Source organism: Oratosquilla oratoria, chromosome 8 (assembly GCF_046742065.1).
Source record: "Oratosquilla oratoria isolate Oo_2021 chromosome 8, ASM4674206v1, whole genome shotgun sequence".
In the NCBI taxonomy this organism is placed as follows: Eukaryota; Metazoa; Arthropoda; class Malacostraca; order Stomatopoda; family Squillidae; genus Oratosquilla; species Oratosquilla oratoria.
The window spans coordinates 76,146,381-76,290,559 of NC_134784.1; the positions used below are offsets into that span (position 1 = coordinate 76,146,381).

The 144,179-nt window shown below is 39.7% G+C and overlaps 4 protein-coding genes across 9 annotated transcripts; 3 read left to right on the forward strand and 1 right to left on the reverse strand.

The window, feature by feature from the left end:
• The first annotated feature begins 1,116 nt into the window (after positions 1-1,116).
• Tip60 (Histone acetyltransferase Tip60) lies at positions 1,117-61,479 on the forward strand. 3 transcript variants are annotated; one of them, XM_076189467.1, is made up of 13 exons: positions 1,117-1,179; positions 6,857-6,914; positions 11,030-11,098; positions 12,842-13,023; positions 19,180-19,302; positions 23,843-23,929; positions 41,707-41,811; positions 48,464-48,661; positions 48,891-48,974; positions 51,496-51,726; positions 53,212-53,305; positions 56,100-56,262; positions 59,018-61,479. In XM_076189467.1, exons 1-13 carry the CDS (start codon positions 1,135-1,137, stop codon positions 59,232-59,234), a joined length of 1,656 nt encoding a protein of 551 aa, XP_076045582.1. In that variant the 5' UTR covers positions 1,117-1,134; the 3' UTR covers positions 59,235-61,479. The 3 variants fall into 3 exon arrangements, with proteins under 3 accessions (XP_076045582.1, XP_076045583.1, XP_076045584.1); XM_076189468.1 differs by lacking the exon at positions 19,180-19,302; XM_076189469.1 differs by lacking the exons at positions 19,180-19,302; positions 23,843-23,929.
• Positions 56,253-121,260, reverse strand: LOC143027838 (guanidinobutyrase-like). Of its 3 annotated transcripts, none has more exons than XM_076189471.1 (9): positions 121,030-121,260; positions 109,089-109,326; positions 107,764-107,953; positions 100,049-100,169; positions 95,725-95,925; positions 95,350-95,494; positions 85,776-85,870; positions 83,236-83,340; positions 56,253-56,449 (listed from the first exon to the last, which is right to left on the reverse strand). In XM_076189471.1, exons 2-8 carry the CDS (start codon positions 109,312-109,314, stop codon positions 83,236-83,238), a joined length of 1,083 nt encoding a protein of 360 aa, XP_076045586.1. In that variant the 5' UTR covers positions 109,315-109,326; positions 121,030-121,260; the 3' UTR covers positions 56,253-56,449. The 3 variants fall into 3 exon arrangements, with proteins under 3 accessions (XP_076045586.1, XP_076045585.1, XP_076045587.1); XM_076189470.1 differs by lacking the exon at positions 56,253-56,449 and adding an exon at positions 61,750-61,809; XM_076189472.1 differs by lacking the exons at positions 56,253-56,449; positions 121,030-121,260 and adding exons at positions 61,750-61,809; positions 109,609-109,629.
• Positions 121,261-126,581: 5,321 nt separating this feature from the next.
• LOC143027504 (uncharacterized) lies at positions 126,582-130,686 on the forward strand. 2 transcript variants are annotated; one of them, XR_012966608.1, is made up of 8 exons: positions 126,582-126,817; positions 127,060-127,162; positions 127,589-127,788; positions 128,074-128,274; positions 128,575-128,661; positions 128,893-129,074; positions 129,295-129,460; positions 129,741-130,686. XR_012966608.1 is itself a non-coding variant. In XM_076188792.1 (7 exons), exons 1-6 carry the CDS (start codon positions 126,598-126,600, stop codon positions 129,039-129,041), a joined length of 960 nt encoding a protein of 319 aa, XP_076044907.1. In that variant the 5' UTR covers positions 126,582-126,597; the 3' UTR covers positions 129,042-129,074; positions 129,295-129,646. The 2 variants fall into 2 exon arrangements, 1 of the variants encoding a protein (XP_076044907.1); XM_076188792.1 differs by lacking the exon at positions 129,741-130,686 and having other exon boundaries at positions 129,295-129,646.
• Positions 130,687-132,621: 1,935 nt separating this feature from the next.
• LOC143027430 (uncharacterized) lies at positions 132,622-134,642 on the forward strand. Its single transcript, XM_076188720.1, has 4 exons — positions 132,622-132,702; positions 132,753-132,877; positions 133,041-133,600; positions 133,855-134,642. The coding sequence occupies exons 1-4, from the start codon at positions 132,622-132,624 to the stop codon at positions 134,640-134,642; spliced, it is 1,554 nt and encodes a 517-aa protein (XP_076044835.1).
• Positions 134,643-144,179: the final 9,537 nt, after the last annotated feature.

The window sequence follows — 144,179 nt, forward strand, 5'->3', positions numbered from 1 at the left end:
GAACAAAGATTGGATAAATTACATCTATAAACACTGGAACAGAGAAGAGAAAGAGATGATTTGCTGACTATTTACAGAATTATGAAAGCGATGAAAGTTTTTGATAGAGACGACTTATTAAAATGGGACAGAAGAGAAACAAGAGGACACGAGAAGAAGCTAAAGAAGTACAGTTACAGAAGATATTTGAAAAAGAATAGCTTCCCACATACAATGATTGATGTCTGGAACAAACTAAACGGGGAAACAGTCAGTGCCAAAACTATACAAGATTTTAAAAATAAACTGGATTCGGAGAAATACGAAAACAGGTGACTACGAGCATAGCTTTAGTTCCATAAAATACATCTAGATATTTATATATATATGCACAACTCGGTGGCGCTGTTGGTAGAGTCCCCGACTGTCACCACGGCGGTCCGAGTTCGAATCCTGTCCAGGGCTGAAATAATTCCAGTATCACTGCGCTTCGAGTCGTTACTCCAACTCCCGTGGGCGGAAGTTGTGTGTGCGTGTGCATGTAAGGTCACAACATTACCCATAGATCGGTCATACGAGCTCTGAGCCCTCTTTCGCGAGGGAAATAGCTGTCGATCATGAGTCCAGCACGTGATCCAAAGACCAAGGTGAATACACACACACACACACACACACACACACACACACATATATATATAGATATATATATATATATATATATATATATATATACATATATATATATATATATATATATATATATATATAAACATGAACTGCAGTTCGATTGATATCTAATAATATGGGAATAAAGCACATTGTAGGACTGAAATACCTCTAAAATAGTTCTTTTAAAAATTATTAAAAATTGAAATTAGTAATAGTGGATATATGGATGAAACAAATTACATAATGCCAGCGCGAGTTTGTAAAACAAGGATAGAAGCGCTAATAAACATGTCCATAAAAATACTTTAACTCTTTTGATAAGGCTGAAAATAATTTTTTTGATTGAAAACTGAAAACATGTTAAAATGTATATAAAAGAATTAACTAGAATGATAATATTTTGACATAAAATATGTTCGTTATTGCGCTTATCACTCTTCTTTTTCTGTTAGTAAACATTACAGATGGCGTTGGCAGACCATAACAATGACAATGTCTGAGGATTCGAATTCAGCAATTTTAGATTCAGTGGTAAGGCAATTTTAGATGACATAAGTGTTGCGCATTGACCAAGTTGCATTCCTCTATAAGAAAACATTTATGTAGTAGAACATATGTTTGAAATATTAATAATATCCCTCCTGGAACATGAAACATCTATAGCACCCACACAACCATGTGAAGCCAAATTCTATAAAACGCCGGAGTTTCAGATATACAGATCATTACTATGTATAGAAGTGAAGCTTTTGTCAAAAAGTTATCTTAAGGTTGCCTTTGTGTGAGAGAAGTCATCCGGCAGGCGAATAAACATGGCAAAATGGGATAGTATACATATTGAAGTGTACCCTGTATTGCCATGGCATTGGTACTTTGTTACTAGACTAGTATTGGAAAAGTCCTGATATATTTTGACAGAGCAAGCCTCTTGGTTTAATGCATAATACACTTTGAAAAACTTCATTTATTAAGTTTGTGGATATTTTAGAGTTGGTTATTTCTGAGCATCAGCTTAGTGAAATGGCTTATTTAAGGGTGCTAAATATCCCAGTAAAGATTTTAGGAATTGTTTTGGGTAAATTTTTAGAAGTGCACACCTATGTAATATAGCAATAGAAAATTGATTAATTTTGTAAATTATGATACATCAATGTAATATGTGATTTTCTAGCTGGAAATTAATAAAAAAAATGCTAAAACTGACTAACAAACAAAGTTGTGGCAGTTGAATGAAATGCCATGTTTTGATAGATGCCAAGGTCAAAGAAATGAAAGGATTAATTTGTCTATTCTAATCTAACCTATGTAACCTAAGCTATATTTAGTTAGCTAGGTCAAACACCGCTAGAGGTGCCACTGTATATGACGTCCGTCAATAGCGTGTCATTTTATGCGCATGCCATTCAAACGGCCAAATTTACATATTGTGGGAAATTTAATTCATAAAAATGTCACGTGAGTGTATTTACTATGTAGTAAATATAAACCAATCACATCATCAGTTACATGTTGGTACATAAAAACATAAGATAAACATGGCGGCCTGCATTCAGCAGTAAATTGTGAATTTGTTTGTTTCAACATGAAAAATGAGATAAAAAAAACTCCATTAAATGGGCAACAGACCCAAATAAACAAAAACTAGTCTCACGGATTATTCTAATACCAAAACCAGGGCAGGGTATTATAGGAGAGCTGAGAAATCATAAGTTCAAATTATTTTTTTTTCCTATCTGGGCGGATTATTGGATGACAACGTCAAATGTATTGCAACATTTCAACCGCTGATGCAGATGTATCTGTCGAAGCATGCTATAGCCTAAACATGTTTTGGCTTTATTTTCTAGGACAAAATAGGCCTGATTTTGTACCCTTCAAAATACAATATCTCATGAACTAGGACAGCTAGATGGATAATTCAAATTGCATTGTACTCATAGTGACATTCTGCATCCCAGAGAACTACTTCAGCTCAAATATCAGGAATTCCATTTTTATGTTGACCTAGCTAATTTAGTAATTCGGTACCTGAAATTCTAAAGATCATCTGGGTTGTCATCATGGATGCTGAGAGCCTGAATATTATTGTACCTTGGGGAATTAACAAACAATGGCAGAACCCCATGTTCTCATGTAAAGTCCAAGGAAGCCCTATTGCCTATGTAACAGGACTTATTAGTGTCACCTGGAGTTGGAGAACATCCAGTCCACAACATATAAACCATTGTCTAACTGACAGTGACTGGACTGGACTGACGACAACATGGTGTCTAGACCTTATCCTAGTGACTTCGTTCATTAGTAGATTTGCTTATAGCAAGGGTTTTTGCTATTTGTATCCACCAAGAAAATTGCATATATTCATGTATTATAATTTACAAAAATGATATTTAATTTTCTAATGTTATATCGTGTAGTGCATAACTAAAATAATACCTTGTTTTGTGATGTACATGCAAGTGTAACCTCCTCACTCTTCATTTCTGCTGGTAACTCAAAGGATTACAAAGGCGGAGCATGCCGACAGGAGACCTTTTGATCCATATCTAGGTCGGATGAAAAAAACAACAACATAATAATAAATTAAAACTATAATAATGTAAATAACAAATAAAATACATAAATAAATGCATAGGTATAGTTGAATAACAAACAAACAGGTAAATAGTAAATGATAATAAATTGACATATAACTAATAATAAATGAAAATCATACAGACAAATTATAACAAAACAAAAACAAATAATATAACATAAATTATAATCATTACAGCATCTTACTTAGGTATTTATCTAAATGATTCTTAAAGCTTCGAACTGAACTACATTGCACTACCTGTGCAGGAAGTTTATTCCATTCATTAACTACACGGTTGGCAAAGTTGTTACTACCTACTTCCAAATTGAATCTATTTCCGGACAGTTTGAGACCATTGTTTCTTGTCTGATTCTCATTCAATGTGAAAATTTGGTCACTTTTGATGTTGTCAATTCCCTTTAAAATCTTAAAGACCTGTATCAAGTCACCTCTGAGTCTACGCTTTTTTAGGGAAAACAGATTCATGTGCTTAAGTCGATTTTCGTATGATTTATTTTTGATATTTGGAATCAGTTTTGTGGCTCGCCATTGTACTTTTTCCAGTCTGTCAATGTCTTTAATGAGATTCGGCGACCACCTCTTTAGTTTGTTCTTCATAGTGAATGCTCTTGCATTTATTTTTATAAACATAAAGTGAACCTACAAAGTTGCACCATTTGTGCACTCTGCTAGTTGTTATATGATTTGACACATTGGAATATTACTGAAATGTACCCTATTTAAATGGAGCTGGTACAGTTGACTTACAAGATAGATTGAGTTGTTAGAATGACCTCAATGTCTTTGACATAGTAAACTTACTATTCACTTCCCTTAAAAATATTGTGCAAAACACATTAACATTGAATACTTGTCACAAAATTATATAAAAAGGTATTCACTAAATTCTGACTACACTTTCCTAAGATTTTGTGCATACTTCCTTTGGCCATCATGACTTGAAATTAATAATAACCTGATAAAATCTTTCATATTTTAAAAAAATGCATCTGATAAAATTCCAGAATTATGAAAGCATGGATACTTAACATTAAATTACGTTTTACAGTAGCTCCTAACCTAATGCAAGCTAACCTGAACTAATCTAATCTAATCTCACTTAACATAGTGTGATAGTTCTATGAAAGATATGTCTTTTGAATACCAAAAAGAAATAAGATAGGTAAAATTTTAAAGTGCACACCTACACAATATAGCAATAGAAACATGATTATTTTGTAAATTGTAATACATCAACATAAGTGATTTTCCATAACAAAAAAGTTGCTAAAACCAATTTACTAACGAATGAAGTTGCGGCAGTTGAATGATACACCATGTTTTTGATAGAGGCTGAGCTCGAAGAAATGAAAGGACGATAAATTTGTCCATTCAAACCTACCCTATCTTACGTTACCTAACCTGCATTTAGTAAATTGGTACCCCAAATTCTAAAGATCATCCAGGTCGTCATTGTCGTCATGGATGTTTATGGCCTGATTATTATTGTACCTCGAGCAATTAACAGAAAACGGCAGAGCCCCGTGTTCTCTCATAAAGTTCAAGGAAGCCCTATTGTCTTTGTAACAGTGCTTATTAATGTCACCTGGAGTTGGAGAACACCCAGTCCATAACATGAAAGCCATTGTCTAACTGACAGTGATTGGACTGGACAGACGACAACATGGTGTCTCGACCGTATCCTAGTGGCTTTGTTCGTTAGTAGATTTGCTTGTAGCAATTTTTTATTTATTTATTTTTTTATTTATTTATATCCACCAAGAAAATTACATATGCTCATGTATTATAATTTACAAAAGTAATATTTAATTTTCTAAAGCTATGTTGTGTAGGTATGCACAACTAAAAAATACCAAAAAATTAAAGTGTTTGCAAGATACTGGAATAGAATTGATATTCCTTCATGGTACCAAGTTTGGAAGTACTTGTTATTAGGGTAAATTTTTGGGGTGTAGGTCCAACTCAGCCCATGACTAACTCGGCCCATAAATCGACCAACTCAGCCTTGTAGATGTTCTGGCTAGGCCCATTCACTGGATTGTTAATAATGACAAACTTTCCTGCCTTTAACCACAAAGCTTACACTATGTTCAATTTTGTTAAAGCAAACTGCAAGTGCCACAAGCCTACTCCACCCTTGTCCTGGCACCCCCCCACCCCCACCCCCAATTGGATGGGGTCTGCAGTACACACAATACTTCATTGTACATTAATTGTAGTTTACTGATGGCAAAATTTCTTCAAGGGATGAGTAGGGGCTATCATGACTTTGGTAGATTTCCTTCTACAATCTCTATTCTAAAGGCCGTAAATACATGCAAGTGTGTTTTATATTGTGAATTTTAATGAACCATGGATGGGTTGAGGCAGGACATCCATGTGGCCGAGTTGGTTGGCTGAATTGGTCATGAGCTGAGTTAACCCTAAATCAATTTTTGGAAGTATACATGTACAGGTATGTGTATAAGGCGATAAAAACAGGACAGGGATAGGACTAGATTCCTTCTCCCTGTAGCCCCAAAGGGGACATTTCCTAAAAAAGGCAAAGGCATAAGAGGGCTAGGAGGAGTTTTTGAACCAGTACCCTAAGGTTTTGGATCTTTTATTTGTGTGGATGTGTTCAAGGAGGGAGTCACAAGGTGTGCAAAGTTGGTGTGTGGAACAAGGAGGATGGGAGGAAATAGAAGGAAGAGTAGTGAGTGGTGGGATGAGGAAGTAAAGAAGGTGGTAGAAAAAAAGTAAGCTTTCACAGATTGATTACAAAATAGGACAAGAGAATCATATGAGAGGTACAAAGAAAAGAGAAGTAAACCATGAGATAAAGGAGGTGAAGAGGAGAGCAGATGTGAAATGGGGTAAGAGTATGAAAGAAAATGGGGTAAGAGTATGAAAGAAATTTCCTTCCAAAAGATGTTTTGAAAGGAAATTAAGAGATGAAGAGGAGGCGAATCAAGTAGAGAAGAAAAGGTAAAAGGTGCAGATGGAGATCTGATAATGGAAGATGGGCAGAGTATTTTAGGGAGTTGCTAAATGTGAAGAAAGAGTGAGGGGAAGGTAATTGTAGTGGGAAGCACTAAGAAAATGACTGTGATAAATGAGAAATAATGAAAAATAAGGTGAAGGCAGTTGTTAGGATGATGAGAGCAGGTAAAGCATCTGGGTTGGATGGGTGTCAAGCAAAATGTCTAAAAAAAAGGTATAGTGATGGTGGTCTGGCTGGTGAGGTTATTTAATGTTTGTTTAAGAGAGGGTAGAGTGCCGGAGGAGTGTGGAAGGGATTTCTCTCAGCCTTCTCAGATTTCTGCATAAGGGGATGCTGTAAAGTAAAGCACACTTGCTGTAGACATGCTGTGCCTTGCTGCATTGTTTCTGGCCTGGGAGGTGGGCAGGAGACATGGATGACCCTTCATCCACGAGGAGCTAAGATAAGTGGGAGGAAAAGGTGGTGGGTGGGAGTGGGTGCATGCCTTTGACTTGGCTACTGCCCTTGTTAGGGGGAAGATGCCCTTGATGTATAGATAAGTGAATACTATAGATGCAATTGAAATGTGTTTTTTTTTTCTTTTTTTTTTCATTATTTTTTTTACCTAATAGTGACATAATCTACAGGCCAATATCACGGAGGGATGCCGTCTGCCAGTGAGAATGGGAATTTCTAGTGATTGGCGTAAGTATATATATATTTTTTGGATTGATTTGTTCTTTTAAAGACATTCATTAGTGGTAATGTTTGAATGTGTATATGTATCTGTACAGTATATGTGTGTATGTAAGCCCTTCCTTGATAGAGTTAGTTTTGTTCAGGTTAAAGTCAGACATTATTTTTACCATGTCTTTGTTTTTATATGCATACTGGAAGACCTTTACCATGTCTTTGTTTTTATATGCATACTGGAAGCCCTTTCCCTGTTTTTATATGCATACTGGAAGACCTTTCCCTGTACAAAGGGGTGGCAGAAGTAAGTACACACCCATATCAAAATAAATAAAACCCATTCAACCACCCATCCATCACAGCACTTGGGAAGACCTTTTTTTTTTTTCAAATGACAAAATTCAGTTTAACTGTTTGTTCACCAAGTCTGCTTTTTTTACATTGAGAAAAGCTCTCCCAGGTGAATAGAATTGTTAGTTGTTAGATTAAAATTTGTTGTGATATTTAAGTAACTCAATTGGGATAGTTTGTAACCCAGTAAAGATCAAAAGTTCCCAGATGAGTAAAATCAATAGGCATTGGTACAAAATTCTTCTATCTGTCTAAATACTGAGAGTTTTTTCCCCCCTCGTAAGGAAGGTAGCCAAATCAGTCTTGAACCTATTCCCACCAATCTCCCTCCCTTCCACCATCCCCTCCACCCTCCCATCTCAGCTCCTCATGGATGACACAACATCCCTGCATCTGCTAACTGCCCTGGGTCAAAAGCAATGCAGTAAGACAGTACATCCACAGCAGGGCTGCTTCACTTAATCAGTGACTCCATCCCCTCATGCAGGTAAATATATGATGGCAAGAAATCCCTTTGGGCTGCATCCAAATATAATTCACTCATAAGCACCCCCAAACCCCCAACTCCCATCCCTCACTTCCTTGCATGATGGTAAATCCATACATAGTCATTCTCCACACATCCTGATCACCTGCTTGCCACCTTGCTTAACAGACAGTGCCCCTTCACCCCATTGTTACTTCCGTGTGAAGTAAGCTAAGTGTCCAGTCTGAAACAAGTGGCAGGGAGAGGAAGGCATGGGAAGTTTTTCATAAGAGGAGTCAGAACACACCATTGAGCATGACACGGTATGGTTCCCTGAGGTACTCTTGGAATGAACACTTCCGTGCTCAGTGCCAACGGCTGGTAGTGTTCTTGTCAGAATGTACCTGTCAGAGCATTTAGTTCGCTGCAGTATGGTCTTCCCTTAAGCACACTATGAATAGTGCAAATGGCTGGTACTGTTCTTTAAAGAACAGCTATCTTGTTGGAATATACCTGTCAGAACATATTCAGTTTACTGTTCTTTAAAGAACAGCTATCTTGTTGGAATATACCTGTCAGAACATATTCAGTTTGTCGCTGTATAACTTTCCCTTAAGCACACTTTTAGTAAGCATATCATGCAAACGGCTGGTATTCATCCATAAGAATAGCTAGGATATTTAAAGTTAATCCCATGACTGATCTGTTTATTCAAAATGCTGATGATACTATATACAACAATGGGGATGAGATTCTTAATTATTTGTTGTTGTTATACAGTAGTTTACAATCTTTGTACTATACATATGTCCTTGTTATGTGATATACAGAAACATTCTTTTTATTCTATTTAAAAGAGAAATGAAATTGTTGGAATGAAAGCATACATATACAAAAATATAAAATAAATACAAGTGCTGTGGTAAGGGGTGACCATAGTCTTGACCTGGTCCAGAGGCATGGCATTTGATGGTCATACAAGTCTTTTAAGGGGGCACTTTGCCTGTTAGCTACTCCATCCATCCATCTCATCCTCAGTTGTCCCCTAAAGAATTCAACATCTGTAGGTCTCCTGCAAGAGAGACCTGGAAGCAGTAGATTGAATGACAAGTGTGAGGGTAGTAGTTTCATAGGGATCAGTACGTTGAGTGTAGTTGGGAAGGCTTATGGTTGAGAGGATTAAGAGAGAAACAGAGGGAGTAATTGATGAGGAACAGAATGTGTTAAGGACATGTAGTAATTGTATGGATCAGATTTTTGTAGTAAGGCAGGTATGTGAGAAAGCTTCAGGAAAAGGTAAGGATGTTTTTTGGGCCTTTATAGATTTGGAAAAGGTTTATGACAGGGTAGACAGGAAGGCACTGTGGGAGGTATTGCAGATATATGGGATAGGGGGAAAGCTGTCGAGAGCAGTCAAGAGTTTTTACAAGAGTAGTAGAACTTGTGTTAGAATTAGAAATGGAAAGAGCGAATGTTTTGAAGTAAAGGTGGGACTTTGCCAGGGATGTATCATGTCACCGTGGCTGTTCAACTTATACATGGATGGGGTGGTGCAAGAGGTAATTGCAAGGGTAATGGGCCAGGGATTGGAGGTGGTGAAAAAAATGGAGAAAAGTGGGAGATATGTCAGTTTTTGCTCTCTGGGGAAGTTAGTGATGGAGTGTGGGAAGGTGTGTGAAAGAAGGAAGTTGAAGATAAGTCTTGGTAAATGAAAGGTGATGAGATTTACAAGGGGGAGAGAATGGCAGCAAATTGGGAGTGAATATTAATCTCTTGAATGTGATGACGCCTGTGTGTGAGTCATGAACCGCAAGTGGGGTATATGAGGATACCAGCATCAGCTTCCTGATTTCTCCCCGTCCTCTCCTTTATATGGGGGGACGGAGAGGAGGGGTCGCCGATTTAATGAAGCGGCCTTGCTGTGGATGTGCTGTGTCCTGCGACACTGCTTCTGACCCAGGGCAGTGGACAGGGTGCAGGGATGACCCGTCATCTAGGAGGTGCTAAGATGGGAGGGAGGGTGGAGGGGTGTGGAGTGTTTTCGGGGTTGGAATGGGTGGGAGTGATTTTGTTCCTTGTCCTTTTTGGCTACCTCCCTAGTAAGGGGGAAGAAGCCTTGGTATATGTATATGTATGTAACTGTAGCTGAGTGACCCCCACATTTTGTGAACAGGCATAATCACATGTATAACAGCAGTAACTTTATACAGTATTTTGTAATGTGCGCATTGTGGTGCATTATCGTATATCAGGCAACCTGATGTGTGCACAAATATTTGACTTGTATTGAAGAGGTTAAGGGAGAGAGTTTCGAAGAAGTGGATAGGTTTAGTTATTTGAGGGGAAATGTGGCAGGTAAGGGAGGAGTGGAAGTGGAGGTAGAATATAGATTGAGAGAAGCAAGGAAATGCCTAGGGGGATTAAAGAGAGTAATGAGAAATAAACATTTGGGTATGGATGCTAATAGGAGATTGTATGAAGGTGTGATTGTGCTGACAGCATTGTATGGGACAGAAACATGGAACATAAGACAGAAAGAATGCGCTGAATGGCCTACCGGCTCTGGAGCTTGGCCTTCAAACCAAAAACTTCATAAATCAGTCAATCATAAGACAGAAGGAGTTTAAATGTGTTTGAGATAAAATGTCTGAGAAGTATGGTGGGGGTTACCAGGCTGGATGAGAAATGAGGTGAGTAGGAGAGTGGGGATGGAAAAGGAGTTGGGAGTTAGGGTTGATGAAAGAGTATTGGGATAGTTTGGACACATGGAAGGAAGGAATGAGGAAAGGTTAGTAAAGGAAGTGTAGAAGGCAGAGGTGGATGGAGTGAACATGAGGCAGCAACCAAGGATGAGATGGATGGATTGAGGAAGAGAAAAGATAGGGGTGATAGGAGAATGGTTGTGTATGTATGATGCTGTTATGCATGAAAGTGAGTGGGTGAGGGTTAGGAGTATGTGTGAATGATATTCTGACACAGCCCAAAGATATTTCTCCCAGCCTTCTCTTTTTCTGCATGAGGGAATGGAGAGGGGGGTCGCTGATTAAATGAAGTGGTCTTGCTTTAGATGTGCTGTGTCTTGTTGCATTGCCTCTGATACAGGGATGACCCATCATCCTGGAGGAGCCAAGAAAAGAGGGAGGGAGGGGTGGTGAATGGGAATGGAGTAGGTGGGGATGAAATGGGTGGGAGTGGAATTATTCCTTTTGACTTTGGCAACCTTCCTTGTAAGGGGAAAAAACTCTTGGTACATTTATGTATCATAGATATTTTGCTATGTATATTTATATATATTTGCTTTGTATTGCAGCTCTTGCAGAGATTATCAGCATACAGGAAAATGACGATGGCCGGACGTTTTATGTTCATTATATTGACTGTAAGTATAAGTAATTTATTGTTACATTTTTTTATGTATATATTCTTCATTTCCATCTTTCTTCAAAGAAAGTGGGAGGTAAGTCATTTCTTTGTAGATGACCCCACACTTATAGCTGAATTGGTGGATAGACTGAAGCAGTTTGTGGTAGAGTTTGGGTGCTTATGTGAGAGGAGGAAACTGAAAGTAAATGAAATGTACAAAAGGTGATGGTGGAGATGAATTTAAAGAGTGAGAAGCTGGAGGAAATGAAAAACTAAGTATTTGGCATCACATACAGCAGGAATAGAGAAATTGGAGTGGTGAATTATAGAATAAAGGAAGGAATTGTCTTGGGTGGATGAAAAAAGTCATGAGAAATAGGTATTAGGATGAAAACAAACAAGAAGACTATGAGGGAGAGATTATGCTCATGGCATTATATGGAACAGTGACTATTTGTAGGAGGCAGAAAGGAAATTCCTAACAGTGTTTGAGATGAAGTGTTTATCAAGTATGGTGGATTGATAGTGAGAAATGTGGAAGTGAGGTGTAGAGCAGTGATAGAAGGAGAGTTGACAGATTGATCAAAGAATACTAAGATGGTTTGGGCCTATGGAAAGGATGGGTGAAGAAAGGCTAACAAAACGAGTGTGGAAGGCAGAAGTTGATGGCGTGAACTTGAGGGAAGACCAAGAATAAGGTCTTGCCAATGGTTCAGGAGAAATGAATAAAGAAATGGGTAATTCTGTGTTCAGTCCAAAAAAATGGTTCTGGCTGTGAAGGGTTGAGGTGAGGTAATTTATGGGTCTTTGGGTAGTACATATTAGAGGTTGGCCTGTTGCACTGGAGTGCATTAAGTCACTGTACCTTGATGTATAGTTGCAGGAGTCTCCGTGTGCAAGTATCTCAGATTATCATATTCCTTTGTAATGCTTGGAATATGTAAGGACTTGCTAATTGTTTTATTCACTTTACAAAATTTATGACGTGGCCTTGCTATGGATGTGCTGTGTCTTGCGACACTGCTTCTGACCCAGGGCAGTGGACAGGATGCAGGGATGACCCGTCATCCAGGAGGTGCCTAGGGAGGAGGGTGGAGGGGAAATGGAATGGGTGGGAGGGGTTTCTATGCATTTTTCTTTTTGGCTACCCCCCATGTAGGGGGAAAAAGCCTTTGGTATATGTATGTACAAAAGGATTACAAAGGAGGAGCATGCCAACAGGAGACCTTTTGGTCTTTAACTAGGTTGGATGAAAAAAAAAATAATAGTGATAGATAAATAAATAAAAAAAATTATAATAATGTAAATAATGATAAAAAAGATGAATAAATAAATAGGTAAAGTTAAATAATAAACAAACAGGTAAATAGTAAATAATAATGAATTGACAGATAATATTAAATGATAATCAAGGAAATAATAAACAAACAGACATAATAACAAACAAATAAATAACATAAAATGGATGGCAGGTATTACAGCATCTTGCTTAGGTGTTTATCAAAACGAATCTTAAAGGTTCAAACTGAACTACATTGTACTGCCTTTGCAGGAAGTTTATTCCATTCATTAACTACACATTTGGAAAAGTTGTTTCTACCCACTTCCAAATTAAATCTATTTCCTGACAGTTTGAGACCATTATTTCTTGTCGGATTCTCATTCAGTGTGAAAATTTTGTCCCTTTTGATGTCAATTCCCTTTAGAACTTTAAACATCTGTATCAAGTCTTTTCTGAGTCTACATTTTTCCTTTACAGATAATAAACGCCTGGATGAATGGGTTGGGGAGGATCGCCTGGATACACGGAAGATCCAGTATCCACGGGGAGACTTGGGTAGTACAACAACAGGCCTCAACACAGGCATCAACACTCCAAAGAAACTTTTCACCAATCCTAACTCGAGGCCATCATCACCAGTTCTCCCAGGTCCCATGGCGGTTAGTTTTTGTGAAGTTGCTTTTTTATTTCAGTATTTGCAAGGAAGCCTGAGATTAGTCTTTAGTTTACCCCGCAGTTATGTTTTTCAATACATAATTGCCATTGAGCTGTGAAAAAACTGTTCATATGAATTGCAGAGAAAACTTTGTATTTTATGTTATGTTACTGAATCTTTGGATTTGTCTTCTAGTTGCTGTCTGAGCTGAGTGTTTATGTTTTTTTTTTATCTGTGTCTTAGAAATTGTGTGATCAAGATACTGAGTTGTGCTTTAGTTGTGTTGTTTCCCCATTTTTCTTTTCTACTGGTTAATACAGGGTCCTATATTAGAGCTTTGTTTTTCTTATCCACATCGTAGTTTGGAATTTGTTGACACTAGATTTTGCATAATCCCCCCCCCCATTTTTTTTAAGTATATTCATTATCTGGGAATGAGGTATGGGTGATGAATTCAAGATAGAGATTGTGTAAAGGTGGTCAAAATATGGTGGTTGAGCACTATGGAATTATGAAATATGAAAAAATAAGGAATGATAGGGTTTGTGAATTGACAAAGATGGGATTGGGAGTTATAAATCAGGCCAGCCTAATGTGATTTGGTCATATGAGAATGGATGGGACTTATGACAGCTACATGCATATGGTGGTGTGACAAGATGGACAACTAAGCTGGCCATTCTCAAACCAGTCAACCCCAGCATCTCCATCAGGAGGTCAATTCCTAAGGGAATGAGATTTGGTCTCAGAACTGGGCCCAAGATCTTTCTCCATCAACTTCTGCTGTATTTCTTACATTTTTCCATACATGGATACCTGACAACTGGCAACTGCTCCCCTCTACAACTTTCAGCCAGGGAGAGTCCTACACTGATGTAACACTTGCAGCAATCACATTTATTCTCAGAGAGCTCTTTGGGAAATTCTAAGGACTGTTGCCAGCCAGTGAGGGGCTGCAGTTTTTCCACTCGGTGAAACTCAAGGCAATGATTGGTTGATTGAAGAGAATGGATGAATTAGGCTATCTATAAAGGATTCTTGAATTGATGGTGCTGGGAATGTGAACAAGGGTTAGACCAATGGAGAGTTGGACAGATGTGGGAAGAGAAGCTTTAAGAGTTCATTGTCAGGATACTGAACAAGTGAAAATATATAGGGTCCAGAGTGACTTGGAGAAGAATGTACAGACTGAGGTGATGATCAGTTCAGTTAGGAGGGTGCATTAGTGATGAATTGGCAGTATTGCTGGGGGGAAGAAATGGGGTGCAGTTTTCACATGATTCAAGTGGGAATGAATGAAAGGGAGAATTGTGATATGAGTGGAAGTGGTGTGAAGATGTTTCTCTAATGCCTAGTGACCTCACTTTGTGGGTAACAGCAGTGAAGCATAAAAAAATAGATAATTGAGGGTAACATTTCTTTTGAATAAAAGGGGGCCAATAGAATTGAGAAATAGGTAGATTTTATCAATGAAATAGGTATGTGCATGCATAGATAAAGATCACATCTCTGTGGACAAAATTCTATTCACACCCAAGATTTTGGACAACAGTCATTTTAGGAGGACAGAGAGATCTGTGACCATTGCCAGTCTTTATGGGGATGTGTGTTTCCCATATAGTGAAACTTGAGGCAACAGTGATTAATCAGATGATAAAAACCCCAATGAGTAATTCTGGAATGGTAGATTTTTAAAGTAGATGTGTCTCTTGACTTGGTTACATATGAAGAGAACTTTACAATCTTCACTGAGTGACCTATAAACCCAATGGTCAAGGCCAAGTTCCTCAGGGCTGCAAGAGAGATCCCAAGCAATGGATTGATTGATTGATTGAGGTATCATGGAACATAAGAGAGAGAGGAGTTTGAATGTATTTACCTAGTTGTAGTGCCTGAGAAGTATGAGAGGGGTTATAAGGCTGGATAGTGAGAAATGAGGTGAGAAGGAGAATAGGGCTGGAAAGGGAGTTGGGAGATAGGGTTGATGAAAGAGTTTTGGGATGGTTTGGACACATGGAAAGAATGAGTGAAAAAAGATTAGTAAAAGAGGTCTAGATTGCAGAGGTGGATGGAGTGAATGCTCTCATCATACTTATCTGACATTTCATCTCAAACACATTCAAACTCCTTCTCTCTTCCTCTCTTATGTTCCATGTTTCTGCCCTGTACAGTGTTGCTGTCACAATCACTTCTTCATATAATCTCTTCTTGGCATCCATTCCCAAATGTCTATTTCTCATTATACATTTTAATCCCCCAAGGCATTTACTCACTTCTCTCAATCTACATTCTACCTCCACCCCCACTCCTCCCTTTCCCACCACATTTGCACCCAAGTATCTAAAACTGTCCACTTCCTCTAGTCTCTCTCCCTTAATACTCTCTTCCAGCCTGCCACTCTCTCCCCTTGTACATCTCATCACCTTGCTTTTACCCACATTTATCTTCAACTTCCCCCTTTCACACACCTTCTCAAACTCTGTCACTAACTTCCTCAATCCCTCCTCTGATCCTGCTACAGGTGCAGAGTCGTCAGCAAGCACAATTGCCTTATCTCCCACTTTTCTCTATTTTCTTTAATCATCTCCAACCCCCGACCCACTATCCTTGCATTTACCTCTCGCACCACCCTATCCATGCATAAATTGAACAGCCAGGGTGACATAACACATCCCTGACAAAGTCCCACCTTTACCTCAAACCACTCACTCTCTCCATTTCTAATTCTAACACAAGTTCTACTACTCTCGTAAAAACTTTTGACTGCTTTTAACAGCTTTCCTCCTATCTCATATATCTTCAAAACCTCCCACAGTGCCTTCCTGTCCACCCTGTCATAAGCCTTTTCCAGATCCATCAAAGCCCAAAAGTGAACTGCTTAAATGAGAAGGAAAAGGAGGAGTACAAGAAGAAGCTGAGAGAGGAGTGGGAGGGAGTGAAGGATGGGAGGAAATAGAAGGAAGAGTAGCGAGTGGTGGGATGAGGAAACAAAGAAGGTTGTAGAAGAGAAGAAGCGAGCTTTCACAGATTGGTTACAAAATAGGACGAAATCCCTTTGGGCTGCATCAAAATTTTCTCACACATACTACCTCACCACCGATTCCACCCCATGCATCACATCATCATCCATATACAACCATTCTCCATTCACCCCTGTCCTCTGTCCTTTCCCGTACTTCCTCAACAGACATTACCCACTTCCCCAAAGCCCCTTTTACCCCATCCATCCATCTCATCCTAGGTTGCCCCTCATGTTCACACTGTCCACATCTTTTACTAGTCTTCACTCATTCTTTCCATGCATCCAAACCATCCCAATACTCTTTCATCTACCCTATCTCCCAACTCCCTTACCACCCCTGTTCTCCTACTCACCTCCTCATTTATCACTTTATCCAGCCTAGGTACCCCTATCATACTTCTCAGACACCTCATCTTAAACTCATTCAAACCCCTTAGATCTCTTCCTCTCTTATGTTCCATGTTTCTGCCCCATACAGTGCTGTCGGCACAATCACTTTCATAAAACCTCCTCTTAGCATCCATTCCCAAATGTCTATTTCTCATTACACTTTTTAATCCACCAAGGCATTTACTCACTTCTCTCTATCTACATTCTACCTCCACCTCCACTCCTCCCTTTCCTACCACATTTGCACCCAAGTATCTAAAACTATCCACTTCCTCCAGTCTCTCTCCCTTGATACTTACTTCCAGATCACTGCCACTTTCACCCCTTGCACATCTCATCACCTTACTTTTACCCACATTTATCTTCAACTTCCTTCTTTCACACACTCCCAAACTCTGTCACTTCCTCAATCCCTCCTCTGATCCTGCCACAAGCGCAGTGTCGTCCGCAAACAACAGCTGGCTCACCTCCCACTTTTCTCCATTTTCTTTAACCATCTCCAATCCCTGACCCACCACCCTTGCATTTACCTCTCACCACCCCATCCATGTATAAGTTGAACAGCCAGGGTGACATAACACATCCCTGATGAAGTCCCACCTTTACCTCAAACCACTCACTCTCCATTTCTAATCCTGACGCATGCTCTACTACTCTTGTAAAAACTCTTGACTGCTCCTAAAAGCTTTTTTCCTATCCCATATATCTGCAATACCTCCTAAAGTGCCTTCCTGTCTACACTGTCATAAGCCTTTTCCAGATCCATAAAAGCCCCAAAAACATCCTTACCTTTTCCTATAGCTTTCTCACACATCTGTCTTATCACAAAAATCTGATCTACACAACCTCTACCTGTCCTAAATCCACACTGTTCCTCACCAATTACTCCCTCTGTTCCTCTCCAAATCCTCTCAATCAAGATCCTCCCATAAGCCTTCCCAACTACACTTAACAAGCTAATCCCTCTGAAACTACCACACACACACTTGTCCCCATTTCCCTTGTAAAGAAGAACTATACAGGCACTCCTCCAGTCCTTTGGGAACCCTCTCTCCAGCAAACTTTAAATAACCTCACCATCCAGTCCACCATCACTGTACCTCCTTTTTCCGACATTCTGCATGGCATCCATCCAGACCAGGTGCCTTACCTGCTCTCATCATCTTAACAACTGCCTTCCTTATTTCTCCTCCATTTTCCTCATTCATCATGGTCATTTTCTTAGCACTTCCCACTGCAGGTGGCAGTACTCTTTTTCCCACCACAGGGTTTGCCAAAACAAGAAAATAAATATTCAGAGAAATGATATGGGACAGTACTAAGAGTTGGGGGTCTTTATTTGGAGGGACCAGTGATGGATACCTGCATATGATTCTGCAAGATGGACAGTAAAGCTGAAACATTTCCAAAATAGTCCATTCCCTCTCCTTCAACAGTAGATGCAGCCCTGAGGGACTGACCCTCCATCTCCAGCCTGAGCCCAAGATCTCATTCTAACAACTTCAGCTGTATTCCCTACACTTTTTTACACATGGAGAGCTGACAACCAATAACTGCTCCCCTTCCCTTACCACCTTCAGCCAATGATATAAAAAAAAAGCCCCACACTAATACAACACAATTAACAGGGAAGTTTCTTCAGATAAAGATATTTGGGAGGCCCAAGGATCAATGGCAGCTTAGTGGGGGTGGATGGAGTGAATGGAAGGGGTGAGGATATTCCTTGCCCATGTCTCCACTTAGTAAGTGATGGTTAATTAATGCATTTACTTGCTGATGTGTTTCAGTATGATACTAGAAAGATACTTGCAATATTTGTGAAATTTCAGCAAAATAAGTGTGTTATTAGAAAAGAGGCTCCCTTGTATGAAGGTGATTTATATATTATGTGGTATACCAAAAATGAGGTAGTGTTATAGGATATTCAGTCAGTTGTTCCCTAAAATTTCACAAGTGGAAAACCTACAGCCCCACAGTGACTGGTAATGCTCCTTGTAACCTCTCACAGATTTCTCTGTGTTGTATCATTGTGGGACTGTTTTTGTGTCACTGGCTGAAAGTTGTAGGGAGGGGAGAGCAGTTACCAGCTGTCAGCTCTCTATTTATGAAAAAGTAAAATAAATACAGCTGAAGTTAATAGAGAAAGATCTTGGGCCCAGTCCAGAGACCTGAGTGTGAGCCCCTTTGGGCTGCACCTCCTGATAGAGGTGAAGGGGGTTGACAGGTTTTGAAAATGGGCAACATTGCTGTCCATCTTACAGGACTACCACATGGAGGTGGCCATCATTGGTTCCTGTTTTGGAGTATTAATTCTGAAGTTTTAATTGTATGTTGACAGTGGTCAGAGAAAACTCAAGGATGACTATTTTGTTATATTATGATTCATTTTTTGCAACCATCAGAGAGTTAAAGCATGTTTAAGTCTACATTCCATGATTTAAATGTCCAATGCAAAAGCTTACAGTTTGCTTGTCACACCTGCCATATATATTGCTAGTTTTGGAGTGTGGGCTGCATGTTGTTGTGGCAAAGTAGCATGCAGTTAATACTTTAGGGTCTGTATGGGGCGCCCCTACGGACCAGAGCCACACATAATTTTGTCTGTGGTAGAGGAGGACTCTGCTCACAGGGAAATGATGGCACTTATTATACTGCCACTGTCCCTCCGTTATGCTGTCCCCCAACCCCTTGTTGCTGCCCTGTACCATTTCTCTGAATATTCATTTCCTTGTTTCCTGTACCCTGCAGTGGGGGAAAAGAATGCTGCCAGCAAGTATTCCCACTTGGATCGTAAGAGGCGAGAAAAATGGGACAGGGATTGGGACCAGGCATCCTTCTCCCTGTAGCCCTACAGAGGACATTCCTAAAAAAGTAAAGGCATAAGAGGGTCTAGGAGTTTTCCAAACAGTACCCAAAGGTTTGGGTCTTTTAATGTGCGTGGATGTGGTACAGATGAGAATAAAAGGGAAGAGATAGGTAGTATGTTTGTGAGAAGAAAGATGGATGTGTTGGCTTTGAGTGAAACTAAGATGAGAGGGAGGGGCGAGTGTGAGTTTAGGAGTATAGTTGGGAGGTTCTCAGGAGTTAAGAGAGGGCGAGGGAGAGAAGGGGTGGCTATACTAGTAAATGAAGAGATAGGTAAACATGTAGTGGAGTGGAAGGAGGTTTCTTTAAGGTTGATGTGGATGAAGGTGAAACTGGGAAAGGAGGTGTGGGTTTTTGTAAGTGCATATGGGCCTGGTGGTGAGAAGAGTGTAGAAGAAAGGGAGGCTTTTTGGATAGATTTAAATGAGTGCATAGAGGGATTAGGAAGGAATGTCAAAGGAGACCTTAATGCTAGGGTAGGAAATGAACCAATAGACAGAGTGGTTGGGAAGTGTGGAGTTCCAGGAAAGAATCATAGTGGAGAGTTGATGGTGGAGATGTGTCTAGAGAGTTGATGATAGCAAATACAGTGTTTAGGAAGTCAAGCATAAGTACACATGTGAGAGGGTGGTGGATGAAAGGGTGGTAGTGTTAATGGACTATGTAGTGGTACATAGGAGTATAATAGGAAGAGTTAAGGATGTACATGTTCTAAGGGGAGAGAGTGGGGGAATGTCAGATAATTTTTTGGTGGAAGGTAAGCTGAGAGTGGAGGATAGATGGAGAAAGAGGAAAAGGACAAAAGGTAGAGAGGTGCTTAGAGTGAACTCTTTAAATGAAAAGGAAAAGGAGAAGGAGTACAAGAAGCAGCTGAAAGAGGGGTGGAAGGTAGTGAAGGATAGAGTAGAACTAGGAGTGGAGGAGGAATGGGGATGGTTCAAGGAGGGAGTCACAAGGTGTGCAAAGATGGTGTGTGGTACAAGAACGATGGGAGGAAATAGAAAGAAGGGTAGTGAGTGGTGTGATGAGGAAACAAGAAGGTTGTAGAAGAGAATAAGCAAGCTTTCATAGATTGGTTACAAAATAGGACGACGGAGTCATATGAGTGATACAAAGAAAAGGGAAGAGAAGTAAAGCAAAAGGTAAAGGAGGCAAAGAGGAGAGCAAATTTGAAATGGGTGAGAGTATGACAGAAAATCTTGAAAGTAATAAAAAGATGTTTTGGAAAGAAATTAAGAGTGAAAGAGGAGGCAAATCAAGTAGAGAAGAAAAGGTAAAAGGTGCAGATGGGAGATGATAATGAAAGAGAAGGCAGTAAGAGTAAGATGGGCAGAGTATTTTAGGGAGTTGCTAATTATGAAGGAGGATAGGGAGGGAAAGGTAGTTGCAGTGGGAAGTGCTAAGAAAATGACTTTAATGAGTGAGGAAAATGGAGGAGAGAGCAGGTAAGGCACCTGGTCTGGATGGATGTCATGCAGAATGTCAGAAAAAAGGAGGTACAGTGATGGTGGACTGGCTGGTGAGGTTATTTAATGTTTGTTTGAAAGAGGGTAGAGTGCTGGAGGACTGGAGGAGTGCCTGTATAGTTCCACTTTACAAAGGAAAAGGGGGTAAGTGTGAGTGTAGTAGTTTCAGAGGGATTAGCTTGTTAAGTGTAGTTGGGAAGGCTTATGGGAAGATCTTGATTGAGAGGATTAGGAGAGGAACAGAGTGGATTTAGGACAGGTAGAGGTTGTGTAGATCAGATTTTTGTGGTAAGACAGATATGTAAGAAAGCTATAGGAAAAGGTAAGGATGTTTTTTGTTTTTTATGGATCTGGAAAAGGCGTATGACTGGGTAGACAGGAAGGCTCTGTGGGAGGTTTTACAGATATACGGGATAGGAAGAGAGCTGTTAAGAGCAGTCAAGAATTTTTATGAGTTATAGCGTGTGTCAGGATTAGAAATGGAGAGAGTGAGTGGTTCGAGGTAAAGGCTGGGACTTCATCAGGGATGTGTTATGTCACCCTGGCTGTTCAACTTATACATGGTCGGGCTGGTGCAAGAGGTAAATGCAAGGGTAGTGGGTCAGGGATTGGAGATGGTTAAAGAAAATGGAGAAAAGTGGGAGATAAGCCATCTGTTGTTTGCGGACGACACTGCACTTGTAGCAGGATCAGAGGAGGGATTGAGGAAGTTAGTGACAGAGTTTTGGAAAGTGTGTGAAAGAAGGAAGTTGAAGATAAATGTGGGTAAAAGTAAGGTGATGAGATGTACAAGGGGTGAAAGTGGCAGCAGATTGGAAGTGAGCATTAAGGGAGAGAGACTGGAGGAAGTGGACAGTTTTAGATACTTGGGTGCGAATGTGGTAGGAAAGGAAGGAGTGGGGGTGGAGGTAGAATGTAGATTGAGAGAAGCGAGTAAGTGCCTTGGTGGATTAAAGAGTGTAATGAGAAATAGACATTTGGGAATGGATGCTAAGAGGAGATTGTATGAAGAAGTGATTGTGCCAACAGCACTGTATGGGGCAGAAACATGGAACATAAGAGAGGAAGAGAGGAGTTTGAATGTGTTTGAGATGAGGTGTCTGAAAAGTATGATAGGCTGGATAGAGTGATAAATGAGGAGGTGAGGAGGAGAAAGGGGGTGGTAAGGGAGTTGGGAGATAGGGTGGATGAAAGTATTGGGATGGTTTGGATACATGGAAAGAATGAGTGAAGAAAGACTAGTAAAAGAGGTGTGGAAGGCAGAAGTGGAGGAAGTGAACATGAGGGAGTGACTAGGATGAGATGGATGGATGGCGTAAAAGGGGCTTTGGGGAAGAGGGGAATGTCTGTTGAGGAAGGACAGGAGAGGATAGAAGACGGGTGAATGGAGAATGGTTGTATATGGATGATATTGTGATGCATGAGGTGGAATGGGTGGGGGATGGGGGGTGAGGTAGTATGTGTGAGAAAAATTTGATGCAGCCCTAAGGGATTTCTCCCTGTCTTCTTTTCTGCATGGGGGGGGGGGCAAAGAGGGAGGGTCACTGATTTAATGAAGCAACCTTGCTGTGGATATGCTGTGTTTTGTGACACTGCTTCTGACCCAGAGCAGTGGACAAGATGCAGGGATGACCTGTCATCCAGGAGGTGCCAAGATAAGAGGGAGGGTAGAGGGTGGAGGGGAGTGGAGTGTATTAGGGATGGAATGAGGGGAATGGTTTTATGCCTTTGTTTTTTGGCTACCTCCCTTGTAAGGGGGAAAAAGATTTTGGTATATGTATGTATCTTTTAGCTTATAAAAGAAACTTGAAATAGGATGATAATGGCGACTCATGCTGATGATAATCATTGTTGCTGTGTGGCTGACTCACATTACCACCATCTGTTATAGTGCTTTGAAAACTCCTAGTCATGCTCATGATTCATTGTTTTTTGTGTATTTGGTATTTTTTGCAGTAAGAACATCTTTGCATAATACATAATGTTGTAACAAATAAATGTGATAGTTTTCTTAATATTCCCTTATGAAAGGGAAGTTGTTATGTATCTTGGTTATACATGCCATCTGATATGGTAACCTTGAAAGAGCTGTAATAAAAATTATGTTAAACAAGAAGGAAAAGGTTAATGTTTTGGATTAGCTTATCTGGCATGTGGCCTGTGGTAAAGGGAAATTTATGTGGAAGTAGTGAAATAATTGTGAGGCAGCAAGGCATTATCTTGAAGATGTTCTCAAATCACAGTAGTAAGACTGAAATTGAAATCCTTTTGATGCTTAGTGTTGTATACTAATTTTAATTTTCATGTTTTAACAGTCGTTAAACTATAAAATTGTAGGATAATTTAGAATGTTATCTGTTACAAGATGACTTGGGGAAAGGAGGGGTGACCTATATGAATATGGTCAGTGCATTTAACATGTAAACATTGTGAGTGGTGTGATTCACTAATTATGTATGTTATGTCTAGAACAAAATATTTTAAAGAACTCATGAATCCACACCTTCAGCATCTGTCCTCTTCTCACTTGGGTATCTATTGCATTATTCTTGGGCATTAATATAACCTTTTATATCATTCCATTTTCATGACTGAACTCTAAGAAAATTACCTTTTCTACATAATCTGCTTTTGGCTCTAAAATGAATTTCAGTTATTCAGTATTGCACCATTGCTCTCACTCCCTTTTCTATTATGATATTGAAAAGAGGTGACAGCATACCTTGTCTTAACCCACTAATGAAGTTGAAATAATGGATGATCATCTGTTATTCTAACTGCACATTTGCTGTCTACATAGCTGGCTTTAATTAGATTAATAAGCTTTGCTTGAATGTCATAACTGCCACATTGACTTGCTTCATTGATTGTCAGTGTGCACTGTCACATGTGTGCTTAAAATCTGCAAACAGTTGAAATGAATCTTATTGTACTCCTAGTTTGTCCCTTTACCTCTGAAATCAGAGAATATCTGTCAGTACTTTATACATATGCACAAACTAATAACTAATTTTTTTTAAATTTCTGCTTTGAGCCTTTCTTATGAATGGGTATATTGATTGCATTTTGCCACCGTTCAGGGATCCCCTCCTGCAGCCACACCTCTTGGATCAACTTCCAGATCTCCCTTTCTAGAGGAGGGCCTCCCTACTTCAGTAACTCTACAGGTATATTATCACATGCTGAGAATTTTTCAATTTTTTTATTCAATACTTTGATTTCTCTCTACTCTTCTTTGATGGTGAGGCCTGTGGCAAGAAACTGTGCCTTCAAGTAATGACACAGAGGTGATGGAAGGAGGATGGAGTTCTGAGGCAAGGCACAGTGCTCTAGGAGAGAAAGTGTCCTTTAATCCACCATCCAGAATGGCTTACAAGTTCCCTCCCTCCCTTCTTCGCCCTCATGCCCAGAGGTGCAAACTGATACCTGGTTTCCAGAGGAGGCTTAGTGTTCACCATCCATTCAGAACACTCCAACTTCCTTCCATCCTTCTTTTTGCAAGCTACACCATTCAAACAATCTCAGGCTCTTACACATGCCCAAAATGCATGAGACCTGTCACATATGCATATTCATCTTTCTGTTGTAAGAATAAGAATTACCATTCTTGGGTTTACTTAGATTGTACCATGCTTACAAACAAAAACCAATATGTAAAAAATTAGACACAGTCAAAAGCATCACACAGAAAACAAATACAACTTGAGTGTATCAGAAGTGGTTAAACTAGCAAACAGTGAGAAATTCAGACATACAGTGATCTCTCTTTTTACATGGTTAATGGGGACCAGAACCTCCCGCGAAAGGTGAAAAACCGCAAAGTAGGATTTGCCCCCCTTTAGGAATTCTTCGTGTATGTACATGTGGGTACCAGAATGTTTGTTTAGAATATGTAAACAGTATTTATACTTTACATATTTGAGACAAAGATTACAGCACTACACGTATTTACTTAAATTGTTAATTATAAAACCTTATACAGTAATTAATATTCATCAACATTGCTTTCTGAGAGAGGTGAAGAGGCTTGTGTTAGTGGTGGAGGAGAGGCTCTCACTTGACTCATAGAGGCTTTAGGTTCACTCAGAGACTCTTCTGCTGGAGGTGCTGACGGTGTAGCTGGGGAAAAACATGGTGATGGGTAGTTGTTGTCTTTGTTTTTTCTTTTGCTTCAAAATTCCCCTGTACAAGGACATAACCCCGTCAACACGATTGCTAAACTCGACAGCTCGAACCATAGTGTCGTCAATGTCTTGTGCAAATTGTTGCTTTGCCCTTGCCATGTTGCACAATTGTTGCAGGTTCTCCAGGGTAAGGCCATGCTTTTCAGTTTCTTCCTCGTCTTCCTCTTCATTTTCTTCCTCAGTTGCAGACTTTGTCATCTCAAGGAGGTCTTCATCTGTTAGTGGGTTCGAGTGGCAATTCATAAGGGCGCTGACATCTTCTTCTGTCATGTTGACAAATCCTTCATCCCTTATGATGCAAGCCAGCCTCACTGCCTTCTCCACCGCTGAGTGTTGAGCTTCATCAGGAGTGAAGCCTGGATAGTCGTGCACCACGTTCGGCCATAATTTCTTCCACCTAGAATTTATGGTCTCACTTTTCATGTCCTTTAATGCTTGCTGGATATTAGACAAACATGAGGCAATGTCATAACTACACCAGTATGCTTTCAAGGTGAATTCTTCATTGTCGTCGTCAACTGCCGAGATGAGGCCTTCCATCGTGGAGTGAGTTTAGTGTGCCTTAAAGGCACAAATGACATCTTGATCGATCGGCTGAATTAGAGATGTGGTGTTTGGGGGGAGCACAAACTCTATCTGCACCCCGTCATATTGCAGGTCCGTTGCATAGCCTCTTGCACAGTCCATCAGGAGAAGGACCTTAAAGGGGAGGGCCTTTTCAGCCAGATACAGCTTCATTTGGGGAATGAAGCAATGGAGGAACCATTCGAGGGTCAGAGCTTTCTATATCCAGGCCTTGGAATTGTGCATCCAGTACATGGGCAGCAGAGCCTTAATTTTGTTTTTTAATGCCCAGGGATTTTTGGCCTCATAAATAAGGCCTGGCTGAAGCATAAAACCTGCAGCATTGCTACACATGATGACAGTCACACGGTCCTTGTGGCACTTGAAGCCTGGCCTCTTCACTTCGTCCTTGAAGAGGAATGTACATGAAGGGATCCTCTTCCAAAAAAGGCCTGTTTCATCCATGTTAAAAACTTGCTCAGGGAGGTAGCCTCCCTCACTGATGAGGTTAGGAAACTCTTCCTCCACGTAACGACGAGCAGTATCGTTGTCAGCAGAGGAAGCCTCACCATACAGAGACATGCTTCTTAGGCCGCATCTTTTTTTAAAAAAATTTTAACCAGCCTTTGCTGGCTGAAAATCCTCGTCCTTGAGGAGGTGAATCATTCCTGGGAGCGCTAGTTGGCTTGAGGTTCGTCAGGTTCATCAGCACCTTCTTCAGCCTCTTCATTGTCGTCATCGGGCAAGATTTGATCATAGGGAGCTTTGGCCTTTGTCCTGATCATATTAGTGTCCAAACTTACTGTCTTTTCCTTGCAATCAGCATTCCACAATGCCAATGCAGTTTCCATTTTCACAATTCTCTTATTATGCGGAGTTACCACACGTTTCGCTTCCTTATTGAAGGTTATTGAAGGAGTTTTGCAGATGTTTGCTTCCTCTTTCTTGATGTACCACACTGTAGATTCATTCACGCCATAATGGAGTGCCACAGATGCACAACTTCTGGCCTCTTTGATCATATCTAAAAGTTTCACTTTTTCGCTGATGGTCATCATCATCTTCTTCCTCATGGGCGCCCCGAAGGAAGCTTTCGCAGGGGTACAGCGCTTAGGCGGCATTGTAAGGGCTTAACTAATCAAAAAAAGTTATCGCTTAAACAAAAAAAGTTATTGCAAACACAACACTAAGATACAGTTTGCGAGACAGTCAACAACGTGGACGAGACTGGCGAGCAGGGTTGCCGCGTTTTCTACACCGTGTAGAATGGGAGAGTGTTGTTATACTGAGGAATACATTTTCCTTGGGCATGTGCAGACTTTCATGGCAAGATATACTTGTCAAACTTTGACAAAATGTTGGTTCTAGTTTTTTTTTTTATACATTCTTAAATTATAAGGCCCTCATGCCGTAACATATTCAGTAAAATATAAAAATTCTTTTTTGTATTACCATTGCACAAAGCTGAAACTTTAGCTTAGAATTTTTTTCTACACCGAAAAAATGCATCTTTTAGGGAACAATATTTTATAAGTAACATAATTACCAATAAAAGTCATATATTTTGATGTACCATTTATTATTTGATAACTAGTTATATGATTTTTAAACAACAGCTTGAGTTTTTAAATGTTTTGAACAGCCCGCTGATATGTAGAAAAAAATTCCTTGCGCAGTTGCCACATACTGCTATTTTTCTACGTTTTGGTACAAAATTCTACAAAACGGCAGCCCTGCTGGCGAGACACAACAAGGGAAGATGCTGGGTGAGCCAATCAGCTCATGGGATAAATCCACTCGTGCTCTCATTGGTTGATGTTGCGCCAGGAACCAATCAAGCACCTTGTATGAGTGCCCATGGCATGCACAGTACAGTACAGTACAGGCATGTACAAAGTCTCTTGAGTCAACTCATCTCTTTGTTTGGCATGCAGGGAAACCTCTCTCACACATCAACATGAAACAACGCATCTTTCCGTAATATGGCTGCCGATATGCCTGTATTTTTTAATTTTTAATTTTATGATGACTTTTTTTGCATGAATATTTTGGAAAAACCCACGAAGCACTGAAGCCGCGAAACATGAAGCGCGAAGTGGCGAGGGAACACTGTATGTGGATTAAAAAGGAAATGAGTGATGAGGAAAAGAGAAAGACAAGGCTCTCAGAATTGAAGCCAGTGATAGAAATGAGAAAAGAACGGCGACGGGATTTTATTTTATTTATTTATTTGTTTATTTATTTATTCTTTATTTTATTTTTTATTTATTTACTTTTTTTAGAGTATTGGATCTGAGACTGAAAAAATGGTACATCAGGAAAATGGAAACTTAAATAAAAAAAGAGAAGAAAATATGAAACTAAAAGTGGCATACACAAATATCGATGGTATGATCTCTGGAATTAATGAATTAAACAACTATCTGGAAATAGAGAAACCTGACATGGGAATTGTGTATTTACCTAGTTGTATTATACAGGAAGGGCAGCTATGCTTGTGGTGACCCGTTTTTGTGTAGACAAAACTGAAAAGCCCTCTAACAACAAGTATGGTGGGACAAGGTCTATACAACCATAGGGCGAAAAATAGAACAGATAAACAGGGAAGAGGAGTCATGATATTGACCAAAAAGAGTTCAAATGTGACAAAGATAAATGAAGGCAAATGTAATGTGGAATAAATTATGATCAAAGTTGTAAATAAAAATATGAAAAGTAGAAAATTTGTAGTAGTATATGTGCCACCAAAAACACTGGCTTGGTCTGATAGTGATCATTCTAAATTACTGAAGACACAATGAATGTTCTAAATGAGTTACTGAAAGAGGGTGGTAACGTAGTAATTATGGGTGAATTTAACGCAAAGGGCATAATCTGGGAAGAAATGATAGTAAAAGGGGGAGAATAACTTTGGAGCAACAATCTGCTGGATATGACCATCGAATATACCTTAACACAGTGGGTTAAGGAAAATACTAGATATAGAAACACTGAGGAACTGTCGAAACTAGACTAAGTATTCACTTCTGAACCTAATATTGTGAACAAAATGTAGTATAAGACACCAATTGGGAAGAATGACCACATACTAATAGAGTTTGAATTAAAAGAACAAAACGATGTGAGGAGGAATGGAAAACATAGAGAAGGAAGATTAATGTACAACAAAATGGATTTTGTAAAACTAAGAAAAAAATTCCAAAACACAAACTGGTATAAATTTTCCAAAGGAAACAAAGATGGAAGACAAATGGAACATATTCAAAGAAAAGTACAAGGAAGAAATTGATGAATATGTACCAAAGAAGAAGCATAAAGAGTTTTAAATAAAGTGTTGGTATAACAAAAGGTGCATTGAGGCTAAAGACAGAAAAGATAAAGCCTGGAAAAGATGGAAAAAAGACAAAAAACATCCAAATGGCAAACATATATAAAACTTAGGAACAAATATGTGAATATACACAGGAAAGAAAAAAGAAACTATGAGAAATATAGACAAATTTAAAGATCAACCTAAACTCTTTTACAGATATGTAAATTATAAATTAAAAGACAAACACAAAATTGTAAAACTGCATGACGGAGATAAAGAAATAACATAGAAATGGCTGAAGTTATGATCAGACATTTCTGGACTGTTTTTACAATTGAGAGCTCACAAATTTGGGATGATGGACAACGAGAAAGATCCCCTAAAATGAAAGAAATAAAGGTAACACAGGATGAAATAAGAGACCAAATAAAGAACCTAGATGTTAGAGTGTATAGATGAATTAATGGACAAATTATACAAGATAATAGACTTCTCACTCAAAGAAGGAAAGGCACCGCAAGATTAGAAAGATACAAACATCATACCAAAATCATCATACCAAAATATGGGAATGGAGTCAGAGGTGTGAAATGAACTACATTAAGAAATTTAGTATAATGGAATTTGGAAAAAGCAAAAATAGAATATTGGGTCATTATAAAATTGGTACCAAGGAAGTCAAAAAAATTGACTCAGAAAGGGACCTGGGAGTGATTATCTCAAGTGACTTGACACCTGATAAACATGTTGATAAATTAGTTGGTGAGACTTTTAACTTATTAAGATCAATGAAAGTGGCCTTCGACTACATGGATGAAGAAATGGTAAAGAAAATAGTGGTTGTACTGATAAGACCTAAATTGGAATATGCTGCAACACTATGGGCATCTAGCACAAAGAAGAACGTATGAAAATTAGAAAGAATCCAAAGAGCAGCGACAAAAATGGCACCTACTTTGTCAAATCTGACTTACGAACAAAGATTGGATACATTACATCTATCAACACTGGAAGAGAGAAGAGAAAGAGGTGATTTGCTGACCATTTACAGAATTATGAAAGGGATGGAAGTTCTTGATAGAGACAACTTATTAAAATGGGACAGAAGAGAAACAAGAGGACATGAGAAGAAGTTAAAGAAGGACGGTTACAGAAGAGATTTGAAAAAGAATAGCTTCCCACATACAGTGATTGATGTCTGGAACAAACTAAATGGAGAAACAGTGAGTGCCAAAACTATACAAGATTTTAAGAACAAACTGGATATGGAGAGATACAAAAATGGGTCACTACAAGCATAGCTCTCATCCTGTAAAATACAACTAGGTGCAACTACGGAAATACACACACACACACAGAAATGGATTTCAAGTGGGAGAAAAATGAGAGTGGTACTTAGAGACAAAAATTCGAACTGGGAAGATGTGAAGAGTGGCATCCCGCAAGGCTCTGTATTGGCTCCTTTAATGTTTGCCATATATATAAATGATATGGATGAGGGGGTGAATTGTTACATGAACTTCTTTGCTGATGATGCCAAATTACTCAAGAGACTAAGCACAGAAGAAGATTGCAGATTGCTACAAGAAGACCTGGACAAAATATGGGAATGGAGTCAGATGTGAAATAAATTTTAACATTAAGAAATGTAGGGTAATGGAATTTGTAAAAAGCAAAAATAGAATATCGGGTCAATATAGAATTGGAAACAAGGAAGTCAAAAAAGTCGATTCAGAAATTAACCTGGGAGTGATTATCTCAAGTGACTTGACACCTGATAAACATATCAATAGATTATTTGGAGAGACTTTTAACTTATTAAGATCAATGAAAGTGGCCTTCTACTACATAGAGGAAGAAATGGTAAAGAAAATAGTGGTTACACTAATAAGACCTAGAGTATGTTGCAACACTGGGCACCTAGCACAAAAAAAAACATAAGAAAATTAGAAAGAATTCAAAGAGCAGTGACAAAAATGGCACCAACACTATCAAATTTGACATACGAATAAAGATTGGATAAATTACATCTATCAACACTGGAAGAGAGAAGAGAAAGAGGTGATTTGTTGACCATCTGTTGAATTATGAAAGGGGTGGAAGTTCTTGATAGAGAGGACTTATTAAAATGGGACAGTAGAGAAACAAGAAGACACGAAAAGAAGCTAAAGAAGGACAGTTACAGAAGAGATTTGAATAAGAATAGCTTTCCACATAGAGTGATTGATGTCTGGAACAAACTAAATGGAGAAACAATGAGTGCCAAAACTATACAAGATTTTAAGAATAAACTGGATGTGGAGAGATACAAAAATTGGTCACTACGAGCATAGCTTTCATCCTGTAAAACACGTGCGCACACACACACACACACACACACACACACACACACACACACACACACACACACGACTCGGTGGCGTAGTTGGTAAAGCACTGAGCTGCCACAATAGTGGCCCGCAGCTCATGGTTCGAATCCTGCCCAGGGCTGAAATTATTTCTGTACCACTGCGCTTTGGGTCGTTACTCTGACTCTCGTGGGCAGGGAGTTGGGGGTGTGTGTGTGTGCAAGGTCATAGCATTACCCATAGATCGGACCTACGAGCTCTGAGCTCTCTTCCAGGAGGGAAATAGCTGTTGATCACGAGTCCAACACGTGATCCAAAGACCAAGTGAATACACACACACACACACACACACCATTTATGAATTTAAGAGCAATAAGGAATCAAGAAATTAACAACTAAGTAGATGAATTGATTGATTTAAAATTAGACCATAAAGCTTTACAACTAGAGGTATCCAACTTACGCACAACTAACGAGGTGATACCGAGACAATTAAATGAGCTAAAAAATTAACTAAGTGCAATAAAAAGAGAAAATGAAATAAAGAAAAATGAGGTTAGAAATACAAATGAAGAATGGAAGAAAGAAGTTTGAGAACAATTACAAGCAGTAACTGAAAAGATGGAAGAATCAATCAGAGAGATCTGAATGAAATAAATCAGTGGAAAAAGGAACGTGAAAATCAAAAACTCTCATTCAAAGAAATAGTACAGCAGTAGGTAGAACAGAATGCAAAGGAATTGGTTATCAAGGTGATCAAAGAAAAGGAAAATTGGTTGAGAGACACCGTTGACAAAAGAAATGCATTGTGGTTTATGGTATCAGTGAAAAACACAATGTCCACAAATACCAAAGAGAAAAAGAAGAGAAAAATTGTGAAGGTGATACTAAAAGTGATTCAAGACAAGGGACAGAATCTGGATAAGGAAATTGATGAAGTACATAGGATGGGTACATGCTCAAAAGAAAAAACTACAGACCAATGAAAATCAAACTAAGAACTCAAATGATAGTAGAAGAAATACTATCAAAAGTGGCAAAACTAGCAAACAGTGAAAAATACAAAAATGTGTGGATAAAAAAGGAAATGAATGAAGAGGAAATAGAGAAAGATAGGGCACTGAGAAGTGAAGCCAAGGAAAAAAAACAAGAAAAGAACGGAGACTGAAAAAATGAGTATTTTTGGAGAGTGCTGGATCTGAGAGTGAGAAAATGGTACATAAGAAAAATGGAAACAAACAAAAAAAAGAGAAGAAAAGAAAAAATTAAAAGTGGCATATACAAATATGGGCTGTCTGATTTCAGGAATAAATTAATTGAATGACTGTCAATAGAGAAACCTGACATAATGGGAATTGTGGAGACAAAACGTAAAGGTCCTATACAATCAAGTATGTTAGGACAAGGTTTATACAACCTTTGGTTGAAAAATAGAATGGACAAAAAGGGGGAGGAGTCTTTCTTTTAAGTAGAAAGGACCTAAGTGTAATAAAGGCAACAGAAGGAAAAGACAATGTGGAATTGATTGCAATTAAAGTTGAAACTTGCAGTATGAAAAGTAGAAAGTTCATAGTTGTATATGTGCCCCCAAAAACTAAGACTTGGACTGACAGCAAACACTCAAAATTACTAGAAGACGCAAAGAATGAGTTAACCGAGACACTGAAATATGGAGAAAACATAGTAATTATGGGTGACTTTAATGCAAAGGAAATAAATTGGGAAGAATTGACAATGGGAGGTGGAGAGGAACTCTGGGGCAATGTCCTACTGGATATGACCATCGATTACACATTGACTCTGTGATATAGATATAGACAAAATGAAGAACCATTGAGACTAGAATTGATATTCACATCTGAGCCTGAAATTGTGGAAGAAATAAACTATAAAACACCACTTGGAAAGAGTGACCACATACTAATAGAGATTGAGCTTAAGGAACAAAATGTGAGAAGGAACGAGAAACATAGAGAAGGCAGATTGTACAACAAAATTGACTTTGTAAAACTTAGAATATTTTTTTTCAGAATGCTAGTTTGGAAAATTTTGCAAATGATGAAACAAAGATGGAAGAGAAATGGAACATTTTTAAAGAAATATATAAGGAGGGTACAGATAAACATGTGCCTAAGCAGAAACAGAAAAGGGTGTACATAAAGTGCTGGTATAATAAAAAGTGTACTGATGTTAAAGATAGAAGAGACAAAGCTTAGAAAAGATGGAAAAGAGACAAAAAAGTGACTAAATGGCAAACATACATCAAACTGAGAAATGAATATGTAGACATACGCAGAGAGGAAAAAAGAAACTATGAAAAAGATATAATAGCAAAATGCAAAGATCAACCTAAACTATTTTACAGATATGTAAATGATAGATTAAAAGACAAACATGAAACTGTGAAGGAAATAAAGAATACACAGATGTAGAAATGGCTGAAGTAATGACCAGACACTTTAAGTCCGTATTTACAGTTGAAAGCTCACAAATGTGGGATGATGGTCACCAAGAAGGATCCCCAAAATGAAAGAAATAATGGTGACACAGAAAGAAATAAGGGACCAAATAAAGAAACTTGATGTCAGAGTCACATGGGCCAGACAGAATAGCGAACTGGATATTAAAAGAATGTATAGATAAACTCACAGATAAAATACACAAGATAATTGACTTTTCGTTTAAAGAAGGAAAAGTACCCCAAGACTGGAAAAATGCAAATATTGTACCAATATATAAGGGAGGAGATAAGGAAAATCCAACAAACTATAGACCAGTATCCCTTACAAGCACAATTGCAAAAATATGCGAAAGAGTTTAAACAAATGGACAAACACTTGGGAGAGAACAAATTACTAAACCCCAACCAATTTGGATTTAGAAGTAGAAAATCATGTACTACAAGCTTAACCCCTTCAATACGGGCCAAAATCTCGCGGGCAGCATTAGCTGCCAGACTAGCGATGTTGTGTCATAATACTCGCATTATAAAAAATAAAGTTACCTCTGTATTGCTCGTTCTCTTTCACCCGTGAATTCTGATAACCATAGAAAATATGATGAAGCCAGTTTACAGAGTATGGGGGTCACGCAGGCACAACTACAATATAATCAAGACGCCAACATCAGTATCCTCACGTACCCACTTGCTCCTCATGATGCCTACATAGGCATCATTGTATTGAAGGGGTTAATATGCTTTTACTCAAGATTGGTAGGACCTGAACCTGCAGCACATGGCCTTCACGGTGTCCTTCGAGAGATACCTAAACACCAGTTTGATCCTGGGAATCAGATTGTATTTGGTGTTGCAGGCAGTACAATTGGTGTCTTTTTCAACTGTGCCCCACATATAATAGACCATGGTGTTGCAATCAGGTGTGTTGGGGGCCAGATGTTGGGACTGGTGAAGTTAAGGTCTCAGACAGCCATTTCTGGGTTTTCCCAGAGGTATGACACAGCTTAGTCCTGCTGCCACACACATGGTCTTCCCGCAGCCACCCTTTCCACCCAGCATTTGACAACAGTAAACAGCAACTCAATATAGCTATCTGAAGTGAGTATGAGTCCCTCTTCAAAGATGTAGGCATGACATGGCCTTCGCTGGAAACGCAACCAAAGTCCATCACATTTTGAGGGAACTTGGTCTTCATGAAGTGCCGGACTTCATGTGGACTGTCGGCTATTCACCTGTTTTTCAGTGCATTGTGCAACTGGTCCTGGCAGAAGTTCTTCTTATCTGAGAAGAACCAGAGTATCCCCAGCTCAACTGGGTGTTTGACCCTTTTGAGGAGTTTCTTGTCTTTTGTAAGGCTGCTGTCTTGGGCCATGGTGGTGAGTAGTTGGCCCTTGCGCCTCTTGTATGAGGAGTAGCAAAGATCCTTGTTCAGCGTTTTCTTCTTAGTTGCCACTCCAAGGCCCATCTCTTTTGCCAAGGTCCGCATTGTCTTGTCTGGTTCTTGCTGCACCTTTTTATGCAGCTTCTCGACAAATTTCATTGAGCAGACAGCCAGAACGCCTGCTATGATCCTTCATGCTAGCCATGGCTTTCACATCTCTGTTGCAGTTCTCCAGTTCACATCTCATGGCCTCCATGGTATTCAAGGAGCACTGAGCTGCAGCTGTCAGAATATTTTTAATCTGGTGCAAATCATCATGATGCAGGTCACTCTCTTCTAGTATCCCAGTGCTTTCCAGTCGTCCATGCTCCCTAGCTCTCACACCCACCAATAGTACACGGAATCATTTATCTCTTGCACTTTACTGGTATTTAATCCTTCAAATGGTACTGAAATGACAGGAGATAAAAAAATGATAAAATTTGTCTTGAACACCCTGTATACAGTTTCCCACCACATGTTATGCACTGGTGTATGATTGGCAACACAGCAAGCCTCTATAATCTGGCAAGGAATATTTAGGAAATGATAGAGAATACACTTTTCCCATAATTATTTTAATTTGGTTGAAAAAGCAAACTACAACACCTAAAAGGTGAAAAAAAAAATCAGTGAAATAAAGGGAAAATAGCAAGAATTTATCCGTCTTCATATCCAGAAAATTCATAATTTCTGTTTGCCTGTGTCCTTCTACCATTGCCCTAGACCCAAGCAGTGTGGCAGGGGGACAGAGGACCCTGTGTATGGTAATGGAGAGAAGTGGTAGGTAAGCCAGTTGTTGTTTGTGGATGACACTGCTTGTGGCACTGTCAGAGGAGAGTTAAGGCAGTTAGTGACGGAGTTTGGAAAGATATGTGATGGGAAGTTAAATGTGGGTAAAAATAAGGTGATACGATGTACAACGGGAGAGGATGGCAGAGTTGGAAATAAATCTTAAAAGAGAGAGGCTGGAGAAAGTGGAAAGATTTAGGTATTTGGAGTTGCATGTGGTATGAAATTGAGGAATGGGGTGAAGGTAAACTGTAGATTCAGAGAAGGAAGTAAATGGCTTGGGGGATTGAAAAGTGTCATGAGAATCTGGTAATGGATGCAAAGAGAAGATTAGATTAAGGGGTGGTTGTACCCACAACAGTGTATGGGGCAGAGACTTGGAATTTGAGAGAGAAAAGAGAAGTTTAAATGTGTCTGAGAAGTATGGTAGGGGTTCCAAGGTTGGATAGAGTGAGAAATGAAGAAGTGAGGAGGAGAGCAGGGGTATACATAAGAACATGAGAATGAAAGACTGCAGGAGACCTTAAGACCTATACTAGGCAGTTCTATGTCTATTACCACCTGTCATCCCCATCCATAAAGTCGAACCATTTCGTAAAACAACCGATAGTGTCAGCACTCACTACATGATTACTAAGTCTATTCCATTCGTTGACCACCCAATTAGTAAAGCAATTATTTTCTATTTCTTTCTCAAATATAAATATGCCCAATTTAAATCCATTTATGCGATTCCTGCCTGTTGTCTTAATATGATGAACTTGTTTGCATCACCCTTGTTAAAGCTTTTGATCCAAAACACCTCCATCAGATCACCCCCACTCTCTGCGTCTTTTTGTAAGGTAAATTTATGATCCCATGTATCATTTTGGTCATTCTCTGTACTGATTCTAGTGAATTGATGTCCTTTCTATAAGACCGAGACCAAAACTGTACAGCATAGTCAAGGATAGGACTAACACTAGATTGAGTTTAATAATAAACTTAGCATTTATATTCATAACCACCCTAGCAATGAAACCTAGTGTTCTGTTAGCTTTATTCCTGGCACTAATGCACTGTTTCCTAGATTTAAGGTCAGGACTCACTAGAATTCTCAAGTCTCTTGCATTCAGTTTTCTCTAAAAACATGTTATCTAAGCTATATCTATTTTCGGGGTTGTGTAGCCCTATGTTTAACATGCTGCATTTTGAGATATTGAAGTCCATTTGCCATTTCACTGACCATGTGTACAATTTGTTAAGATCATACTGCAGAATCTCAGCAGCATCTCCTGACCAAATTAGGCATCCTGTTTTAGTGTTGTCTGCAAACTTTATCACTTAATCCCATTGACAAGTATTTTATGTACATAATGAACAATAAGGGACCGAAAACTGAGCCCTGGGGAACTTCACTAGAAACACTCCCCCTTTTGAGTTTCACACCATTTATGGTGACCTTTTCTGTCTTTGATCCAAGCTCTAATTCATTCAAACACTTTTCTTCCCATGCCATGGGCTTTGATTTTATTTAGTTGTCTCTGGTGGGGCACCTTGTTGAACGCTTTGTTAACCACTTCACTCCAGGCCAAAATCTCGCGGGCAGCATTAGCTGCCAGACGTACGATGTTGCGTCATAATACTTGCATTATAAAAAATAATCACCGCTTATATTGATCATTCTCTCTTTCACCTGTGAATTTTGATAACCATAGAAAATGTGATGAAGACAGTTTAGAGAGTATGTCATTACGCAGGGGCAACTACAATAAATATAATCAAGACGCCAATATGGCAGCCTCGCGTATCCACTTGCTCCTCATGCCGCCTACGTAGGCGGCACCGTATGGAAGAGGTTAAAGTCAAGGTAAATAACATTGAAACTATCATTGTTATCAGATGCCTCATATACGTTATTGTAAAAAGATAGAAAATTAGTCACACATGACTTACCCTTGGAGAAACCATGCTGAGAGTCATGAATCTAATTATGTCTCTTGATGTGATCTCCAAGTCTGTTAACTATTATTGATTCAAGCATTTTACCTATACCTGATGTCAGACTGATTGGGCTGTAGTTGCATATAGATAATTTATCTCCCTTTTTGAAAACAGAAACAACATTTGCCTGCCCCCAAGCAATAGGTACAAAACCTGGTCACATATTTCAAATTTACACTGTTTAAGCACTTGGAAAATTTTTGTATGGACCCAGGGATTTTGTAGGTTTAAATCTTTCAATCTGTTTGACTACTACCTTACTAATGCTGATATTTGATAGTCTACTTTCTTCATCCCCACTGAAAATCAGATCATAGTCAGGTACCTTATCGAACCTCTCCGTAGTAAACACTGAGAGAATATTTGTTAAACTCCTCACTCATTTTTCCTCCGATTCTGTTGTGACATTTTCATCATTTCTAATTAGGCATATCCTGTACTTATATTTTGTTTTGTAAAGATGAAAGAAACCCTAGGGGTTGGATCTCGCCTGTTTGGCAATCTTAATTTCATAGTCACATATCGTGTGCATGTACTCTTTTTAACCAGTCTTGCCATATTGTTATATTTGGATCTAAGGTGTGTTTCCCCGTTTTTCTATTTTTATGTAAAGTCATCTTTTCATTCCAATCTCATATTTCAGCCTGTCCATCATCTATTTGGGAGTATTATTATACTTCCATATTGACTTGAGAGTAGTAGAGCTTGTGTCAGGATTAGAAATGGAGAGAGTGAGAGGTTCGAGATAAAGGTGGGACTTCGTCAAGGATGCGTTATGTCGCCCTGGCTGTTCAACTTATACATGGATGGGGTAGTGCGAGAGGTAAATGCAAGGGTAGTGGGTCAGGGATTAGAGATGGTTAAAGAAAATGGAGAAAAGTGGGAGGTGAGCCAGCTGTTGTTTGCTGATGACACTACGCATGTGGCAGGATCGGAGGAGAGACTGAGGAAGTTGGTAACAGAGTTTGGGAGAGTATGTGATAGAAGAAAGCTAAGGATAAATGTGGGTAAAAGTAAGGTGATGAGATGTACAAGGGGTGAAAGTGGCAGTAAACTGGAAGTGAGCATTAAGGGAGAGCGACTGGAGGAAGTGGATAGTTTTAGATACTTGGGTGCAAATGTGGCAGGAAAAGGTGGAGTGAAGGTGGAGGTAGAATGTAGATTGAGAGAAGCGAGTAAATGCCTTGGTGGATTGAAGAGTGTAATGAGGAATAGACATTTGGGAATGGATGCTAAGAGGAGACTGTATGAAGGAGTGATTGTGCCAACAGCACTGTATGGGGCAGAAACATGGAACATAAGAGAGGAAGAGAGAAGGAGTTTGAATGTGTTTGAGATGAGGTGTCTGAGAAGTATGGTGGGGGTTACTAGGCTAGATAGAGTGAGAAATGAGGAGGTGAGGAGAAGAATGGGGGTGGAAAGGGAGTTGGGAGATAGGGTTGATGAAAGAGTATTAGGATGGTTTGGACACATGGAAAGAATGAGTGAAGAATGACTAGTAAAAGAGGTATGGAAGGCAGATGTGGAGGGAGTGAACATGAGGGGACATCCTAGGATGAGGTGGATGGATGGGGTGAAGGGGGCTTTGGGGAAAAGGGGAATGTCTGTTGAGGAAGGACGGGAGAGGACAGAAGACGGGTGAATGGAGAATGGTTGTATATGGATGATGTTGTGATGCATGAGGTGGAATGGGCGGGTGGATGGGGGGTGAGGTAGTATGTGTGAGCAAAATTTGACGCAGCCCAAAGGGATTTCTCCCCGTCTTCACCTTTTATGCATGGGGGGACGGAGAGGGGGGGGGTCGCCGATTTAATGAAGTGGCCTTACTGTGGATGTGCTGTGTCTTGCAACACTGCTTCTGACCCAGGGCAGTGGACAAGGTGCAGGGATGACCCGTCATCCAGGAGGTGCTAAGAGGGAGGGTGGAGGGGTGTGGAGTGTATTCAGGGATGGAATGGGTGGGAATGATTTTATGCCTTTTCCTTTTTGGCTACCTCCCTTGTAAGGGGGAAAAAGACATGGTATATGTATGTATATAAAGGGGGATATAAGGAAGACCCAACAAATTATAGACCGGTGTCCCTAACGAATACAATAGTTAAAATTTGTGAGAGAATCATCAAAGATAGATAGACAAAATATCTGGAGGAGAATAATATACTGAACCCGATGCAATTTGGATTCAGACAAGTAAGATCATATACTACTTATTTGATTTGTTTCTATTCAAGATTGATAGATATATTGCGAGAAAGGGATGGCTGGGCAGACTGTGCATTCCTGGAATTACAAAAGGCATTTGATAAGGTACCACACAAAAAATTACTATATAAACTGGAAACAATAGGAAGCATACATGGAAAACTATTGAATTGGATGGAGGACTTCCTACATTGAAGAAAAATGAGAGTAGTGTTCAGAGACAAATATTCAAAATGGGAAGAAATGAGTAGTGGCGTCCCACAGGGATCGGTGCAAGCTCTAATAATGTTTGCTGTATATGTAAATGACATGGCATTGAAAGTTACATGAATTGCTTTGCAGATGATGCAAAATTATTAAATAGACCATGACTCATTGCAGAGGGATCTGAACAAAGTCTCAGAGTGGAGCAAGAGATGGGAGGTAGAATTCAACATCAAGAAGTGCAGTATAATTGAATTTGGAAAAAGCAAGAAGAGAATATCAGGACAGTATAAAATTGATGGAAAAGAAGTAAAGAAAGTAAATTCTGAAAGGAACCTAGGAGTAATCATCACTAAAGACATGTCGCCAGATAAACGTATAAATAAAGTAGCCATAGAAACATACAATTTGTTGAGATCAATAAAGGTGGCCTTTAAATACCTAGATAAGGAAATGATCAAGAAAATGTTACAAACACTGATAAAGCCAAAACTGGAATATGCAGCACTGATGTAGTCACCCAGTACAAAAAAAGAATATAAAAAAATTAGAAAGAATACAAAGAGCAACAACAAAGATGGTCCCAACAATTTCAAACCTGACATATGAACAAGGACTGGCCAAACTAGAATTGCCAACCCTGGAACAAAGAAACAAGGGGACCTACTAACCATTTACAGAATTATGAAAGGAAAAGAATGCCTTGATAGAGAGGACTTATTAAAGTGGGACAGAGGAAAAACAAGAGGACATGCAATGGAACTCAAAAAGGATAACTACAGAAGAGACCTGAAAAAGAACAGCTTCCCACACAGAGTGATAGATATATGGAATAAATTGGATGAAGAAATAGTGTGTGCAAACACAATACAAGAACTTAAGAACAAACTTGATCTTGCGAGATACAAAAACGGGTCACCATGAGCATAGCTCCCCTTCCCGTATAATACAACTAGGTAAATACATGGAATTGCTTGGTGTAGGTCTTATGGTCTCTTGCAGTCTCATCCATTTTTATATTCTTAATAATAATGACAATGACAGTGATGATAACAATAATGACTAATAACAATAATGATAATAATAACTGATAACATTGACAATGATAATGATAGCTATGATAATTAGAATTTTGTTGAGTTGATATACTAATTTTTAGGAGTGTAGAAGTTAAACCCATTTAATACTTGATTCTTGTTTTGGCCAGCACATAAGTTTGAATATTTTCAGAGACCAGACAAAAGTAGTTTTTATTGATATAGTATGTGTATGCCAAAATGGTTCTTCCATCTTACAAGAGAGGTGGAAAATCTCTTGGTGCTTATTGCTTGCAATTTAAAGTGCAAGGTAGTTTGATATTTTCCTTAGAAGTTTAATGTGAATTCACACCTTGTGTTCTGGTGTCTAGTGTTATGTATAGTACATACATGTGCATGTGTACTAAAGGTGTAACTAACCAGACTGCTTTTTCCATAGGAAGCAATAACAGGCCAATCTGTCATGGCTGCCTTACAGCAGAAGCAGCAGAAAAATAGAAAACGGAAATTGGAAAGTGAAGCTGTCTGTAATTCTAGCACCAATGTAAGCTACTTAAAGTACAATTTTATTTTGGATCAAGTGATGTGGCTGTGTAGTACTAAAGCCACTTTCACAGCTTCTTGGGGTTCAGTTCTCTCTCATGGCTGTATATTTGATCACTTTGGAAAGTCCCAAGTAAAATTAGATTAATATATTTGCATTATGAAAAATACAATTTGGATATAATATTGATATATGTAGTCCCAAAGAACATTATTGAATGTGAAGTATTGTGGTCTCATTTGTTTCTACTAAGTTTGATTGGACTACAGGCTTAAAATGATGAGATATGTTTGATGAATTTTGAAGAGAAATTGCCAATATAAATTACTTTGATAATTTGTTGAAATTATGCTCTGGGTAGACAGGGAAGGACAATTTGTTCATCCAAATGAACTCAATTTACCTCCCACTGCATCTTCCTGTTCTGCATCACAGTTATTGACCAAGAGTCATCTAGTATGATGCCTTTCTATCCTGTTATAAACTCTTGCCCTATTAACAGTTACATTAGTGTCTCAGGCTTATCATCATTTGACCTTTTCACCACAGGCTTGCACTGAAGATTTTGTTCTGATGAATCCAAACATGTTTTATTCAGTACTGAGGTTTAACCTGGTCAGGATAGGCTCACACTTGATTGAGATTTTGTTTATGTTGGTATGTCAGAGCAAAATTTTTCATGATATGCATACACATTTATCACAGTTTTCTCACAAAATTGGCCATGACTTGAATTATTCACTTGTATTCACTCAGAAATCATATGTTGCACAGAATTTTTTTTTTTATTAGGTCACAAAATAGTGAATAGGGGGAATGAGAACACTGAGAATGCTGGCTATTCAGAGCAGATGGGTGGCATGAATTAAACTGATGCTATGCCAAGACAGTGGTAGGAAAAAGTCACCAACATCTGGTCTACTTGTGGTTATGAATCAATGAATATTGGGATTCAGATGTAAATACAAGCATTTCAAAGGACCTTTTTCCCTTTATAAGGGAAGTCAATCTATCTGTATACCAAAGACTTTTTTTTTTCCTCTTATCAGGAAAGTAGCCAAGTCAAAAGGCATACATCCACTCCCACCCATTCCACTCCATTCCATCACCCATGTTTCATTCTCATTTTAGCTCTTCATGGATGAAGGGTCATCTCTGTCTTGTGCCCACTGCCCTGGGTCAGAAGCAATGTAGCAAGACACTACACATCCACATCAAGGCTGCTTCATTTATTGGTAACCCCCACCCCTTTCTGTCAAGTCCTACACCTACATCAAACCCATCTAAAATTTATTCATTCCATCCTACCTCATCAAATTGTGGATGAAGGGTCCCTGTCCTCTTGACACTTTACTCAGGTCAAAGGAAGTGCAATGAAACACAGCACAACTCTGCTGCAGGACCTAACATCCAGAGTTGGTTTACCCCTACTGTTTTATTATATGGCAACCCTCCCCCATCCACTTAAAAAATTTATGGAGGAGAGTAGAACATCCGTTCAAGTCACGTTATTTCTGTATCCATTCAATCTCTATTCACTCCTATCTTTAGTACTCTCTCTCTCCCTTGCACAACAAACTGTCTTCACTTTGATTAGTATCTGTCCAAATGCACCCTTTACCTTCTTCCCTCAACCTGACTCCTTTCTCATGCTCTTTTTCACCTTATATGCTAATTGCTCTAAAGATCGTGAGTGGAGTAAGGCTGGGTAATGGCAGGCATGTTTGTTGGAAGGAATTATTACATTAAATTCCCATACTTCAAAAAATAATTATTAGGGAGGCACTCCAGTAGTCCCCAATGAGAGAGGGATTTCAGTAATTTTAACCAAATAAAAATCGGAACCTATCTAACCATCTATAAACCAAGAGATTACCCCCTTAGAAAGGTAGGTAGTCAAATCAAAGGTACATACTCTCACCCATTCAACTTCCACCCACCACCCTTCCCCTCCCTCTCATCTTAGTTCCTCATGGATGACAGGTCATCCCTGCATCCTGCCCACTGCCCTGGGTCAGAAGCAATGTAGCAAGACACAGTACATCCACAGCAAGGCATCCTCACTTAATTGGCAACCCTCTCCTCTCTGTCCCCTCATGCAGAAAAAGAGAAGATGGGGAGAAATCCCTTCAGGCTTTGTCAAAAGATCATTCACACATAAACACCCCATACACCCCCATCCCCCCACTCCTCCCTTCCTTTCATAACAGTATAATTTATAAACAGTCACTCTCCACTCATCCCTCTCTCTTGCCTACTCCTTTCCTTGCTCAATAGACCCTCCCCTTTTGCTCAACGTTCCTTTCACCCCATCCATCCATCTTGTCCTTGGTTATCCCCTCAAGTTCATTCCCTCCACCCCTGCCTTCTACACCTCTTTCACTATTCTTCCATCAGTCATTCTTTCCATGTGTCAAACCATCCCAATAATCTTTAATTAGCCCTATCTGCCATCTCCTATTGTATTCCTACTCTCCTTCTCACCTCCTTGTTTCTCACTCTATCCAACCTAATAACCCCTACCTTACGTCTCAGACATTTCATCTCAAACACATTTAAACTTTTCCTCTCTGCCTCTCATAAATTCCAAGTATCTGCCCCATACAATGCCATTGGCACAATCACCCTTTTGTACAATTTCCTCTATGCATCCATTCCCAGATGCCTATTTCTCATAATGCTTTTTAATCCTCCAAGGCATTTACATGCTTCTCTCAATCTACAATTCACCTCCACCACGCCACCCTTTCCTGCCACATGTAACCCCAAATACATAAAGCTACCCACCTCCTCCATGTTGGTCCACAAATCACACAGGAAAGTAAGTAAATAAAATCAAAACCTAAATATATTCTTTTAAAAATTTTCTGTCAGATATTTATCCAGTGTTACATCTGCTCTCCCCTTGGCCTCTCATACCTTGTATTTTGCCACCAGCATCTTATTCTGTACCTCTCATATGGTACCCCAATTTGCAGCCATTCTTGTTATGCTTGCTTATTTTCTGCTGTCAAGTCTGTCACCTCTTCATCTCATCACTCACTACCTCTCTGCTGCCTTCCATCCTTCTCATCCTACTCACTGTTTTTGTACACTAGCATTTCCTCCTTGGAACATACCCATTCTTCTGTATGCCATTTTCTCCTTTATTCTACACTACATCCCATACTTCTCAACTTTTCTTTATTCTTCACATATCACAGCAGTACAGTATGTCTTTCCTGTGTGATTTGTAGGCCAACATGGGAGAGTGATTATGAGATACTTTGGCATTGTGGGTTTTCTGGAAGAGCCCTGAGTCAACAGATTGGTTATAAATTTGATATTCATTCTCTCCCTTTCCCTCCCTCCCTTCCAACTATTTACATTTTTACAGCGTTATCATGTACAGTTGAACCTCTGATAGCAAACACCCCATTTAACAAACAAATTCATTAAGGAACAAATATTGTGAAAAATTTTGGTCTTTATTAAGGAATAATACTTTGAGGTATGAACATATGCATACATCATGTTTTATACAGGAGGCTGAAAAAATAGTTCATCAAGGTAAGAGAAACAAAAGAAACAGAACACAGGATGGAGAAGGAAAAAGATTGAAAATGGCCTATGCTAACATAGATTAATGATTAAATGAAAAACCAGACATAATGGGAATTGTGGAGAGAAATTAAGGGGTCCACTTCCACCTAGTAGTGTTGGACATGGGTTATGCAATTATTGGATTGAAAACAGAAATGAGAAATGGGAGAAATCTAATTCTTGGCAAAAAAAAAAAAAAAAAAAAAAAAATTAAATGTGATGAAGGTTACTGAGGGTAAAAACAGTGTGGAAATGATCATGATAAAAGTTGAAGACAGTGACATGAAAAGTAGAAACTTTGTGGTGATTTATGTGCCCCTAAAAATGGGCTCATGGAAAGAGGGCAAGAATTAAAAAATGTTAGATGATACAAGGCATTCATTAAATGAGATGTTGAAGGATGGAGCTAACCTGGTACTTATGGAAGATTTTAACTGTGAAGAAATCTGTTGGGAAGAGGTGACAATGAAGGGCAGAGAGGATCTATGGGGAAATGTATTACTGGACATGACCATAGAACATACAATGACACAATAGGTAAAAGAAAATCCCAGATACAGAAGTAATGAAGAATCGTTGAGACTGGATTAATATTTACAACAGAACCTGAAATTGTGGATAAAATTGAATACAAGACATCATTTGGAAAGAGTGATCACATAATAATAGAGGTTGAACTAAAGGAAGAAATATGGAGAGAAATGAAAAGTACAGAAAAGGAAGATTGATGTACAACAAAACGGACGTTGGGAAACTTGAAAAATTCTTTCAAAATGCAAATTGGGAAAAATTCTACGTTGAAGAGACAAAAGTTGAAGAGAAATGGATGATCTTGATGGAAATCTATAATGAAGGAGTGAATAAATATGTACCAAGACAGAAACAATAGATGTACATTAAATGCTGGTTCAACAGAAGATGCAGTGAGGCAAAAGATAGAAGAGATAAAGCTTGGAAAAGATGGAGAAAATATAAAAAACCTGGAAAATGGCAAATATATATCAACCATAGAAATGAATATGTAAAAGTGAGCAGAGAGGAAAAAAGAAACTACGAAAAAGACATAGAAAAATGTAAAGATCAACCCAAACTATTCTATAGATATGTGAATGATAAACTTAAAAATAAACAGGAAATGGTGAAATTATGCCATGGAAATACAGAATACACAGAAGATTTAGAAATGGCTGAAGTCGAACAGTCTAAGAGATAAAGTACAGCATTGGGATGAAGGAAGTGAAGTGTGATCTCCCCCCATGAGGAAAATAACAATAACTCAAAAGGAAGTAATGGATGAATTAATGAACCTTGATGTTAGAAAATTGCATGGGCTGGATGGAATTGCTAATTGGATACTAAAAGAAGGTAAAGAACTAATGGACAAAATATGCAACATATTAGTTCACTCAAAGAAGGAAAAATACCAAAAGACTGGAAGAATGCCAACATTGTACCAATATATGAAGGAGGAAACAAGGAAGAACCAACAAATTACAGATCTGTCTCTCTTACAAGCACTGTAGCCAGAATTTGTGAAAAAATGATCAAGAATAGATGGGTAAAACACATGGAAGAAAATAATATAATAAACTTGAGAAAATTTGGATTCAGACCAGGAAGATGTGTTACAAATTTAATCCATTTCTACTCAAGACCAATAGATATAATACAAGAAAGGGATGGAAGGGCTGATTGTGCTTTCCTAGACTTAAAAAAAATCTTTGACAAAGTAACATACAAAAAAATTATTTTAAAAATTGGAAAACATAGGGATACAAGGTAACCTACTAAACTGGATGGAGGATTTCATGCATGGTAGAAAAATGAGAGTAGTGCTGGGAGAAAAGTATTCAGGTTGTGAGGAGGTGAATAGTGGAGTCCCACAGGGATCAGTATTGGTTCCAGTAATGATTACTATGTGAAAGATATGGATGAAAATGTGGAATGTTACATAAGCTTCTTTGCAGATGATGCTTAATTGTTGAGGAAAAGGAAAACCAAAACAAATTGTGAATAACTACAGAGAGACCTAAACAAGGTTTGGAAGTGGAGTCAGAAGTGGGAAGTAGACTTCAACATTAAGAAATGTAGCATAATGGAGTTCGGAGAAAGTAAAAAAAGGATATCAGGACAATATACATTTGGAACAAAGGGAGTGAAGAAGATAGGATCTGAAAAAGACCTGGGAGTAATTATCTCAAATGACTTGTCCCCTGATAAACAAATAAAAATTGTCGGAGAATCTTATAACTTGCTAAGATCAATAAAGGTGGAGTTTACCTATTTAGATGAAGAAATTGTTGAAAAAATTATTACATGAATAAGGCCTAGACTGGAGTATCCTGCTACACTATGGTCACCCAGTACAAAAAAAAAATAAAAATGAAATTGAAAGAATCCAGAGAGCAACTATGAAAGTGGCATCAGCACTTTCAAACCTGTCATATGAGGAGAGCCTAGCTAAATTGAAATTACCGACTTTGGAACAAAGAAAAGAAAGAGGCGACCTACTGACCATCTACAGAATCATGAAGGGCACAGAAGTCCTTGATAGAGAGGACTTACTAAATTGGGACAAGTGAAGCATGAGAGGACATGAAAAAAACTCAAAAAGGATAGTTATAGAAGAGACCTGAGAAAAAGTTTTCCACACAGAGTGGTAGACATCTGGAACAAACTGGACAAAACAATAGTGTGTGCAAAAACCATACACAAATTTAAGAGCAAACTAGACACTGCGAGATACAAAGATGGGACACCACAAGCATAGCTCCCCTTCCCATAAGATACAACTAGGTAAATATAATACCAGTGGCTCAGTAATGGTTTAGTGCATTTGCCATAGTTATTTCAATTAGCAAAAGTACATTTTGATTTAAGAATGGAGTCACAGAATGGATAAGTTTGTTATCTGAGGTTCCATGGTATGTGTACATCATTCTGTATTTCATACAATTGAATTGTTTAGAATGTTTGAATGAAATTGTACATAATTTCTCTCCTTTTTTATTTGAATTTATTTATTTATTTATTTATTTATTTTTATTATTACATCATGTCTTACCACCAGTGTACACCAGAAGATGAGAGAAGGAGCTCTGTCAGTGGTGATCTAAATTTGGTAGATGGCCAGCAAGCAGTCCCCCGTCAAACTGGTTCATTAGCTACACATACAGATGATCATGCTATCACAAGAATTAAAAATATTCGTATGATTGAAATTGGCCGATACAGGATAAAACCATGGTATTTTGCCCCATATCCACAGGTATGTGAAACAAGAAATATGTATTCTTAAATTATGTATTCTAAAGTTTTTATTACATGTTTGCTTTATTACATATTTCTAGTAGGTGATATATGGATTGAATTGTTTTACTAGATAATGTATACTACACAAGTAATATATACTATATAGTTCATTCTCGTATGTTTGTTCCATATGGAATTAAATGAAATGTATTTTTATGTAATTTTTGATAAAACTATATTTGCAGGAAATGGTGAATCTTGAGTGTATATACATATGTGAATTTTGTCTGAAATTCAGGAAAAGCAGAAAATGTTTAGAAAGACATGTAGTAAGTATATTTTCCAGTATATAGAATTATAAATCAAGGGAATCATAAAATCACATCTTCATGAAGAGTTGTGTTTACTATGTATCAATATACCAAGAGCCCCCTTGTAAGGGAGGTAGCTAGTCAAGGCACGCACCCACTCACACTCGTTTAACTCCTGTCCACCACCCTTGTTTTCCTTTCGTCTTCTCATGAATGAAGGGTCATCCCTGTTTCCTGCCCACTGCCTGTAGCAGAAGTAATATAGCAAGACACAGTACATCCGTAGCAGAGCCCCTTAACTTACTATCTATACCAAGGGCATTTCCTCCCATATAAGGGAGGCACATACATATACCAAAGGATTTTTTCCACCTTATAAGGGAGGCAGCCAAAAAACAAAGGCATAAAAACCACTCCCCCCCCCCCCATTCCATCCCTATCATACTCCACTTCCCTCCACCCTCTTTCCTCCCTCTTATCTTGGCACCTCCTAGATGACAGGTCATCTCTGCATCTCACCCACGGCCCTGGGTCACAAGCAGTGTCACAAAATCACAGCACATCCACAGCAAGGCTGCTTCATTAAATCAGTGAATCCCCCCCCCCATCTCTATCCCCTTAGAAAGAATACATACATACATACATATACCAAAGGCTTTTTCCCCCTTACATGGAGGGTAGCCAAAAAGAAATAGGCATAGAAATCACTCCCTCCCATTTCATTTCCCATATATTCCACTCCCCTCCACCCTCCTCCCTCCCTCCTATCTTGGCACCTCCTGGATGATGGGTCATCCCTGCATCCTGTCCACTGCCCTGGGTCAGAAAGAAGACTGGGAGAAATCCCTTCAGGCTGCGTCAAATTATTTCTCACACATACTCCCTCACCCCCCTCGCCCATTCCACCTCATGCATCACAGCATCATCCATATAGAGCCAATCTCCATTCTCCCCTATCTTCTGTCCTCTCCCGTCCTACCTCAACAGACATTCCCCTCTTTTCCAAAGCCCCTTTTACCCCATCCATCCATCTCATCCTAGGTCGACCCCTTATGTTCATTCCTTCCACCTCTACCTTCCACACCTCTTTTACTAATCTTCATTCATTCTTTCCAAGTGTCCAAACCATCCCAATACTCTTTTCATCCACCCAATCTCCTAACTCCCTCTCCACCCCTGTTCTCCTCCTCCCCTCCTCATTTCTCACTCTATCCAGCCTAGTATCCCCTATCATACTTCTCAGACACCTCATCTCAAACACATTCAAACTCCTCTCTTCCTCTTTTATGTTCCATGTTTCTGCCCCATACAGTGCTGTCGGCACAATCACTCTTTCATACAATCTCCTCTTAGCATTCATTCCCAAATGTCTATTTCTCATTACACTTTTTAATCCCCCAAAGCATTTACTCACTTCTCTCAGTCAACCCCAACCTTCACTCCTCCCTTTCCTGGGGGGAAGGAATACTGCCATAAAGTCTTCCTACTTGAATCGTAAGAGGCAACAAAAATGGGACAGGGATTAGGCTAGGCTTCCTTCTCCCTTTAGCCCCATAGGGGACATTCCTAAAAAAAAAGTAAAATAAGGGAGGTAGTCAAGTCAAAATACATGAATCCACTTCCACCCAGCTCTTAAACAACAACCCGAATATCTATTAAGCAGTTGAGGTCAAGTCAAGTGTTTACAATTGAAGTGGTGTCCACAAGATCATCTCTCACTTCTATTCTCATTTACTAGCTCCAGACCCCTGCCTATCACCCTTGGATGGACCCCCTGTAATCCCCATTCATGTACACATTAAACAACCATGGTGACTAGACAACATTGATGGAGCCCCAACTTCACCTCAAACCACTCACAATCTCCATTTCCTACCTTCAGACTAGTCCTACTACTCTGGTAAAAACTTTTGACCACCCTAAACAGATTTACCTGTATCTCACACCTGCAATACATCCCATAACACTTTTCTTTCCACCCAGTCATATGCTTGATAGATTGGTTAAAAAAAAAATGGTAATTAGAATAATGAACAAAATACATACATATGTATACCAATGGCTTTTTTAACCTTACAAGAGAGGTAGCCAAAAACAAAGGCATAAAATCCACTCCCATTCCATCTACACATACTCCATTCCCATTCACCCCCTTTCCTCCCTCTTATCTTAGTTCCTCCTGGATGATGGGTCATCCCTGCATCTCGCCCACTGACCTAGGTCAAAAGCAGTGTAGCAAGACACAACACAACCACAGCAAGGCTGTTTTATTTAATCAGTACCCCCCCCCCCCTTCTGTCCCCTCATGCAGGTAGAGAAGATGGAAAAATCCCTCTGGGCTGCATCAAAATATCATTCACACATACTCCCCACTCACTTCCTTCCATGCATCACACTATCATCCATACACAACCATTCTCCACTCACCCTCCTTAAAGCCTACTAATGTGTTCATTGAAATTTTGTTTATGATATATATTGTTAATGGATTGTGAAGATGACTAGGACAAATGATGATAGTATTCTTTTTCTTTTTCAGCAAAAATGTCCCTTCAAACATCCGCCTGGGAATGAAATATATCGGAAAGGTATAATTTCAGTGTTTGAGCTGGACGGACGAAAAAACAAGCTTTATGCACAGAACCTGTGTTTGCTGGCCAAATTATTTCTTGACCACAAAACTCTCTACTATGACACGGATCCTTTTCTTTTTTATGTTATGACAGAGTATGATGCCAAGGGCTATCATATTGTTGGATATTTTTCAAAGGTAATGAGATTACCACAATCATGTACATTTAATGATCCAATTATTAGGGTTCTGGCTGAAGTCCTTTCTAGACCCTCTTATGCCTTGGATTTTGTAGGGGGAATATGTAGAGAGAGCAGGATTATCAGTCAAATAACTCTCCCACTTTGTCACCTTTTATGACATGTATGAGAAATATATATATATATATATATATATATATATATATATATATATATATATATATATATATTTATATGTATACCAAGGGTTTTCCCCTTTACAAGTAAGGTAGCCAAAGTCAGAGGCATAAATCCACTCCCACCTATTACCCACATACTGCATGAGAAATACATTGGTATAATTCTTTTTCCCTTACTACAAAGGGGTCCAGAAGAGATAGAGCCATAATTGGTAAAATATAGTTTCATGGGAACAGCATAAAGGAAAGATGGATTTAAAAAATATCATCATTCCTATAAGAGTAGAGATTTTTAATGAACAGACTAATGGCGTGTGGCTCTGGTCTGTAGGGACACCCCAAAACAGTCCCCAAAGTATTGGGTGCATGTTACCACATCTCCCTCCCCAGTTTCACCTTTATCCATATTAACCTTGAAGAAACCCTCCACTTCACAACACATTTACCTATCTCTTCATTCACTAATATAGCCACCCCTTCTCTCCCATGTTCTCTCCTCACTCCTGACACCCTCCCAAACTCAAACTCACCTCTCCCTTTCAACTTAGTTTCACTCAAAGCCAACACATCTATCTTTCTTCTCACAAATACTGCATATCTCTTTTCTTTGACTTGAGATTCACAAGAATGGATTGGGTGAAAAATATGGAGGTGAGGCAGAGACCAGTGATGGGAAAGCTGGCAGATAGGGTAGATCAGAAAGTGCTGTGGTAGTTTGGGGATATGGAATGAATGACTATGAAAAGACTAGCAAAGAAAGTGCAGAAAATGGAAGTGAATGGATTGAATCTAGGAGGAAAAATAAGAATGAGATGGATGGATGGGGGTGAAAGAGGCTGTTGAGTAGGAAACAAAGTGCAAAAATGGGTTGAAGGGATATTTTCATCTGGTTCATAGATTATTTCAAGTGGATGAGGAGGGGATGCTATACAATGAAGCAGTTGGGGGAAACCAATCCCAACTCTCAGGACCTGCTTTGGAAGAGCTGTGCCTCACTGCATTGCTTTTGACCCAAGCAGTGTGGCAGGGGAAAGGGTGATTCTTCATTTTTGAGTTGCTGAGTTGGTAGTGTGATTAATTGGGTTTTAGTTATGTATGGTGTAGGTTTGACTCAGCTATTCCACTTATAATGTTTGTATTGGTATGTATCTTTGAATTATATGAACCATATGAAATTGACTTCACCAACTCCCCTGTAAGGGAGGTAAAAGCCATTGATATATGTACATGTGAAATTAAATCATGTTATTTAGGTGAACCCTCACTTAGTCATAGAAATAATTTCATTTGATAATTTGTTTCAGGAAAAGGAATCTTCAGAAGATTACAATGTAGCGTGCATTCTCACGCTTCCTCCATATCAACGAAAAGGTTTTGGGAAACTGCTCATTGAATTCAGTAAGTGATGAAAGTGCATAATATTAATTACATACATACATACATATACCAAGGGTTTTACACCCTTACAAGGGAGGTAGACAAAGTCAAAAGACATAATTCCATTCCCACCCACTCCACTGCCATTCACCACCCCTCCCTCCCTTACTCTTTATTTGACTCCTGGATTACTGGTCATCCTTGCATCTCAACCATTGTCCTGGGTCAGAAGCAGTGCAGCAAGACACAGTACATCCACAGCAAAGCTGCTTCATTTAACTGGTGACCCCCCTCTCCATCTCCTCATGCAGAAAAAGAGAAAATGGGGTGAGAAATCCTTTTGGGGTGCATCAAAATATAACCACTCCCTAATTCCCCTTCTCCCACCCACTCCCTTCCATGCATCACAGCATTATCCATATACAACTATTCTCCACTCACCCCCATCTTCTCTCTTCTCCCTTCCTTCCTCAACAGACATCCCCCTCTAAATCACAACCCCTTTAACCCCATCCATCCATCTCATCCTCGGTCGCCCCCTGCTGTTCACTGTATCCACCTCTGCCTTCCACACTTCTTTTACTAATTTTTCTTCACTTCTTTCCATGTGTCCAAACCATCCCAATACTCTTTCATCAACTTTATGTCCCAGCTTCTTTTCCAACCCCACTGTCCCCCTTGCCTCCTCATTTCTCCCTCTATCTAGCCTAGTCACCATACTTCTTGGACATTTGATCTCAAACTCTTTTAAATTCTTTCTCTTGTATGTTTCATGTTTCTGCCCCCATACAGCGCAGTCAGCACAATCACCCCTTCATACAATTTCCTCTTAGCATCCATTCCCAAATGTCTATTTCTCATGACACTTTTTAATATAACAATCATGAACCAATTGAATTTTCTCTCCACCCTTTCTCCAATCAGATCCGCTGTTACAAGTCTTCATGCACTAATGTTTACTCAAGCAATCTCAAATTTACTGCACACTCACCCAGGTCACATCGGCAAAAGTAAAACTTACAGCAAAAAAATCAAGTCCCCAGGCCCTTGTTTATAAACATAACACTGAGAGCAAAGCTATAAATTTTCTCGCCTTCAAATTGTTGTTTACAAAACAGCTGATCCAATCAAAATTAAACTCTCACTATCTACCCCACTTTCTACCTCACTTTTCTATATCTACAAGGCTCTTACAGTGACCAAATATGAGATGGATGGATGGGGTAAAAGGGGCATTGGGAAAGAAGGTAATGTCTGTTGAAGAAAGAAGGGAGAAGTCTGAATATAGGGGTGAGTAGAGAATGGTTGTGTATGGATGATGCTGTGATGCATGGAAGGGAGTGAGTGGGGGTGGGGGTGAGGGAGTTTGTGTGAATGATATTTTGACACAGTCCAAAGGAATGTCTCCCTGTCTCTTTTACTGCACAGTCTTGCTGTGGATGTGCTGTGTCTTGCTATATTGTTTCTGACTCAGGGTAGTGGGTGAGATGCAGGAATGACCTGTCACCCAGAAGGAGCCAAGATAAGAGGGAGGTAGGAGGTGAGTGGGAGTGGAGTATATGGGGATGGAATGGGTGGGATTTTTTTTTTTTTTTTTTTTTTTTTTTTTTTTTTTCCTACCTCCTATGTAAGGGGGAAATGCCCATTGGTTATGGGAATTAAATGAGAAATGTGGAGGTCAAGGCAGATAGTGGGGCTGAAAAGCAAGGTGATAGATAGGATCAAAGAATACTGGGATGGTTTGGGTACATGGAAAGCAGTGAAGAACAACAACCAAAAAAGTGTAGAAGACAGAGATGGAAGGATTGAAATTGAGGGAAGTATCTGTTGAGCAAGGAAGGGAGGTGACAAAAGATAAGGTCAGAGAGTGGTTGTGAATGGATGATAAATTGACACATCCCAGAGGGATTTCTCATCTGTTCTGTAAAGTCTTGAATAGGTGAGTTTCTGGGCACAATAAGGGTTCATTCTTGTGAAGAAGGAAAGGTTGTGGTGGCTTAAGTGTTGGCATGATTCTTTCATTGATTGAAAGTCACAGGCAGTCCATTGGCCTTTCAACCATCCTTTCGTCATTTTGGTGTATGTTTGTATGTATTTTATTGATACTGTAAAAATGTGTGCATACCACAATGTCTCTCATTATCTCTAGAGACCTTCTCCCCCTTATCCCTGTGGATACATACTACAATGCCCTACACTAACATTCCCTTGATAACATCACATTTTCCTGAAGTTATTCATGGTCCTACCCAGAGGGTATTGCCAGTTTCCTGAAGGCTGCAGGTCTTTTGCAAGGCCAACAAATTTATTTCTCTTTGAATGATGAGCCATCCATAGCCCCACACTCACTGCCAGGGTCAGAAACAGTGCAGCAAGATACCTCCACACCATGGCCCAATAGCCAAAACTGGTTTTCTCCCATCACTTTATTACATAGCAACCCTCCTTGGCCACTCATGAGTAATTATAGAAGACAAGGAGAAATCTCTTTGGGTTGCATCATTTCATCATACATTCTCCACTCACACCAATCTCTTGACCTCTTCCTCCTCTGCGCAACAAACATTTCCCTATTACCCAAAGCCCTTCACAGCATCCATCCATCTCATTCTTGGTCTTGCCCACAAGTTCACTATATCAATGAAGGTCTAGTTGTGAATGATCCTTTGGGGTACCAGGATGGGAGGGATGACAAATTGGTTTTGGATGGGTCTATTCTTTCACTCTGCCTCTCACCTTGTATCTGTAAAACATTATACTAACTGGAAGATATTTTATTTCAGAATTCTTATATAACATATTTCTATTCCTTCAGGTTATGAATTGTCCAAATTTGAAGGAAAAACTGGGTCTCCTGAAAAGCCTTTGAGTGATCTTGGTCTACTTTCATACCGTTCATATTGGAAACAAGCTATTCTTGATGTCCTGATATCGCTTAAACCACAGGAAGGTCAAGAGAAACCAATGATAACAATAAAGTAAGATTATTTTTATTTTGTATGAATAACTAAAATATTTGTGACCATTTGATGTACCACTGGGGTATGTTGGTTTTGATCCGATCAATACCTGGAGACAGCTCTTCTTTCATGTAGACACATGGAGTTGACCTTCACTCTGCATAGTTTGCTTCAAAACAGGACCAATACTGCCTTACCACCAGTTCTGTAATAGAACCAGTAGATGATATGACTGCTAGGTGAATGTCACAAATGAAATAGGTCCCTTGGGAGAAGGAGAAATTAGGAGTGTATATATTACATTAAAAGCCCTTTCCACCTTATAAAGAAGAGTGGCTGAGTTGAGCACACATTCACATTGTACACAATTATTTAACACCCCTTACCATCTCAGGGCAGTGGGTGGGATACAGGGATGACACCTTTATCCAGGAGGAGCTAAGATAATGGGGAGGAACTGTTGGTGGATAGGAGTGGGCATGTGCCCTTTGACTTGGCCACTTCATAAAGTATATAGATGACCAGCTCAGCACCTTATGCACACCGGGTACATTTATTATCTCAGTTCAGTATGTACATGGATGGTATGGTGAGGGAGGTAAAGGTGAGGGCAATAGGTAAGGGATTGGAGATTATTAAAGAATGGAGAAAAGTGGGAGGTGAGCCAGTTGTTTTTGCTGATGATACTGTGCTTGTGGCAGGGTCAGAGGAGGGATTAAGGGAGTTAATGACAGAGTTTGGGAAAGTAACTGATGGGAGGAACTTAAAGGTAAATGTGGGTAAAAGCAAGGTGATGAGATGTACAAGGATAGCAGGGAGTTGGAAGTAAGTTTGTAAGGAGAGAGGGTGGAAGAAGTGGATAGCTTTAGGTATTTGGGGTCACATGTGGGAGGAATGGAGGTGGAGGTAAATTGTAGAATGAGAAGCAAGTAAATGCCTTGGGGGATTAATAAGTGTTATGAGAAATAGGCCACTAGAAATGGGTGATTGTGCTCAACATTGTATGGGGCAGACTTGGAATTTAACCCTCTTCCATACGGTGCCGCATATGTAGGCGGCATGAGGAGCAAGTGGATACGCGAGGCTGCCATATCGGCGTCTTGATTATATTTATTGTAGTTGCCCCTGTGTAATGACATACTCTCTAAACTGTCTTCATCACATTTTCTATGGTTATCAAAATTCACGAGTGAAAGAGAGAACAATCGATACAAGCGGTGACTATATTTTATGATGCGAGTATTATTACGACACATCGTATGTCTGGCAGCTAATGCTGCCCGCGAGATTTTGGCCCGTACTGAAGAGGCTAAGAGAGGCAGAGAGGAAAAGTTTAAATGTGTTTTAGATGAAATGTCAGAGAAATAAGGTAGGGGTTACTAGGCTGGATAGAGTGAGAAACGAGAAGGCGAGGAGGAGAGCAGTGAGAGTGGAAATTAGATAGCAGATAGGGTTGATGAAAGATTAGTAATAGAGGTGTGGGGAGTGAACTTAAGGGGATGATTAAGGATGAGGTGGATGGATGGGGGTGAAGGGGACATTGAGCAAGAGGGGAATGTCTGTTGAGCAAGAAAGGGAGATGGCAATATATAGGGATGAGTGGAGACTGTATATGGATGATACTGTTATGCAAGGAAAGGAGGGATAGGGGTGCTTATGTGTGAATAATATTTTGATGCAGCTTGAAGGGATTTCTCCCCATCTCTTACTGCATGAGGGGGACAGAGAGGTGGAGGTCGCAAATCAAGTGAAGTGGCTTTGCCATGGATGTACTGTGTCTTGCTGCATTGCATTTGGCCCAAGGCAGTTGGCAGATGCAGGGATAACCCCTCATCCATGAGGAGCTGAGATGGGTGAAAAGGCTGGTGGAGGGGAATGAAATGGATCGGAATAGATATTTGCCTTTGATTTAGCTAATCTATCTATGTACCAAGGGTTTTTTTTCCCCCATATAAGGGAGGTAGCTAAGTCAGAGGTACGTACTTATTCCAACCCATTTCACTCCCCTCCACCACCCCCCTCCCACCTGACTTAGATACCTCCCTTAGAAGGGGGAAAAAGCTCTTGATATATAGATAGATTATTTTAACTATTAATTGCCCATCTTTTTTTCATCAATCTATACCAAGGGCTTCTTTCCCATGTTTCCATCGTAAATGAAGAATTATCCTTTTTTCTTGCTCTAAGGATTTTGCTCTTAATATCAAATGAATTTATTCAACTGAGTTAGGCAAGACAAAATTGGGTCTTTATTACATGTGAGTGGATGAGGGGTAGGGTTGCCATGTAATGAAGTGGTAAACCAGCTTTGGCTGTAAGCCGTGCTGTGAAAGTGGTGTGTCTTGTCAGATTGCCTCTGATCCAGGCAGTGGGTAAGGTGCTAAGGTAAAAGTGAAAACAAATGGGTAGAGGATGGGTATGTGCCTTGGCTTGCCACCTTTTATGAGGCCCTGCTGTGGAGGTACAGTGTCTTGCTGTGTTGCTTCTTAACCTAAGCAGTGTGGCAAGGAAAAAAAACTTTTTAGTATATTTCTTCCCTTACAAGGGGGAAGAAAGCCTTTGGTATATGTATTTATGTATACCAAGGGCTTCTTTCCCTTATAAAAGAGGTAGCCAAGTCATGTACATAACTCCCATGCACCACCCTTGTCTCCTTTTATTTATTTATTTGTTTATTTTTATTTATTTATTTTATCTATTTGTTTATTATCAATTTTTTTTTTCTTTTTAAGAAATATTCATTCAAATATATATATATTTTTTTATCTTTCAGTGAAATATGTGAGCAGACGAGCATCAAGAAGGACGATGTCATATCTACATTGACGAACATGGAACTTATAAATTACTACAGAGGTCAATATATTTTATCATTAGGCAAAGATCTCATTGAAAGTCATAAGAAGTGCATGGACATCAGAAAGATTCGTATAGATGCTAAATGTTTACATTGGACTCCAAAAGATTGGGCCAAACGGGGCAAGTGGTAGTCAGGTAGCTGTTCCATGGAAAAATGGGACTTCAAATGGGGATGTACTGATCAAACCAAAATACCTTAATGATAGATTTTTTTTTTTTTTTTCTTGGTGCGTGCGCATATGTGTATGTGTGTATTTACCTAGTTGTATTATACAGGAAGGGAGCTATGCTCATGGTGACCTATCTTTGTATCTCGGCATCAAATTTTTTCTTAAAATCTTGAAAAGTGTTTGCACACACTGTTTCTTTGTCCAATTTTTTCTCTTCTGTAATTATCTTTTAGTTTTTTTTTCGTGTCCTCTTGTTTTTCCATTGTCCCATTTCAATAAGTCATTCGTATCTAAGATTTCCATTCCCTTCATAATTCTATAGATAGTCTCCTCTTTCCCTTCTTTGTTCCAGAGTTGGTAATTCTAATTTGGACAGTCTTTGTTCATATGTCATTTTGGAAAGAGTTGGTGCAAGTTTTGTTATTGCTCTTTTTATTCTTTCTAACTTCTTTATATTCTTTTTGGTACTGGGTGTCCATAGTGTTGCTGCGTACTCGAGTTTTGGTCTTATTAGTGTAGTTAATTTTTTTTTCTTATCATTTCCTCATCCAAATAGGCAAATGCCACTTTCATTGACCAATAAATTATGGGTTTCTCTGGCTATTTCATTAATATGGTTATCGGGTGTCATGTCTTTGCTGATCATAACTCCAAGGTCTTTTTCCGAGTTTACTTTTTTGACCTCTTCACCAATTTTATAATCTCTCAATATTCTGTTTTTACTTTTACCAAATTCCATTATACTGCATTTCTTGATATTGAATTTCACTTCCCATTTTTGAGTCCATTTCCAGATCTTGTCCAAGTCTTGTTGTAACGAGTTGCAATCCTCCTCTGTTTTTACTTTCTTTAGTATTTTTGTGTCGTGTGCAAAGAAATTCATATAACACTACTCCTTCGTCCATGTCATTTATGTATATAGCAAACATGATCGGGGCCAGTGCTGATCCCTGCGGGACACCACTTATCATTTCTTCCCAATTTGAGAATGTCTCTAATTACTAGTCTCATTTTTCTCCCAGTCAGGAAGTCTTTCATCCATTCCAATAATTTTCCTCTGATGCCACCTATTGATTCTATCTTCCTTATTAGTTTGTGTGGTTCCTTATCAGATGCCTCATGCAGGTCCAGAAAGGCACAGTCTGCCCAACCATTTCTCTCTTGTATTATGTATATTAATCTTGAGTAGAAGCAGATCAAGTTTGTTGTACATGATCTTCCTTGTCTAAATCCAAATTGATTTGGATTCAGTATAGTGTGTGTGTGTGTACTATGAGCATGGATGAAGAAGAATAGTGGAAATGTACAATGTGTATGCAACTGATGCATGTATGAGCTTCATCTTTTATTACAAGTAGTTGCCAGATTGCCTGCCTCCAGCCCCTCTTAACTAAAAGAAACAGAATATCACCCATATATGGTTATTATTGGGCAGGTGCACATGAGATGCAGCTTGCATAGTTTTACTGTGTATACTTGCTTATTATTAGCCATGATAATCTTGCAGCATGTCTATTTTTTTTCATATGACAGGGAATGGTTGAAAGTAGTAAAATTTACTTGCATTTCAAACTTATAATGCTGACAGATTTGGATGATTCTTTTTTTTAATAATTTTTCATGATCCAGTCACTTGTTTCTCACAAATTTTATTTACATGCACAAATACATGTCATATATCTGAAATGTAATAGTCGCCTCAGTACATACATACAAATACCAAAGGCTTTTTTTCCCCCATACAAGGGAGGTAGCCAAAAAACAAAGGCATAAAAACCACTCCCACCCATTCCATCCCTATCCCACTCCACCCCCGTCCATCCCTCTCATCTTGGCACCTCCTTGCCTTAGTAACAAGCACAAACACATCCCTCACAGACACTTCTTTGTCGACATAAACATTGCATATAAGACATAATATAAATTTAGCACACAATGCCCCCAGAACACTTGCTGGTGTAGACTTAGGATAGTGACAAATAGATAAAGTTGATGCTGAGAAGCCCACTGGTTCATCAGTAGTGCATGTGTCTGACAGTTGATAGAGAAATAGTGTGCAGAATCAAATGCTGGTCATGGAAGGGTATCCACTCTGTTTAGATGGTTGATGGAAGGGTATCCACTCTGTTTAGGTGGTTGAGGACCATAGCTCGAAGTTCTTTCAAAAGGAACAAGGGAGTTTCCCAGACCAGCATGGACTACCGTCATGTGTTGTTATGGGCATTTCTTTGGTAGCCAGGCAGCTCTTGTATTTTACCAAGTTGTATTCTACAGGAAGGGTAGCTATGCTCGTGGTGACCTGTCTTTGTATCCCTCAACATTTAGTTTGTTCTTAAATTCATGTATGATGTTTGCACACAGTATTGTTTTGTCCAATTTGTTCCAGACATCCACCAGTTTTTTTTTCTTCTTCTTTCTTCCCTCCAGGTCTCTTCCAGAATTGTCCTTTTTTAATTTCTTTTTATGTCCCCATGTGTTTCTTCTATCCCAATTTAATAGGTCTTCTCTATCAAGGACTTCCATGCCTTTCATAATTCTGTAAAGAAATGGATGAAAAATAGTTAAGCTGATCTTGGAGCTGCACCTTCAGATGAATGGCATAAGTGTTCATGGGCTCTAAAGAAGGGCAGCAAGGACATCTGTCCTGCAGGTACCCATCAGTCAATCTGTTGCTCTAGGTCTCTTGTAGGGGATAGATCTAGGACAGTTGTGGCCCAAACAACTGCATAACTGGTTAATTGCAAAAATGATATTCCTTAAGGAATTTAAGTTTTTTATAGACTAATGTTTAATGGCCCTAGCTAAATATGTATTTGCATAAATCAGGTAGTATTTAAAAAGTCAAAAGTACTTAAATTTTTATATTTCTTTAACCCATTCAACTCCGATGACAAGATGTCTTGTCATTTGGTCAAATAAAACAAAAAATCATAAAACACCAAAATGTTTGATCAAACACCAGAAAAATATGACGTCAGTCCTCGCTTCGCTGCGAGCGAAGCGAGGATTGACGTCATATTTTTCTGGTGTTTGATCAAACATTTTGGTGTTTTATGATTTTTTGTTTTATTTGACCAAATGACAAGACATCTTGTCATCGGAGTTGAATGGGTTAAAATGTACCAACAGAGTAACATTTTTAAAAGGGATAGACCACAACATTCACAGCTATTGATTTTATTTGAGCTATGTTATTATTGTCGGAAAAGGTAAGGATTTTTTTGGACTTTTATGGATCTGGAAAAGGCTTATGACAGGGTAGACAGGAAGACACTGTAGGAAGTATTGCAGATATATGGGATAGGAGGAAAGTTTTAAGAGCAGTCAAGAGTTTTTATGAGAGTAATAGAGCTTGTGTTAGTCATAAATCCATTCCCACCAATTTCATCCCCACATACTCCACTTCCATTCACCACCCTTCCCTCCCACTTTTCTTGGCTCCTCCTGGATGATGTGTCATCCCTGCATCTCGCCCACTGCTGTGGGTCAGAAACAATGTAGCAAGACACAGCACATCCACAGCAAGGCCATTTCATTGAATTGGCAACCCCCCTTTGTCCCCTCATGAAGAAAAACAGAAGACAGGGAGAAATCCCTATGGGCTGTGTCAAAATATTATTCACACATTACCCCCTCCCATGCATCACACCATCATCCATACACAACCATTCTCCACTCACCCCTATCTTCTGTCTTCTCCTTTCCTTCCTCAACAGACATTCCCCTCTTTCCCAATGCCCCATTTACTCCATCCATCCATCTCATCCTTGGTTGCCCCCCTTGTGTTCACCCTTCTACCTCTGCCTTCCGCACCTCTTTTACTAATCTTTCTTCACTCATTCTTTCCATGTGTTCAAACCATCCCAATACTCTTTCATCAACCCTATCTTCCAACTACCTTTCCATCCCTGCTCTCCTCCTCATTTCTCAGTATACACCAATAGAGTAACATTATTTGTGAAATGGATAGCCCACTATATTTAATATATATATATATATATTTTTTTTTTCTCTACTCTTCTAAACAGTGTTAATGATTATTGTTCATATATACTTCAATGTTAAATATTTATGACTCATTGCAGTTTAATTTTTAAAAATTACTTGGTTTATGCAAATACACATTTAACCAGGGTCACAAATGTTTGGGCTGTTAAAGATAAGTACATACATATACCAAAGGCTTTTTCCCACTTACAAGGGAGGTAGCAAAAAAATAGGCATAAAAACCACTCCCACTCTTCTTTTGCACACTTTCCCAAATTCTGTCACTAATTTCCTCAATCCCTCCTCTGATCCTGCTACAAGCACCTTCTCAAACTGTCACTAACTTCCTCAATCCCTCCTCTGATCCTGCTACAAGCGCAGTGTCGTCAGCAAACAACAGCTGGCTCACCTCCCACTTTTCTCCATTTTCTTTAATCATCTCCAATCCCTGACCCACAACCCTTGCATTTACCTCTTGCACCACCCCATCCATGTATAAATTGAACAGCCAGGGCAACATAACACATCCCTGACGAAGTCCCACCTTTACATCAAACCACTCACTCTCTCCATTTGTAATCCTAACACACGCTCTACTACTCTTGTAAAAACTCTTGACTACTCGTAAAAGCTTTTCATTTAAACATTAGTGTAATATTTGAATTCCTTATTTACTATAATATATAATAATGCTTTACAAGGAAAAAGAGAACAAATGTGATCAGTGTGTTGAGTGTAGTTGGGAAGACCTATGGAAGGGTTTTGATTGAGAGGATTAGGAGAGGAATGGAGTAATTGGTGAGGAACAGCATGGGTTTAAGACAGGTAAAGGTTGTGTGGATCAGATTTTTGTGGTAAGGCAGATATGTGAGAAATCTTTAGGAAAAGGTACATATTTGCTGATGACACTGCACTTGTAACAGGATCAGAGGAGAGATTAAGGAAGTTAGTGACAGAGTTTGGGAAGATGTGTGAAAGAAGGAAGTCAAAGAGAAATATGGGTAAAAGTAAGGTGATGAGATGTACAAGGGCAGAAGATGGCAGCAAATTGGAAGAAAGTATTAAAAGGGAGAGAGACTGGAGGAGAGGAAGTGAATAGCTTTGGATACTTGGGGAAGAATGTGCACCAAAGGGAGGAGTGGAGGTAGAATGTAGATTGAAAGAAGCAAGTAAATGCCTTGAGAGATTAAATACTGTAATGAGAAATAGACATTTGGGAATGTTGTACACTTAATTATGTAATGTCCCTCCATACTGTGTTTGCTGGTGCCATAATCAGAAATGTGCTGGTATCTCATTCACTTTGTTGTGAGCTTGAATTCTGCCCTCTTTGATTTCCAGCAGCGACTGTTACCTGCCCCAACAGTTGAAACACATAGGGCAAAGATAACTTTCAGCTGTAGTTATGGGCCTCCTAGTGTACACTCCTGACTTGCATACCTTCCTCTATTCTGCTACCTTCAAATCTCTACCACTATGACTCCACCTCTGTGTCCACAGACAGAAATACTGGTTATTTCTGACAATGTTCTTACCTTTATATTCATCCAGACATGTATTATAACACTTCATTCCCTCCAGACTCGTATTTCCTTCCTAAACTCTGTAATTTGCCTTCACCCCCATTGTCCATCACATGTAACCCCAAATACAAACTCTCCTTCCCCCCTACCTCTTCTATTGAAACACATCTAATCTACTACCATCATCACCTTTTGCTTATATTTACTCTTCTTTCTTCTAGACATATTTCCAAACTTAACTCAGCAACTGCTTCTCTCCACAGTTGGTAGCAAATGCAGTGTCAGTAATAAAGCTCACATTCTATTTCCCTCAAACCTCTGCCCAGCACTCAGTTACATAAGTTACCATACCATGCATATAAATTCTGAACTATGGTGACCTTACACAAACCTGATGTAACCGTGTCTTTACCTCAAACCATTCACAAACTCCATTCCCTACCCTCATACATACTGTACAAAGTAAAATATATAGACTATACCAATTCTAAGTACAGTACACTCCACATTGTGTTCATCAACCCCTAAAACCACTACAATTGCAATAGCCTCTCTTACCAGGAGGTGCCAAGATAAGAAGGAGGGTAGAGGGGAGTGGAATATATAGGAAATGGAATGGGTGGGAGTGGTTTCTATGCCTTTTTCTTTTTGGCTACCCCCTGTGTAGGGGGAAAAAGCCTTTGGTATATGTATGTATGTATGTATGTACCTTTGTACACTGAAACTATACAAACTATAAATGTATTTCAATCTACTTGTACACTTGGTTTAGACAAGAATCTTGCCAGACATTGTGTGTGAAAAGCATCTACCCAAGGGTGCATTTCCAACTTTCATTTCTGTCACTGCAGCATTATCTCCTCTTTGTTGATAGAAATAGAGAACCCTCCTTCCACACACAAAGAAAAAAAGCTAAAATTGGATACAGAAATACAAAGAAAAGCAACATCAGCCTTTTAACCTCTCATAAAAAGGAACCTGCTGTGGTTTCATTTGCCCAGGAGAGACCACATCATTACATTCTGCAAGGGAGATCCAGGAAGCACTTTATCTTTGATAATTGCCTCAGGTTGAAATGTTCAGAAGTAAACTAGACTTGCCCAGGTTTCTAAATACACAATACTAACACTGTATTTGGCCAACTCCCTTGGGGATGAAAGGTCCTTTTGTATTTATAAATATGTAAATATGCATATGTATTTATAAATATATACATATATATTAATCAATCTGTTGTCACAGGTGTCTCTTGCTCGTGACCCATGGCTCCCAGGTGACCACCAATAGTCACTGGATTGGACCAGAGGTCACTCTTGGAAGAAGTATCCAGTGACATGTGTGCCCACCCAGTGGCCATTGCCAGTTACCTGCTAGAGTCCTAGAGCAGCAGATTGATTGATTGGTGTATGCACATGCATATGTATGTATGTACTCTATGAACATAGAATATGTGCCAGTGTATGCATATTATTGGTTGTATTATTGCTTCATATTCATATTGTGACTAGTGTTATGGTGAATAGTATCATTCATGTACTGTACATAAAGATGTCATAACTTTTGAAATCTAAGAACTTTATGCTGAATAATGATTGTGGCATTTGTGTAGGATGAGGAAGGAGCTGGGAAACAATATTTTGACATGTACAAAAGGAGTACATAGGTAAAGTCTACATAATTGTGATGTTAACAGTTGTAATGTGCTTTGGAGCACAAAAGTAGTTTGGTCATAAACATTGCTTATCAGAAATATTGACTGCTGTAACCAAATATTGATGTATGGTGATCTTTTATTAAAATGTTAAGTATGGTAAGTGCAGGAGCAAATTAAGGACTACTATTTGATATGTAATTCCAGGCCTAATTAAGAAAAAGTGTCTTAACAGACCTGTTCATCATTTTTGGGTATTTTGGTTAGTGAAAGTGTTTCCTTACATTGGAATTTATGTGATATTAAAATAAGGATATTAATCTGTTTTGATTTCAATCCTTCAAATATATGGCTGAGGCATTTCCTGCTTTAGTTAAGAGATTAACCTCTATTGTGATGACTTTTCTCCCCGTTTTGCAAGTGGCCTGTAGGAAAAGAGCCAGTTGTTTCCTGAAACTAAGATCCTGTATGTACCTAATTGTAATATACTGTCAGCACAATCACCCCTTCATACAATCTCTTGTTTGCATCCATTACCAGATACCCATTTCTCATGACACTTTTAAATCTCTCAAGGCATTTACTTGCTTCTCTCAATCTACAATTTTCTTCTACCTCCATTCCTCCCTATCCTGCTACATGTGACCCCAAATACCTAAAACTATCCACTTCCTCCAGCCTCTCTCCTTTAAGACTTTCCAGCTTACAGCCATCCTCTCCCCTTGCACATCTCATCACCTTACTTAAGTATGGGGGCAGAGACTTTAAATTTAAGAGAGGCAGAGAGGAAAAGTTTGAATGTGATTAAGATGAAATGTCTGAAATATGGATTGAGACAATGAGAAATGTGGTGAGGAGGAGAGCAAAAGTGGAAAAAATAGATGGCAGTAGGGCTGATGAAAGAGTATTGGGATGGTTTGGACATGGAGAGAATGAGTGAAGAAAGATCAGTAAATGAAATGTGGAAGACGGAGGTAGAGGGAGTAAATTTGAAGGAATGACTGAGGACAAAGATGGATGGATGGATGGGGTGAAGGGGTCATAGAGCAAGAGATAAGGCAGGAGATAGGGGATAAGTGGAGAGTGGCTGTATATAGATAATATTGTTATGCAAAAAAGGGAGGGGTGGGATAGGGAGTTGCATATGTGTGGATTATATAATGATGCAGCCCAAAGTGTACACAGGTGGCTAATAAAAATATATTACAAGGGAAAACAGTGTATTAATTTTGCAATTTAAAGCACTACATCTTCTGTCCTCTCCCTTTCTTCCTCAACAGACATTCCTTTCCCCAAAGCCCCTTTTATCCTATCCATCCATCTCATCTCAAGTCTCCCCCTCATGTTCACTCCCTCCACATCTGCCTTCCATACTTCTTTTACTAGTCTTTCTTCACTCTTTCCAAGTGTCCAAACCATCCCAATACTCTTTCATCAACCATATCTCCCAACTCCCTTACCACCCCTGTTCTCCTCCTCACCACCTCGTTTCTCACTCTATCCAGCGCCTAGTAACCCCCATCATACTTCTCAGACACCTCATCTCAAACACATTCAAACTCCTCTCTTCCTCTCTTATGTTCCATGTTTCTGCTCCATACAGTGCTGTTGGCACAATTACTCCTTCATACAATCTCCTCAGCATCCATTCCCAGATGTCTATTCCTCATTACACTTTTTAATCCACCAAGGCATTTACTCGCTTCTCTCAATCTACATCCTACCTCCACCTCCTCTCCACCCTTTCCTGCCACATTTGCACCCAAGTATCTAAAACTATCGACTTCCTCCAGTCGCTCTCCCTTAAGGGGGTACGCGACACCTGGAGGTCATTTTCTAAAATATTTAGAGTAAAGAGCTGAAACTTCTCAGGTAAATAGGTATCCATATTGCTTACATTTTAGGTGAAGCAGAATGATGTATGTACACATGTACATATGTACACATGTACACATGTACGTATACCAGTAGCGACATTTAAAAGTGCACAGCACCATAATACGTAGACCAATTTGTTTTATATTTTGGCTATGATTAGTCAGTAGGCACACCTAGGGCCGGTCATTGAGTAATTGAACAATTTCCTTTATACTTTTGCATACAGGCATTTCAATTTTAATGGCTGGCAAAAATCGTGAAAAATACAATTTTTTTGCTCGTTTCCATTATTACTCCGAATTCTTTCATCCTATTCAAAATATTCGAACGATCGGCCCTAGCAGTTACTAAAAGTAATATTCCCTGTAAGTTTCATTTAAATCTAATGTATATTAGATTTTTTATGATTAAAAAAAAGTAGAAAAATATCGAACGGAGATATGGCAACTTGAAATATGAATATATCTGTAACTTGCTTATAGTTTCACCAATTTGACTGATTTTTTCATGGCTTAATTCTCATTATATAATAAGTAAGTACAGTAAAAATTATCAACATATTTTAATTATAAGTACTTTAAATACTGAAAAACTAAAGTATAAGTATGTCACAGTAGTGACGACGCACAGACGACAACATCATATAATTTGCTTTTTTGCACCTTTGGCGGTTTCTTCATATGAAACCTCTCTGCTGGGGGTCTTCAGGGTATCTAAATCATTGGAAAGAGGTTTATTTTCCAGTAGTGGGCACCTTCTCTTTCCTCATCAGATTCCCCTCGCCAATCTATGTTGGTAGGGCACCCCCTCCAGCATCATATGATGTCCCTTCTTCTTTCTTCTTCCTGTATAGCCTTGATCTTTTTCCTCTTGCTTTCTTCTTTGGATTTAATCTTCCTCTTTGAATTGTTTAGTCTAATGTTGTCCTTTACCTCTGTCACCGTCACAGAGGTGCAGGTGAGGGCGGTGATGGAGTGAGAGGTGGTGATATCTTTAGTCGTCTTTGACTGCTTGCCATCTTTAACTGCTGTTTTTTGTCATTGTGATGTTCTTTTGTTCTTTTTGCTACCCATGATGACTGTACTAAAGAGTAATATGTACTAGCTAAAGTAATAGATTGCAATGAGAGCTCATGAGACATGCGTACTTCCCTTTTCAGAGTTAGCCGGTAACTAACGCTTAGTTTCGCACAAAGTTGGCGAAATATTCTCCCTCCACCTTCCTCCCTTCCCCTCCACAATCGTATTGGCCGTTGATACACTGGGCAAGTGTAAATTCAATCAAATTTCAACGTTATTCGCTGCGCCTGAAGGTACTAAGTGGCACGCCTCCTTCTAGTGTGGGTTGCGCCTTTAAATCTGTCCCTTTAATCCTCACCCAGGACCTTTAAATTGCGCGCGGCTGGAAAATTATTTGTCGGGATTTATTTCTAAGTGGTATACGAACATTTTGAACACAGTTTTGAAAAATGCCATATCTTGACCAAATTCACCCCCCCAGGTGTCGCGTACCCCCTTAATGCTCACTTCCAGTCAGCTGCCACTTTCACCCCTTGTACATCTCATCACCTTACTTTTGCCCACATTTATCTTCAACTTTTTTCTTTCACACACACTACCAAACTCTGTCACCAACTTCCTCAATCCCTCCTCTGATCCTGTTACAAGCGCAGTGTCGTCCGCAAACAACAGCTGGCTCACCTCCCACTTTTCTCCATTTTCTTTAAACATCATAATCATAACATACATAATAACATGACATACGGGCAATACATAGTAATAAATATACAAAAGAATATATAAATAAGAACTGTACACAGGTACAAGAAATACACAAAAGAACTGGTGCCAGTTAACATGAGATAGAAAGACAGCAATTGCTGGAGGTCCAAGACATGACACATAGTTACACATAATACAAATCAATATACTCGGTAGAGAAACAAGATACAACATACAGGTCCAGACAAGCAAGAATATTAACATAAGCAATGCACATGTACAATTATGAAGACATAGGACCCCTTGAACAGAGATTATATTTGTGAGGGATAGATACAGAAGACAGAGGTTATACAGGGAGCCTTGGTGGAAGCTGAGTAAATGCAGGGATAGGTACTCTTATCACCTGAAGTCTATCAACATGCACCACTTAGCTCAGTCCCTGGGAAGGATCAAAGACCCTGAATTTATTGGGATGCAGCTTCCCAGTAACTAAAAGGGGACCTGTAAATTTACAATTAAGTTTAGATTGGCAGTCAGGCATGCTCTTGTAAACTTGATCACCAATACTGATGTTAACAATATGCTGGTGTTTCAACATTTTGACTTTGGATACATCAACTTGATCTTATAAAACTATAAATATTATGCAATGTATGATATTGGAGTTGACTATAGTCTTCAATATTGTAGAGGGTACATGCAGGGCTATGAAGCATATCATAAAGGAGTCATTTTTCCACTCCATAGATAATGTAATGAGGCGTGTTGCCCGTAGAGACGTTAATGGTGCTGTTAATACAAGCACTGACATTTGGAAGCCAATCTTCCCAAGATTCATGAAGGCTACCAGTAATGTGCCTGAGTATATCCAAAATCTTTCTACCCATCCTCTTTATAAGACCACTGGACCTAGGGTGATTAGCAGTCATGAATGATTGTGTGGTGCCATAGCGCTCACAAATACTTGCTAAAACCTCATTCCTAAATTCTGACCCATTACTAAGAAGCACTGAAGGAGTAGTGTATGGACAAAAAGCATGGGCTAATACTGGAGCAGACTTGCCGCATAAGGGAACCAGTATTACAAAACGACTAAAGTGGTCCACACACACAAGGACATACACAGAACCTTGAGTACTACGAGGCAGTTGTAAAAGGTCTATAGTCATAGTCTGAAAAGAAGTAGCATACTCTTAAGATGGGAGCAGTGTGCATAGAACCTTTGTTCTGGGCACAAGAGCAACACTGGGCTACATGAAAGTAATGTCCAGTAGCATTTTTGGCCAATAATACTTCTTAAGTGCCATAGTCAGAGTTTTGTCATGACCTGGATGACCAGCTTGAGGGACATCATGAGCAAGGGACAGAACAACAGGAACTAAGGGCTCAGGGATCACTAGCTGTGCCACATCCTGCTCATACACTTCCACATTACGAATAAGAACTTTGTCCTGCAAGGAAAATTGGGACAGGGGAACAGGTAAATCTAGTAAGTTGGTATCATTACCAGACTTCTCATCTTCTCACCCATCTCCCGGTAGGCTGTTAGGCCTGTTGGCAACCAGTCTCTTCCACTTCTCTTGGTCAAGGATTGTCTCCCGTGCACGGACGTCGTTGAGCGATGTTGCCCGCTTTCTGAGGGCTTCGTCAACGTTTTGGCCCAATCTCTTCCTCCATCTTCCCTGGGGACATCTTGTGTCGGGCACCCAGTGATACCACCTCCTCGGCGTCCTATGTTCCTCCATCCTTTTCATATGTCCATACCACCGCAACTGGGTCCTTTCAACGTAAATGATTATGCTTTCCACATCCAACTCTCTCCTGATGGTCTCATTTCTTAGTCTGTCCCTTCTTGTGACTCCACGGATCATACGCAGGACTCGCATCTCCGCTGCCTGCACTCGGGATGTTGTTTTCGTCGTCAACGTCCATGCCTCACAACCGTAGGTCAGTATGGGCCGGAGAATGGTCTTAAAAATTGTTGTCTTGACTTTTACCGGTATGTACTTGTCATTCAACAGGGGGTACAAGAAGTTGACATTTGCCATGTACTTCTGAATTCTGTCTAGTATTGATCCTTCGTGGGTTCCTTTGTCATTGTACATAACTCCCAAGTATTTGTATGCCGTGCATAAATAACAGCAGACCAAATAGGGTCCTCATGCTGAGCTTTGGCCAGATCCTTCAGAGAGAAGTTGTCAATTACTGTAATTACTGAAACAGGGATATTACGTGAAGGTGCATCATCAACATTGTTTGCACGCTCTGGAGTATGCTTAAGGGTTGTGTTAAATTCCTCAATCATGAGAAACCATTTGGCTAGGCGGCCTGAAAGATTTTTGCCCTTGAAAAGCTGAATGACAATAGTGTGGTCCGTGTAGACTGTAACAGGATACTCAAAAATGATATCACAAAAATGCTTTAAAGCCCACACCACTACCAGGACCTCCAAATGAGTAACAGAGTAACGAGACTCAGGCTTGTTAAAAATGCGACTAGCATATACAAGAACATGGGGTCTACATCTGTCTACTTGCTGCATAAGTACAGCTCCAATACCTGTACCAGAAGCATCTATACAAATATTAAAGGGAAAGCTATAGTCTAGGAATGCCAACACTGGCACTTCAGTAAGTGCAAGCTTCAAGGAATAAAAACTTTCCTGATGAACATCATGCCACTGGGAGGAAGTGTCCTTCTTGAAGAGACATGTTAGAGGGGAAGCAATTAAAGCAAAATTCCTAATAAATGAATGATAGTACCCGGCCATCCCAAGGAAGGAACATATATGCTCAATTGACTTAGGTGTAGGGAAGTCCCCAATTGCCTTGACCTTATCATCAGTAGTGTGAATACCATGTTTGTCCACAACATGACATAGGAATTGGATGCTAGACTTAAGGGAGCGTCGCCAGCGATCATTCGAAAAAATTATGGTACACGAGCGAATTTTAGGTAAATATTTCAAAAGAATCTCTATGATGGTGGCAAAACTCATACAAAGTTATACAACTGTATTTCGTTTCTATTTTTATACAGAATAAAATAGATAAAATATTAGCAACCTCTAGCAACCTCACTACATAAAAAACGTTCTGTATATTGAAATAGCGTCAACATTTCTATAGCTATTTCGTTTTTTGCCACAGAATTGTGTTTATGGAGATATTTGGCAACTCCTCTCACCAGCATACCCCACAAAGACAAGGGACAGGGCATCAGTACTCTTCAAAAGGTCAAAATAAGGTGACGTTGCTCCTGTTGCTCTCACCGAGCGCCACAATTTTGATTCCTCGCCATGTATTGTTGCTGTGATCATGGAAAAATTAACAAGAGACAAGATAGTGAAGCGGCATAATATAGAGAGGGCCCATGTCTGAAAAAGAAACAAGAAGGAAAAAGAAAGAGGAGTTAAGTATCACAGCTGCACCCAGCACTCCGCAAGCATCTACTAGCCACGCCCACCTTACACCTCCACCCACACCACACCACTCACCTTCACCTCACACCTCATCAGCAAAGAAGAGGAAATTGGAGATTTGCTATATCACACAGCCATCAAACAAATAGTCGTGAAATTTTAAATCCCCCGTCCTGTAAAGTTTATGTTTTTGTTCTTTCTGTTGTAACATCTTCGGTTCTTCTTTATGGGTTTTCGTCATTTTTGTTTCATTTGAAAGAAAAAAATCATGCTCTTTATTTCTACAGTAAAAATAAAAGAAATTAGAATTAATTTTTCTAAACCTGAATTTTGCAGTATTTTTTTTAATTATTCAGAAAAACAAATTAATAAAAATTCAGAGGTATTAGTTTGATGAAATGTATTCAATAATGTTTGTTTCCTAGACTCTAAGCTTTCATTTCATACCAAACTGAATGATGTGAAAGGATTTTCCATTCAGCAATTAGAGCTTCACTATATCTTTCACTATGCTCTATATATACATGGGGGGAACACAGTGCCCTGCGGAATGTAAGGGGTAATTATACCTTGATATGGTTTACCGTCACAAACTCCCCCTATCGGAAGGCTAGGACGGTGCCCCACACAGAGGACTTTGTACTGTGGAATTTAATGAACCATGCCCTTGGTTCAACTACGCCGGTGGCAGGATTCGAACCACCATCCCCTCGACCTTCGCCGCAAGTAACGACACCCAAACCCGCTCAGCCAGCGTAATTACACCTAAGTTCATTAAATACATTTGAAATTTTAATTTCATCTACTCTATAAAGCGATGCAACACTCACTTAAGAAAAGAACACTTGGGCAAATTGAGTTTCAATCCAGCATCAGCAAACTGTTGCAAGACCATGGACAACTTAGTGAAGTGGCTTTCCACATCCTTGGACACTAAGATTAAATCATCCAAGTAAACAAAAAGTCCGTTGCCTTCTAGGCCATAAAAAATGGAGTTAATCAAGTGCTGGCAAGTCAAGGGAGCATTCTGCAACCCCATGGGGCAATGAAGCCATTCATAATATCCAGTGGAATTTGAGAAGGCTGTGACCTTACGAGACTTCTCATCCAGGAGTATCTACCAAAAACCCGCTTTTAAGCCTAAGGTGGTGAACACCATATTACCAATGCCAATGGGCTGGAGAAGGTCACTTAATACAGGAAAAGGGTAATGATATGGAATAGTGACCTCATTAACTCGCTTGTAATTAATAACAAGACAAAAAGATCCATCCTTCTTAGACACCAGGAGGAGTGGCGAGTTCCACTCCGAGTGAGACTCTTGTACAACGCCTTCACGTAACATGTCAATCAAGGACTGTGCTATCAACCGACAAGAGTGAGGCAACCTGTTAGCATTGTAAATAGGAGCACCTGGCTGAAGATCAATTTTATGAATCAAACAATCTGTAACTCGTAACAGATCACCAAATCCTGACGGTGGGTCACTAGCAGTTCAATGAGACAAGGCGTCTCATCAGGGAAATCAATCTCACTTACAAGCGTTGCAAATTTGGAGGCCAAGTAAGCTGTGTCACTTGCTTGTAGAGATTGTAGCGCAGAAGTTGCAATGATAGGAGACAAATCCTGGAAAGCCTCAACATCATCTACTTCAAAGGAGCACCCGTGATGTTGGTTACCATAGCTGTGGTAACATGATCCTCGCGAATAGTGGATAGAGTCCCTTCCAAAGCAAGGCGATGAACACAGAGTCAGGCTGAGATAAAACGTCAGACCCAATTGGAGCACCTGCAATACGCACCGGAAATCGAACTGTACTTGAAGATCCAATACGATGCAACACCACAAGAAAGAATAGGAGAGTTATAGCGAGGAGGTCCTTTCGAAGGAAACTGTGCAACCTGATCATGCACAGGAGGGGAGTCACAAATGGAAACTGGCATATCTGTTGCAGGAATAAAATTACTGAAAGTCACTACACGGCGCTGTAAGAACATCAATGCCCAAGAGGCAATCACACATAAGAGTATTACCAGATACAACAAAAGTGACGTGGAAAAGTGTATCATGCGAGGAAAATCTTAAGGCAATGCGAACAGACCCAAGAACAACCAAGGGAGAACCTTGTACAGAATGTAAACTCTTACAAAAAGGAGATAAAGGGAGATTGTACAAACCCTGGAGAGCATAATAAGCTTTTCTACTTATGAGACTACATTCTGCACCAGTATCTACAGTGACTGAAATAGGTGTATTCTCTGTAAGAAATTGGAAGGTGAGTAACTGAGAAGACTCAGCAGCCAGCAAGCGGATGATCTGGGACCGAACGTTTCTGGTCAAAACTTTGGTTTGTGAAACGGGCGCTGGTGAAAATGGGATAGAAATTGTCTAGGCTGAAAACCTCGAAACACTGATCAGTCGAGTGTTTACAATGACCGTGGATATGACAGTAGCTAAGCTTATCCCGCGGCTCTACTCTAGAGAGATCATGCGTCATATTAGAAGAAACATCTGATAAATTCCTATGGACAGGGGACTGCCTTGACTCGTGTACATGACGCTTACAGCAAAAAAAAAAAAATTGAATGACCTGAATTATTATAATAGGTACATGTGAGTACAGGAGAGGTAAATGTAGACGAAGGGGAGCTGTGAGTAAGAACTGAAGACTGAGGGTATGGAGGAGGATAATTAGGAATATTGGCATGTTACTGAGCATTGCTAATACACAAGGAACCAGAAGGCACTTCCTTAGGTTTACATGAAAGCCTTGTTGCGAAAGATAGTAGGGTCTCATCTGTCTTATAGCTGAGAGAAGAGGCAGCTCTCCTCTCAAAAGGCACTAAGAAAATGTACACAAGAAACTCCAAAATAAGGCGGAACCTATCTAAAGTGATAGTACCCTTATCTACCCACTCTGAAGGGGAGAGAGAATCTAAGGCTTCAACTACAATTTTGCTGGCCTGGGCCTGAGCCCGCCTATAGTCAAGAGTGCCCAATCTGGATGTAAGAACATCAGCCAGCTTAAAACACCACTGAAATGAATTGCCTACAGGGGTATCAGAATTTTTATGGAAATTAGACCGAAACCGTTCATAACTGTAATCCAAAGAATTGGGGTCGAGACACGAAACAGCTAACAACTCGGAAGCCATTGAATTAGGCACAAACTGTGACCTCACAAAAGAAAATTTCTCAGTCCCCATTGAAACATTAGTATTTGCAATACAATCTTCGCTTTGGCAAATTAAATCACTAGCTTTTTATTGGGGATCATCACCAGAAAACTTATGAACAGAAGGATCTTGAAGTAATAATGCGAAAGTATGAGCCATTGTGTCAGATGGATATGGGGAATGAAGAAAGGATGGTAGCTTTTTTTTTTTAGACATATTAAAAGAGGGATAAGATAACAACAACCCATTTTGTAGTAATATCAAAGTCAAAACAAAGAAAATACATACAGTTAATAATGGCGATCGCAATGAATACACTCCTCGAATCAGAAGAATGACCTGAAAGAACGTAAACAATAATATTCGCTCTGATACACAAAGCAAGAGCGTTATTAATACAAACTATTCACAATTAAGGCACTTAATTACAATTCCCTATGAATCACAATTCCAAGATTCACAATGAAAGAATTGTAGGAAATCAAATCTCTAATAAACAAAGAAAACGTTATCGTCATGAAATGACGTCACGACGGAAATAAAGATTGCCATCAAGGCAATATGCCTGACCAGAGAAGTAATTGTATATATATATATATATATATATATATATATATATATATATATATATATAAAACCAGAAAAACAATATAGCACTACATACATAACAAAAATAATACAAGCCTGAGTACAATGAAAAATACTAAAAAGGGCCAGTCACTGGAGAAGGCAGCCAACGCAAATCAATGTCCGATAAGATTACGTAGATATAATATTGTTCAGAAATCCTATTCCATCCGGGTTCAAGATTTACAGTCGACGCACTCAGGAACAAGAGGCAAACCAGTGACGAATGGAGATGACTATAATAGAAAAAATCATAATCTGATGCTAATGCTAAAGTGAAAACCACGTGGGACTAGGAAAAAAAATCACTTTGGGCGCCCAAAGGAAAATGTTCCTGCATTTAAGTACGTAAAATTTTGTTTCAAGTCACTGCTTTGAATTGTTCCAATGCCACTGAATAAAATCACCTGGCTGAAAAAATGAAAGAAAGGGGGAGAGAAAACACAAACACACGATGCCACGAAACTGGCTAGCCAGAGATCTCAAATGTTCGAAGTTCAAAGTAGCGTTCAGAACACGTATGAACACAAAATCAAATGTTCACAATATTATTTTACACGCTGCCACCATATGTGCACGGGTGGCTAATAAAAGTATATTACAAGGGGAAAAAATGTATCAATTTTACAATTAAAACACAACAACAAAAACGTCCGTACACTTTGAAGGCGTAATAGACACGGGCGCGACTTTGGGTTGGCGGGGAAAATATACACGACCACATGGAAGTGCAATTAATACAATAATTTTAATAAATTAATATAAATAAATTTCATAGTATATACAAAAGGAGGATAGAATGCATTTCCCAATCTACTCATAAGTACAATGCATGACAATCGTACAATGCCATTAACTCGGATGTACACCGGAACAAAAGGGGGGTTGCTGATTAAGTGAAGCGGCCTTGTAGTGGATGTACTGTGTCTTTCTGCATTGCTTCTGACCCAAGGCAGTGGACAGGATACAGGGATGACGCATCATCTATGAGGAGCTAAGTTGAGAGGGAGGAAAGTGTGGTGGGCGGGAGTGGATGTGAACCTTTGACTTGGCTAACTCCCTTGTTCCTTATGTATATAAACGACTTGGACAATAGGATTAATAGTGATGTTAGTAAGTTTGCGGACGACACTGAAATAGAACGCCTAATTAGGTCAGGAGACGATGCCAAGATTCTGCAGAATGATCTTAAGAAATTGTACACATGGTCAGTGAAATGGCAAATGGACTTCAATATCTCAAAGTGCAGTGCGTGAAATGTAGGGCTACACAACCCCGAAAATAGATATAGCTTAGATAACATGTTTTTAAAGAAAATTTAGTGAGAGAGACTTGGGAGTTCTAGTCGGTCATGACTTTTAATCCAGGAAACAGTGCGTTAGCGCCAGGAATAAAGCTAACAGAGCACTAGGGTTCATTGCTAGGACGGTTACAAATATACAAGTGCAGAGTTATTTATCAAATTCTATCTAGCGTTAGACCTATCCTTGACTATGCGGTACAGTTTTGGTCTCTGTCTTATAGAATGGCCATCAATTCACTAGAGTCAGTACAGAGGAGAAAGACCAAAATGATTTATGGGCTCAGAAAGTTACCCTACATAGAGAGGCTTAGACACCTTAACTTACACCTTTCTGGAAAAACGCAGGGTGCGGGGTGATCTAATAGAAGTGTTTAAATGGAAAAAAGCTTTAACAAGGATATTGCACACAAATAATAACCATGTAGCGAGTGCTGGAAACTTTATGGATAGGGATGACAGGAACTGCCTAGTGTAGGCCTTATGGTCTCTTGCAGTCTCCGCCATCCTTATGTTCTTATGTGAAGAAGTTTTTGGTATATAGATAGTAATATACAGGTCAGCAGTGCAGTCAGATCAGTAAAATTGGAGAAAGTTGTCAGGGGTTCCATGTGAATGTGGAATCAAAATATTCAAGATGGTAGTACATACATATACCAAGGGCTTTTCCCCCTTACAATGGAAGTGGCCAAAGTCGAAGGCATAAATCCACTCCTACTCATTTCACCCCCAACATACTCCACTCCCATTCACCATCCCTCCCTCACTCTTTTCTTGGCTCCTGGATGACAGGTCACCCCTGCATCTTGCCCACTACCCCGGGTCAAAAGCAATACAGCAAGACACAGCACATCCACAGCATGGCTGTTTCACTTAATCAGCAGCCCCCCTCCCTCCATCCCCTCGTTCAGAAAAAGAGAAGACGGAGAAATCCCTTCGGGCTACGTCAAAATATCATTCACACATACTCCCTTACCCCCCATCCTCCACCCACTCCCTTCCATGCATTACAGCATCATTCATACACAACCGTTCTTCACTTACCCCTACTTTCCTCAACATATCCCTATCTTTCCCAATGCCCTTTTCAACCCATCCATCCATCTTATCCTTGATCGCCTCCACACGTTCACTAACTCCACCTCTGCCTTGCACACTTCTTTTACTAATCTTTTTTCATTCATTCTTTCCATGGGTCCAAACCATCCCAATAATCTTTCACCAAGCCTATCTTCCAACTCCCTTTCCACCCCTGCTCTCCCCCTCACCTCCTCGTTTCTCACTCTATCCAGCCTAGTAACCCCTACCATACTTTTCAGGTATTTCATCTCAAACACATTTGGTAGTAAGACCAATAATGTATGAAATGGAAACCTGGCTAGTGGATAGAAGTTGGATAGGATGAAAATGCAAACTTCTGTAATGGATGTGCAGTGATAAGTATAACAGGAACGACAAAATAGTGGATATTAGAAATCATATAAAATAAGACTGCAGTGTTACAGTGGACAGAAGACTAGGAATGGATGTGTATAGAAGGAACGAGGAAGACCAAAGGAGACTTGTATGGACATTATTGTGGTGTAGTGCTTGAAGGTGCTCTAGTATAGAATACTAGCAGGGTACCGTCGTGTTGTGGCGTGCCCCGACCAGCAGCGACGCTTCCAGTAAAAGGACCCTTTGTTACAACCAACAAGGCCTCATTCATACATGTACTAGGCGTGGCATCCTCTCGCTCTGCGTAGCGAGCGACGTTTACCCTCATGTCAGTCCATACCCATCTGTCATACTGTGAGCGTCAACCCCCCTCCCCGTGTTTCATTAACTTGTTACAAATATAACACGGCGCAGTGAGTAGGATTTGCAGTTTATTGCTATTATTTGCAACTTGCAACAGTGAAAAATGGGATGATACGCGAATCGGTGGCGCGTACGTGAACGGCGCGCACGTGAACGAAGCACTGACAGAACTAGACGAATAGGCAACAGTGAACATGCTGGGCCGTGAGTGCAGTGCCGGCAACAGTGTGCATTCTGGACCGTGAAATGCCGTGCAATAGTGTGACGCACCTTCGTAGACATGTAGTGGTGCGAACAAAGGGGCCTTTCATCCCACCGCTTCCCCCTAACCCCCGCAAACGCAACCCCCTACGGACCCCAGCTGACTCATGCAGGCCACGCCCACCCAACCTTGGAACTGGTACAACGCCTATGTTCCTTCGCTGCAATTGTGTCACTGCAGAAGGTAGCGACCAACTGCCGCTCACACGAATCATTGATGGTGACAGTCTCGGAGGTCAAGGAGGACCTGCACGCATGCGCCGTGTCGGCATGCAAAGGATTCCACGCCAGGCGCATGCATCCCGCCTCAGCGGTCCCCCCGCACCTTTTCCCGGGAAGGCAGGCACCTGCCGCCCCGGTGCCTGACGGCCCTAATCGCCCCTCCGCCACCTGTTAGTATCCGCATCCGTATGCTGCATGATACAGGTGTGGACATCAGGGTGATAGGTACTCGGCACTTAGGCATGTCGGGGATATCAAAGACCTACTTACAGCCGCCGCTCTTGGCGCTGACGTACGTGGCCGACATATCTCACATGACCCCCGCAACGAAACGCTTCCGGTCGATCGCACTCCGCCACCTGTCGGCAGACGCATCCGTATGCTGCCCGATGCAGGTGCGGACAATACGGGAATAAGCACTCACCACCTAGGCACGTTTGAGATATCCAAAGCCAGCCTACAGCCGCTGTTCTTGGCGCCGACGTACGTGGCCGACATCTTTCACATGCCCCCTGCAACGGAACGCTTCCGGGCCACCTTGACATTTGAAGACAGGGACTGCAACGCCGCCATATGGATTCACGAGGAGGTCCAAACACCTCTTCTCTTCTTCGGCTTGGCCATAGTCCCACCCGATTTCCAAAGCCCGTCCTGGCGGTGACATACGCGAACAGATGCGCCGAGTTAACATTGCCCATTGACAGCTCACCGGCCGCCGCTCGCGACTATTTCCTACGGGAATTTAGCGACATGCTGGTCTCCAAGGATTATCCCCGCCCCGCCTTCCTAGGAAAGATGATGGGTCTCCCATCCCCCCTTCATGAGAATACACCTGAAAGCCGACGCGGCGCCCCTCGCTGTCCACACGCCCAGGCCGATACCGTTCGTATTTCAGGTTTAAGTGAAGGAAGAACTTGACTCAATGGTGCAGCAAGGATCATCACATTTATCGTAAAGCGAGGTCTGTCGTCACCGCCCGTGCTGGCGCCGTTCGACCCCGCCCTGCCAGTGGTACTGCAGACGGATGCGTCGCGCCTCTACAGCATCGGGCACGCCCTCCTCCAAGACCACGGTCAGGGGCACTTACGCCTCGTCCAGTGCGGCTCGCGGCTTCTGACGGACGCCGAAACCCGATACGCCACTATCACTGGAGATACTTACTGTCACCTGGGCCGCATCCACACGCAAACCCCGACGTCAGGAGCGTCGTCACCGGCTACGCCGGCGCTTCGCAGGGACGACCCGTCACTCACCGCCGACGCCGATTGGACGCTCTACAGACACCGGGCCGTGGCACGGACAAACCCCACCTACGGCCACCTGCTTACCTGCGTGTCCTCCGGGTTCCTGCCCGACTGCCTCACCCTACCCAACTCCGTCCCTTCGTATTGGAAGCTCCGGGTCGCCCTCTCCGCGGACGGGGAGCTGGCGCTGTACGACCAGCGCATCGTCGTCCCCATCGCCCTTCGGAAACGCCCACCGGCCTCCGAAGACGCCGCCCCGTCGCGTCCCATCCCTCGATGGAGGACCTGCCGTCCTCGTGCGTGGATCCCCGCCGCTCGCCTCGGCTCGCAAATAGGCATACCTCTCGCGATGGTCCTGCGAGAGCGGTGTGTATGTGTGCGTGGGGTGTAGTGCTTCAAGGTGTTCTAGTATAGAATACTAACAGGGCACCGTAGTGTTGTGGCGTGCCCCGACCAGCAGCGACGCTTCCAGTAAAATAACTCTTTGTTACGGCCGACAAGGCCTTATACGTGTACTAGGCGTGGCATTCTCTCGCTCTGCGTAGCGAGCGACGTTTGCTCTCATGTCAGTCCATACCCGTCTGTCATACTGTGAGCACATAACACTCTATGTACGCATAACCACTGATTAATAAACGCGTCATTTGTCCCCCTCCCCTGTGTTTCAATAACTTGTTGCAATCATAATTTTAATGGACGATTTGGAAAAACTGTAGTAGTTACAGGATGGCATATGACTAGGCAGGATAAAGAACTTTCGAACATCAACCAAACACAATGGGGAAAGATGTATAAAGAAAGTTATAGTAGTATTAATATACAGAACTGGAGCTATACTCATGGAGTTCCATATCCTTTTCTGTACATTTTAATCAGGGAAAACATTTGTTTCAAACAGTACAAAGTCTCTTCCCTGCGTGACCTATAGGCTAACCCTATGGGGTCTTCTACCAGACATCCAGGGCTATATCAATCAATCCACTGCCGCTGGTTTCTCCTGCAGAAGACTTAGATTGAAGGAGCAAGATCTCTTGTAACTATGCAAGACTCCTCATAGAGGAGAACCACACTGAAGATTCCATAAAATGGCGATTGATACAAAAGATCCCTGAAAGGAAGTTTAACAGGATACAATACTGCTGACTGACCTATCTAGAACGGTGCTGTACCCCTGGAAGGACACAAAGCATCTCGAAGAGAAGGTTGGCTGCTGTCAACGCTGTTGTACCAGTTGTATCATACGGTGGTGAAACCTGTGGGTTGGTTACATATTTAACAAGACTGTAGGTGCTTCTTTATGTGGGAGTATAGTCTTACATGGCACATATACATCTGGTTGCAATACTAATTAGGATCTGGGTATATAACGATATAAAATAATCAAACTATCCTGGAAGGAGTCGGTGATGTAAAGTAATCAAAGAAGATAAAGTTAGGATAACCATGAGAGGGAGACAGATAGGAAGAAACAATTTTCTTCAACAACAATAATAACAATAGAAATAAGAAAAATAAGAATAATAACAACAATGATAACAATAGTAAGTTTCCTTAAGTTTCACTATGTAGAAAACCTGCAGCCCCACACCAGCTGGCAATAGTCTTTCGTCCCTCCCACAGAACTCCCTGTGGTGTGGGAACATCTCTGTTTCACTGGCTGCAGTTACTGGTTGTCAGTTCTTCATGTGTGAAATGATGTAAGAAATACAACCGAAACCAATAGGGAGATGTTGGGCTGTCTGGAGACCAAGTACCAGCCCTCAGGACTGCACCTCCTGATGTAGGTGAAGAGGTTGACAAGTTATGAAAATGGGTATCTTTGCTGTTCATTTTGCAGGGCCACTGCAAGGTATCCATAATTGGTCCCATAATTGGTCCGGATTAAAAATAACTGTTGGGGCTGGGGGGGGGGGGGGGGGCGTGCAGCATAATGGTAGTAAGAATGTGCGTTTACAGAATTGTAATATTCAGGAGGAATCAACAATTGGTAACTGATTGTGGTGGTCCTGTAAGATGGATGGTAGAGAGAATCATCTCCCTAATGCCCATTTTCAAAACCTATCTACTCTCCTGTTATCTCCTCTTAGTGTTGAATGAAGAAAATGGAGGAATAAGAAAATAAGAGGTGAAAGCAGTTATTAAAATTATGAGAGCAGGTAAGGCACCTTGGTTAGATGGGTGTCATGCAGAGTGACTAAAGAAAGGAGGGACCATGATGGTGGACTGGCTGGTGAGGTTGTTTAATGTTTGTCTAAAAGAGGGTAGAGTGCCATAGGACTAGAGGATTGCCTGTATAGTTCTGCTTTACAAGGGAAAAGGGGCAAATGTAAATGTAGTAGTTTCAGGGGGATCATTTTGTTGAATGTAATTGGAAAGGCTTATGGGAGGGTTTTGATTGAGAGGATTAGGAGAGGAACAGAGGGAGTAACTAATGAGGAACAGTATAGGTTTAGGGCAAGTAGGGGTTGCGTGGATCAATTTTGTGGTAAGGCAGATAAGTGAGGAAGATTTAGAAAAAGGTAAGGATGTGCTTGAAATGAAATGTTTGAGAAATATGGCAAGGGTTACTAGGCTCAATAGAGCGAAAAGGTGAGGGGGAGAGTGGGGGTGGAAAAGCAGTTGGGAGACAATGTTGATGAAAGGAGTATTGGGATGACTTGGATTTGTAGAAAGAATGAGTGAAGAAAGATTAGTAAAAGAAGTGTGGAAGACAGCTGGGTGGAGTGAACATGAAGGGACGACCAAGGATGAGATGGATGGGGCGAAAGAGGCGTTGGAAAAGAGGAGGAGGTCTGTGGAGAATGAGAGGGGGGTTAGGAAGTATGTGTGAACGATATTTTGATGCAGCCCTAAGGTATTTCTCTCCTTTTTTTTATGAGAGGACGAGAGAGGGGTTGCCAATTAAATGAAGCGGCCTTGCTGTGGATGTGCTGTGTCTTACTACATTGGTTCTGACCCAAGGCAGTGGGTGAGATGTAAGAATGACACATCATCCAGGAGCCAAGAAAAGAGGGAGGGTGGGGTGGTGAATGGGAGTGGAGTATGTGGGAATGTGAGAGTGGACTTATGCCTTTTTATTTTGGCTACCTCCCTTGTAAGGGGGAAAAAGCCCTTGGTGTATGTATGTATCTACTCTCCTCACCTCCATGTGGAGGTACAGTCCATTGGCATTTCGCCTCAAATCTGGGCCCAAGATACCTTCCCTTCACCTTTTCCTATAAGATACGAGAACTGACAACTAGTCCCTTTCTCCTACTACATCTAGCTGGCGACATAGAAAGTTGCACATAAGCACAGCATAAACAACAGTCCAATGTTTCTCCCCAAAAATATCTATGGAAGGGCCTGAGGACTGTTACCAGCTGCAGTAAGGCTGTAGGTTTCCACTCCATAAAACTAGAGACAATAGTGACTGACTGTCAACTCTCTTTATGTGAAGGTGAAGAAGTAAACGAAAAAGAATAAAAGGAAAAGAAAAAGAAGACAGTACAAGCTGACAGTTTCAGCGCTTGGTCCAAAGGCTGTGTACCAGCCCCTCTAGGCTATCTCCAGATAGGAAGCTAGGCTGTTGATGGGTTGTGAAGTTGAACAGCAGGGAAATTATTTTTAGTTTTATTTCAAGAGACCATGTGTGGGTTCTCATCACTGGTCCCATTCGTAATAAAATGCACAACAATAAAAGCCTCACCTCAACAATATCGCAGCCCACCAGTTGTAATCCTTGGCAACCCTGAACAATTTCCATTGCCTGGATAGTTGTCAACCCACCAATCTCGGGTGTTCCTGCAAGCAGACATTAATCTAAGATATATATATATGCTGGTACATTGTGACAAGTTGATGAAGGTGGAAAAAGAAGTCACGGGTCTAGTTCCGAGTTCCTGAGTTTATTCCTGACCGGTTTCGTTCTATGCTTCTTCAGAGGAAGAAACTTGGGGCGAAACCGGTCTGGAATAAACTCAGGAACTCGGAACTAGACCCGTGACTTCTTTTTCCACCTTCATCATATATATATATATATATATATATATATATATATATATATATATATATATATATAGTTCCATTTGGAATGGAGACGTGGAGAAATCCCTTCGGGATGCGTCAATTTATTTTTCACACAGTCCCTCACCCCCATCCCCCACCCACTCCTTTTCATGCATCACAGTATCATCCAGACACAACTATTCTCCTTTCACCCCTATCTTCCGTCTTCTCCCGTCCTTCCCCAACAGACATTCCTCTCTTTTCCAATGCCCCTTTTACCCCATCCATCCATCTCATCCTTGGTCGTCCCCTCATGTTCAATCCTTCCACCTCTGCCTTCCACACCTCTTTTACTAATCTTTCTTTACCCATTCTTTCCATGTGTCCAAACAATCCCAATACTCTTTCACCAACCCTATCTCCCAACTCACTTTCCACCCCTGTTCTCCTCCTCATCTTCTCGTTTCTCACTCTATCTAGCCTAGTAACCCCTCATCTCAAGCACATTCAAACTCCTCTCTTTCTCTCTTATGTTCCATGTTTCTGCCCCATACAGTGCTATCGGGATAATCACTCCTTCATACAATCTCCTCTTAGCATCCATTCCCAAATGTCTTTCTCATTACACTTTTTAATCCCTCAAGGCATTTACTTGTTTCTATCAATCTACATTCTACCTCCACCTCCACTCCTCCCTTTCCCGTCTGTAAGAGGCTGGTAGATGAAGGTAGACAAGTAGTAGACAAATAGTAGGCAAGTAGGTAGAGGGATAGGTGGCGAGAAATTAATTATCACGAGTTAGATATTTTGAAAACATCAGCTACCGGTACGCGACCAGTGCTAAGGAATCATTTGAGGTATTGGTAGAATCTAATTTTTTTTTTATACGTTTTGATGTTATATTTGTTTACAAAATAAATAAAATAAAAATTGTCAACTTTCACTATATTCATCACACATATAATTTCCGATATGAATTAATATTACTACGAAATATTACCGGTACGTGGAACATAAAAAAAAAAAAAAAAAATGCCGGTCCATCACCTCAGATAGTTTAAGAAGCACTGCTCTAGATTATCAGTACACAAAGCTGCGGAAGTACATGAAAATTGTATTTTGTTGATTAAAACATGTCATCTGCCTGTAAAGGCTAACGCAGTAGTACAGAATACTTGTAAAGACCCAGCGTTGTCACAGATTTTGCAAAGTCTTATTGCTGGAAAATCTTCAGCCATGATGAGCGAGTTATGTAAACCAAGGCTCTAACAAGGGTGATGCAAACAAGGTCATCATATTAAAACAACAGGGCAGGACTCGCAGTAATAGTTATAAACTGGACAAATTTAGATTTAAAAAAGAAATAGGTAAGAATTGGTTTACTAATAGGGTGGTCGACGAGTGGAATACATTTAGTAATCATGTAGTAAGCGCTGAAACTATCAGTTGTTTTAAGAAACGATTAGACAACTTTATGGATGGGGATGACAGGTGGTGATGGATACGGAGCTCTCTAGTGTAGGCCTTATGGTCTCTTACAGTCTCCTTCATTCTTATGTTCTTATGCAAAGATGTGTGGTCAGAACTCATTGTTGAGCAAAATTGCATCTTGAGAGGTGCTTGAGTGGTCATGCCACAATCACTGAGACAAAGAGTATTAGAGGAAATTCATGCAAATCACCAAGGTATTGTAAGATCTAAAGCCATTATTAAATTGCTTGTATGGTGGCCAAGGGTAAACAGTGACATCGAAAACTTTGTAAACAAATGTGTACAATGTGCAATACACCAGAATGAACCAGCAAGGTCCCGTTTGCATCCATGGGAATAGCCCAAATACCCATGGCAAAGGTTACACATAGATTATGCAGGTCCATATTTAATCGGCGACCCCTTCTTCGTCTCCTCATGTAGAAAGAGCCCCCATCCACTCCCTTCCATACATCATCCATACACAACCATTCCACACTCACTCCTATCTTCTGTCTTTTTCCTTCCTCAACAGACATTCCCCTCTTTCCCAATGCCCCTTTTAATCACTTCAGTACGAGTCAAAATCTCGCTCGCAGTATCGGCTGCCATATGTACGATCCATCACACTACTTGCACTACAAAATATAAAGTCACTGCTGTATTACTCGTTCTCTTTTACTCTGAGTACTAATAAATACAGGGAACGTGATCAAACCAGTTCAGAGAATCCTGGGGTAACTTATATAGAACTACAATATATATATATATATATATATATATATATATATATATATGTATTTACCTAGTTGTATTTACCTAGTTGTATTTTACGGGAAGGGGAGCTATGCTCGTGGGGTCCCGTCTTCATATCTCATTTTATCTAAACTATTTTTAAATTCATGTATTGTTTTTGCACACACCACTTTCTCATCTAACTTGTTCCAACTGTCTATTGCTCTGTGAGGAAAGCTGTTCTTTTTAAAATCTCTTCTATAGCTGTCTTTTTTTATTTTCTTTCCGTGTCCTCTTGTATTTCTGTCATCCCATTTTATCAGATTCTCTCTATCAGTAATTTCTATGCCTTTCATGATTCTGTAAATAGCTATCAAATCTCCTCTCTCTCTTCTTTGCTCTAGTGTCTGTAGTTTAAGTTTTTGTAGTCTCTCTTCATATGATAGTTTTGAGAGTGTTGGTGCCAGTTTTGTAATTGCTCTTTGTATTCTTTCAAGTTTTTTTATACATTTTTTTGTACTTGGTGACCATATCGTTGCTGCATATTCCAATCTTGGTCTTATCAGGGTGATTAGGATTTTCCTCACCATTTCTTCATCCAGGTATGTAAATGCCACTTTGATTGTTCTTATTAAATTATAAGTTTCTCCAAAAATCTTATTTATATGTTTCTCAGGTGACATATTATTCATAACAATGACTCCCAGGTCCTTCTCATTTTCTACTTTTTTTATTCCTTCTTTTCCCAAATTATATGATCCTGTTATTCTGTTTTTGCTTTTTCCAAATTCCATTATACTACACTTTTTTGTATTGAACTCCATCTCCCACTTCCTACTCCATTCTTGTACTTTATTTAGATCTCTCTGTAGTGATTCACAATCTTCTTCAGTTTTCACTCTTTTCAGTAATTTTGCATCATCTGCAAAGAAGCTCATATAGCTTTCAATTCCTTCATCCATATCATTAATATATATAGCAAACATTATTGGGGCCAGAACTGTTCCCTGCGGGACACCGCTTATTACTTCATTCCATTTTGAGTGCTGATCTCTTATCACTACTCTCATTTTTCTTTCTTGCAAAAAGTCTTCCATCCAATTTAGCAATTTACCTTGTATTCCTCCTTCATATTCTAATTTCTTAAGCAACTTCTTATGTGGTACTTTGTCAAAAGCTTTTTTTTAGGTCTAGAAATGCACAATCAGCCCATCCATCTCTTTCTTGTATTATATCTATTAGCCTTGAATAGAAACATATTAAATTGGTGACGCATGATCGTCCTTGTCTGAATCCAAATTGCCTTGGATTTAGTACGTTGTTTTTTTCCAAGTATTTTACCCATCTACTTTTGATAATTCTTTCACATATTTTTGCTATTGTACTTGTTAGAGAGACTGGTCTATAGTTGGTAGGTTCTTCTTTATTTCCTCCTTTATATATAGGTACTATATTTGCTTTTTTCCAATCTTCTGGAACTTTTCCTTCTTTTAAGGAACTGCTTATTATGCTATGTATTTTGTCTGCCAGTTCATTCCTGCATTCTTTCAGAATCCAGTTTGCTATTTCATCTGGCCCATGCGATTTTCTGACATCAAAATTACCCAAGTGTGTCAATATTTCATTCTTTGTTACTTCTATTTCTTCCATAGGGGGACTTTTTCCTTCCACTCAATCTCTTCAGGTTGTATATTTTCCCTTGTAAACACTGATTTAAAATGTTTGTTCATAATTTCTGCCATTTCCATTTCCTCAGTGTATTCAACTCCTCCTTGTCTTAATTTCTCTAAGTCTTGTTTGTTTTTCAGTTTATTGTTTACAAATCTGTAGAATAGTTTTGGTTGATCTTTACACTTTTCTATAACATCTTTTTCATATTTTCTTTTTTCCTCTCTGCACTTTTGTACATATTCATTTCTATAACCAGTATATATTTTCCATTTTTCAGGTCTTCTGTCTTTTTTCCATCTGTTCCAGGCTTTGTCTCTTTTGTCTTTTAACTCCCTACAACTTTTGTTGTACCAGCATTTTACATATTCTTTTTCTTGTTTTTGTCTTGGGACATACTTTTCCACTCCTTTTTTGTAAATTTTTGTCAAAATATTCCATTTCTCTTCCACTGTTGTTTCTTCTTTGTATATTTCTTCCCAGTTTTCTTGTTGGAAGAATTCTCTTATTTTATCAAAGTTTGTTTTTTCATACATCATTCTTCCTTTTCTATATTGTTCATTTCTTTTCATATATTTTTCTTCATTAAGTTCCAGTTCAATCAATATGTGGTCACTTTTACCTATTGGTGTTTTATATTCAATCTTGTCCACTATTCTAGGTTCAGATGTAATTATTAAGTCTAGCCTCGATGGTTCTTCTTCATTTCTATACCTAGTGTTCTCTTGTATCCATTGTGTCATTGAATGGTCAGTAATCATCTCAAGTAGAGCATTTCCCCATGAGTCATCACCACTCTTTACTGTCATTTCTTCCCAGCAGATTTCTTTGCAATTAAAGTCGCCCATCATAACTATTCTTCCTCCGTCTTCCATTATTTTAGTTAATGCTATCTTTGTGTCCTCTAACATACTTTTATGTTCACTCTCCTCCCATGAGGCTGTTTTCGGAGGCACATAATTGATCACAAATTTTCTGCTCTTCTTATCTCGGTCTTCCACTTCTATCATAATCATCTCTACTGTATTCTTTCCATATATGACACCTTTCACGTTTATATCCTTCTTAGTCAGGAACATAACTCCACCCCCTTGTTTTTTCTCTCTGTTTCTAATCCAATAATTGTATGTATCATGTCCTACACTGTTGGGTGGTAGTGGGCCTTTTAATTTTGTTTCTACAATTCCCATTATGTCCGGTTCTTTTTCTTTCAAATAATCATTCAGTTCATTCAATCCTGTTATCAATCCATCTATATTTGTGTAAGACACTCTTAGTTTTCTGCCACTTCCATTGTATTCTCTGTTTCCCTTATGTTTTTCTTTAGTATGTCGAACTGCTTTATTTTCATGTTCACTACTCTCCAATAGAATCTCTCTTTCTCTGACTCCGTTCTTTCCTCGTTTTTTGCCTTAGCTTCAATTCTTTTCTGCTTTTCTGCCTCTCTTTCCTCCTTATTCATTTCTCTTTTTATCCATACCTTTTTATATTGATCATTTGTTGCTAGTTTCCCTGTCTTGGATAGAATTTTCTCTGCTGTTGTTTGTGACCTGAATTTAATCTTAATTGGTCTGGTCTTATCTGTACTATATTTTCCGAGTCTGAATTTTTCCTCAATTTCCTTTATAATTTCTGGTTCATCTTCCTGGACTAATTTTAATAAACTGCTTACTCTTTCATTTTCCTCCTTGATTCTTGCAGTTCTATCTGGGTTATGTTTCTCTTCCATTCCTAATATAATTATACATTTCTTTTTGTCAGCTAATTCTCTTACTATATTCTCCTTCTGTCTCATCACTTTAATAACTGAGTCTTCATTATGTTCTTTCAATTGCTGTTTGACTATGTCAGTGAATGAAACCTTATTCCCTTCTTGAGTTATTCTCCAATTTTTAGCTTCTGTATCTATTTTCTCTCTGTTTTCATTACTATTCTTCTTCAATTTCTCATTCTCCTCCTTTACATTTCCTAACTGTCTTTTTAGGTCCTCTATTTCTTCAGTTAAGTTTCTGTTAGCCTTCTCTAGTTGTTCCAACCTTTCAATTCTTTGAAAAATGGAGTCTACGTTACCTAACTTACGCTCCAAGTCCTCGATCACCTTATCAACTCTCTCCTCTAGTCTTATCAGTCGGGGGGGGGGGGGGGGGTTGTGTCCCCCCCACCCTCTTTAAATCCCTGGAACATATTCTCGTCACTTTCTTCTGTATTGCTCCTCTCTATACTTCTAATCTTTACATTTTTATTAGACATTTGATCCTCGCTAAGTCTTTTGTTTACCTTCCGCTTGTCTGGCTGGTCAAAGTCTACTCCCTCCTCATTTCCTTCCATTTCCCTCAGTAATCCCTCCCCTTTTCCTCTTTCCCTACGTTCCCACTACTCCACGAGCAATTTCCCCCCCACCCTGCAAAAACACTAGGCACTTCTCTTTGCGTTGGGATCCACAGACTTCACTTTTCTTCAGAACGTCTTCTAAGCCGTCCATTCGTTGAAGTGTGTGTGTGTGTGTGTGTGTGTGTGTATAATTAAGACGCCGACGCGGGCATCCTCGTGTACCCATTCGCTCCTCATGTCTTGTATACTCTCTCATCTCATCAAAATTGGCTTTCTTGAAGTCCGGTACTGGAACTTTAATCTTACTATTTAATTCTTCCCAATTAATATTAAATCTTATTTCTTGATGATCATATGAGCCTAGATTAACTCCCACTTTTACGTTACTCGTTAGGTGCTAATGATTAGTTTGAAGTAAGCCCAGAGTATTTTCTTTCCTAGTAGGATCGGTAATCATTTGTTTTATGAAATTATCCTGCACCGCATCTAAGAAATTTTGCGCTTCCTGATCTCCTACTAAAATTTCCCAGTCAATGTTTCTATAATTAAAATCCCCCATGATCACAACGTTTTTGTACTGGGACGCCCTGCGAATTTCATGAATCAGGGGATCAGTCTGCTCAATAGTGAGGTTAGGACTATATAGGACGCTAATAAGCTTTTTATTCTTGCCTATAATCTCCAACCAAATAGATTCCGTACTAGCCTCTTCTTTAATCTAATTGTTAGTAATACAGTTTATTGTATTTTTAACGAAAAGTGCTACTCCTCCTCCACTCCTGCCAACCTTGTACTTGTGAAAAAAACTTGTATCATTCTATCTCGATTTCAGGAAGGAAATATCCATTAGCCATTTTGATCCAGGATTCAGTAATAGATATAATATAAAAATTCTCTATGCATGGTTTACCTTGCAGCAAGTAAATTTGATCTATTACGCTTTTGCTGTTTGTATAATAAACTTTTAGTTTATCATCCCTCCACCTGGTTAGGTGATTCTTTTCACAGTCCTTCTCTGAGCTATTTCTATTGCCTAAACTATATTCCGATACTTCCCCGTCCCCCACGACTCCCACGTAATCTACCTGAAAAAACCGTGCAGGATGCCTACTTCTCGCTCAAGGGATTCAGCAAGGAGCCGAAATACTTTGGGTGACAAGTGTTCTCTGTCTCTTGTATATAGATTATTCTTACCGTAAAAGCGATCTCAGTTGTCGACAAATGCCCATCCACTAGCCTTACAATATTTTGCCACCCTGCAATTCATCGCAATAGCCCTGGAATGCCACATACCTTCAGCTCTACGCCTCGGAAGGATTCCACATACAACAGGAACCCCTCCCTTATTCCTAATCTTATCTAGCGCATCCTGAAACCGCGCAAACAATTCCTCACTCCCTAACTTACCTATGTCATTCTCCCCAGCACTCAAGCAAACTATGGGTTTCACACCTTCCCCGACTATACACTCTTCTATCCTGTCTCTAACATCACCTATCCCCGCCCCGGGGAAACACACCTGGGTCCTATGCTTCCTATCTTTGTCACAGAAGGCCCTATCTAAATACCTCACCTGGCTATCCCCTACAACCAAAATCTTATCTGTGGGCAGGGGTCTAGCGACTACCCTACCCTTCTCTTGCATCTTCTTCGTTTCTTCTTCTTGTAGACCCGCGAGAGCTTGAAATTTTTCTTCATTCAAGCGGGCTTGGTGAGGGCTTTTAACCATCTCCATGTTTTGCTTGTCACCGTTTCCCACCCAGGTTCCAAACATGGTTTGTCGTCCGTGTTTTTGACCAAGCGAAGAACTCTATTCACCTCTTTAAGGCTCTCTACACTCCTAAGGCTACAATTCTACTACTTAGAGATTGTACCTCTTTGGCGCTGATCACAGAAACACAACCACTCACCATCTCACTGTTTGAAGCAGCCGTGAAAGGGGGGAAAGGGAGAGAGAGAGAGAGAGAGAGAGAGAGAGAGAGAGAGAGAGAGAGAGAGAGAGAGAGAGAGAGAGAGAGAGAATGAAAGAAGGGGAAAGAGAGAATGAAAGAGAGAAGGGGAGAGAGAGAAAGGGGGGAGGGAGAGAGAGGAGAAGGGGAGAGAAAGAAAGGGAGTAAAAGAAGAGGAGAGAGAAAGAGGGGGGAGAGAGGGAGAGAAAGGAGGGTAGAGAGAGTTACATAGCCAAACGAACAGCAACAGACCAAATGGTCCTTACAAGGCTGTTCTGGCACGCTTGAAAGGAAAGAGGGGAGGAGGGAGGAAAGGGCGACTGACCAAGGTGAGGAGGGAATGGAGAAGGACCAAGCAGGGGGGAGGCTTGTTGTTAAGGGGGGGGGGAGAGGACGCAGTCACTCTTCATGGCTGCGTCCTATCTGGGCCTTAGTTCGGTCACATCTTCTAATTTGCACTTCTATGCTTGGCATTTTTTGCGCTCTGTCATTTTCATTTTTCACCGTTATATCACTGACATTTTTCAATTTTCACTTATTTATCGAACACTGTTTAATACACTGGTCATCAAGTGAGGCCTAGATAAGGCTTCCGTCCACCTACAGAGGGGATGATGTCTACTTTTAACCACACTAGCCCTCTGAACTACGCGGTGGGCCTCCGTGACCCGGGGGTGGAGGCTGACCGACCGACCTATTTTTACGACCTTCCACCCACACTAGGATCCTTTTCACAATACGATTTTGACACTTCCGGACACCGTCGCAATATTCCATAACTGTTTTAAACTTTTAGATATTTTCAGAGCGTTTGATCACTGCAATTCCTTATGTAGCGTTGGTGGCGCGGTCACCTCTCATTTTGTATATTTTTCCATCAACGCACGGCACTCTCGCCACCTAGAATTACTGGTAATGTGGGAGCGCCATCCAAGCACGTCTACTACTCATGAGCCCATACTCATGATGGTGAATGGGAGTGGACTAGGTGGGGATGTAATGGGTGAGAGTGGAATTATGCCTTGCAAGGAGGAAAAAGCCCTTGATATATGTATGTACCTATTCTAGATATCTAGAGATTTACCAGATTTTTTTTTTAAATATCTAGAATCTGTTACCTACCTGTACCAGGACAAAAGCTTGGGTCAATGGCATCAATGTCGAAGGAGAGGTAAGTAGGCTGGTCACCAATGTGAGCCCTTACCTCCTCCATGAGAGGTTCAGCACTTTTGTGCCACAGCTTTTTTGCTTCCACTACTCGGAACCCCTGCAATTTTTTTTTATGTCAAAGTCTGAGTATGTTGGCAATATGTGAGGGGTGAAAGCAATACATGCTTAAATTATACATATTCAGAATATAACATGTGAATGGTGTAAATCCTGTGGTAAAAGATGGGGGGATTAGGAATACCATTTCTATCCTGCAAGATACAAAATATCTAAGAATATCTGCAGAGTATAGTTAATCCCCACCTGTTATGATCATCTCATGCTCACCTGCTCCCTTGCCCACTCATATTCATTAACTGAATGGGTGGTACCCCGGAGTCCAATCTGGTAAGAAGCATTTGGTTTGATTAGGTCCTGTTCAAGGGATCTCCTGAAGGGTGTAGCATGGCTGATGGTTGCCCCAAGGCAAATGTCCGATAGGTCAGAATGAGCATCGACATGGACGAGGGCAACTGGGCCATACTTCTCCTGCCAGTGGAAAGGAGAAGTATCAGTGTGGAGCTTGCTAAACCTGATAGAGAGGTCTGGAGGGAAGAAAGAAAAGAATAAGAAACAGGGGAGAAGAGAATAGCATAAAAGGGAGAGGTAAAAGGAGGGACAACGTAAAACTGTGGTTATTAATTTATGGGTCACAACCCCAAACCAGTCACCAGGATATCTGATTCGTATCTTTGCTGTTACTGATATATTATGACTAACAATAACTGTAGACTTGAGTTTCAGTATCTTGAAACCTAGAGCCTCACAATGGCTGGATACAGTCTTCAGGCCAAGGGTGCAGTGCCAATTTTATGGGTACCGAGCTGTTTGGGGTAGTATTAAGCCGGAAATGCGAAAGAAGTGCTTAATTTCACTTCTTCAGACCACTTGATGGGCTTATTTAGTGATCCAAGTGTGTAGATGATTCACCAAGGTCTTGGAAAATAAATAAATTAATAAATACATTTATTTATCTATATACCAAGGGCTTTTTCCCCATTACCACAAGACAGGGAGAAATCCCTTAAGGCTGCATCAAAATATCATTCCCACATAACCACTCTCTAACTCCCCTTTGTCCCTTCCCTACGTTACAGTATCATTTATACACAGTCATTCTCCACTCACCCCTATCTCCTGCCTTCTCCCTTCCTTGCTCAGCAGACATCTTCTTGCTCAACGCCCCTTTCACCCCATCCATACATCTCATCCTTGGTCATCCCTTCATGTTTACTCCATCCACCTTTCCCTTCCACACTTCTTCTATTAATCTTTCTTCACTCATTCTTTCCATGTGTTCAAACCATCCCAATATTCTTTCATCAACCCTGCCTATCATCTCCTTTTCCACCCCCACTATCCACGCCTCCTCGTTTCTCATTCTATTCAATCTTGTAAACATTACCATACTTCCCAGACATTTAATTTCAAACATTTAATATTTTCCTCAATGCCTCTCTTAAATTTCATGTCTCTGCCCCCAAGAAGGAAGCTCGCTGGCTGAGCGGGTTAGGGCGTAGTTACTTGCGGCGAAGGTCGAGCGGATGGCGTTTTGAACCCTGCCACCGGCCAAATTAAACCAAGGGTATGGTTTATCAAATTTCACGCTACAAAGTCCTCTGTGAGGGGCACCTTCCTAGCCTTCCAATAGGGGTGGGTTTGTGACGTTAAACCATATCATCCCTGCTTCTCTCAATCTACAATTTACCTCCACCTCCACTCCTCCCTTTCCTGCCACATGCGACTCCAAGTACTTAAAGCTATCCACTTCCTCCAACCTCTCTCTCCCCTTGTACACATCACCTTATTTTCACCCACGTTTACCTTCAACTTCCTCCTATTACATACTCCAACACTAACTCCCTCAGTCCTGCCTCTTACCCTGTTACAAGCACTGTGTCATCAGCAAACAACAACTGGCTCACCTCCCACTTTTCTCCATTTTCTTTAACCATCTCTAATCTCCTGCCCATTACCCTCACATTTACATTCCGCATCACCCAATCCATGTACACATTGAACACTCATGGTGACATGACATCTCTGATGCAGTCCCACCTTTACCTCAAACCACTCTCTCCATTTCTAATTCTAACACAGGCTCTAATACTTTCGTATAAACTCTTAACTGCCTTTACCAGCCTTCCCCCAACCCCATATATATGCAAAATCTCCTACAGTGCCTTCCTGTCTACCCTGCCAATGGGGGAACGGAGAGGGGGGGTCGCCGATTTAATGAAGCGGCCTTGCAGTGGATGTGCTGTGTTTTGCGACACTGCTTCTGACCCAGGGCAGTGGACAAGGTGCAGGGATGACCCGTCATCCAGGAGTTGCTAAGATAAGAGGGAGGGTGGAGGGGTGTGGAGTGTGTTCGGGGATGGAATGGGTGGGAATGATTTTATGCCTTTTTCTTTTTGGCTACCCCCCCCTTGTAAGGGGGAAAAAGCCTTGGTATATGTATGTATGTATAAAGCCCCCTCCCCCCTAAAAAAAAATCCTTAAATTTTTCCCAAATCTCTCACATATTTGTCTTACCACAAAATTTTTATCCACACAACCCCTACCTTTCCTAAAACCACACTGTTCCTCACGAATTCCCTCCGTTCCTCTCATAATCCTCTCAATTATAACCTTCCCAACTACATACAACAAACTGATCCTTCAAACTACTAAACTCGTATATGTCCACTTTTACCTTGTAAGGCGGAAATATACAGGCACTCCTCCAGTCCTCTGGCACTCTACCCTCACTTAGACACACATTAAACAACCTCACCAGCCAGTCCACTATTACTGTACTTCCCTTCTTTTAACATTCTGCATGGCACCCATCTAACCCAAGTGCCTTACCTGCTCTCATCATTTTAATAACTACTTGCGCCTCATCTTTTTTCTTTTTTTTTCATTTCTCCTCCATTTTCCTCACTGTCATTTTCTTAGTGCCTCTCACTGCTGCCACCATTCCCTCCCTATCCTTTTCCACATTTAGCAGCTCCCTGAAATACTCTGCACATCTTCCCCTTACTGCCTCCTCTTCCGTTATTATCTATCTGCACCTTCCACCTTTTCTTCTCTACTTGATTCACCTCCCCTTTCTCCCTTAACTTCACTCCAAAACATATTACTTTAAAAATCTTCTGTCATAATCCTTCATTTCACATATACCATACTTTTTCCTCCTTTATCTTATGTTTTACTTTTGTTATTTTTTTCTTTGTACCCCTCATATGTTTCCCTCGTCCTACTTTGTAACCAGTCTGTGAATACTTAGTTTTCTTCAGCAACCTTCTTCACTTCATCATCCCACCACTCACTGCATTTCCTTCTATTCCTTCCTATCCCTTTGTACCACATGCTGTCTTTGCACATCCTGCCACTTCCTCCCTGAAACATCCTTATTCCTCTTCCACTCCTACTTCTACTCTATGCTTTACCACCTCCCACACTTCTCTCAGCTTCTTGTGCTCCTGGTCCTTTTCCTTCACACTGTAACAATTTACTCTAAGCATCTCCTTACCTTCTGTCCTTTTATTCTTTCTCCATCTATACTCCATTCTCAACTTACCTTCAACAAAAAATTACTTGATATTCCAACACACTCTCCCTTAAAAACATTGACTTCCAAAATTATCTCTACTCTTCTGGATATGACTACATAGTCCATTAAAGCCTTATCAATCACCCTTACCTTCTGTCCTTTTCTTCTTTCTCCATCTATACTCCATTCTCAACTTACCTTCCACAAAAAATACTTGATATTCCACCACTCTCTCCCTTAAAAACATTGACTTCCAAAATTATCTCTACTCTTCTGAATATGACTACATAGTCCATTAAAGCCTTATCAAACACCGTTACCTTCTGTTCTTTTCTTCTTTCTTCATCTATACTCCATTCTCAACTTACCTTCCACAAAAAATTACTTGATATTCCACCACTCTCTCCCTTAAAAACATTGACTTCCAAAATTCTCTCTACTCTTCTGGATATGACTACATAGTCCATTAAAGCCTTATCAACCACCCTTACCTTCTGTTCTTTTCTTCTTTCTCCATCTATACTCCATTCTCAAATTACCTTCCGCAAAAAATTACTTGATATTCCACCACTCTCTCCCTTAAAAAACACTGACTTCCAAAATTCTCTCTACTCTTCTGGATATGACTACATAGTCCATAAAAGCCTTATCAACCACCCTTCCATCCCCCATCCTCTCCCATGTATACTTATGCTTAACCTTTTTCCTAAACACATCTCCACCATTAACTCTCCACTACTATTTTTACCTGGCACTCTACACTTCCCAACCACTTTGTCTATTGGTTCATCCCTTACTCTTGCATTGAAATCTCCCAATACCACTACAGTGACATTTATCCCCGAAACTCTCCATGCACTCATTTAAATATATCAAGCAAAGAAATATATAACAGAACAAGGAAGAGTACAAATACAGCAATTGAATAAAGACACTTATGGTACGAGACGGGAATATGTCAAAACTACAACAATAAAAAAGTGACAATCTCAACAACTGAATAAGCAAGTTTAAGAATTTAATTCAAAATTCCCATTTGCCCTCCTAAGGTGAGAGTAATTTCTAAGTGCTCACCTTAATAGCCCTGAGGATAGGGTAAGTGATGGTATGGTCCCCACCTAATGTCAGGGGAATGCAGCCTCCTTTGATGATATCACGGTACCGTGCAGTGATCTGGTCAGCAGCTTCGGGCAAACTGGGGAAAAAATGTAAATCTATACGTTATATTCACAACTAGAAAAAAAACTAACAAACATGGAAAAATGACAAGCAGGCACCAGTAATACTTCTAGGAAAAAAATGGGGACGTTATAGAACCCATGTAACTGTGTATCTGCCTCCATGCAGATCTACTGGAAATTCACCACAAGTGTAGTATTAATAATGTAACAGGCAACTTTATCAGGCACATGGTCAAGGAAAAAAGAAAAAGAAAGAAGATGAAGAAGAAAAGTTTCTTATTTCTTTGCAATGATGAACAGTTACAGATATTCATTGATGTCGAAATATTCCATGAACTCAGCGTGAATTCTGTTATATTGCTGTTCTTCTGGAAAATATAACACCGAAGAGGTGTTGTCATAGAAATAGCAAAGAAAAAATTTATGGAAAGTAGAAAAATGGAGGGAGAATAGAAGATACAAGTAATATTTTTTTAAAGGAGTCATCAATTATGAAATATTAATGGGTATTTGTAGGGATGTCACTAAAGTCTCAAATATCGACTGCATAAAGTATGAGAGTCGCTACCTCACTTGGCTATCTCAGATTTGAATCATTGGCAACATACTACACAAAGTTCATAATGTAAGAGGCTGGTAGAAAAGGTAGAAATTGGGGTAGAAGACAGCTTTTTACATTTTATGGGTTTGGTGCTTATGAAACACACACACACGCGTACGTTAGATGGACGGCGAGGATTGACGTTCTGAAGAAAGAGTGAAATTCTCGTGGATCTCAACGGAAAGGAAGTACCTATTGTATTTACAGGGGGGGATTGCTCGTGGTGTAGTGGGAAAGTGAGGAAAAGGGAGAAGGGGAGGGATTACTGAGGGAAATGGAAGGAAATGAGGAAGGGGAGGACTTGGTCCAAGAGGCCAGACGGCTTGTAAACAAACGCCGAACCGATGATTTGGATTTTGATGATGGGACTAACAAAAATGTAAAGATTAGAAACATAGATAAAAGCAGTTCAATGGAAGGTGAGGATAATAATTTCCAAGGATTTAATGAGGGGGCGGCGGATGCCAACCTCCCCCGACTGGCAAAACTGGAGGAAAAGCTTGAACAAATGACCGAACATTGGGAGGTTAGGTTCGGTAAAATGTCAAAAATTGCTGAAAGGGTTGAAAGATTGGAAGACCTAGAGAAGGCGAACAAGAACTTAACTGATGAAATAGAAGAACTAAAAAGACAGTTAAGAGAAGTAAAAGAGGAGAATGAAGAATTAAAAAGGAACAATAAAGACAATAAAGAAACAATAGCAAAAGAGGCACAGGGGTGGAGGAAGATACAGGAAAACAGTAAAGTTGCATTTACTGATATAATTAAACAGCAAATGAAAGAACAAACTGAAGACTCAGTTATCAAAGTGATGAGACAGAAGGAGAATATTGTAAGAGACTTAGCAGATAAAAAGAAATGTATAATTATATTAGGAATGGAAGAGAAACATAACCCAGATAGAACCACAAGAATCAAGGAGGAAAATGAAAAAGTAAGTAGATTACTAGAATTAGTTCAAGAAGATGAACCTGAAATAATGAAACAAATTGAAGAGAAGTTTAGACTCGGAAAGTATAGTACAGATAAGACCAGACCAATTAAGATTAAATTCAGATCACAAACAACAGCAGAGAATATCTTAGCAAAAACAGGGAAGTTAGCAGAAAGTGAACAATATAAAAAGGTATGGATAAAAAGAGAAATGAATAAAGAGGAAAGAGAGGAAGAAAAAATGAAAAGGAAAGAAGCTAAAGAAAAAAACGAGACCAGAACGGAGTCAGAAAAACAAGAATTCTACTGGAGAGTAGTGAATATGAAATTGAAGAAATGGACCATAACAGAGAGAAACAAAAAAGAAACAGGGAATACAATGGAAATAACAGAAATTTAAGAGTATCCTACACAAATATAGATGGATTAATAATAGGACTAAATGAACTGAACGAGTATCTGAAGGAAAAAGATCCGGACATAATGGGAATTGTTGAGATAAAATTAAAAGGTACACTACCACCCAACAGCATAGGACACAATGCATACAATTATTGGAAAACAGAGAGATAAAACAAGGGGGTGGAGTTATGTTCCTGACTAAGAAGGATATAAACGTGAAGAGTGTCACATATGGAAAGAACAGAGTAGAGAGGATTATGATAGAAATAGAAGACAGAGATAAGAAGAGCAGAAAGTTTGTAATAAACTACGTGCCCCCAAAAACCGCCTCGTGGGAAGAGAGTGAACATAAAAGTATGTTAGAAGACACAAGAATAACACTAAACAAGATAATGGAAGATGGAGGAAGAATAGTTATGATGGGCGACTTTAATTGCAAAGAAATCTGCTGGGAAGAGATGACCGTAAAGGGTGGAGAAGACTCATGGGGAAATGTTCTACTTGAGATGATTATTGACCACACAATGACACAATGGATCCAAGAGAACACTAGGTATAGAAATGAAGAAGAGCCATCGAGACTAGACCTAATAATCACATCAGAACCTGAAATAGTGGAAAAGATAGAATACCAGGCACCAATAAGTAAAAGTGACCACATATTGATAGAACTAGAACTAAATGAGAAAAAATACATGAAAAGAAATGAACAATATAGAAAAGGAAGAATGTATGAAAAAACAAACTTTCATAAAATAAGAGAATTCTTTCAAAAAGAAAACTGGGAAGGAATATACAAAGAAGAAACAACAGTAGAAGAGAAATGGAATATTTTGACAAAAAAAAAAAAAAGAAGAAAAAAAAAAAAAAAAAAAAAAAAAAGGAGTGGAAAAGTATGTCCCAAGACAAAAACAAGAAAAAGAATATGTAAAATGCTGGTACAACAAAAGTTGTAGGGAGTTAAAAGACAAAAGAGACAAAGCTTGGACCAGATGGAAAAAAGACAAAAGGTCTCAAAAATTGAGAATATATACTTGTCATAGAAATGAATATGTACAAGCGTGCAGAGAGGAAAAGAGAAAATATGAAAAAGATGTCATAAAAAATGTGAAGATCAACCAAAACTATTTCACAGATTTGTAAACAACAAATTAAAAAACAAACAAGACTTGAAGAAATTAAGACAAGGAGGAGTTGAATACACAGAGGAAGTTGAAATGGCAGAAATTATGAACAAGCATTTTAAATCAGTGTTTACAAGGGAGAACATACAACCTGAAGAGATCGAATGGAAAGAGAAAGTCCCCCCTATGAAAGAAATAGAAGTAACAAAGAATGAAATAGTGAAACAATTGAGTAATCTTGATGTCAGAAAATCGCATGGACCAGATGAAATAGCAAACTGGATTTTGAAAGAATGCAGGAATGAACTGGCAGACAAAATACATAGCATAATAAACAGTTCCTTGAAAGAAGGAAAAGTTCCAGAAGATTGGAAAAAAGCAAATATAGTACCTATATATAAAAGGGGAAATAAAGAAGACCCTACCAACTATAGACCAGTCTCTCTAACAAGTACAATAGCAAAAATTTGTGAAAGAATTGTCAAAAGTAGATGGGTAAAATATTTAGAAAAAAAAAGTGCTAAATCCAAGGCAATTTGGATTCAGACAAGGACGATCATGCGTCACCAATTTAATATGTTTCTATTCAAGGCTAATAGATATAATACAAGAAAGAGATGGATGGGCTGATTGTGCATTTCTAGACCTAAAGAAAGCTTTTGACAAAGTACCACATAAGAAGTTGCTTAAGAAATTAGAAACTGAAGGAGGAATACAGGGCAAACTGCTTAATTGGATGGAAGACTTTTTGCAAGAAAGAAAAATGAGAGTAGTGATAAGAGATAAACATTCAAAATGGGATGAAGTAATAAGCGGTGTTCCACAAGGAACAGTTCTGGCCCCAATAATGTTTGCTATATATATTAATGATATGGATGAAGGAATTGAAAGCTATATGAGCTTCTTTGCAGATGATGCAAAACTATTGAAAAAAGTGAACACGGAAGAAGATTGTGAATCACTACAGAGTGATCTAAATAAAGTACAGGAATGGAGTAGGAAGTGGGAGATGGAGTTCAATACAAAAAAGTGTAGTATAATGGAATTTGGAAAAAGTAAAAACAGAATAACAGGATCATATAAATTGGGAGAAGGAATAAAAAAAGTAGAAAATGAGAAGGACCTGGGAGTCATTGTTATGAATAATATGTCACCTGAGAAACATATAAGATTTTTGGAGAAACTTATAATTTAATAAGAACAATCAAAGTTGCATTTACATACCTGGATGAAGAAATGGTGAAGAAAATTCTAATCACCCTGATAAGACCAAGATTGGAATATGCAGCAACGATATGGTCACCAAGTACAAAAAAATGTATTAAAAAAAAAAACTTGAAAGAATACAAAGAGCAATTACAAAATTGGCACCAACACTCTCAAAACTATTATATGAAGAGAGACTAGCAAAACTTGAACTACAGACACTAGAGCAAAGAAGAGAGGAGATTTGATAGCTATTTACAGAATCATGAAAGGCATAGAAATTACTGATAGAGAGAATCTGATAAAATGGGATGATAGAAATACAAGAGGACACGGAAAGAAAATAAAAAAAGACAGCTATAGAAGAGATCTGAAAAAGAACAGCTTTCCTCACAGAGTAATAGACAGTTGGAACAAGTTAGATGAGAAAGTGGTGTGTGCAAAAACAATACATGAATTTAAAAATAGTTTAGATAAAATGAGATATGAAGACGGGACACCACGAGCATCACTGGAAAGCTCACGTAGGACCTTGCATACGTCCTCTTGGGGGATTCCTTTGAAGCGCGCTGCATAAGAATTAACTGAAGAAAGATACAGAAGAAATAAGAAAATATAAAATTAATTCTCCCAGACAGAAAAATTTAGCGAAGTGAAGTGTCGGTGAAAAGAACCAACATTAAGAGGAACAGACAGCCTAGAACTTGAGAAAGTTGAATAATTACAATTGGAGGCAACAGGGCCTACAAACTAAAAGAAGGACTAACAAGTGGCGAGAGGGGTGACGAGGGGGTGAAAGTGGCGAGAGAAGACTATGATAAACGTAAACCTCACCCAAGGCCATAATGATTATTCGTTATATTCCTTATCTCTAGCACGACTTGTTCAAAGCACCTTTGATCTTGGCATCTGCATACGATTCTGGCAAGCGGATCTTTGAGATATCGATAAGACCACTACGACCAGTACGTGTATAGATAGTTCCCACATACAGTCTGTTTCGTCTGATTTTGGCTCAGTTTTTCTTCATCATTGCTGCTGAATAAATAATTTGCATTTCCCCTGAACAACTTTAATAGAATTTCCTACATACATATACCCCCTTACATGGGAGGAAAAAAATTGCATAAAATCCACTTCCACCCATTCCATCACCACATACTCCACTCCCTTTCATCATCCCCACCCCCTCTCTATCTTAGTTCTGGAGGACAGGTCATCCCTGTATCTCGCTCACTGCCGTGGGTCATAAGCAATGTAGCAAGACACCGCACATCCGTAGCAAGGTCGCTTCATTAAATCGGCGACCCCTCCCCCCTTTCCGTCCCCTCATGCAGACTGGGAGAAATCCATTTGGGCTGCGTCAAAATATCATTCACACTCACTCCACCTCACCCACTCCCTTCCATGCATCACAGCACCATCCGTATATAACCATTCTCCATTTACCCCTATCTTCTGTTTTCTCTCTTCCTCCCTCAATAGACATTCCCCTCTTTCCCAAAGCCCCTTTTACCCGATCCATCCATCCATCCATCTCATCCTTGGTCATCCCCTTATGTTAACTCCCTCCACCTTTGCCTTCCACACCTTTTTCACTAATCTTTACTAATTCTTTCCATGTGTCCAAACCATCCCAATACTCTTTCATCAACCATATCTCCCAACTCCCTCTCCATCCCCTCTCTCCTCACCTCTATCCAACCTAGTAACCCGTGCCATACTTCTCGGGTATTTCATCTTAAACACAAACTCCTCCTCTCTTCATTTCTTATGCTCCATGTTTCTGTCCCATTCAGTGCTGTCGGCACAATAATTTCTTCATACAATCTCCTCTTAGCATCCATTCCCAAATGTCTATTCCTCATTACACTTTTTAATCTCCCAAGGCATTTACTTGCTTCTCTCAATTTACATTCTGTCTCCACCTCCACTCCTCCCTTTCCCGCCACATTCGCACCCAAGTATCTAAAGCTATCCACTTCCTCCAGTCTCTCTCCCTTAATACTCACTTCCAATTTGTTGCCACATTCTCCCCTTGTACATCTCATCATCTTACTTTTACCGACATTTATCTTCTACTTACTTCTTTCGCACACCTTCCAAAACTCCGTCACTAACATCCTTAATCCCTCCTCTGATCCTGTTATAAACGCAGTGTGTCAGCAAACAACTGCCTTATCATCCATTTTTCTCATTTTTTTAACCATCTCCAATCCCCGGCCCACTACCCTTGCATTTACCTCTCACATCCCCTACCCATGTATAAATTGAACAGCCAAGGCGACATAACACATCCAAAGCGAAGTTCCATCTTTACTTCAAACCACTCACTCTCTCCATTTCTAATTCTATCACAGGCTCTAGTACTCTCGTAAAAACTCCTGACTGCTCTTAACAGCCTTCCTCCTATTGCATATATCTGCAAAATCTCCCACAGTGCCTTCCTGTCTACCCTGCCATAAGCCTTTTCCAAATACACAAAGGAAAAAAAATTACCTATTCCTAAATCTTTCTCACATGTCTGCCTTACCTTAAAAATCTGATCCATGCAACTCCTACCTGTGCTAAACTCACACTGTCCCTCACCAATTAATCCCTTTGTTCCTCTCCTAATCCTCTCAATCAAAACCCTCCCATAAGCCTTCCCAACTACACCCAGCAAACTAATCCCTCTGAAACTATTACACTCACGCTTGTCCCCTTTTCCTTGTAAAGCTGAACTATATAGGCACTCCTCCAATCCTCTGGCACTCTACTCTTTTTTAGACAAACAATAAACAACCTTACCAGCCAGTCCACCATCAGTGTACCTCCCTTTTTTCGACACTCCGCATGACACCCATCCAACCCAGTTGCCGTACCTACTCTCATCATTTTAATAACTCCTTTCACTTCACCTTTCCTTATGCCTCCTCGATTTTCCTCATTTATCACTGTCATTTTCTTAGCGCTTAGCAATTATCTTTCCCTCCCTGTCTTCCTTCATGTTTAACAACTCCCTAAAATACTCTGCTCATCTTCCTCTTACTGCAGTCTCTCTCTCCATCTGCACCTTTTACATTTTCTTCTCCATTCGATTCTCTTCTTCCTCTTTTTAAAGTAATAGAAATATGTTTTGGAAGGAAATTAAGAGAGAATTTCCTAAGTTCTAATAATGCTTAACGAGTTCATGCCGAGAATATTTCGAATTTAACGGCCGAGGGAACCTCGCGAATAAACATCGCACTTGCTCCTCAAAATGAAGTTCTTTAGGTTTTGTATTCCCAAGTGAGAAGAACATCTCCCTGACCTCCCCCTTACTCTATCTTCTCACCAAGGTTCCTCTTCCTCCAGTCTTACTTGTACATATTGAAGGCGACGTCACCGATGTCTGCAACGTTCACATCCTCGAAGGGGGTCGCGCCCGTGAGCGCATTCGAATTTCGCAGCAAGACGGACTCCGTCCGGGTCTGCCGAGGACCCATCCGGGTCCCGCTCCGGTTGGAACACCCAATGTCCAGGGGCACGCCGACCACACACACGTCCAGGCCTGCGACACAAGGACGTTCGAAAGGAAGTCATTTTAAGAAGAGTGCAAAAGATGCCACAATGGGATAGGATTGGGATATTTTCTTTTCTGGGATAATTTCCCCTAAACCGAATAAAATACCTTGGCGGCAGCGACTGATTTATTGCTAAGAAACACGGATAGGAGGGAAATACCTTCAGGTGACGCGTGTATGGGGGAAAGGTTAACCTTGTATCCACACCCATGCGCTAGCTGTCGATCACGTGATCAAAGACCATGGTGATGAATCACACACACACACCACACACATACACACACACACAAACTTCGAATGCATTCTAGATCTCCGAACTATTGCTATATACCTTTCCTTAAAGACAGGCGAACTTACTCAACTTGATCGACATCACAAAGCATGGTGTAGGCATGAGATGACTTGGAAACAAGTTTTATGTATTATTGTCCCCGACTATCACTACGGCGGTCCGGGTTCGAATCCTGCCCGGGACTGAAATTTCAGTATCGCTGCGCTTCGAGTCGTTACTCCAACTCTCGTGGGCGGAAAGTTGGGTGTGTGTGTGTGCGTGTAAGGTCACAACATTACTCATAGAGCGGTCATACGAACTCTGAGCTCTCTTTCGGGAGGGAAAATGGCTGTCGATCATGAGCCCAGCACGTGATCCAAAGACCAAGGTGAATACACACACACACACACACGATTAGATATTAGGGAAACTTAAAAAAACATGTGCAATAACTGATAAAGAAAATAAAAAAAAATCCCTGCAATTCGCTCGCGTACCCTTGTGGTACGTGCATCCAAGTTTCAGAGTCGTCGACTTCATCAATTCACTTGTCTTAAATGCATCATTCCACCACCACCAAAAATGATATCAATACTACTACTACTACAAATAATAATTATAAAAGACAATTTCCAGTGATGAAAAATGTAGTGCCACGTTTTTAATCAAAACTAATCCCACAGCCGGAGAAGAAGAGGACTGGAGACGGGTAGTCTATTTCGACTGAAGAGAACTGCAGTTCGCAGTCGAACTATATAAACTACCCGTCTCCAGTCTTTTCTTCTGCTCAGACTGTGATATTACTTGCGGCAATTTCCAGTGCATGGGTACATCTTTAAGAAGAAACTTACCGTCTGTAGAGTCCTGCACAGGGAGTCTCATGAACGAGGCAATGCCGCAGGGTCGAGGCAAGTCGTTCCCACTTGGCGGGGCGTTCTTCTGGAGTCTTGGCCCCAGGTGGATTCTTCGTGCCCCCTCGAGATAAGTCCTTGGGAGGGTGGAAGTGACCAATCGTAGAGGACCTACCCTCGCCTTCTGCAGTAGCCGAACTAGTGGCTGTGACGTTGACGTCAGCATGTCGGTGGGTGACTGAGGGAGGAAGCCGGAAATACAAAGGTGGATTCTAGTTATAATCTATGGATACTTTTACCTTGAAAAGTAAGCATTTGAAGAATAAGGGTCCCGTTTCATTTGGGGTCTCCATTCTTCAAGAGGGAAAAACTGGGACCATTATTGTTCGAAAGGTCTTATTTACACAAACCTAACCTTACATTGGACCATTATTCTTCAAAAAGGAAAACTGGTACAGCTTTTGTTCAAAAGTGGCACTTGGGACACCTATTTCTTAAAAAAATATAAACAAAATCTTACTCCCACGAAACGTCAAGCGAGAAAACCCCTGGGAGTGGGTCTGTCATTTGCAGCAAGATCTATATACACAAGGTCTAACCGCTTGAGCCGGTCTGCGCAGCTTCTGACGTCATCTGGCTGCTTCCGTTCTCTCTTTGTGAAACACTGAAGAAAACTGTGAAACGCTAAGGAAGACTGGAACTATTATATTTCCCCCCCGTTATCTCTCTCTCTCTCTAGCTCATTGCTATTATCAGTGTGTGTGTGTGTGTGTGTGTGTGTGTGTGTGTGTGTGTGTGTGTGTGTGTGTGTGTGTGTGTGTGTGTGTGTGTGTGTGTATTTTATGGGCAGGGGATATATCGTCGTGTGTGCTTATATGTGTACATGTTCACATGTGTGTGTGATTCATATTGGTCTTTTAGATCACGTATTGGACTCGTGATCGACAGCTATTTCCCTACCGGAAGAGAGCTCAGAGCTCGTATGTCCGATCTATGAACTTACACGCACACATATCTCCAACTCCCCGCCCACGAGAGTTGGAGTATCGACTCGAAGCGCAGCGAGACTGAAAAAAATAAATAAATAAAAATAAACCTGGACAGGATTCGATCCAAATACAGCCGATTTGTGCAAGACTCTCTACCAATGGCGCCACCGAGTCGTCTAATTAACGTAAAGTGTGTGTGTGTATTTATATATTTTTATTTTACGGGAAGGAGAGATATCGTCGTGTGTAATTATATGTGTACACGTTCACATATGTGTATTTACCTAGTTGTATTTACCTAGTTGTATTTTACGGGAAGGGGAGCTATGCTCGTGGGGTCCCGTCTTCATATCTCATTTTATCTAAACTATTTTTAAATTCATGTATTGTTTTTGCACACACCACTTTCTCATCTAACTTGTTCCAACTGTCTATTACTCTGTGAGGAAAGCTGTTCTTTTTCAAATCTCTTCTATAGCTGTCTTTTTTTATTTTCTTTCCGTGTCCTCTTGTATTTCTGTCATCCCATTTTATCAGATTCTCTCTATCAGTAATTTCTATGCCTTTCATGATTCTGTAAATAGCTATCAAATCTCCTCTCTCTCTTCTTTGCTCTAGTGTCTGTAGTTTAAGTTTTTGTAGTCTCTCTTCATATGATAGTTTTGAGAGTGTTGGTGCCAGTTTTGTGATTGCTCTTTGTATTCTTTCAAATTTTTTTATACATTTTTTTGTACTTGGTGACCATATCGTTGCTGCATATTCCAATCTTGGTCTTATCAGGGTGATTAGGATTTTCCTCACCATTTCTTCATCCAGGTATGTAAATGCCACTTTGATTGTTCTTATCAAATTATAAGTTTCTCCAAAAATCTTATTTATATGTTTTTCAGGTGACATATTATTCATAACAATGACTCCCAGGTCCTTTTCATTTTCTACTTTTTTTATTCCCTCTTCTCCCAAATTATATGATCCTGTTATTCTGTTTTTGCTTTTTCCAAATTCCATTATACTGCACTTTTTTGTATTGAACTCCATCTCCCACTTCTTACTCCATTCCTGTACTTTATTTAGATCTCTCTGTAGTGATTCACAATCTTCTTCAGTTTTCACTCTTTTCAGTAGTTTTGCATCGTCTGCAAAGAAGCTCATATAGCTTTCAATTCCTTCATCCATATCATTAATATATATAGCAAACATTATTGGGGCCAGGACTGTTCCCTGCGGGACACCGCTTATTACTTCATTCCATTTTGAGTGCTGGTTTCTTATCTCTACTCTCATTTTTCTTTCTTGCAAAAAGTCTTCCATCCAATTTAGTAATTTACCTTGTATTCCTCCTTCAGATTCTAGTTTCTTAAGCAACTTCTTATGTGGTACTTTGTCAAAAGCTTTTTTTAGGTCTAGAAATGCACAATCAGCCCATCCATCTCTTTCTTGTATTATATCTATTAGCCTTGAATAGAAGCATATTAAATTGGTGACGCATGATCGTCCTTGTCTGAATCCAAATTGCCTTGGATTTAGTACGTTGTTTTTTTCCAAGTATTTTACCCATCTATTTTTGATAATTCTTTCACAAATTTTTGCTATTGTACTTGTTAGAGAGACTGGTCTATAGTTGGTAGGTTCTTCTTTATTTCCTCCTTTATATATAGGTACTATATTTGTTTTTTTCCAATCTTCTGGAACTTTTCCTTCTTTCAAGGAACTGCTTATTATGCTATGTATTTTGTCTGCCAGTTCATTCCTGCATTCTTTCAGAATCCAGTTTGCTATTTCATCTGGTCCATGTGATTTTCTGACATCAAGATTACTCAATTGTATCAATATTTCATTCTTTGATACTTCTATTTTTTCTATAGGGGGGACTTTCTCTTTCCATTCAATCTCTTCAGGTTGTATGTTCTCCCTTGTAAACACCGATTTAAAATGTTTGTTCATAATTTCCGCCATTTCCATTTCCTCAGTGTATTCAACTCCCCCTTGTCTTAATTTCTCCAAGTCCTGTTTGTTTTTCAGTTTATTGTTTACAAATCTGTAGAATAGTTTTGGTTGATCTTTACATTTTTCTATGATATCTTTTTCATATTCTCTCTTTTCCTCTCTGCATGTTTGTACATATTCATTTCTATAACAAGTATATATTTTCAGATTTTTTGTCTTTTTCCATCTGGTCCAAGATTTGTCTCTTTTGTCTTTTAACTCCCTACAACTTTTGTTGTACCAGCACTTTACATATTCTTTTTCTTGTTTTTGTCTTGGGACATACTTTTCTACTCCTTTTTTGTAAATTTTTGTCAAAATATTCCATTTCTTTTCCACTGATGTTTTTTCTTTGTATATTTCTTCCCAGTTTTCTTGTTGAAAGAATTCTCTTATTTTATCAAAGTTTGTTTTTTCATACATCATTCTTCCTTTTCTATATTGTTCATTTCTTTTGATATATTTTTCTTCATTAAGTTCCAGTTCAATCAATATGTGGTCACTTTTACCTATTGGTGTTTTATATTCAATCTTGTCCACTATTCTAGGTTCAGATGTAATTAATAAGTCTAGTCTCGATGGTTCTTCTTCATTTCTATACCTAGTGTTCTCCTGTATCCATTGTGTCATTGTGTGGTCAATAATCATCTCAAGTAGAGCGTTTCCCCATGAGTCATCTCCACCCTTTACTGTCATTTCTTCCCAGCAGATTTCTTTGCAATTAAAGTCGCCCATCATAACTATTCTTCCTCCATCTTCCATTATTTTATTTAATGTTATCTTTGTGTCCTCTAACATACTTTTATGTTCACTCTCCTCCCATGAGGCTGTTTTTGGAGGCACATAATTTATCACAAATTTTCTGCTCTTCTTATCTCTGTCTTCCACTTCTATCATAATCATCTCTACTGTATTCTTTCCATATATGACACCTTTCACGTTTATATCCTTCTTAGTCAGGAACATAACTCCACCCCCTTGCTTTTTCTCTGTTTCTAATCCAATAATTGTATGCATCATGTCCTACACTGTTGGGTGGTAGTGGGCCTTTTAATTTTGTTTCTACAATTCCCATTATGTCTGGTTCTTTTTCTTTCAAATAATCATTCAGCTCATTCAATCCTGTTATTAATCCATCTATATTTGTGTAAGACACTCTTAGTTTTCTGCCACTTCCATTGTGTTCTCTGTTTCCCTTATGTTTTTCTTTTGTATGTCGAACTTCCTTAGTTTCATGTTCACTACTCTCCAATAGAATCTCTCTTTCTCTGACTCCGTTCTGTTCTCGTTTTTTGCCTTAGCTTCCAGTCTTTTCTGCTTTTCTTCCTCTCTTTCCTCTTTATTCATTTCTCTTTTTATCCATATCTTTTTGTATTGTTCACTTGTTGCTAGTTTCCCTGTTTTGGATAAGATATTCTCTGCCGTTGTTTGTGACTTGAATTTAATCTTAATTGGTCTGGTCTTGTCTGTGCTATACTTTCCGAGTCTAAATTTCTCTTCGATTTGTTTCATAATTTCTGGTTCATCTTCCTGAACTGATTCTAGTAATTGGCTTACTTTTTCATTTTCCTCTTTGATTCTTGTGGTTCTATCTGGGTTATGTTTCTCTTCCATTCCTAATATAATTATACATTTCTTTTTGTCTGCTAAGTCTCTTACTATATTCTCCTTCTGTCTCATCACTTTAATAACCGAGTTTTCAGTTTGTTCATTCATTTGCTGTCTGATTATGTCAGTGAATGCAACCTTGCTATTTTCTTGAATTTTTTTCCAACCCTCCTTGTTCTCCATATTATTCTCCTTTAAGACTTTATTCTCATCTTTTACTTCTTTTAACTGTTGTTTTAATTCTTCAATTTCCTTAGTTAAGTTTTTGTTCGCCCTCTCTAGTTCTTCCAATTTTTCAATTCTTCGTATCATACTGTCAACATTACCGAACCTACGCTCCAAGTCCTCGTTCATCTTATCGACCTTCTCTTCTAGTCTTGTCAGTCGGGGGGGGGGGGGGGGGGGGGTTGTGTCCCCCCCACCCTCTTTAAATCCCTTGAAAATATTCTCATCACTTTCTACTATATTGCTCCTATCTATACCTCTAATCTTCACATTCCTATTAGACATGTCATCATCCAGCTCGTCTTGCGGTCGTTTGTCCACCTTTCGGCGGCCCGTCAGGGCCAATTCCTCCACCTCCTCATTACCTTCCATTTCCCCAGCAATCCCTCCCCCTCTCCTCTTTCCTTACTTTCCCACTACCCCACGAGCAATTTCCCCCCACCCTGCAAATACAAAAAGGCACTTCTCTTTGCGTTGGGATCCACAATCTGCACTTTTCTTCAGAACGTTCTTCAAGCCGTCCGTTCGTTGAAAGTGTGTGTGTGTGTGTGTGTGTGTGTGTGTGTGTGTGTGTGTGTGTGTGTGTATTTTATGGGAAGGGGATATATCGTCGTGTGTGCTTACATGTGTACATGTTCACATGTGTGTGATTCATCTTGGTCTTTTGGATCACGTATTGGACTCGTGATCGACAGCTATTTTCCTACCGGAAGAGAGCTCAGAGCTCGTATGTCCGATCTATGAACTTACACGCACACATATCTCTAAATCCCCGCCCACGAGAGTTGGAGTAACGACTCGAAGCGCAGCGAGACTGAAAAAAAAAAATTAATCTTAGCTTGGCATCGAACCAGGTACCGCCGATGTACTGACATTGAAATTCTGACTCTTATCCGATTACGACACCGAGGAACTTTATTAGTGAGTGCGTGTGTATTTATATATTTTCATTTTACGGGAAGGAGAGATATTGTCGTGTGTACTTATATGTGTACACGTTCACATGTGTGTGTGTGTGTGTGTGTGTGTGTGTGTGTGTGTATTTATATACTTGTATTTCACGGGGAGATGTCGTGTGTGTTTATATATGTACAAGTTCACATGTGTGTGTATTTGCAGGGAAACGATGAAAATTAACATTTGGCTTAATTCCTCTATGGTTTGAGCCACAACCCTTAAAGGTACAATAAGCCATATTGTCAAGATCTATATATACCGGTATATATAGATCTTCATTGTCATAATATAACTAATTGCGTGGAGCGGTGCGGGCGGAGGCAGCGACATGCCCGTAAAACGAACCAACATCAACTAACAGCAACGGGACGCGCGAACCCCACTTTGAGCAGCCAGGTGATCACGGGCCCGCTGTGCCAACTCTCGAAATTCGGTCGGAAGTGGTTAGACCTGGTATATATAGATCTTGATTTGCAGCATGCCTCAGGGTCTTTAGGCCGATGTTGGGTCGCCTTCCCGCCTGGCCAGGGCGACTACCAGATCATGAGTCTGATGAAGTGGCGTCTAGAAGTGATAGATATTCCAGGTGGGCAGCAGATCGAAGGAATAGTAAAAGTTCTTACTTTTTCTTTAAGTTTAGGCTCCAGTCTATGGTCGGCCACACACGTGCAGTTTAAACTGACAGTTACAACTGTTCAGTTATAACTGTCAGTTGAAACTGACAGTTATAACTGAACAGTTGTAACTGTCAGTTTAAACTGCACGTGTGTGGCCGGCCTTAAGAGAATGTCGACTAGCCCGGCCCATAGATATGGCATTGATCCCTTCAATATTGACTGAGGCGAGGGAGATCAAACTGAGTGAGGGATTGGCGAGACCGATGCTTAGGATAATGCTGAAAGACAGGATGAGGGCAAGCTGGGTAAGAGGTCAGACACGAAAGGAAGATGACAGAAGGAACAAGACCTGACAGAGTGCGGGAGACACGACCTTATCGACCGGGTCCTGTCGATAACATTACCTTGGGGAGATTGTCTTATCGTCGTTACACTTGCAAAGATAATCAAGCCTAACCGTCGTCAAAACGTCAGTCCTCAGAGAAGTGTTGATACAGAAGTACAAAGTCATAGAAAATCTAATAGGTAAATTATTGAATACATAAATAAATTCCTCGAAAATATAATTATAAGTATTTGAAATTGGATAAACTTAAGTAGGGAAGAATTGGTTTACTACCAGTAGTTAACGAATGGAACAGACAGTGCTTTAGTGAGCACTGAAACAATTGGGGTTGTTTTAAGAAATGAGACAACTTTATGGATAGGAATGACAGATGGTAAGGGACATGGAACTGCCTAGTGAGGCCTTGTGGTCTCTTGCATTTTTTTATTCTTATAAATATGTCAGTTGTCCAGAAGCCACGGTTGCAATCGCATAAAAAAAATGATAATCATACTTCGGCCGATGTTGGGTCGCATCCCCGTCTGACCAGGGCTGTCGGAAACCAACGTAACAGAGCCCGCAGCGGGTCCTAGGAATCGAACTCAGGACCATCTTCTTACGAGTTCAACACGGTGTCCTAACTATAAATGACGAACAGAGACATATGCAAGGATCGTGAAACATCCTGAAAAAGTGAGTGAGTGTTTTTACCTAGTATCCTACAGGATGGGGAGCTAAGCTCGTGGTGTCCTGTCTTAGTATCTCACAATTTCTATTTTACTCTTAAATTCGTGTATAGTTTTTGCACACACTTTTATTTTATCAGTTTTGTTCGATATCCCCCACTCTGTGTGGAATTTTTTTTTCCATGTCTCTTTTCATATCCCTTTGCATTTCTCTTATCCCAATTTATTAAGTCCTCTCTATCAAGGATTTCTGTGCCTTTCATGATTCTATAAATGGTCAGTAGGTCGCCTCTTTCTCTTCTTTGTTCCAAAGTAGGTAATTTCAATTTAACCAGTCTCTCCTCATATGACAGGTTTGAAAATGTTGGGGCCATTTTTGTGGCTGCCCTCTGGACTCATTAATTTTCTTTGTATTCTTTTTGGTAGTCTAGGCCTTATTAGTGTGACTAGTAATTTTTTAATTTCCTCGTCTAAATAGGCAAAAGCCACCTTTACTGGTTACAGCAAGTTGTAAGATTCTCCGACAATATTATTTATTTGTTTATCAGGGGACATGTCATTTGAGATAATTACTCCCAGGTCTTTATATACACACTTACCAAACACTTTCCAACCAATTGTAATTCGTCTTTTTATTTCATTATCATGATCTTTCGTAATGTTCACCATCTGGTCTAGATAATTATACTCTTCAATTTCCTCAAGACTTATCATCAATTACAATCTCTTTTCTTTGAACTTTTGTGTTGAACATTACTTTGGTTTTACTCATATTCATTTTAAACCTACTTTGAGACTTTCCTTGTTTAAAATCGCTCAGCATATCTTGCAAGTCTTCTGCTCTTTTTGAAATAAGAATGATGCCATCCGCAAATCTTAGGTGGTTCAAATATTCGCCATTAATCTTCCAACCTTTCTTTTCCCAACTCAACCTCCTGAAAATATCTTCTAAACAAGCTGTAAATAGTTTGGGTGAAATTGTATCACCTTGCCGTACTCCTCTCTCGATTTTGACCTTTTCTATATCTTTATGTAGTCGAACTATAGCGATACCTTTCGCATAAATCTTTTCTAAAACTCTTACGATTTGTTCGTTTGTACCCTGTTTGCGTAGCGAGTTTAGTATTGCTATTTGTTCTACCGAGTCAAAGGCCTTCTTGTAATCTACAAAAGCTAAACACAGAGGTATATTGTATTCTGTCGTTTTCTCGATTAGTTGGTTTATCGCCTGCAAATGGTCTAGAGTTGAATATCCGCTTCTAAAGCCTGCCTGTTCTCTCGGTTGGTTTCCATCTAAAACTTGACTTAGTCTATTTGTAAGGATCTTGGAGAATACTTTATATACGTTTGATAGTAAGCTAACCGGTCGATAGTTACCAAGGTCCTTCTGGTCTCCTTTTTTATGAAGCAAAATCACTATAGCATTGCACCACGCATCAGGAACGCTTTCTTGACGTAAGCACTGGGTGTACAACTCAGCTAATTTAATATGAACTATTTTACCTGCGTCTTTCACCAGATCTATTGATATACCATCTTACCCTGGTGCTTTTCCACGTTTCATAGTTTTTAGAGCAAATTCCACTTCTTCCTTTGTAACCTCTGGTACACTACTAACGTCTACACATGAATTTGCTGACTCAACTACGGTCTTCGACGAGTAAAGCTCTTGGTAAAATTCTTCTACTCTTTTTACCATTTTGTCGCTACAATTAATTATTTCTCCATTTCTATCTTTCAAACATATTTACTGTCTTCCTAAAGCATGTCCTGAGAGGCTCTCTACCTTTATGTTTGAAGTGTAAAGTTTACAATCAATGCATTCTACCAGCAATGATTTACGGGTGTGAGCCTTGGAAGCTGACGAGGGTGATGGAAACAAAGCTAAGGACTGCACTGAGGAGAATGGAGGGATCAATGATGGGAATAACACTGAGAGACCGAAAGAGAGCAAGTTGGGTGAGAGAGCAGACTAAAATGAAAGATATTGTGGAGGCACTAAAAGAGAGGAAGTGGAATTGGGCAGGTAAGTTGGTGCGAACGAATGATGAGCGGTGGAGCAAGTGTGTTGCAAGATCTAAGAATATAAGGTCTAACCACTTCCGACCGAATTTCGAGGGAGTTGGCGCAGCGGGCCCGTGAACGTCACCTGGCTGTTCAAAGTGGGGTTAGCGGGTCCTATAGCTTTCAGTTGAAGCTGGTCCGTCGTTGGAAAATGACGTTGACTTCGCTAGCACCGCTCCACGCAATTAGTTATATTCTGACTAATATCATATAAAATATATATATAAATGTATATAAAATATTATAGTTCCTGTCCATATATATGAATATATAATATATATGATATAATATATATATATATATATATATATAATATAAAATATTATAGTTCCTGTCTTCCTTGGCGTTTCACAGTTTTCTTCAGTGTTTCACAGAGAGAAAATGGACTCAGCCTAATGACGTCAGAAGCTGCGCAGAAGAATGTAAACGGTCTGACCTGTATATTTAGACCTTGGTGTGTTGCTGAGTGGACGCCGTAAGATAGTCTTGAGTAGAAATAGATTAAGTCTGTGGCACACTATCTTCCCCGTCTGAATTCTGATTGTCTCGGATTTATTATATTGTTATCGGATTTATTGTCTTGAGTAGAATAAGTTTGTGGCACACTATCTTCCCCGTCTGAATTCTGATTGTCTCGGATTTATTATATTGTCTCGGATTTATTATATTGTTATCAATCTATTCTTCATCATTTTCTCACAAATTTTGGCTACAGTGCTTGTAAGGGATACCAGTCTGTAATTTGTTGGTTCTTCCTTGTTTCCTCCTTTATGTATAGGTATAATATTGTCATTTTCCAGTCCTTTGGTATTTTTTCTTCTTTGGGTGAGCAACTTATGTTATATATTTTGTCCATTGATTCTTCTTTACATTATATTAGCATCCAATTTGCAATTCCGTCTGGGCCGTGTGATTTCCTGACATTAAGGTTCGTTAGTCGATCCATTATCTCTTTTTGTGTTATTGTTATTTCCCTCATGAGGGGTAATCACATTTCAATTCCTTTATCCCAATGCTGTATTTCATCTTTAGTGAAAATTACTTCAAGTGGTGGTTCATGACTTCAGCCATTTCTAAATCTTCTGTATATTTTATATTTCTGTGATATAGTTTCACCATTTCCTGTTTATTTTTAAGTTTACCATTCACATATCTATAGAATAGTTTGGGTTGATCTTTACATTTTTCTATGATGTCTTTTTTGTAGCTTCTTTTTTTCCTCTCTGCACACTTTCACATATTCATTTCTAAGGTTGATTTATATTTGCCACTTCCCATTTTTTCTTTTTTCCATCTTTTAAAAGCTTTATCTCTTCTATCTTTTGCCTCACTGCACCTTCTGCTGAACCTGCACTTATTGTACAGCTTTTCCTGTTTCTGTCTTGGTACGTATTTATTCACTCCATTATAAATTTTCATCAAGATCATCCATTTCTCTTCCACCTGTGTCTCTTCTTTGAAAAAGTTTTCCCAATATGCGTTCTGAATTTCTTAAGCTTCCCAAAGCTCAGAACTCATATGGCCCGATCTACGGGTAATGCAGTAACCTATCATACCTACCCAACTCCTTGCCCACCAGAGTTGGAGTACCGGCTTGCAATGGAGCGATGCTAAATTCATTCTGCCCTGGACGGGACTCGAGTTCAGATAGTTGAATTAGTGGTCGAGAACAGTACCACTGCACCGCCGAGTCGGTGTGTGTGTAGTTGTGTGATGTACGTTTATGTGTGTGTTCGTGATTGTATTTGAGGAAGAACTCTTAAACATACGAGGCTAATAGGCGAAAAAGTGCTTGGGAAAAAAATGCCGAATAGAAGAATGTTATCAATTATATATAAGTTAATTGCCTTCCAATGATTGATAAAATATTGGAACGATGTCTGGTTTCCATGGAGTAAATGGGAGTATGGGACGTGGGTAAGTGAAGGAAATGTGAGTATATAGTAGGGGTAAAACAATCACGATGGTCATCACTGCAAATTCCATCACTGTAGTTTTTTCATTGGTTGCTTAGTTGCTACAGTTTCCTATGATGTATTAAATGTACTCTAGCTGTATATGCAGTTTGCATTAGTGACAAATAATGTTCAAGTACCAGATGTATAACTGCATTTCACAACGCGTGATTTGTAAATGTGACCAATGTTTACAAAAATGCCTGTGAAACTAGACTTTATGCAGAAATGCTGAACGTTAACGATGTTGTCCCTCCTTGTGAAAAATTCTACGGGCAACCATAGATATAATTGGAAAGGGACCTACGTGCTTGTGTCAGCATGGGTGGGAGACGAGTTCACACCGCATTCGAATTTGAAGTTCGAAACCGTTCATACAAGCTATTTGCATATATATCTATCGTTTAACTATGACTAATACAGTTTAAAGGAGCATGCGGGAAAATAGAATCCAACAGATTAATTCAGGGGAGAATACTTAAGAAACAGTAATGGTACAGCAAGGATAAAACACCGATACACCACGTACCTAAATAACGATGATTCGACGACTAATGTGTCACTATGTCCTCAGGAGTATCACTTCTCTTAGATTGATGGGTTTTGAACAGATGTATTCAATAAATCCTAACACAAATCTTCACCTAGAGCAAGAGTTTTCAAAAGCGTTAAAATACCGTGCTTTATCTAGGCTACGGACACACTCTGGACCAAGCACGCCTATCCTTAACGGCTGTTGAATGTAGAATGACTAAGGATGATTTGCGACAGAGAACCTGCTCGCGCAGAATCGACTTTTGTGTGTGGGGGGGGGGGGAGGGAGAGAAGTCCGTAGGAAAATGAAATGATAGTTGTGTATAAAAGGGGGCTATTTCCACTAAGTACTTTTGAAATATATTAATAAGCAGTGGCGGATTAACCATAAGGCAAACTAGGCACATGCCTTAGGGCTACAAAAATAAAAAAAGCCAGGCCATTTCTGGCAGTCCAAAAACATTTTGATTATGACAAAGCGAAAAATGTTACGTGTCAGTTATCGGTAATTAGCCACGTTGTGAAAGGTCTGAAGTTGTTTACTATGTTTTAAGTGCTTTGGCTGTAAAACAATAAAATTCTTAGTTTCGTAATCATCAGAACAACAGATATTTCTTTTGACGTTGTTTACATATTCTACATATATGTCCTTGTCCGTGTGTACTGTTGGTCGCAGAAACTCACAGAGAACTGTGAACAGTTATGGCCCATCATGAGTGACACACAGTGCTGACAGGTTTATTTCTGCTCAAATAGTTACCCAGCCAGCAAGGCTAATCTGGCCCAGACCTGATTTACTTCTGGCTTGATCTGGCAAGATCTGGCCAGATGATGCCAGGTCTGGAACATGATCTGATTTATATCTGGTTCCACAGCAAATTTTGACATGTTTGTAGCGATACTAAATGCTTCAAAATTTATTTATTTGGGTTACTGCCCAGTTTTTATAAAAGAAAAATATAAAATCAATTTTTTTTAAAAAGTTCTAGTTGCCTGCCATGCCAGATATGAAATCGACCTGGCGCAGATCTGGTCACCAGATTTATTTCTTCACAACTATAGCAAGCCTGGAAAAATATGCCAATGCACCAAAATGGCTTATATCGTCAAACAGGAAGTTGGGCGGTGTGTTTCAGAAGGATAAATATGGCCCTGGCGCAAGGCAAACATCTGATTTGGCATGCCTGATATGGATCAGATCTGGGCCTGATCGGAAAGTATAAAAAAATGGGCCTTTAGGCCAGAAAAAGCTGTCTGTCTGCATAAATGCTCAATCCGTCCCAATAGCCATTATATTTAAGTTGTAGGCCGTTGTCGACCAAACCTAATATTAAGACCAAATGATCAGTCACAAGAATTCACTTTCTCAGACTTGATAAATTGCATGTTTAGATTCAAATGTCCCGCCAAAAATACTTTCTGGTACGGTAGATTTGCCAGCAGCGCAAAACTTAACAAAGTTTAATTTGTTGTTATATTTTTACTTTATTTTAAAATATTTTATTTACCATTAAAAGTCTACCAAGTGAAATGTTTTAAAATAATACTTTACAACATTTTTGCTGCGGATTACCCACACTGTAAGCATTGACGGCCATGTTATCATTTCCACCATGTGATTGTGTTTGCAAAATATTCGTGAATTTCTGTGCAATCCTGTGTTCGTGTATTTATAATTTTGTATAATTAGATAGTATATATGTGCTTCAACTTACTTTTTGCATTATTTCTGATTAAGTGTTAGTAATTTTATAACAATATTAATTTTTTTGCGTCCAAAAATCTGTGGGGGCGGCGCGTATTGTAATTGTGTGCATGTACAGTGTATGTGTATGCAGTATGTAGTACATGTACATGTGTACATGTCTATGTACTGCGGTCTTATACATGGTAGGCCCAGACTTGAGGTTTTTCGTATTTTAAATGATCAATACATGGGCATAAGATCGAGGCTCTGGTTAAATTGAAATTGCATGGTTTTTGGTTTGGTGTATGATTATAGGCTACCGTATTTACGCCTATTGATAAAAATGTTGGCCTAGCAAGCCCGGTGGAATTTTTTGCCTTTTGTGGTGTTTGGCTTAGTACATGTATAGTAGCTTTTTGATTGGTTGTTGTTACTTCTGGCATGGGCTTTGTTCCCGGCTCGTATAAATTAAGACAGTCCTATACTTCTTTTATCTAATTGTCCAGGTAGGCCTACATAAAAAGTAGGCTCGCAATTAGTCTATCCTTGTTTTTCAAATAAAACATATATCTGGTCTCTGCCGGTAAACTGAGGAACATGAAGCGTGCACGTTCAGGTGATTCTATTTGGACCCAACGCAGGCATATCAAAAAGAATGTTTTAGCACATTTGCAAGATGTTCAGAATTGGGTAAATGATTATGAAGGTGACAATACCAAAGACGACGAAGTTTACGTTGACTTTCAGGGTATTGAGAATGAAGGGAAAACTGGGATGGCCGAAAAACTATCATATGAGTGTCCTCCTAACAGTGACATTGGTACTGACACAGTACATATTGCCACTCCTTCCGAGTCGATAGTCACTGAAAATATGTCTGCTGTCAGCGACCTACATGTAGAGAGCGACTGCGAGGATAATCAAAGTGTATGTTCATACGATAGCTGGTATTCATATGGTAAATCTTCAGCGGATTCCAGTAGCGATGAAATTAATGAAACATACGAAAAGCTCGACGATGATGAGATTAAATCAGCACTTGCTGTTTGGGCAACAGACTTCAGCATCAGTCATGCTGCTCTACATAGTCTGTTAAAAATATTGCGAGTTCCATTACCAAATTTACCCAAAGATCCCCGAACTCTACTTGGCACACAGACAAGTTATACAATTAAACAAATCTCTGGTGGGGGGAAGTACTACCACTTTGGGATAGCTGAAGGAGTTTCTGAGACAGTGCGCCAAAATCACACTTTTTCTTCAGGACTCCCATTGACATTTCACATTCAAGTTAACATAGATGGTTTACCTCTGTTTAAAAGTTCCAGGGCACAGTTCTGGCCCATATTGGGCAAAATTGATGAGTTAAGAGGAACGCCTCCATTTATTATTGGCCTGTTTTGTGGGGAGGAAAAGCCTGGAAAAATCGATGAGTATCTTGAGGACTTTGTGAAGGAAATGATGGAAATTGAAGAGCATGGAGTTTCTCTAACATTGTCAGAAACCGAAGTGGGTGTATTAGTTAAAATATCCTGTTTTATCTGTGATTGCCCAGCACGATCTTACCTAAAACAGGTTAAAGGACACACTGCTTACTATGGCTGTGAAAGATGTACACAGCGTGGGCTTTGGAAAGATAAGATTACTTTCCCTCTGACAGATTCAGATCTGCGTACTGATGAAAGTTTTAAGGAAATGGCACAACCCGAACACCACACAAACATCCAGTCACCTTTGTGTCAGCTGCCCTTGGGTATGGTATCTCAGTTTGTCCTGGATCCAATGCACCTCGTTTATCTTGGTGTAATGAGACGGCTTATATGGCTTTGGATGAAGGGTCCCGTTGCAAACAAGTGTCGGATTGGTACAAATAATATCAAGGCTATCTCTGATCAACTAATTTCATTTCATCCGTTTATTCCTCGTGAATTTCCAAGGAAATGCCGTTCATTGAGTGATGTAGATCGTTGGAAAGCCACGGAGTTCAGACAATTCCTTCTTTACAGTGGCATAGTTTCACTAAAAAATAACATCCCTGGGTTTGTTTACAAACATTTTCTGCTCCTCTTTGTCAGTATATACTGTTTATCAAGTCCAGTGTACCATACAAGCCATTGTGCGTATGCAAAAGAGCTTCTCCTCATGTTTGTCAGTCAATTTTGGAAATTTTATGGTAGGAATATGCTCATCTACAATGTGCACAATTTGATTCATTTGGCATCTGATGTTCAGCGATTTGGAACCCTTGATTCATTTTCTGCATTCCCATTTGAAAGTTTCTTAGGTCGTATGAAGAGAATAATTAGGAAACCCAATTCACCATTACCTCAAGTAATTAGGAGACTATCTGAAACGAAGCGGCGAAGGAATGGCACTAAGAAATTAAAATCTTCAGTTCAGACAAAATGTAGCCTTGAGCATGCACATTTTTCAGGACCTCTTCCATTTGAATACAGGAAATATTCCCAGTATAACAGTGTCCGATACAATGAACTGTATTTCTCCAAGAATAAACCTGATAACTGCATTGGTATTGACAGTCACGTTGGCCTAATCAGGAATATTATAAAATCGCCAGATTCAGATAATATTTTCGTCATTTATGAACCTTTCCGGTCAGTTTTAGATTGTTTTGATTATCCTTTGGTTTCTTCTCAACTTGGCATATATAAGGTATCAAACCTTACAGGGTCAATTAAAACTGTTTCTTTGCAAGAGATTCTTTACAAGTATGTAAGGCTCCCAAGTAGCAATAATAGTGATGTTGTCATTCCAATGTTGCATCAGTTTTATTAGGGCATGTAAAGTATAGATTGTTAGGTGTTTGTCTTGAGGATGTGACCATTAGGTACATCAGGTTGTGGAGTTTTTTATTTTATTTTAGAACTTTGTGCATTTTGAATCCTAGCCTAGCTGCCCCCACAAAAATTACATTGCTCATGAATCAGCAATTTTTGTAATCAGAGTTAGAACTTTAATAACGATGCATATTGGAGAACAGTATTACTTAAAGTTATTATATTGTCTAATTTACCTTAGCTGTTAAAATCATTATCACCAATTTATTTCCTTGATTCTATAAGTTGACTTGTACTGGCAACTTTTCACTTCGTTCATTGTTGCATTTCAGTGCACATTAAAAATCACAAGTGGCATGGCCAGGTGTTTCAAACAAACCACTTTCAGTGCATTAGGATATGTGAAACAATGTTTATATTATAATCACAATTTCGCATTAACTATACTTCACGACTAAGTTAACTTTACAGCAACTAATGCTGGCAGCAATTAGTAACACTTGAAGCAGAGCTGTTTTAGACCTGCCATTCATGTGCTCATGGTGACAGGCAATTTTGGCAAACACGGAAATGACTGTAATCACAGTAACTTGGAGTATCTGGCAGCTGGACTTTGTGTATAACAAACACCAAGTCACTGGATTGGACCAAGCCTTTGTACACGGGACCAAATAAAACCAAGTATATGAGAGTTAGAAGTCCCCACTATGGTGTTTTACCTTCTACGAACTGTTCATCAAGGTAAGTCCCATGATTTATGTTTACGCTCAGACATGGATGAAGGATATTTGGTCCTTTAGTCTGGGCTGATCCACATGGTCCTTTAGTGTGGGCTGATCCACATGTTCTAAATTGATCTTCATTTAGTAGACCTGTGTACATGCATGTACATGAGCCTAGGTACATGTAATTACCCGGGTACATTGTGAATGGTATAGGTAGGCTTACATTTATGAAAAATTAGTATTGATAGCGTGATTCATTTTTAGGATATTAGGACAATCTTCACAATGTGCTTGCAAAATTTATAAATCTTTTGTTTTTATAAACATTTTCAGATTGTTTTATGATAAGATAAATGTCTGAAAAGATAGACTACTGCGTTGTGGAATATGCTGACACGACGAGTGCAAAGGATGAGCTGGCCGTCATACCTTCAAACTGGTTAGATGGATGTTCATGTGCCCTTTGGCCACCATTCACAGACGCAAAAAGGTGTGAGAATGCTGCCAAGCGCAAGCTTCATCCTGGTGAAGAATGGCGCTCGTACCCTATAAAGCCAATCCATTACCGCAATTGTAAGTATTAAAGTGATGTGCAAAGCTTAAAGGCAAGCATAAGTTTTCATTTTGAAACAAAGTGTTCCTAAGAATCATCCTGACTGATTCTCATTTCGACCTTATTTACTTTAACAAACATTCACTCATGTTATTCACAATTTGTTATGGATTAGCATTCTGGTGGATTGGTAGTTAGATTTGATATAGTAATTAGATTTGATAGATATATTTTTGCTTAATTATGCCCTTCAAAATTCCAGTTGATTGGAGTGCAGCTTGGTCGAAATTTAGGAGGCTAGAGGAACATTCCGAGGTGGAATCCACTGATGATGAAAATCTTGGTCGTTCAAAACGATCAATTAGGTAGGTTATGTAACTTTACTGAGGTATAAATTAAGTTTGTTTTCAGATATCGCCTGTAATGTATAAATCCGTCATGCCAATATAACAGATTTAATAAATTATTTAAATACAGGTAATTTTACATTCTTGGTTACAGGTAATTTTACACTCTTGGTTACTGTAAAGCAAGAAATATTCGCGCCATTAAAATTTTGCTAGTGGCCTGTCAGTCTCACGAAAATTTACTACACGTGAATATTTCTTCTCTTACAGTATGTCGATCCCCAGAGCATTAAATATAGACCTGGCTAATACTGGGTATATAAACATATTTTGAGATTTTTGCTTGACAGTGAAGTGGAATCCATCCTCATGACACCTGATTTTGGTGACACATTTATAACTATAGTATGCATGTACTCTAAACAAATTCTCTTGAATCTTCAGATCCCCAAAAAGGTACGATCCTGACAGTGCCAATATACGACGAAGAGGTCATTCGCCATCTCCTCCCATGCCTCCCCTTCCGCATACAAATAAGTATAAAAGAATCAGAGATCAGAATGTATCCGACTCTGAGGATGAAATTGATCAAAGTTCTGACACAACATCACTACCACTACCACCAAGTCCACCACAAGTAACAGGTAATTAATAATTAACAAGCAGAATAGACCTGGTAGTTCTTTAATCTTTGCATGGTAAGGAAGGTGTGAGTTGAAGGCCTTTTGTATAATATCTTAGAATTCAGTTAAAATTTAGAATCTATTAAAGACAAGATTCACAATCAACGTGAATTTGCCTGCATGTGTGAGTCGGCACCATAAGATATCATTGTCAACAATGTGGTAAATAAATGTACCGATACACATTTCAGATGCTATAATCAGACAATTAAATAGTTCTTGAGAGATTTTCCTATTGAATTTCAGGTCAACCTTTAAATGCAGCCTTATCAAGTTGCAGCAAATTCGTGAGCCCTCGTCCGCAGTATAATTCCCCGCGGAGCAGTCCAGTAGCCTGTAGTTCCCAATCGAATCCAATGAGTCCCAGTTTTAGTGGCGCAGGAACTAGGCACAGTTCAGTTGGCCTGTCTGACAGTGCACTACAAGCTAGACAAAGTCCAGTATCAAGTAAGTCCTTTTTCTGGTAAATTATATATTGGTTTTGTTTCTTTGGGATTTGCAGCTAAATTCAGAATTTTTCCTTCTCAAAATGCCATGGCTGTAAAATATCGAATAGAAAAATTCTTATACTAATGCCTGACATACATGTATTAGCAACATCAATCCCTCTCCGTTTCTGTGTGTTTTCAACAAGTAACCATTCCAACAGTGCAATTATATTTTGAAATGTATTGCGTCTATGTATAATATTTGATTAGCTGAATTCACAATCCGTGCTTAAAGATTTTATTAACTTCACTGTTTCAGTTAGCGGAAATTCGGACATAGAACGTACTACTACTGCTACTGGTGTCCGGAACCAAAACTTGTATAGTGCATTGCTGCCAACGTTGGGTAAGTGTACGGTAATTCCAAAAATCTAATACACCTCAAAAAGCCAACCCCTGTGTTTTTGGTTGATCCAGGTACATTTAGCAAATAAACAATCAACTGAAGAGCAATTACCAATTTATAATAGAGACTATTCTAGAGTTGGCTACATGTTCACGAATTTCTATGACTATACATTTAATGGCAATTAATGTGTCATGACTTATACTGGCATTGCCTACATCTGATTTTCAGAACGAATCTTCACTGCCCTCGAGGAAATTAAAGCGGAACAGAGATTATTGAAACGTCTAATTTTGAGGAAGTCTGGTAGCATCAATGAATCTGAGCCATTGCCAGAAAGTACATTGCCTCTCGATCACTACATTAGAGGGCGTTTTTGATCTAGAGAAGAAAATGATCTGAAAAGCCAAATAGTAAGTTCACTCTATAGCAGTAAACAAATTGCAGGAATTATTTCACTATTTTATGCTCCTTGAACTGCATGTTTTGAAGTGACAATTATATGTAACACAAAATACAGTCGCATCGCATGGTATTGCTATACAATCACTTATCATTTGATATCTCCCGCTATTTACATGTACTTCCCAAATGTCAGAAATATTTTGCTGATGTTTATTTTGTTAATTGCAGATAAACCACCTGCTTGCTTATAATGGACGTACTGTCCAAGAAGACACAAGAAGGAAAATGGAGGAGGTTTTTACTACTGAAGTGGCCAGGAAATTTAACCTGTCTGGAAAGGGCCAAGCTGGAAAGCGAGGTTTCGCAAATCTCAGGCTTTTTAGAGTTGTTTTTGGTAAGTTCCGGAAACATTTTTGTTATTTTGTGGTGTAAGAAGGAATCCCTAGTTGGCACGTTGATTGCAGAGATATAGAGTGTCTAGGCTTGCTCGGTCTGATTACACTTATGGCCAAGAAAAGTGGTAAAGGCATCAGTGGGCTGAATGGACGCATCATAATTACTCCCATCACATCAATTTGTTTTGGACCACACCCTACAATATTGATAGTTAGGTTACAAAATGCAAAATTATCATCCATTTGCCCCTTCAAGATCTTGTTTATCTCTTTTTCCAGATGCCCTGAGGAGATCCCACCCTAACGCCACTGACAAAGACTACCGAACTGCCCTCACTAGCTGGTTTGACCAGGCAAAGGATCGTGATGGTGGCAGAAAAGAACGGGGCACACGTAGATTGGAGACCCGAGTGGATCAGCCAGAGGCGGCTGAAAATGCCGGCGGAGAGCAGATCGAAAGGGACTAGGTTTCTATTTGAAGTGAGTTTGGAGCATTTTGTGTACCCAGGTTTTTGGCGTAAAGGGGCTGAGCAGAAATAATGGATTGGTGCAATTTGTGTAGCACATTGAAACTACAAATGGATCCTAAGAGCATGACTGGTCGTCCACAGGAAATTGTGTGCTGCAATTGATTATTTAGTTAGTTTTTGGTCCCTGGAATTTTCTCCCAATTTATTGCAAACAATCATCAAATTAGGCAACCTGTGTTTTTGCAGTTCTACGCTAATTTTATAAATCCTTATTTTTGCCCATCCCCATTGACCATTTTCCTAGGCATCAACACTTATCATGTGATGTTAAAATGGAAACCTGATCAAGTAGGCCTATTTCAAAACAAAATTTAAACGTTAATTATTCAATTTCTGTCAAAACAACATCTGTGTAATAATGAAATGTGGTGGTGGTGGCAGGAAATCAAATCCAAGTGTGGCACTGACAGAAAAAGTACATGTAGACACCAGGGGCACAGTTGCAGAGCCTCCTCTGTGTCAGTACTACATACATACATACATATACCAAGGCTTTTTCCCCCTTTCAAGGGAGGTAGCCTAAAAGGGAAAGGCATAAAAACACTCCCACCCATTTCATCCCTAGATACACTCCACACCCCTCCCACCCTCCCTCTCATCTGAGCACCTCCTGGATGACGGGTCATCCCTGCACCCTGCCCACCGCCCTGGGTCAGAAGCAGTGTCGCAAGACACAGCACATCCACAGGAAGGCCGCTTCATTCAATCGGCGACCCCCCCTCTCCGTCCCCCCTTGCATATAAGGAGAGGACGGGGAGAAATCCCTTCGGGCTGCGTCAAAATTTACTCACACATACCACCCCCCCCCCCGCCCATTCCTCCTCATGCAATCACAACATCATCCATATACAACCATTCTCCACTCACCTCTGTCTTCCGTCCTCTCCCTTCCTCAACAGACATTCCCCTCTTCCCCAAAGCCCCTTCACCCCATCCATCCACCTCATCCTAGGACGTCCCCTCATGTTCACTCCCTCCACATCTGCCTTCCACACCTCTTTTACTAGTCTTTCTTCACTCATTCTTTCCATGTGTCCAAACCATCCTAATATTCTTTCATCAACCCTATCTCCCAAATCCTTTTTCACCCCTGTTCTCCTCCTCACCTCCTCATTTCTCACTCTATCCAGCCTAGTAACCCCCACCATACTTCTCAGACACCTCATCTCAAACGCATTCAAACTCCTTCTCTCTTCTTCTCTTATGTTCCACGTTTCTGCCCCATACAGTGCTGTTGGCACAATCACTCCTTCATACAGTCTCCTCTTCGCATCCATTCCCAAATGTCTATTCCTCATTACACGCTTTAATCCACCAAGGCATTTACTCGCTTCTCTCAATCTACATTCTACCTCCACCTTCACTCCACCTTTTCCTGCTACACTTGCACCCAAGTATCTAAAACTATCCACTTCCTCCAGTCGCTCTCCCTTAATGTTCACTTCCAGTCTACTGCCACTTTCACCCCTTGTACATCTCATCACCTTACTTTTACCCACATTTATCTTTAGCTTTCTTCTATCACATACTCTCCCAAACTCTGCCACCAGCTTCCTCAATCCCTCCTCTGACCCTGCCACAAATGCAGTGTCGTCCGCAAACAACAGCTGGCTCACCTCCCACTTTTCTCTATTTTCTTTAACCATCTCCAATCCCTGACCCACTACCCTAGCATTCACCTCTCGCACCACCCCATCCATGTATAAGTTGAACAGCCAGGGCGACATAACGCATCCTTGACGAAGTCCCACCTTTACTTCAAACCACTCACTCTCTCCATTTCTAATCCTGACACAAGCTCTACTACTCTCATAAAAACTCTTGACAGCTCCCAAAAGCTTTCCTCCTATCCCATAAATCTGCATAACCTCCCACAGTGCCTTTCTGTCTACCCTATCATAAGCCTTTTCCAGATCCATAAAAGCCCAAAAAACATCCTTCCCCTTTCCTATAGCTTTCTCACATATCTGTCTTACCACAAAGATCTGATCTACACAACCTCTACCTGTCCTAAATCCACACTGTTCCTCACCAATTACTCCTGTTCCTCTCCTAATCCTCTCAATTAAGATCCTCCCATAAGCCTTCCCTACTACACTTAACAGGCTAATCCCTCTGAAACTACTACATTCACACTTGTCCCCTTTTCCTCTTGTGTCAGTACTACTTGCATATAAGCGCCAGTCTCGGATTAGTTTCGCCAGTATCACATTGTCTCATTTACATAAATTCTATCGACTGTAAATTAATTTACATGTATATTGTACTAGGTCGATTTTTTTTATCTTTTTCTTAATTTTCATGCAATGCCATGCCATTCCATATTTGTGAGAAAAATTGTTTTTTAGTGTAATTAGGCCTATTATACTGCAAGGAAGGTTTAGCTTTTATGGAAATTCCAAATTAAGGTACCGGTAGCAATACTCTGTACATGTAACGAAAATTTTTAACTGGTCCTGTTTTATTAAATGTGTTATGAATAAAATATATTTTTGATTAAAGTATCTTTTTTTGTTTCATTGACAACTCATATCATCGCCCCTCCCTCTTCCATCGCTACTACTGGAATGCGACTTTCTCAACTCAATTTGATACAAATCATTAATGGTCTGGATTAGAACAGATGCGACATGGAACTCCACATCTGGGCCAGGTCTGGTGGCCACTGTGGAAGATCAGAACCATACCTGGCACCACCTGGTGTAGACCTGGTGAGATTATAATGCCAGATCATTGCCAGACCTGGATGACTTGATCATAGCCAGATCAGATGGAGTGTGCAAGACCAGAACTGGTCCAGATCTGGATGCCACATCTGGTCAAGATCTGTTTTTCTGTGTCAACAGATCTGGTTGAGATCTGGACCAGATTAACTTTGCTGGCTGGGTAATTTTTGCTTCGACACATATTTTTGCCAAACGATTCATCGGATTTTTTTTCTCATATTTTTGTTGTAGTAGTGTTCCTCATTGTTCTATTAATATTTTCTCATTTTTCTCACGTTATGTTCCATCATATGTAAATCAGTTTAAAGTTTCTTTCTACCTAGATCTGACGGTGATGATGATAAAGAATCTACAGCCACAAAAGAAGTTCAGAGTTCAGTTTCAAATGAAGCTGTACCAAGTGATGTTGGGCTTTTTGGTAATATAACAGAGAATTTACGTGAAGTATGCATCAGCATGGGCACTGACCATTTTCGAATTTTGGCAAATGATTATCCAAAAACAAAACGAGAATATTCTGGAGTGAACCGCTTCCTTAATCCTAGTGCCTTCACACGAGTTTTACCAAATGGAGAGGTAGTCAGTCGTGACTGGCTTGTTTATTCTCCAGGCAAGACTTGTGTTTTCTGTTTCCCATGCATTTTGTTCTCATCAGATAGAAGTATAAAGCTATGTACCTCTGGTGATAATGACTGGAAGAATATAACTCAGAATTTGAAATCTCATGAAACAAGCACCAAACATATTGACTCAGTTCTGACTCTTGCTCATCGCTCTGCTGCTGCTGGTCGAATTGATGCTGAGTTGCACAAAAATATGATTGAGCAGCATAAATACTGGAAAAATGTGCTTACACGTTGTGTTGCAATAATTGCCTTTCTTTGTGAGAGAGGCCTACCACTTCGGGGCAGTAATGAGATTATTGGGTCTGGTAACAATGGCAATTATTTGGGAATATTGGAGTTGATTAGTCAATTTGATCCTTTTCTATATCAGCATATTCGTCAACATGCCAACCGCGGACGTGGGCATTCATCTTACCTCTCAAAAACAATTTGTGAAGAGCTTGTCACGCTGATGGGACACAAAGTGTTATCAAGCAGGAGATTTTGAAGTCGAGGTATTTCTCTATTTCAGTGGACTCTACACCAGATATTACTCATACTGACCAGCTGACAATCATTATTCGTCATGTCAATATAACAAATTATGAACCAGTGGAGCGTTTTCTCACATTCATCCCAATTTCCAGTCACACAGGTCAGAATCTTGCTGATACTCTACTTCAGTACTTACCAGAGCAGAACATTGATTTCACTCATTGCCGTGGACAGACATATGACAATGCTAGTAATATGTCCGGTAAATACATTGGTATGCAGCAAATCCTGAAAAACAAGAACAGTTTGGTGGATTATATTCCATGTGCAGGCCACTCACTAAATCTTGTTGGTCAATCTGCGATGGATTGCTGTGTTGAAGCTGTTTCATACTTTGGGTTTTTGCAGCGTTTGTACACATTCTTTGTAGTATCTACACATCGATGGGGGATTCTGCTAATCCACATAGAACATAAACCTCATTGCCTTATCCCTAAACACCTATCAGATACCCGATGGTCTGCTAGGGCTGATGCCACTGAGGCTGTATTCCAAGGATATCGGCAGTTCCACAGTGCTCTTGAGGAAATTCCAGCTGATGACAGTCAGAATAGGGATACTCAAAATCAGGCAAACGCTTTGGCAGAGCATATGGGTACCATAGAAGTATCCTTCATGTGTGAACTTTGGAATGACATTCTGCAGCGCTTCAACCAATGCAGCAAGTTGCTGCAAAGTGCTACCATTGAACTAACAACTGCTATTGGTCTTTTGAAGAGTCTGGCTCAATTCATAAGTGATTGCAGAGAGACATTTGACATTTAGGCTGCGTTTCCACCGAGCGAGTCAGGGCCGATTCTCGTCAAATGCTATGAATTCGAATAGCTGGAAGAAGACTTTGTTTGCAACATTCTAGACTTCCCTAAGAACATTTCAACAATCTGTCTAACATTTATAAAGGTTTAGCTCCCTTCATTTCGCCATTCGGTTTCTCAATACGTGACGCAAAGCCAATTTGACATTTGAAGATTGAAAAAACGAAAGATTGTAACCGAAGTTGTTTCTACCCAAACGAACTCACAACGGTTGATGAGAATCTGACGAGACGGTCAGGTCTAGATTCCATACTCGCTAGTAGATGACGTCACGTTTTTGTGTTATCACTTCGGGCAATGTCGGGTATTTTCGGAAGTTTCCGAAGTCCGATGTGACGGAAGACATTCAGAGGCCTAAATAAAATGCAATATTAGACTTCAAGCTTCTTTTATGGAAGAAAATTAAAATATCAAAACTTTATAAAAAAAAAATTCTCGTGGAATGATGAATTATACATATAAATATATTACTATTACTGGGTGGACGTTTTTTACATTAAAATTTTTTGAACTGCTAGCAAAAGAGAAGAGACTTGAATTTTTTATATAAAAATTGTCTTATTTCTATTTACAGCAGAACAATATTAAAATACATGTATGTGGAAAATACAGCACAATTCTCAATCATTCCTACATTGAGGGCAAGTGTAAGTGTAATCTGTTCACATTTCCCTGACATCATGCACAGACAGATTTACACAGTTGTTATGATACCATTGTTTACATCTACTAGCGAGTAGTGGTGGGCAGCTACCGGTAAAGTTACCGGTTTTATCGGTAACAGCCTTGACGGTAGCTTACCGGCAATAATTCTGCTACCGTTAAGGTTCCGTTAACCGATAAGCTATACCAAATACTCGTGGAGCGGTAAGCACGTCTCGGCTTGGTGGTACTGAGTGACGATAGTGGTGGGCAGCTACCGGTAGTTACGGGTTTTATCGGTAACAACCTTGACGGTAGCTTACCAGCAAAAAATCTGCTACCGTTTAGGCTCCGTTAACCGATAAGCTATCCCATAATACTCAGAGAGCGGTAAGCACGTTTCGGCTTGGTGGTACTGAGTGACAGTACTGACGGCCCTACGTAGGATGAAAATTAACAGGAACGTATTCAACGTGCTAGATCGTCCTGCTCCCTTCTCGGCCCACAGATGCACAGTACGAAATGTACGTATTCGAATATGAAAATTAACAGACGTGCTAGATCGTTTTGTTCGCATCTCGGCCGGCAGAGGTTCAGTGCAAAATGTACGTATTCGATTAGTCAGCCTATGTGATCCAGAAATGAAGAGGTGGTCAAACTACTCGAAAACTTTTCAGTCTGCCTGGTTAAAGGATCCCCTGTTTAAAAAATGGTTAGCGGAAGTGAAAGAGGATGGAAATAAGGCACGTTGTAAAGTTTGTAGAACGGACATGAAAGCTCACAGAACGGGGAGATTGGAGAGACACTGTTTCCACACTTACCAGATCTTCATATTTAACTTTATATTTAATGTTTATCAATATATGCATATTTACATAAATGTACGCAGTTGCTCATGAAAGACACCATCTGCATGTTACAATCTATTTGTACTGTACTTGTATTGGAGTTAATCACAAACAAGTTCACAAATACACTTATCAGACTCGCACGAGTGATGACTGACAAGGATATATATATAAGCTATGGGTTGGGGCAGGGAATACAGTATACCACAACAGACTCACGGAAAGCAGAGACAAGAATAAGCGGGCAGAGACGATCAAAGATTCTGGTGGATTAACACTGTGTCCATTGAAGTGGCCTCTACGACGCAAGGTAACGTGTTATTCAAAAATCATATTTTGTTAGTGATACGCATGTAATTATTATTCGCGTAGTCTTAAGTAACTAATATTTGCGAGCCTTACCCTAGATTAGTGGAGGTGGCGCGCGCTGGCGATTCCGGTGGGCATGTATCCAAATGGATACACACAATAAAAAATTAAAATAAAATATATGCGTGTGTTTTTTGTCCACTTAAAGGTACTATAATATAAATATGGGGATCGTAGAGTCCTGCTAATACAAAATTAACGTAATTCCAATATAAAAAATGACAACTATGAACAATTGAAAAAAACTTTGACAGAAATTCAAAGGGTTGAGATTGTGTTCCTGAGCCTATAAGAGGAACTTGGTAAAAAAAAATTATGAAAATGACCTACATATGTCAATTCATCTCGCACAAAACCTTTAAAACCTCAATTGTACAAAAAAAAAAAACTTTGTCCTGACTAAATGAAAAATGGGTGATTTTGGAAATTAATTTTTATGTGTAATGTGTAAAAATGATGCATGTAATTATTTTTCTTTTATGAAATTGTGTTTCTATGTGAAAAATATATTCTTTGTATGAAATTGCACTTACATAGAGACGGAAGTGGAGTGTGAGAGGGGGAGGGGGGGATTGGTGCGTAGGCCTATGCACTGAGGGAGAGGAGGTAATGCTGTGACCTTACACGCACCCCCTCCCTACTCCCCGCCCACGAGAGTTGGAGTAACGACTCGGAGCGCAGGATTTTTACAGTGACGACGTTACAAAACTTGTGACTACACACCATAGTAGGATGAAATTTGTTTAGATTTAAGTCATAAAGGCGACTCGAACTTGGGACGTCACTACTACCTCACGAGTCTTTTACCGGTAAATTACCGGTAATTCCGGTAACGGCATTGTTGTTTACCGGTAATTCCGGTATTGAAATTAGCGGTATTTGCCCAGCACTACTAGTGAGTATGGAATCTAGACCTGACGAGACTCGCTCGGTGGAAACGCAGCTTATGAGCAAAGCCTCTGACCGTTGTGGAAACAGCTCTTATATGTATGAAAGTGAAACACGCCGAATACCTAAACGCAAGAAACATAATAGTGAAGGAAGTGCTGCAGATGCTATGGAAAGTATGACAGGAAAGCAGAAATTTAAAGTTAACACTTTTAATGTCATCATCGATCAACTGAACAGTGCTTTGAAAAAACGCACTGAAGCATATTCAACCATACAGCAGCGGTTTGGTGTTCTGACTGAGTTTGAATCAATGTCTAATGATGATATTGTGGCTGCAATTGAAACACTTGATCTTTCCTCTGACTTCTATTCAGAATTCTGTCAGTTTATCTGTTGGTATAAGGAACAGACAAAGAAGAAATGTAGCAAAGAAGCGTCAACAGGTATTGCTCAACATACGTTCAAATGAATGCGCAAAACTGGAATTTCAACTGCATTTCCAAACACTGAAGTGGCTTTGCGAATTTACTTGTCACTGATGGCTACTAATTGCTCTGGTGAACGGTCATTTTCCCAGCTTACTCGAATTAAGGATGTAAAGCGATCCACAATGCGTCAATGGTGTGTTGGCACTTCTGTGCATGATTGAAAAAGATTTGCTATCCGAAACTGACTTCAGTTCTATGATTGATGAATTTGCTACTGTCAAAGCAAGAAAAGTGAAAATTTAATAATGTATACAAAACACATGTATGTAGTAGTACCTTACCTTAACATATGTAAAATTGATAAGGTTTTGTTTAGAAATAAATGTTTACTAATGGATATTTGTTATTATTGTACAATAATATAAATTTTATCATTAGTTCAGGCCATATTTTAAAGATAATCTTGAAATTTGCCTTAGGGCCACAAGAGCCTTAATCCGCCACTGTTATTAAGGGCTTATATTGTGGACCATGATGCATGGGCAGGAGACTTGACCTTGCATATACTGTCTATCAACTAAAAGCCGGGGGGAATGGTCGGAGCCAGTGATAAAGAAACACATTTTTTTAGATTAACGGGTAAACTGATGTCTCACCATACACTAGTGCTGGGCAAATACCGCTAATCTCAGTACCGGAATTACCGGTAATCAACAATGCCGTTACCGGAATTACCGGTATTTTACCGGTAAAAGACTCGTGAGGTAGTAGTCGCCTTTATGACTTAAATCTTTAAACAAATTTCATCCTACTATGGTGTGTAGTCACAACCCCATTGCATATTCTGTATATTGAAATAAAGTAAAAATTTCGATAGCCAGTTCTATTTTGTTTACGATATTGTGTTTATGGAGATATCTGGCAACTCCTCGCACCAATCGGAAGCAAGCTATGATTCTCAACAGTAAACACATGATTTTGAATTTTATAGATATCAGTGCGTTATCAAAGTTAGAGGTAGAAGCATGCCGCCTATCTACAGTATCCAGCCTCCCAGTTTAACTGTCTCTCCTGAAAAATCAATGTTTTTGTCTATAAAGCTATATGTCTGGTTCTATTTTACATATTATTTTGATTGTTATGTCATTGTAAAGGGAAAAAGTCATACTTTAATTGGTGCTACTTTAGTATGCTATATACCGCGCAAGTGAGTGAAAGGAGGGTGTCTGAGGGTGGGTGTGGTGTATAAACTTTTTTCCGCCTCTGCATGCATGGGTCTATGTTTGGAGGGTGCATGTGGGAGTGGGAGTTTTGTTAATACACACACATACACATAAAGCTTTGACTAAATTGTAATGTTTTCTTAAAAACTAACCTAAACTGACTAATTTGTAATAGATGTTTTCATAAAAACTGCTTTTAATGTTCCCTTGTTTTAATACTTATTTCATACAAATTAGCCCAGCACGTGATCCAAAGACCAAGGTGAATACTCAAGGATATATTAGATTTCATTGTTAGCATATTTTTTATTTATTTCCTCAATTATCTTTTCATACAAATTAGTTCATATTCTTATTTAGAAACAGAAGCATATTGGCATTTTCATCACTAGCATATATATATATATATATATATATATATATATATATATATATACATATATGAGTCTTCATTTGGCGACACGCGGAATTTTTCGATGAAACTTTCACAATTAATATAATTTCGTATGCTGATCACAGAAATAACATTAATTCTATTGAGAAATTGACAAAAATGCAAAAAAAAAAAAACTGTTTTAATGGTAAAATAATTACCGAGACCTTAGCGGTACATACTTGCTTAATGGTAAAAGTTTAACCAGTAAAATTAGCGGTACAGTGGGCCGTCAGTATTGACACTCGGTACCATTAAGCCGAGACGTGCTTACCGCTCTCTGAGTGTTATGGTATAGCTCAAGATCTAAGAATATAAGGTCTAACCACTTCCGACCGAATTTCGAGGGAGTTGGCGCAGCGGGCCCGTGAACGTCACCTGGCTGTTCAAAGTGGGGTTAGCGGGTCCTATAGCTGTCAGTTGAAGCTGGTCCGTCGTTCGAAAATGACGTCGCCTTCGCTCGCAACGCTCCACGCAATTAGTTATATTCTGACAAATATTATATAAAATATATATATAAATATATATAAAATATTATAGTTCCTGTCTATATATATGAATATATAATATATATGATATATAATATATAAAATATTATAGTTCCTGTCTTCCTTGGCGTTTCAGTTTTCTTCAGTGTATCACAAAGAGAAAATGGACTCAGCCAAATGACGTCAGAAGCTGCGCAGAAGAATGTAAACGGTCTGACCTGTATATTTAGACCTTGGTATAGCTTATCGGTTAACGGAGCCTTAACGGTAGCAGAATTTTTGCTGGTAAGCTACCGTCAAGGTTGTTACCGATAAAACCCGTAACTATTGGTAGCTGCCCACCACTAACGTCAGTACCGTCACTCAGTACCACCAAGCCGAGACGTGCTTACCGCTCTCCGAGTGTCATGGTATAGCTAATCGGTTAACGGAACCGCGGTAGCAGAATATATGCCGGTAAGCTACCGTTAAGGTTGTTACCGATAAAACCGGTAAATTTACCGGTAGCTGCCCACCACTACCATACACCAGGTAGGGCGTTGCCCTGTCAGCGATGATGCCTCACGAAGTCTCTCCACAACGCCCTATCTGCATACAGCTGCACTCTCTCCACTTCCTCCATAGTTCTTCCTCTTGACTCATTGGCTTGTCTGATATTGTGTTACTTGAGCTGTGTAGTAAGGCCACCGGCTAGCTAGGCCTGTCGTGGTAAATTGATTTATGAAAGAAAATTAAAAACGAACAGAATTTTAGTCGGAGAAAAAACATGTGTATATATGTTTGCATGTGGGCTTCATTTTGTTTGTGGGAAGTGTGTGTATATTTCCTATGAGGAGTCAAATTCACTAGAATCAATCACCGACAATATCTCATAAAAGTGAGATAACAATTCCACAGACGAAAGAGGAAGCTCGATGCTATTGTGTAGTCGTCAATACGAACACACAAGTTCTGATCCGTAGACGTCTCTAGTATCAGATTATAGATTATATATAATTGATACTAAGTACTGTGTTAGACGTTAAGGAAAATTATAACACCCTTTTAATATATAATTATTATTATGTACTTTTGACTGATGCGAAACTATCACGTTTGACAACACGGTGTTTGAGAGTATGTTTGAACATGTGAAAGGGGTAAACATGTTGGACCAACGTGTTGGACGGATGTCTGATCTGGCATGACTTTTGTGGGCGGAGCTTGCTCGTTCATCTCCATGCATGAACGTCTGAATACGCATCAGTTTCCAATCGTCATACATACTCAAATCTCGCAGAGGTAACATCTATAGCAGCTCCTTCAGTGATAGACCTCCCGATTATTTCCAAAATGAATGATACGTGTGCCGTTAAGGACAAGGAAAGGGAAATCATGGTAGATTTCATTGACATATATAGGAGGCGTATGGCATTGTGTAGGGCCCCTGAGAGGGAAAAAAATGTGCTGATGCGAGACCTTTTCTGGGGCCCCCCTTTTGGAAAGGGGGTGGGCAGAAAATGTCTAGATTGCAATGATTAATTTGTTAAACAAATATTTAATTCAGATAATTCATAATATTTACATAAAAAATGTATTTGAATGTGAAATCGCAATTTGAACAGTGTTTCGTACATCGATAGATCCGTCACTAAGGACGCGCGTGTAGGAATTCCCTTTACGAGGACCATCATCTCGAGGCAATGGGACCTAATAAAAGCAAGTGCACCGTCCTCTGTGAGCCAGCTTGCAAACTCGCAGCAGCAGCAGCAGTGGCAGCTTTAACTCTAAATTGGACCCTAACTTGGTTCTGATCTAGGGTGGACAGCAGAAATTATCTCTTACCTAGCAGCAGTCTAGAGTGCGCTGAGCGATATTTGCGAGCGTTCCTAGGTTGTGGTTATGGACAGCCGCTAGCTAGTGACATCATTTACTTTGCAAAATGTTTCTGAATCCAGTAATACAAACCTGAGATTGTCAAAAACTAGGAAACACAACAGTTTAAGAAAAGTACTAACCACAGCCATTATTTATATCTTTATTGGAGATAGATTTATATTAGAAAAGTACTTACACAGACATATTTTAGAGGACGATACGTTGCACATAATTACCCATTTCAAATTTGAACTTTGATATTCATGGGCCCCCTAGACTCTTATGGGCCCTGGTGCGGCGCACCGGCTGCACCCACCTCTCGTAGGGCCTGGCACATTGGAAGGTGAAATCGAAAGAATATTCTAATAGGAATTTAAGAAATAAAGGTATATATGAATTGCATGGAAAGCTAAAAGAACTTGTGATGAAAAAAGAAAAGAAAAAAAAATCAACTGTCTTCGTAGTTCCTTAGGAAGGCATGACAAGTTTCTGGTATAATCATAGATAAGGTGCTAGTTGCAATGAGAGCTGAAAATCTCGAGTCTTGCAGATATCTGTCCGTTGCTATATATAAAAAAAAAAAAAATGAACTTTCTCATAACGGTGTTTTTACAAGTAATGAATGGGGTGACCAAATTCAGAAGTTTAAATATGTTGATTTGTCCATGCGCATATAATGGGACCTTTCGCAGTGAGCGATTTGATACCAGACACCGCCAGATTTTGTAATTCTTGGATGTGGTACAGATGAGAGTAAAAGGGAGGAGATAGGTAGTATGTTTATGAGAAGAAAGATGGATGTGTTGGCTTTGAGTGAAACTAAGCTGAAAGGGAAGGGCGATTGTAAGTTTGGGAGTGTAAGTGGGAGGTTATCAGGAGTGAAGAGAGGGTGAGGGAGGGAAGGGGTGGCTATACTAGTAAGTGAAGAAATAGGTAAATGTGTAGTGGAGTGGAAGGAGGTTTCCTCAAGGATAATGTGGATGAAGGTGAAACTGGGAAAGGAGATATGGGTTTTTGTAAGTGCATATGGGCCTGGCAGTGAGAAGAGTGTAGAAGAAAGGGAGGCTTTTTGGATAGATTTAAATAAGTGCATAGAGGATTTAGGGAGAAATATCAATGTAATAGTACTGGGAGACCTTAATGCTAGGGTAGGAAATGGTCCAATTGATGGAGTAGTTGGGAAATGTGGAGTTCCAGGAAAGAATCGTAGTGGAGAGTTGATGATGGAAATGTGTCTAGAGAGTTGATGATAGCAAATACAGTGTTTCGGAAAAAAGTCAAGCATAAGTACACATGGGAGAGGGTGGTGGAGGGAAGGGTGGTAGATAGAGCATTAATAGACTATGTAGTGGTAAATAGGATTATGATAGGAAGAGTTAAGGATGTACATGCGCTAAGGGGAGAGGGTGGGGGAATATCAGATCATTTTGTGGTGGAAGGTAAGTTGAGAGTGGAGGAAGAGGAAATGGACAAAAGGTAGGGAGGTGCTTCGATTGAACTCTTTAAATGAAAATGAAAAGGAGAAGGAGTACAAGAAGAACCTGAGGGAGGAGTGGGAGGGAGTGAAGGATAGAGTACAGCTAGGTGTGGAGGAGGAATGGGGATGGTTCAAGGAGGGAGTCATAAGGTGTGCAAAGATGGTGTGTGGAACAAGAAGGACAGGAGGAAATAGAAGGAAGGGTAGTGAATGGTGGGATGAGGAAACAAAGAGGGTTGTAGAAGAGAAGAAGCGAGCTTTCACAGATTGGTTACAAAATAGGATGAGGGAGTCATATGAGAGGTACAAAGAAAAGAAAAGGGAAGTAAAGCAAAAGGTAAAGGTTGCAAAGAGGAGAGCAGATGTGAAATGGGGTAAGAGTATGACAGAAAATTTTGAAAGTAATAAAAAGATGTTTTGGAAAGAAATCAAGAGAGGAAGAGGAGGCGAATCAAGTAGAGAAGAAAAGGTAAAGGGTGCAGATGAAGAGATGATAATGGAAGAGAAGGCAGTAAGGGGAAGATGGGCAGAATATTTTAGGGAGTTGCTAAATGTGAAGGAGGATAGGGAAGGAAAGATAGCTGCAGTGGGAAATGCTAAGAAAATGAGTGATGAGTGAGGAAAATGGAGGAGAAATAAAGAAGGATGAAGTGAAGGCAGCTGTTAAGATGATGAAAGCAGGTAAGGCACCTGGTCTGGATGGATGCCATGCAGAATGTCTAAAAAAAAAAGGAGGTACAGTGATGGTGGACTGGCTGGTGAGGTTATTTAATGTTTGCTGGAAAGAGGGTAGAGTGCCAGAGGACTGGAGGAGTGCCTGTATAGTTCCAC

Excerpts from the sequence above, each read along its gene's own strand:
- Tip60 (XM_076189467.1), top strand. The coding sequence starts at position 1,135 with ATGACAATGTCTGAGGATTCGAATTCAGCAATTTTAGATTCAGTG. Across the intron at positions 6,915-11,029 it reads GGGAATTTCTAGTGATTGGC|CTCTTGCAGAGATTATCAGC; the intron begins GTAAGTATATAT and ends TTTGTATTGCAG. Across the intron at positions 56,263-59,017 it reads AAACCAATGATAACAATAAA|TGAAATATGTGAGCAGACGA; the intron begins GTAAGATTATTT and ends TTTATCTTTCAG.
- LOC143027838 (XM_076189471.1), bottom strand. The coding sequence starts at position 109,314 with ATGCTGACGTCAACGTCACAGCCACTAGTTCGGCTACTGCAGAAGGCG. Across the intron at positions 95,926-100,048 it reads CTATCCTCAGGGCTATTAAG|GAGAAGTATGGCCCAGTTGC; the intron begins GTGAGCACTTAG and ends TTCCACTGGCAG. Across the intron at positions 85,871-95,349 it reads AAGCTTTTGTCCTGGTACAG|GAACACCCGAGATTGGTGGG; the intron begins GTAGGTAACAGA and ends GTCTGCTTGCAG.
- LOC143027504 (XM_076188792.1), top strand. The coding sequence starts at position 126,598 with ATGTCTGAAAAGATAGACTACTGCGTTGTGGAATATGCTGACACGACG. Across the intron at positions 127,163-127,588 it reads CGTTCAAAACGATCAATTAG|ATCCCCAAAAAGGTACGATC; the intron begins GTAGGTTATGTA and ends TTGAATCTTCAG. Across the intron at positions 128,275-128,574 it reads TAGACAAAGTCCAGTATCAA|TTAGCGGAAATTCGGACATA; the intron begins GTAAGTCCTTTT and ends TCACTGTTTCAG.
- LOC143027430 (XM_076188720.1), top strand. The coding sequence starts at position 132,622 with ATGGAACTCCACATCTGGGCCAGGTCTGGTGGCCACTGTGGAAGATCA. Across the intron at positions 132,878-133,040 it reads AGATTAACTTTGCTGGCTGG|ATCTGACGGTGATGATGATA; the intron begins GTAATTTTTGCT and ends CTTTCTACCTAG. Across the intron at positions 133,601-133,854 it reads TGCAATAATTGCCTTTCTTT|TGGACTCTACACCAGATATT; the intron begins GTGAGAGAGGCC and ends TCTCTATTTCAG.